Below are 118,145 nucleotides of genomic sequence, written 5' to 3'. Positions count from 1 at the left end.
GAAGGACGGCACGGCACACAGCTGGCATCGCTCAGCCGGGCAGCTGCCCGTGCTCCGTGCGTGCCTGGGAAGGTGTGCCATCGGCCCCTTGCACCCACCACTCCTCCTCCCCTCGCATCTCACAGAGGATGGGGCGCTCATCCGCCAGCCCCGTCCAGCGTGGCCCCATCCCGCTGCCCTCGGCTCTCGGCCCCCTCTCGGTCAAGCATCCCTCCCCACCAGGCCACAGCACCACGCTGCCCCGGGCAGGGTCTGGCCCACGGGCTCTTGTGCCGCAGTGCGAACAGCAGAGCCCGTCCCTGCTGCCCCCACGGGTGACCGCGGCCGCTGGGGCCGGAGCTGTGGGGAGGGAGAGGGGGGCCCGAGCTGCTCCCCTGCTGCCCCCCAGCCTGCCACCATCAGACCTGCTGCAGCTAATAAAGCTCTTTAAACGAAGCCTCTGCCAGTCTGTGCTCTCTGTTTGTGGCACGGCAAGAGGACGGGGCTTTGGCGATGCCTGGGGTAAAAAGGGGCTGCTGGGGATGGGGATGAGGATGAGGGTGGGCATCAACGTCATCCCCTGCAGCTGAGGGCTCAGAGCTTTAAAAAGCTGCAGCTGGGGAGCTCCTGCCCAGCCTGGGAGCTGCTGCCCTGAGGGGTGCAGGATACAGCAAGGTCCCAGGGGAGTTGGGGATGCTCCATGCTGTGGCCATGGAGTGCTGGGTCCTGTGGGGTGGCTGGATGGGCTGCCAGGTTAAATTCTGACACCCAGCTGGGCACCCAGCCCAGATTTCCAGCCTGGGGGGAGGTGGGGGTCCCCAAAGCAGGGTGCTGGCTGCCCCTGGGGCCTGGCTCTGCTTCTGCAGTGGGAGAGCAAATCTGAGCAATACCCAGCCTAGCCCAGCTGCCTGGAATCCTGCAGCTCCTTTGAAGCTTGTTACTTCCTGGACCTCCATCATGCTCACCCCTCGCTGTGCTGATGAGGAGAAAGAGCTGGTGGCTCTTTCTGCCACCAGAGGTGTCAGCCTGTGCTGGGGGCAGGAGCAGGCAGAGGTGGCTGGTGGCTCTGGAGCCATGGTCACCTCTGCCACCTGGAGAACTGTGGTCTTGGGGAGCAAAGGGCACAGGAGAAAAACATTCAGGAGCTGCAGGGCAGCAGCTGTAAATCATTGCAGCAAGTTTTTTCCAATAATGGTGGCTGTGCTGTAGCAGTCCCTGGCAGAGCTGTGGGGCTGGGGCTATGCTCAAATTCTCTGTCAGGGAATAGGATTGCTGGGGGAAGAAGAGAGATTGGGATGCATTGGTCACCAGTGCAGCAAAACACAGGACATAGCAGAGAAAAAGGAAGACCCAGGGAGATGCTAGGGAGGACAGGAGGCTGCAAATCACCTCAAACAGGGAATAAACAAATTGCTGTGCAGCACAGTGATTTGTAAAACCTGAAAGTGAGCTTTAACAATAACAGGTTTTATTAGAAGAGATTAATTTTGCCGAGTTTATAGGAAATCTTGGGAGCAGGAGTCGAGGAGTGGACCCTGCTAGATCCATGTGTGTGGCTCAGCAGTGCCTGGTGCCAGGGGCTGTGGGTGGGACTGTGCCCCCAGCACAGTGTTGCAGTCCCCCAGGATCCTGGCTGGGTTTGTGCATGGAGGAGGTGGCTGGACATGGCTTTCTTTGCTCTCTGATCCCAGGGAGGGTGGCTGGAGTGGGAGGAGCTGGGGGTCCCCACCCCAGAGTGTTGGAGGCTGCTTGGTGGAGGAGAGTTCTGGTGGGGAAAGTCCAGGGCTTGTGAAGGGGCTGAGCTTAAAATGCAAGTCACTGCTGGGGAGGAACCAGCCTCATGAAAATGCCATTTCCACACAGTCCCTCTCCCAGCCATTATCCTGCCTCAGACAAAAGCAATTTACTCAGTCTCCAATAAAGCAAGGGCGATAACGAAGCTGAGAGGCGCTGACTGACAGGCAGGGCAGCCTCTCCTGCCACCAGCACCCACCTGCTGCCGGGGGCTGAGGGGAAAATCTCTGGACAGCACCGTGAATCACAGGCTCTGGGCGGGGGTGTCTCCGTGCAGCCAGCTGCACCAGAGCCCTGGCAGGGTGATGTGGCTGGCTCCTGGGCACTGGGCACTGATGGGACAATGCTGCCCTTGAATCCCATGCCTGTCCTGCAGAATGGCAAGCCTTGGCATGGGCAGGATGGGTCCTTGGAATCCACAGCACAGCCAAGCAGAGCGAGACTGGATGCAGCATCTGAACCTAATGGATGAGTTTTGTCAAGTGCTACAACAACCCAGGAAACTGCACCAGCCCCAAGGGCGCTTGGAAACCAAAGACAGTATTTCACCTCCCTGCCTGCCCTGTCAGAGCAGCTCTGAAGGCTCCTTTGTATAGAACCCAACCAGCGTTAAGCACTGAACAGATATTAAAAAAGAGTAAAGCTGACCTGCAGCCCTGTCCTACTGGATAAAAAGCCACTGACTTGTGTTTTCCCTGGAGAAGCAAACAGGAGGAAAGCCTGAATAAAACCAGGGACGCAAGGGGAGGTAACTTCAGCTGAGGGATGTGGCAGCAGAGGCAGTGCCCTTGGGCCCACCAACAGAGACTTGTTTTGGATGTTCACCCAGCACCCCAACAGTGATGCACAAAGCCTGTTCCATGTCACAATCAATTTATTGCTTTGGTTTTTTTATTTCTGAGCTTGCTTCCAAATTTAGTCAAGATCTGCCCTTTTGCTTCACTTGCATAGATGTTCCCCGAGTGTCAGGAGGCAGCCTGCTGCCAGGAGCTGCTTGGGTGAAGCTCAGGGATCCAGGAGCAGCTGAGCAAAACAGTGTCCGTGGACAATCTCTGCAGCAAAAGCCTGGGATGTGGGAGCTGGAGATCAGGGGAGAGGCTCCTCAGCAGGGGGAGTGATCCTCTGTTCCCTGTACCATGCTGTCCCTACTCTGATAGACCATGGCACTGCTGGGGTGCCACAGTGCTCACAGGCTCTGTCACCACTGGCACTGCCTGACCACAGACAGAGGCTGTACTGGGGCACAGGCAGGTGTTTCATCCACTTCTCCTTGGGGTGGGGGTTAGAAATGGCCTGAGAATCGTGATCTGGGCATGGGAGAAGTTGTGAATCCCTCCCAGATGTAAATCAGGGCTGGCTGATTCTCTACAGAGCCTCACAGAGAGTGAGATACAGAACAGAGCACGTTTGGCCACCTCCATCTGGTCTCAGCAAACTGCAGCTGTGAGGAGCAGCCCTGACGCCTCTGAGAGGACACACTTGATAGTAACATAGGTGAGGAATTTATTGGAAATGCACTTTAACTTCTGAGATTAACTGCTTTTAAAAAGAACAGGTTTATAGTGCACCCCAAACAAGATTCTCTCCCTGGGGAGGGTAAAGGCCACAAAAAGCTTTTGCTTTGAGTTGTCAGTCACTGTCCAGCTGAGAATGGGGAGGGATCATCACAGCTGTGAAGAGATCAGAGAGGTGTAGGGGGTGCTAAAGGGGCACCCTTCCAAGGATCAAGGGTTAGGAAGTAATTTCTGGAAGATGACTCACTCTTCATACTGAAGAATTTGGAATAGATGTGCCATTTTCTCTGCATATGGTGCTGGCCAGGCACAAGTCAGGAGGGGTCAGGGTCAAGTACCCACCTCATCCTCAAACACCCCTTCAAATAATAAACCCTCTGCCACAGGGACCGTGTCTCAGCCAGTGCCCCAGGCTGGGCAACGCTTCCTCTGCCCCTGAACCATTTGGGTCCTCAGTGATGGTGTCTTCCCAGGTGAGCTCCATCCTTGTGGTTCCTCTTTCCCATCCCAGCTGCTGTGTAGGTCTGTCAGGAAGGAGATGCCTCCTGTGTGCTGGTGCTGGGAGCTGTGCCCTCCTGCTGCTGCAGCCTCTGGAGCAGGAGCAGCACGTTGTCGGTGAGCTCGTTCCGTGGCCGCCCCATCCCGCCGAGCTTCACCGGCCGCAGGCTGGCGTGGGGGGGCTCGTAGCCCTCGGGGCAGCACACCTCACTCAGGAGCAGCCAGGTGCTGTCAGGGTCCACGTGCATCAAATGCAGGAAAACACTATGGAAAACAGTAGGAAGAGAGGAAAGAGAGTAAGGACAAAGCCTTGTGGTTGGCACCCAAGGGGGTTATTAAGAGCTAAGGAAAGCTTTGATGCTGCTGGCAACCTCTGGCAGCTGCACAAATTCTGCTCTTTACAGAGGGCACTGCAGTGGCCCCTGTGCCTAAGAAAGCAGCTCTGTGTCTCACAGCTACTGGCATGTGGGAGAAAAATATTTATGATAGCACACAGTCACTTATGGATATCAAAGAAGCAGCTGGTGCAGGACTGACCCAGGCTTGGTGCTGGCACTGCGTGAGCTGCTGCTGGCACAAGCATAAATCTGCCTGTCCCACGTGCTGGGGAGGTGACTGTGGGTGACTGCATGTGCTATGCATATCTGGGATCTTTTGGACAGCAGCTCCTGCAGAGATCTTGGAAGAAGCTGTGTGTGTTGTTCACCACCCTCTCTGTTTTTTGGGGAGGGAGGGAGTTAACCCATCTGGGCTTCTCTGCCTTTCCAGAGGTGGCAAACCCAAGAGTATTTGGGGACAGCTGCCCAGGCTGGGCCCCAAGGGAAGTTCAATGCTCTGTTTGAGGGCTTTTTGCTCAATTGAGATCTCCAACCATCCCAAGTCCTTATTAGCTGCCTCCAAATTTTTCTCACCTTTCACAGAGCAGGATTTTAAACCAAATCCAAACAGAACCTTCATTAACAACAGAATGAAGGAAAAGAGGAATCACAACTTCCTCTGCAGATTTACTGCTGTGTTGATGGTTTTCACTTTGCATTTCCATACCTCAGTAAGATGGGATTTGCCTTTCCAGCATGCCCTTCACACAGGGCTCCAGCTGTGAGCTGCTGGGACACAGCTGCTGCTGAAGAGCAGGAAGCTCAAGGAGTGAAAGAGCAAACGCTGATTTGTGTGACCTACACTTACTCACCCCTTCGTGCCAGTTCTCCCTGCAGCAACCTTTGGGCTTAGCTAGGTCTGTGTCAGGGTTTAATGCACAGAAGGTGTACTAGGCTTAACTGGTATTAAACTGTCTGGCTGTGCCATGAACAAAATTAGACTGGAATTTGCAAGGCCTCTTCCTGAATGCTGCTGAGGGCTCTGTGAGCACCAAAGGCACTCAGCACACCTATGGTACAGTTTTCCAAGATCCCAGTAAAGCCCAGCCATGAGTCTTCAGGTCTCTAGTTTTCAGTGAAATCATGGAGCTATGCTGAGAACAGTTGCCAGGTCAGGTAATGGGAAGAGAAATCAAGGAGGTCTGTCTCTGCTCTCCCAAGAAGAATAGGACTGAACTCTCTCTCTACAAGCAAAGATCACTTGCTTCAAAAGCCACACAAAATCCAGACAGATCTGATTGCTGTCCAAATTTCTCCTGGAAGAGCTTTCATCCCTAAAGTGAGGTTGCTTCCAATGTAAAGCAGGGAGAAATCCCTTTGAGAAGCTCTCCTCTGAAAAGGGAGTGAAGTGCCATGGGTAAAGTGAAAGAGCACAGAAATGAGATGAAGGTAGGAGAGAGCTCCCTCTCCTTTTCACAATAACCCTGTGGATGTGACTTGTTACTCATGCACAGCCAAAGCTGTTGCTTTTGCCTCTCTGCCATTAACACCTCACCTGTCCCTCAGTGCAGGTCTCTGAACAGCAAGAGGGGAGATGTCACCACTGAAGCTGTTGGCAGCGTCCCCTCCCAAAGGTGCTGGCAGTGCCTATCTGCCTGCTCCAGAGGAACCACTGGGAATGCACTCCACAGTGATAGCTGGGCTTGGCAACAGCTGCCTCAGCAACACGACCTTTTTCTGTGGATTGGCCAGATGCAGGTGAGCTCACAGGACTCCTCACTGCCCTGGCTTTGTTCCTCCAGCTCTGCTGACTGCAAGGGGAGGACTGGCCCACTCGGTGCCAGTGAGGGGCTGGCAGGGACAGGGGAGTAAGTGATTTTTGTAATGGCAGCTTCGTGCAATACTCAACAGGCAAAAATAGATGCTGGGAAAAAAAGGGTATGGAGCTCTCACTGCTGCCATCCTGGCTCCAGCTCTGCAGACACTGCCCTGCCCGTGCCCTCAGCTTGGCTGTGACAGCAGGAGCACACAGCTCTGTGTGCCAGCAAACACCAGCTCCCAGTGCTTCCACCCAGTTTTCAATGGGCAGCTGCGGAGATAATCCTTGCTCCTTATGGCTGGGATGGGAGCAGGCAAGGACAAAGAGTTGCTGTGAAGTGAACATGGGAAGAAGGGATATTGTGCAGCAGGCTGCTGATCCCCAGCACACACACAGCTGTAGCTCTTACACTCACAGCACAGACACTCTGCTCTCCAACCTCTTCCCAATCGGCTGCTCCAGGGAGAGCGACCCTCAGAGATTATCCAGAGCCTGGAGAACTCACTGCCTCTGGTGCCCATAATGGTTTGAGGCTGTGATTATCCCCAATAGCCTGGAGTGCTCTGCAGCTTAAAGAACAACTTGACTTTTACATTTTCAAACTAACTCTGGGGTAGTTTCCAAGCAACCTGTTTCCATAGCAAAGAATCCTGGGGTTAATCCAAGTTTGTTTTCTGTTGTTGCCTTTTCTTTTTTTTTTTTTTTTTTTCTTAAATATCACTTTATTGAATTTTGCCTTGAGCAGGTGGCTGTTCTGGAATGCTTCAATCCAGCCTGGGAGTGACAGCTGACAATGAATACCCAAAAAACCACACAAGCCAACCAGGAGAGGCAAGCTGCATAATCAACTTTGGTATGAAAAAAGCTCCCCAAATAGCTCATATTTGTCCCAAGAGTGCTAAACTTATTCTACTAGCACAGAGCAATTTGCTTATTCTATTGCCTTGTCTTTTCCCAAACTCCAAGCAAAGCCATGGCACAGTGAGCAGACTGGCAGAAGGACAAGGCTTCCTGGCTTTCCATCCCTGCTGAATATTTAACTGGATACAGCCCACCATAGGCTTTGGTAAGAAATCAGGAAATTATTTCAGCATTTTAGGGGAAAAAAAAAATCATTCCTATCCAGACTGCTGACTGAAAGGTCATGGGCTGCAAACATTTAGTAGGAATTAAGTGTAAATTTCAAAACAGTCACTTGAAACTGAAGGAATGGAAAACTACTTGTCAGTTTTGACAAGGGCCGGTGACAATTTCCTAATCTCTTTTCCTTCAAGGTTTTATTCCCTGAAGTGAAAGCTTGTCAGGGATGATGCAACTTCATAAATTGACGAGAAGCTCGGATTTACATACTGTGACTTTCAGTTTCCACCATCTCCCCTGGCCTTGTTCCCAGAGGTGGGCCCCCACACACCCTCCCTTGCTCAAGTCTTTCTGGGCACTTCCTCATCCTTGCAAGGGCTCATCTTCTTCAATGATAGCAAAGGCATTTCTAGTGCTCCTTGCCATTCCCAAACTCTTCTTCAGCAGGTTTGGTCCCTTTGGTGATTTTGCATTTGTTTTTTGTTTGTTGTTTGGTTTTTTAAAAAACTTTGGATAATACTCTCCTGGAATACTCTCAGCAGTCATCTTCTAGTAAAACCTATTGTTATTGTCCCATTTTCTCTTCCTCAGATGTGCTGGAGTTCTTTTTTTCCCAGCATCTATTTTTGCCTGTTGAGTATTGCATGAAGCTGCAGTTACAAAAATCACTTACTCCCACTGCTTCATCTAATAAAGCTACAGGGTCCCATAAATGGGATTAAGCAGACTCCTCGGGGCCTGATAACATCCCTGGATGATAGCCAAACTCCCTTTTTCTTTTTTTTCTTTTTTTTCTTTTTTTTTTTGGGTGGCTCAAGCACCTTGGCCAAAACTTCCTGCTCAGCCCTCTGCATGCTTACAGAATCCTCACATAGTCAATGTATGATTTTTGGAGCTACAGCTGACTTTGCCAGTCCTGACCTTGCTCTTGACAGGTCACAACCCATCAGTTGAATAAGAACCCTAAGAGCTGAGCAAAGGCCAGTTAGTATAAATCACCATGGCAAGCTGCTTCCAAACATCCTTTTACCTCCTATGATTTCTGCAGTGATAAAGCTGAGTTATGTGACGTATGCTGGCGCTCAGGCTGGGGCTATGATTAGTTCTGGTCTATCTGTTTTTAGAAGCATTTAAAATGCAGAATTTCTCATGTATCAGGCTGATAACACTGCCCTTGCTTAGATGGAAAGGCCCTTATGTGTGACAGCCTGTGTCAGTTTGCAGGATTACTTTCAGGCACATGGAGAGCAAGAATAGCCAGAACTTAGAGGAATGTGGTGGTTCAGCAGCTGGAGAACAGAAATGGAGGGGTGGCTGAGAAGTGATTCTTATCCTGATACAGGAGCTGATTGTTATGGTCCAAACTAATTTTGACTTTTCCAGGCTGAAACCTCGTATCAGGGAAATACAGTTAAAAGTGAGTGTGATACAATAAACTCTGATTCATTCAGGCTTCAAGACCAGGGATCACACAGGGCTAAACTAAAAAAAATTAAACCCAAAAGAAACCTCCAAATGCTGCCATGTCTATAGTGTCAGGCCAGGCATGATGCATGCCTCAGTGCATACATGTGTCTGGTCAATGGAGTTAAACAGGAGACAGCAAAGGCTTCCAGGAGCAGCTTGGTTCACATATGTGATGTATGGTGCATCAAAAGCATGGGAGGAGGAGCAAAACATATGGCATTTCCCCCTTAAAATATAATAAAAGTAACACACAGGAGAAAAATGTTACTTGCCCTGAACTTTGCTGCCCTTTTGCTCTAACAAGTGAGCTCACTTCAGCATACAGCTTCCAACAGGGCTCATTTCATATTCCCCCTACCCCTGCTGTTGGGGGGAAATTGCACAGCTTCTCAAGCTGCTTGGTTAATGATTTAAAAGCTTCAGATTCCAAATATCTAGATAAACCCTGGTGTTCTGCTTTTCATCCAGCAATGCTTGCACAGACTGAGGCATTATTGCATTAAGGGGATGCACTCCCACAGCATAGAGCCCCTCTGCAGAACAAATGCTGCTGGAGCCTGCTGTGCTGCTGTGAAAGCCTCGAAGGTAAAAATAAACCTGCTCCCATCCGTGCAGAGATACAAACAAAGGAATGCTCCAGCTCGGGAGAGCTGAGCCTCTGAACTGCTGCCCAGCCACACAAAGCCCTTCACACCCTGCACCCCCGGGAGCCCGTGCTTTGTGAAAGGGAACGGATGGGCTGCACTTCCCTTTGCTTCCTTTCCAGCAGCCTGCCCTGGAAATCCGAAACTGCAGAGCCTGCGGAGCCTGCTGCTTTCCCCTCCCCTCCTGGGAGGGCAGGGCTGGCCACACAGGAAGGCGGGGCTGGCTGGTTTTCACCCCCATCATTCAGCAGAGGGGCTTCCTGATTTATGTCCCATGTTCTGTACCTGGACTCGTTTTGTCTCCTGAAATCCCCAGCTTAGGTTCCAGGTGACAACATGTGACAACAGTGATTTCTTATCCTGACAGCAGAACATGCTGAGCTGGATTTTGTACACCAAGCAGCAAAGTATGTCTATCAACACTTCCTAGAGCTGGAGTGTGTTCACCTAAACTGTCTTTGCTCTTTTAGACTCTCCCAGCCTTCTCAGAGCAACACTGGTGCCAAGACTGACAGCTTCCCAAACAAACTCTGGTCCACCTGGCAGAGCCTGGGTTGGAGCCCAGGGAAAATGGAAGGATTACAGAAGTAGATCCCCCAGCCTGCAGAAGGTATTAAGTGATAAAATACAAGGGAATGCCTGGCACATCCTCTTCCATAGCTGTCTTCCCTCTGCAGTTTGATGCCACCAGTGGGCCAAAAGCCTCAAGTATTTGGTGAGAAAAAAAACAAGTAGCACATCTTCCCCTCTATCCCCAAATGCACTGCAAGGTCACCTGTAATGTGACAAGCCCTGTTGTACAGGACTTGAATGTGCTGGAAGGTGGAACAGGAAAGGTGCAAAAGGAATGGGATCATCATGCTCCCTCTGCCCCCCACTATTTGTACACCCAACACACCTGCATTTAAGAGACATTACCTCTGGGCAGCTTCTTGCAGTTTCACAGGTTGCTTGGCACTGAGGTAAATCAGGCAGGCATCTGCCACTTTATTCAGGTCATTCTCGCCTGCAGAAATGGAACAGGAAAGAAGGGTAGGAGGTGACCTCCTCAGCAGCTGCTGCCTAATGGAATCAGCTCCAAATTGGCAGCAGAGGCTTCAGAGCCTTTGAGCTGTCTGACCCAGAGCTCTTCTGACCTTGCCTTTTAAGCATCTTGCTGCAAAGCCAGGAAAGCAATCAAGGGCACTGAGAGGAAAAGAGCAACTAGCCAGCAAACCTTCTCCCTCATCAAAGCCAGCTCCAGAAATTTCACTTGGGGAGAATTTCAGAGTTTCATTCAACAGAAGACTGTGATGTGCTGGATTTAAAGGGTCCCCCAGAGATAAGCTCACAATGGAACCAGTCAAGCTGGCCAGAAGTCCTATCTGGGCTCCAGTTTGTCCAGTAAGAACAAAAGTGTGGCCCAACAGCAATGCAGGGATTCCGTTCTGCACCCCCTTCTCATCCACAAGTGGGATGAGCAGTTACATTTTGCATGTGGTGGGAACCTTCTCTCCCATTTGTCTCCTGGGGAGAAAAGAGTGCCCAGCACCTTTTTAAATAGCTCCCAAAGAGAACAGATTAAGGCTAGAGAACATCAGGAAATCAATTCTGGGCAGCAGGAGGAGAAGCAGCAAGTTGAGAGGGGACAAAGTCTGGCAGAGATCCACGCAGCTTGTGCTTCCTCTGGTACTCACCCATGTCCAGCTTCTCACAGAGAGAGCCCAGGCCCTGCAGCACAGCCAGCTGCAGCTTGAAGGCCAGTGTGTGGCTGTACACAGGCCCAGCTCTGGCACTCACTGGGGCCTGGCTGAGGAGGGAGCTGGTCAGCTTGGGCAGGACATCTTTGGAGAACCTCTGCCTCAGGAAGTCCCCACATGTTTGACCCAGGGTACACAGCACCTAAGAGAGACATCAGTTACAGGGGATAGTGCACACACTGGCCTGGGAGGAGCTCAGAGATCCACACCAGCCTGGGGGATTCTGACATTCACTCTCCTAGAGAATTGTTTTTGCAGGGGAGAGCACTGTGACCATACCTGCCCCAGTTTCCCCATAATGAGCAGAAGGTAAATGTTTGAGAGGCTGAGTGAGCTCTGCAGTGTCACCTGGCTGACCTCCTGGGCTGCCCTTCCCTCATTAGCACAGTAAAGGTAAGAGCAGCTGTGCATTCTTACTCAGAATTAGTGGAGGAGGCTCTGATGGAAAATGCCATTAAATATGATTATATCCTTAAATCTCTTTTGTGGTGCAGACAACCCATCTTTCCAAGCACGTCAGCAAGCAGAAAGGCCAAGTGGCCACAGAAAAAGGGCACCCAGCACTACTGGTGTCTGCACAGGATCAAACTCAAACTGGGTACAGAATGGCCCTAAATGCACTAAAAACAAAGGGGGATCCATGTGGCCAGAACACTGATCTCTGTTTTGGAACTTCACTGAGCTCATGGTCTCAAGTGTGCAGGACTGAGATGCTGGTTATGATGTGTTTGTTTTACACTGACTTGACACTTGTCCTGTAATTTAGGCAGGAAGACACTTTGGGGGGAATTCATACAGCAAAACTCAAGCTGGGTGCAAATTGTAATGATGACTTGAACTTTTCAAGAGTTAATTAGTTTTTGTACAGCAATCTCTACCTCCTTTTAGGGCAGGCACATGATAGGTATGGCTATTCTGAGACTGTAGTGTGTGGCTTCTGGAATTTCAGGAATCAAAACTCTCTTTATTCACACTGAAAGATTCTAAAATGAATCTCACTCTGCCCAGCAGATGAATTCCTCTGCAATGCTGCGGCTGGCAACCTCTGGAAACATGCTTTACTGGCCAGCCTGTGAGTCAGGAGGAGAAAGGAGCCAGCTGACAAGGTCAGGAGCTCTTTAATAATGTCATTATAGGGCCAAGTGTTTATGTGACCTCTCCCCTACCTTGCCAATGCCTCAATCATGATGTATTCCCTTGTCTTCAATCTGAGACTTCCAAAGAGGATGCTGGGACTGTGTCTCCAGCAAGGCTAAGCTGCAGTGTATGGTGCCCCTAACAGCTGCTGAGGCTGTAGAGCTGTTTTTCTCATCCCTGCAATAACCACCAACATTGCTGCTTCCCCCAGGAACAGCATCAAGGTTTTACCTGTGGACGAGCTGCAGTGAGAGTGGTACAAACCCACCCACAGCAGAGCACGGTGACCCCATGCTCCAAACCACATTTAAACATTGCTGCAGGAGCTTGGTGCTCTCTCCTGAGCTGCAGCACTGCTCGAGCCACTTCCTGCCCAAGCCCCAGCTGGAAATGCTCCTGGCAGTCCCTGCCATACCTTGAAGGCTCTGAGCACTGCCAGAGGGTCGTCGTTAATCAGCCGGGTGACGAGAGCTGGCCAGACACGGTGAGCCATGGGAAGCAGATGGTTTCCATGAGGATGCAGCATGGTTACACAGAGCTCCAGCACATCCAGGACCTGGGCAGGAGGGGAGGAACAGACTCTGAGTGCTGCAGTGCCAGGCATTCAGGTGGATCCCAGCATCACGGCAGCAAGCTGGGAGGAGGGGTTGAACAGCAAAGGGTGCGGTTTTACCGCAGCAGGAATGGGGACAAGTGAGCAGTGCTAGAAACCAGGCCTGCTTGGAAAGGGACAAGCACTGCAGTGACACAACCTGTGCTGGGTACAGAGCTGGGCTGGGAGCAGGGCAGGATTCCTGCCCTGATCCCACAGGCTGAGCTGCACACTTGGACCCCACTGCGGCTGTGGCAGCAGGATCACCTGGCAGAGCTGGGGCTGCTGGGATGAGAATCTAGGTTATGCCTCATTTTTCTGTCTCACTTTGCACTTTAAAAGGAGGCCACCTTCAAAGGGTTTTCATAATTAGGAAAAAGCCAGGCTTTTAGCCCTGCTTATCATCACCCCAGCTACTTCAAAAACATTCATCAGCCTGTGCACTGCAGCCTGAGGAAGGGGGATGGGAGGCACAGATGGGAGAAAGATGCTTCTGTTTCCTCCACCAAAGGACAAAGCACAAGACTTAACCGTCATGAGCATCAAGGCAAAGTGTCCGATACAAAGCCACCCTTAAGATTCTGTTCTGCCTGGCTGCCATTCCTAATCCAGAGCACTCCCAAAAAACTACCTCCCTTTCTCTTGCCAGGTTTGGAGGATCTGTCCTGCTGGAGCATATGGCAGCACAAACCTGGGGATGGCAGGGAGCCCAACGTGCATGGCACACATGCTGACGAGCTACCAGCCCCTTCATGGGCACCATCTGTCCCCTCAGAGCCGGTGATTACCGACCTTCAGCCGCACTCGGAGGCTCCCGTCAGACAGCAAGTGGATGCACCTCTCCATCACATCCCTGGCCAGCTGAGCATGGCCTGGCATTGGAGCCTCTCCTTCTGTGTCAGAGTTGGGCTCTCGCTTAGCAAGGGGAACCTCATCTGGAAGACAAAACCATTACTGAAGCCATGAAAATGACTTGGGAGCTCTGGGAGATCACAGTCACAGATCACCCACCCACAACGACTCTAAAAATTCCTGAGTAAGCCTTTGGCATTTTTTAATGTGCTTAGATATAGTTAAGCCAGTGAGTCCTGTGAGTTAGTGTCAGGTTCAGTTACGAGTGTGGGGCCAGGGAACATTCGCTTTCTTTACGGGACAATGCTGGTCTGACATTTGCAGTCTCTTCTCACCATGGACTTATTTCCCATTGATTTTTATTAAAAATGAAAAGCCTGGGTATTTAAAGATGAAGTATTTAAAGGTCAGGATTGCAGCACAGCCCAGTGAAGACTAAAAAGTTCCCTATATGAATGTCTGCAGTGCCTGCCACGGCCAAGTGAGAAAGGAGGAGTGGTATCGTTAGCCAGGAGAAAACAGTACAGAGATTCCCAAGGGAAGACGAGGAAACCACATAGGATCCTGGAAAGAGGAAACTTCAGGTCCTGAACCCAAATAAACTGTTATGAGGTAAGAAAAAGCACAGTGTGCTTGTGTCTCAGAGCTAGAGAAGCCTTGATCTGCAAACATTTGGCTCCCCCACTCAAAGAGAACAAAGTGAGGATGCCCAACAGCACTTAGCATGAAGCAAGGCCAGCCCAAAGAAGACCTGAGACTGCCAGCCTGGTCCCAAGGCTTCCATGTGACAAAAGGAAACCTCAGAGGTCACAGTCTCTCTGCAAGCTGACCATGCCCCTCTCCAGCCACGCACAGCACTGACCTGCCTCCTCCTCCTCCTCCAGGTCAGGAAGATCCCCCTCTGCAATCTGCTTCTGGCTGACATAGTCAAGGAAGAATCGTTCCACTTCTTGACTTGTCAATGTCACCTCCTGCTGTCCTTGGGACCGAGCCCTGCTCTGCCCCTTGTCAGTCTGCCTTTGCTGGTGTTCCTCAGCGCTGGGCATTCCAAACCACTGCACTGCAAAAAAGGAACTGACATGTCACTGGGCAACCACCATCCCCTCCTGCAAGTCAGCAAGGTGCCATGGATTCCCTGAGAAACGAGATGGTTCTCACACCTCATGGGATTGCACCTGACTCAGGCACCTGCTGTCACATCCTAGTCATCTCCTTGATAGTATGGGAAAGTTAAAAAGGAATACTGGTAAAAGTAAAAAGAAATACATGCCATGTGCTCCTACAGAATGCTCATGGGAGCAGCGAATTCATCCTTTCTCAGCCACTAAAGGCCATGTTCCTGTGAAAGGCTGCAGGCCAGGCAAACTGGAGAGGGAAAGTTACTGGCCATCTTTGCTTGAGCGCTGCCCCAGCAAGCAAGGTACAGTGGCCATCACACTGCTATTCCTTGGCTACCTGGAAACTCCCATGGCAAGTGGAAAGGTCCAAGTACCCTTAGTGACAGCAATGCTGAATTACAAAAAGTAAACATTGTTTTAGTACCTAGAGCAGTCATGACTGAGTGGAGGACCCTGAGGAAAGTGGAAGCCTGGCTATTGTAAGACTGATCTAGTGCAGACAGGACATCTTGGATTACATCTTCTACCAGTGGCAGCAAGCTGGCATCTGAATGCCTCAGCATCGTGTCCAGGACCTGGGACGCACGTGGCTGACAGGCCAGCTGGCGCAAATTCAGGGAAATCCCGTTCACCAGATAGTCAGAGTTCTCATTAATCAAACACCGCACCGAGTCGTAGCCACAGGCCTCACATATGTCTGCCAGTGTCCCCAGTGCTGTCTCGCTGATGAGCAGAGTCCTGTCACCAGCCTTCTCCAGCACAGGATAGAGAGCTGACAGCAGCAGCAGCCGGAACTCCTTCCCGAGGACCGCGGCGAAGCAGCCAACGCCCTCCAGCTGGATGCAGATCTGCCAGATGTTGCTGTTCATGGTGCGGGTTGTGACTGGGGGCTCTGGGGACAGATGGAGAACGCTGCTGGATGCCCCTCCTGCACGGACAGCGAGTCCCAGGTGCTGCACTGACTGCTCAGGGCTGCTTTCCTCTGTGTCAATGCTAGTGATCAAATACCAGTTTGCCTGGTCCATGTACTCATCCAGAATGGACGTTATGGACCCTTTGAGATCATCCACGCTCAGTGGAACTTCCCTCTCCTGCAGGACATGCACTCCCACTCCAGCAGCTCCTGTGACCAGCTCGTTGAGGATTATGGCTGCCTGCTTTCGGTACAGGCCAGACTCGCTGTACAGCCCCATGAAGTGATCCACAAGCAGGTAGAGGTTCCCATAGTAGCCAAGAACACGGCACACTTGCTGAAGGAGCTGGAAAACCTTCTCCTCTGTGAAGAAGCGGAAGTATTTCTTCTGGCACCTGCCCTTCTGCACACCATGCTGCAAGGGGCTTGGCAGCCCAGAGCGCCGTGCCTCCACTATCTTCACATCTGTCACATCCAGCTCCAGAACCTGCACCAGCGCCTTGGACAGGCGCTGCAGGTGGGACATGGAGTTGAGGACAATGTTAATCTTGGGGCCCAGCAGCTTCAGGTAGCCCAGCAACAAGCTCAGCGTGGAAACCTTGCCCGTGTCATCCTGAGAGTTCATCAGGCGGGGAAGGGCTGTGGCAAGAGAATGGAGGTTCTCAGAGAGGACATCAGCAAGAGCCCTGTTCTGTGCCACAATCCTCTGCTCTGCAATCCCTTGCAGAACTTTGTTACACCTGCTCTGGACTTCGCTGTTTTCATCATTAACCAGCCCAACCAAGGCCTTTAAGAGGTGACTGAACGAGTCCACCAGTGACTGACTGCAGTTCCTCAGTAAGTGGTGGACCAGCTCCACCAGCTCCAGTCTCACCTTCCAGTGGGGATGAACTGAAGAAGATTCAACCACCTTATGCAAGAGGAGAGAGAGTTTTTCAGCAGTACTTTTAGTCCAGTCAGGTCCTCTGTGGATCATTAGCTCTGATATTCTGCTGTGTTCCACTAGCAGCTTTTCCTTACTCTTTGGGATTCTGGCTAGCTGTTTGTCAGCCATGACCAAGCCAACAATCAGATATAAGAGTCTGATGGCAGAAACGGTGGTTTTGTGACCTTGTTTGATGTCTCCAGCAATAACTCGAGACAGTGTAATAGAAATCCCAGGCAGAAAAGAAGCAAACAAATCCCCACATTGCTGTGCCTCATCTTCATCCAGGTGTCGGTGCTCCTGGCAGTCACACTGCAGAACCAGGACCTGTAAGCACTCCAAAGCAGAGATCTTGATTTGCTTTGCTTTTTCTTGCTCTGCAAGTGTCAGAAGCAAAGACACAGCAAATCCTAAGAGCGGAAGGGTGGAAGGCTGGTACAGAGACAAGATAACATCCCCATAAGCCGAATGCATCAGGGTGTGGAGTGCCTGGATCACAGCCAGCTTCAGCTCCTCGGACAGCGGGGCGGCTTTGCCCGAGCTGGGAGGGGGAGCGAGGCAGGTACAGAGCTCAGAGAAGAGCTCCTGCAGCAGCTCCTGCTTCTTCACGCACGTCGCGGCAAGCACGGAGGAGATGCACTGCACCAGGCTCTGCACCAGCCGCTCCTGCTTGGGCCCCGGCAGCCGCAGGGCGAAGCGCAGCGGGAACAGCACGTACTCCTGCAGCTCCTGCAGGGCCGCGCCGCTCACCCCGGCCAGGTGCGCCTGCAGCTGCTCCACGTTCTCCACCGTCTGCGCCCGCGTCAGCTGCACGCAGACGGGGCGCAGCGCCCCGAACGCCGCTTGCGGGGTGTCGAACACGGCCATGCCGGGGGGCCGAGGGCCGCGGGCCCTGCCCGGTGCCGGGGGGTCCCACCCGGGCCCGGGGCCGCGCTGAGGCCAGGCCGGGCAGCCCGGAGGGTGACGGAACTGACGCCAAGGTACCAGCACCACAAAGCTCCCGCGAAGTGGGGCGGGCACTGTGAGAAAAGTCTCGGGTGCCCGCAACGCGCATGCGCCAGAGACGCGCTACTGAAATTACGGGACTGTCAGCGCCACAAAACTCCCGCGGGCCTGGGCAAGCGCTGTGAATAAAATCGCGAGTGCTCGCAGTGCGCAGGCGCCGAGGATGGTTGCGCATGCGCTGAGCCCGCCCGCCGTGCGGCCCGGCTCCCTCCGGCGCTCCGTACGATGCCGCCCCTCGCCCCGCGGCGGGGTCAGGGCGCGGGCGGCCATCTTGTGGCGGCGGCCCCGGCGGGTTGTTGTCGGTGAGGCCGCGCCGCGCCCCCCCCGCGGGCGGAGCAGCCCCGGCCCCATGTCCTCCTTCTCGGAGTCGGCGCTGGAGAAGAAGCTGTCGGAGCTAAGCAACTCCCAGCAGAGCGTGCAGACGCTCTCGCTGTGGCTCATCCACCACCGCAAGCACGCGGGGCCCATCGTCGCCGTGTGGCACCGGGAGCTCCGCAAAGGTGCGCGGGGGGTTTGTCCGGCGGGGCCGCTCTGGCAGCCCCTGCCCCGAGCTAGCGGAGCTGCCGGTGAGCGCGGCCGGTTCCTCCTCGCGGAGCTCCGCGGGCCGGCCCGGGAGAAGTTGGTGTCCCGGGAGTTCGTGGGAGCCTGGGCGCTGTTTAGCTGCTGTGTTGTTGTTTACTAAACTTTGGGGGGAACACCACGTGTGAGGGGAGCATTCCGGTGATACCGGCGGCGGTTTTGGGAAGGCAAAGGACGGAGGCACAGCCAAGCGTGGGTTGAGAGGGAGGAGATGCTCAGCTCCGGGCGGGTGTAAAACAAGAGATGTACGAATTACGTTCCCGTGACTGTGCTCAGGCAAACTTGGAAGTGCTGTGGCCGTTTGGCTCCGTTTTTAAGTTTCGGGTTTGGATTCATACAGCTGCCCCGTTATAGAATTAGTGAAAGGAGATAAGCAGAGAAAAAGTAGTTGTAGAAGTCTGTAAAACTGTTCGGTGCTATCAGCCAGAAACATTTTGCGCGTGTTTTCCTTGCAGATTAAGAAAAGGTGATTTCCCAGATGGCTTCATCCTGAAGTCAAGGGAGACTGCCAGTGCCTAGTGAAAGGTGTTCCTGCCGGGGGCAGGGGATAGGAACGAGCTGATCTTTAAGGGCCCTTCCAGCCCAGACCGTTCTGGGATTCAGTGTGGATGCCTTGTCCCCAGGTGCAGCCAGTGTCACCATTCCCCTGCGGGCGCCAGCACTGTGAGCCCCTTGGAGCAGCTGGGCTGTCTTCTGTGTGATTGCTGCTTTTTGCCGTTTGTAGTTTATTCATGAGTTTTTGGAAGATCTGCCTTTGCCCTGTTGTGAGGATGAGCACCTTTGTTTTCTGCATTCTGTTGTTTTTGTTGGGGGAAGAGTGAAACTCACTAATTCTGGCCATATTGATACAGAAACTGATGGTGTCAAAATAGGAAAATTTAAGGTATATTGAAGAAATTTGATGTTAGGAGCATTGTTTGGAAAATTTTTGAGTCTCCACCATAGTTTCCTCCTGCAGTTTTACTCATTCTGAGTTACTTTGATTGATTTGAGTATTTTCCCTGAAGTTAATTAATAAAAAATAAACTAATTGGTTGCTAGTGGCTTAGAACAGCTTTTTAAAATTGTATTTAAAATTTATTGGTTTTTCAGAGTTGAGGTGTCACTGTGCACAAAAAACATTAAACTCCTTTTTGTTTTAGAATTAATTAGAAAAGAGCAGAAGTGGGGACATTGAGAACTACTTGACTTGAAAGCCCCTGGTTTCCTTTGGTAAAATAGAAATGTTTTGAACTTTGGTTTTAGACTGCAAAGCTTTGAACAACTTTGAAAGCCCTGTTAATGATTCCAGGTGAAAGAAATGAGAAATAAATACAAACTCTCCTTTTGTTTTTTCCTTTTTTTCTTTTTTTTCCCTCTTTCTCAGCAAAATCAAGTAGGAAACTTACTTTCCTATATTTAGCAAACGATGTTATCCAGAACAGTAAGAGGAAAGGCCCTGAATTTACCAGGGAATTTGAATCTGTTCTCGTGGATGCATTTTCTCACGTTGCCAGGTATGTTGCTTATTTCTTCACCTTTCCTGTCTAGGGATTTGCATTCTTGTTATTCAAAGCTTAATTTACTTGGATTTAGTTGTTTTTTAAAGTCTAGGGTGTGCTTTTAATCTCTCTATAGTGAAGATTGGATTCTGACTGCTTTGTGCTTGGGGACTGTTTAGTGTAAGTGGGTAACTTTGTGTGTGAACCAGTCCTTCACAGCTTCACATGTTTGTGAAGCTCCTATGGACTTTATTTCAATTGTTACCTAAAGATCTGGCAGATCTGTTTATGAGCAGTGGAATTGAACAGTTGGGTGTGTTTATTAAAGCCACATAATGAATGGCTCTGCCCCATTGTCAAAAGACTTTAGAAGAGCTGATGTTTTGGGTCACTGGGTTCTCACCAGCCTCCTCGTTTGAGCAGTTTCTTTGTGTGTTACCTGATCAGTAATATCCTTGCTGGAGGAAGGAGGAATTTTGTTGTTAAAAGGGAAGAAGTGATGCAGGCACCACCTTTCCAAAAATACACTGTTGTTTATTTAAGATTGAGTCTAAGTGGCATAATAAGTCCTGTTACCTCAGCTAAACAACAGTAATGCTCTGAGTATTTGTCTGTTCTGGAGGGCTGTCTGACTGTCAGAGCATGCTCTGAGTGCATTTAAGTGCCTAATGATCCAATCAACCTGCTTTTAATTGGGATGTTATTGGCTGAAACAGCTGTTTAAAGTTAATACTCAGAATTGTAAACTTGTCAGCTTTGGGGTTTTTTATAAACTCTTACTGCAAATTCTGAATGATAACAAGTTTCTTCTTTCACAACTTTTTCTGCCCTTACTTTGAGGTGGGAATGGTGGGAGACTTCCAGGCCATCTTTAGGTCAAATAAAGGGGAAAATTTGCCATAAGTGTGTTTTGCACAGTTTGTCTCAGACAACATGAGCAAGATTCTCTCCAAATGTTAACATATTGCAATGGGTGCAGCTGCCAGTTTGGAATATCCTCTCTGAAAACATAAGGAGTGTTGATCAGCTGAAGTGTAATGATTTCCCAATCTTTGAACAGAGAAGCAGACGAGGGCTGCAAGAAGCCCTTGGAACGATTGCTGAACATCTGGCAGGAGAGGAGTGTGTATGGCAGCGAGTTCATCCAGCAGCTCAAACTGTCTATGGAAGACTCCAACAGCCCTCAAACAAAAGGTAAATGCATATTGCTTGTCATGTGTGTTTTGTTTTTAAATTGGTGAATGTTTCACTGGAATTACTGTGAGGAGTTGAGCTCGGAGTTGAGTTGTTGCCAGAGCTAGTTGTGAAGATTCTTCAGGACTGTGTTAAGAAGTGTGAGTTCTATTAAACCCTCAGTTCTGGTTTGCAGACGTGCTGTCTTGGGGCTGGCAGTGAGCTTAACTGGGTGTGATGTCTGGTGCTGCTTGTGCAGATGCAGTGCTCCAGGGCTGCCTTTTGGGGTGAAAGCAAGTCAGTCATGCAGCGAACTGTTGTGTCCACCTCAAATCAAGTGTCCCATTCTGCATCTCTGAGACTGCTCAGCTGGGTTATTGCGGTATCTTATTCAATACTGTTAGTGCTTTCATTCTCATATTAATTGTTTTGTCTTCCATAGTTACTGTATTTTATTATGATGCAGCAAGGAGTTTTGAATAATTGAAGTCTGGAATATATGCCCTAGAAGCTTGTCTGGTCTCTTATTTTCTTACACCAGCTGATGTCATTTGGAGAAAACTCTAACTTTGCATAATTTAATATCATTAGAACATCACAGGTATAATCTTATTACTGCATGAGCCCTGTGAGAAGCTTGTGTTTACTGTGCTTTGATTTACTGCTTTGGCAGATCTTGCCTCTTCTGTAGCACTTGGGGGTGTTTCACTGGTACTGCTCCAATGGAAAGAGGGGAGCAGTGGTATGTCTCAACTATGGAAGGTGAGGGTCATTAAAAATCAAGAGTGTTGTGGTTGAAGGAATATGCTCCATTCCTGGAAGCGTTCAAGTCCAGGTTGATGGGGCCCTGAGCAAGCTGGTCTTGTGGCAGGTGTTCCTGCCCGTGGCAGGAGAATTGGAATGAGACAGGCTTTAAGGTCCCTTCTGTTAAGCCATTCTATGATTCTCTGAAATGTCAGTGTCTTCAAATGAGCTGGAATGGCATTGCTGCTCTGGTCATATTTTTTTCTATTGCCCACAGAGTTCTGATGATGTGAGAGAGTTGGATGGTCATAAGTAAAAGGCTCTAATGCCATTCTTAGGTGCTGAAAACAAGGTCTGATTGAGTTGGTATTTAATGTAGAATTAATATGAAGATATGAGCCTAAATGAGATCTGAATGTGAAGACATCTCTGGCTGTAGCTTTGTGCTTTTTCACACAGTGCTTTGGGCAGAACTGCTGGACAGATACTTTAGCGGCTCACACCAGTGCCCTTCCACCTGCCTCTGATTGAGATATACCTTTTGGAAGAAGACCTCTGCAGTTTTTTCCCCAAATGTTGTGAGCCAACTGCCATAACCAAAGGGGTTATCCCATCTCTGTGGAGACAGAGGGAGTCTGTGCTCTGGGGGCTGAAGGTGAACAGTGTCTGCATGAACTGGCTCATGTTTGGGTTCCTCTTGTCTGGGTGGAGTGAATGAGGCACTTGTGTGTTACCAAAGGCTAGAATTTACACTCCTGGTAACCCTGACCTGATTAACTGAGGATTTGAAACTTTATTTTAGTGTACCTGGGTAGGTGTTTCACAAGTGTTTAACTTTGAATCTAAAGGCATTGATAATTGATACCACGTGGTATTTCCTGGTCATTTGGCAGCCAGCTGTCCCTCAGCGTCCTTTCCCTTTGGCTGATGGTATCAACCACGTCTGCTACTGTTGTCTTCTCAACTTATGAACACTTGTACAAAATTAAACTTCCTAAGAGTAACAGATCTTTGTCTGTGGGAAGCAAAGTGGAAGAATACAAACCCTTGAAGAGCTGCTGTGTGCACAGCTTCACTTGGCAAGAAACTTAGTTTTTGCCTGGCTAATTAGAGATATTAATGTAGTATCTTTTATATGAAGGAAGGTTCAGGCCCTTGCATGAGTGTGAATGTTACTGCCTTGTCAATTCCTGGTCAAAAAGAAATTTGAAACATTCAGCAGTGTTATCCTGTGGGTTTTTTCCTTGCTTTGACTGGCATGTGTGCAAATTACCTTCTTGATGGTAAGAGCTAGTTTCACCTGGGGGCTTTATGGATTTCTGACATAAATTAGTGTTGAGTTTCTGGTGAGTTGCAGAAGGCTTTTTTGCGGTTACTGTATTCCATTTTCAAACAGGTGAACATAAGCAAAATGAAGATTAAGGTGTCCTGGTTTACAGATAGAGCAATTGTTGTAAATGTGGAAAACCATAGTCCAGTGCTCCTCCAAAGCCATTCTGGGCTTACTGGGTTTGTGGACTCCCAGGGTAGACACAGCTGAGAAATAGGCAATGTTAGTGTCTGTAGATTGGTGCAAGCTGTGCTGTTAAAATGTTGGAGCATCTGGCACTGTTGATAACACCTGGTGCTATGATAGCAACTATTCTTTTCTTCAGCCTGAGGTATGGCAACAGGTCAGTGCAGGTAATTCTCTGTTATTTTTCATACTGCAGTGTCTTAAATTCCTGGACTGATGGGTGCTTCTCTCTGAGAAGGATGACTGTTTGTCTTGAGAGCACCACTTAGAGTTGTGTCACTTGCCAAAGTGCAGTGGAGTCCTGTATCAATGAGGAAATACATCTTTAATGCTCATCAGTCAGTGTTTCAGTGCTACAGTTTGTTTCTTGTTTTGTGAGTAGCAAGGCCTTGGGTAATGCACAGCCATTCAGTTGTCTGCACATGCTGAGTGCTTGCTGTAGAGCAGAGCTGATTTCCCTTCAGAGAGACAGGGGTAAGACAACCAGCCCTTTCTAAGCACTGTATTCCCTGGTTTGACTGCTCAGTGGTGCAGCTGACTACCAGATTTTAGTCTTTCGGGTTCCTTAAGGAGATATGCATATGCATGGAAATGAGCTTTTGAATATTGATATATTGTTTTATCTCTAAATGTATTCATTAAGCTTGCATTTGCTTTCTCATTAATCTCATTTTTATTAGAATGTTTCTTTTCACAAGCAATAGGGAAGAGAAAAACTACCCATTTCTCTCAAAGACTGGAAAAAGTAGGTCTTAAAGGTTTGATGTGAAACCCTTCAGGCAATACAACCGATATAGCTGATGTGTTTTCTTTTTGTTGTCTTTGTAACAAGCAGTTGAAGAAGGTCCTTGAATGTGCTGTGATGTAGGAGTGTGTCACTCTTAACACAGAACTGAGATGCTCCCCAACTGCTTTCATTGTGTTTATATTGCAAATTCTGGCACAGAAAGTCAGACTTGTATTAAAATATGGAGAAGAACAGAGAGGAGAGCAGGCAGAGAGGCTTCTGAGGGTAGCTGAAATGAAAGCACCTGGACACAGGAGAGCTGACCTCATTGGAGTTTCTCTGGCTTCTTTATGTCCATGTCAGGGTGGGCTCTTGATTTTCATGGAAGAAGCTGTCTGTATTCTACAAGGATATCTTGATTGGTTTGGACATGTATTACATTCTGATCAGTTCTGGATGTTTTCAATGTTTTCTCTTTCTCTGGCTGGATTTGACACGCTTTTCTGCTAGTGTAGACTGTAATGGTTAAATTACTCCTGGCTGGCGGATTTTGTAAGTTACCCAGGCAGGGTGTATCTGTGCTGTGCTTCTGTTCTCTTTCAGGGATCCTTTTGCTCCATATGCTCTTGGGTTTGCAAATAAGCAAAGGAGTTTTTTTCTGTTTTGATGAAATTGAGATAGAGTTTCTAGAATTCTCCAGTGACTTTTGCTTAGGTTTGCAGGTGTTCAGCATCACCGATTTCAGAGTGCTTCCAGTCAGACTCACGTGGCCTTGTTCAGATGGAATATTCAATGAATTCTGAATCCTGTGTCAGAGGAGCAAGTGTAGCTGTGTACACTTGGTGAGCAAGTGTAATGCTGTGTCTTGTGGTAGACCAGTTAGCAACACAGCAGGAATAACTCTTCAGCAATTTGAATCCCAGCTCTCAATTTAATTTCACTTGTGTGATTGCTGTGGTCATGCATTCTTCTGTTGCTGGCTCATGTTTATCCTCTGTTGGTTAATTATTTTATGATAAGTACATACAAGTGATAAATACTGATGACCTCTTGTGTTGGGCTGGGTAATTTTAAATGCGCTCTTTGCCCACTTTCACATCTGCTCATCTCCTGTTCTACCCAACTCGTGTTTCTTGCAGACCTCAGTGGGCAGCAGCTGTTTTCCTTGTTGATCTGGTGCATCACTGGCTTGTCAGTCAGATTGTCAAGTACTCATACATCAGTTGGATACATGCAATAATTGGCTGTCCTTTTTCTAGCCTAGGTAGCTTTGTTCTGTCAAACATTAACACTTCCTTTGGTTTAGGGTAACTTTTGTGTGCTGCTTTGCCTTCCTTTGAGTGAGTCTGTCCTCTGACAGATGTGCTTGTGTCTGCCTTGGGAAGGTTGTTCAGCTCTTTCCCCAACGAGCAGGATGTAACAGCTCCTCTGATTTCTCTCCATTAGAATGAAGTTTTTTCTTATGTCCCACCTGACAAGGCAGGCAAGAGTCAGCATTTAAGGACAGACCTTTCTATTTGGTTCCCCATTAGAATGGGACAGTCTGGTTTTGTTTTAAATTGAGTGATCTTGGTTTTTCCTGTGAATCAAAGTATATACAGATTATCTTGGCAAGACTGGATTCCATTGAATAGATGTTCTTAAGACTGTCCAAAGATTTCTTACTAATTACCCTGTATCTTATTATCTTTGGTGGCAAGTCTGAAAAATTATCTACCTTCTTTTGAAGGTTCTGTGGCTGGATCAAAGGCTTCATTAAGACTTCTGACTCATTTAAATAAACTGTCTCTTCCCTTTCAAGCTAATGTTTGCCATGCTGAGGTTGATTTAACTAATGCTGTCTTGCTTTATGACATCCCTGTTTCTGAAGTGTTCCAGGTTACCTGCTTGGAGATCAGTTCATGCTTTGCCCATTGGCATTGCTACTGTCACATCTTGGAGTTGTAGTTTCACAGAACTGTCCTGAAGCCTTTGTTTTGATGAAAGAGTGGAAGATTGAATAACTAGCAATTACTGTGTTGATTGTGGGACCACAGGGAGCATATAATTCATGCAGAAAGATAACTTGAAATTCTTCTGTCCTTGTGTACCTTCATATCAGTGCTTCATTTCTACTGGTAGAAATCCTTACCTGTACACTCAATGTTAGCCAGAGCATCTGAGAGTTGAAGTCTGTAATTTATTGACAAATAGCACATTTATTTGTCTTTCCTACTTTCATTGTGAGAGGCACAAACATGTGTGAAGTGCACACTGCTCGCGTATCCTCGGGCTGGCATGTAGAGAGATACATAGGAGGAAGAAATCAATCTTTTATTACTGTTTTGCATTTGAGTGTTTGGAATATGATTCCAACATTAAAGTCCAGCTGTGGTCATCCCCTAGAGGGCTTAATCATCAGAGCATCCATCTGGTATAATTCTTTGAAGTACAGATAGTTAAGGTGGGCAGATCTGGCATCCAAATGAGTTGTTTCTATGTCTTCAGTTGCAGAGGAGAAGAAATCTTTAAAGCGAACTTTCCAGCAAATACAAGAGGAGGAGGATGATGATTACCCTGGGAGCTACTCACCCCAAGACCCCAGTGCTGGGCCACTGCTGGTATGTGGAACGGGTTGAGGCTGGGAGGAGCTCTGGAAGCCATAGGGCCACCTCCTGTGTGTCACAGCCACCTCCCCTGTGTCACAGCCACAAGGTGGAGCTGACAACAAGTGAAATGGGTTTAGTGGCGAGATGCAGTTTGGGGTTGAGAAGTCCATGTGAAATGCAACAGATTGCTTTTCCCTACTGCAATAGTGTGTCACTTCTGAGCAATTCCAGGTAGTCTAACCCAAGGTCTGAGTAGTGCTGCCAGGAAAGAATCTCAAAGGACTGCTGGAAGAAAAGGCTATATTTTAAATTCTTCTTAAAATCAATGTGTAGCCTATAAAACCTAAAGCTGTGAGCAGTTAATACACATTTTTCTTTCATAGGCTATATCTTTCTGTAAGTTATTATACAGCATAACATTTGTTATATTTGTATGGAGCTGGTAGGAAAACCAGCATGGAAGACTTTAGAGGCTCCATGTTACTGGTGTGGAAATATTTGGAATGAAATAGAAAATCATTGTGGCCATTTCAGGCTACAGAATGAACATATGTTAACCCAGAGCCTATTTGAAGGGGATAAAAAATTACACCATCCATCTGGTAAACTGTAAACATTGAAAAATAAAAATAAATAACAGTTGTCAAGGAAATAAGTGAAAATTTTGTTGTTGTTTTTACCTCCAGATGCCTTGCAGCTTATGGTTTCTCTTGATTATAAACATTGTCACTGTTGGAAATCATTTGCAGTTTGCAAGGAAGTAGTAAATATTAGGTAATGGACCTCTTTGTTTTTCAGATTAAGAAAATATTTATTTAAAATTTGTTAGTGTTTTCATTGAACGTAGTTTAAAAATCAGTGCTTGTGTTTATAGTTGTAGTGTTCTGTTTCAAAAACCTTCCCTACTTCAGAATTTTTAAAACAAAAAAGCAACACTTTGTTCTTCCTGTTCAGGGAGTTTCTCTGTTGAATTTTTTTTGAGCAAGGAGGAAAAAGAACATGTTAGGGATGGTCCTCCTAGAGCTCTCCTCATCCATGTCCTTTTAAAGTTTGGATGCATTTTGAGGGAATTAATTCAAACTGACACGTCTTTCCTCAGTGCAGGAAAAGCAGAGAGATTTAAAGCCAGATGAGAGATGAGCTGAGGGCACACTGAGGAGCCCAGTTGAGTTGCAGAAAGCTATGTGCTTGCAGGGAGCTGGGTGAGGACAGCCATGGCTTTGCAAAATCAGGAGGTTACAAAGTTTGATTTATGGGAGGAGCTTTTGTCATCATTGGAATTTATAGTCACTATCAAGTTACAGAATTCTAAACCTTGTCATGATGGAAATTTAGTATAGTTTTGTTTGGGCTGATGGAAATTTGGTGTTGGGTGTTTTTCCTCCAGAATGCAGCTGTAGAACAGAACAAAAAGGTGCCTTTACAGAGAGATTGTCAGGGATGCTTGGGTGGAAGATTCAGTCCCAGCTTGAGGCAGCACACAGGGCTGGTGGTTCTCTCAGACTGGTGTTGTCATGTCCTTCTCAGCTATGTCTTAAATGATCACTTTTTGTAATTGGACTGAGAAATTTCCCACTGCAGAGCCTTGAAAAGGATGGCCCTGCTGTAATTATGCAGGAGGAGCTAAATACTGGGATATTGTAAACTCAATGAATACTCCTTGTGTTAGGTTTAAAAATTACTTGAAGAAAATATTCCCCAAATGGTGCCTTTCAGAGGTGGGTGAGCTCCTCTGCAGTGACCACATCCCTGGGAAGTGAATGTGGTTAAGGTTACCTTGTTTTACTGTTGGCTCACTTGTAGACTGAGGATTTGATCAAAGCCTTACAAGACCTGGAAAATGCAGCATCAGGAGATGCAACAGTGCGGCAAAAAATTGCTTCTCTGCCTCAGGAAGTTCAAGATGTTTCATTACTGGAGAAAATTACAGGTATGAGACTGGAAGATGAATGAACATGGGTCCAAAGAATAACTTAGAAATCAAAGTGTGGGGTTTTTTTTTATTAATCACCATGTATGGTGGAGTGAATTCCTGCTTTTGTGTCCTTACTTTGTAGTTCTGGGGTAATTAACAGATAGCAATCCTGTGACTAACACTGAAGATAAACTTATATAGCTGCTTCCTTTTTTTGACTTGGACTGAGGCTTTTGTACTTTGAGAGCATCATCAGCATTTTGCAGGAATATAAAGGAAATCGAGCTAGAGTTCTCAAGTGGATATGTTTGCTCTTAAACACCTCAGCTGTTAAGATATCTTGAAGTTTTATCAGAGTGTGCTGAATACACACATAGTCCTTGATTGATATATTTTCAAGTTCTGCCAGACTGCTGAGTACACACATACTCCTTGATTGCTATGGGAAAGGCAAATTGCTACCCCCGTTAATCTGTCAGTCTTTGTTTAAATTAACTTCTGCAATTGCATTTGAAAAGTAATTTTAATAGAAGCATTTAGAGGTTGAACTGATTTGACTCTTGTTCCTGGAGGTAGTTTTAATTTAGAACTCATTATGAATTATCACTTATTTGGCCATTCATAATATATTCTTACAGTGTCCAACTGGACTGTGTGCACTTCTTAGATTTGTGTCAGTACATTTGAATTTGCTCCTATATAAGAGGAATTAACAAGAGCACACCGTGTTAAATGTAGAAACCACCAGAATTGTTTACCTGAAGGTACTTCTAACATTTTAACCTGTTCATAGAGGCTTGCTATTCATAGATTTATCTCCCTGCTTTCACTGACATCTCTGCAAGGATTAAATGCAGTCAGTTATGTCAGTGTCTAAAATACAGCCCACAAAGGGTGTATGTCCTATTTCCTGTTATCCTTATGATAACAGCCCTTATTTTCCTGTCAAGCCAGAAGTATATTTACGAACAAGATGTTATTGTGCCTGTGGCTCATGAATCGCAGCCCTTCTGTCAACAATTGGAAGTTTTAAACTTTGTCCTCTAAATCACCCAACGCTTTTGCACGCAGACAAAGAGGCTGCGGAGCGGCTGTCGAAGACGGTGGACGAGGCGTGCCTGCTGCTGGCCGAGTACAACGGGCGGCTGGCGGCCGAGCTGGAGGACCGGCGCCAGCTGGCACGGATGCTCATCGAGTACACCCAGAACCAGAAGGATGTGCTCACGGAGAAGGAGAAGAAGCTGGAGGTGAGTGCCTGTTACTGGGGCTGGCAGAACAATTGGCTCGCCAAACGCTCGCCCTGGACTCCTAATCTATGGGTTTCTCCCGAGGGACATGGTTCATGCTTCCCTGGTGTTGCCTTTACATGATTCCGGGTTTTACCTCTACATCTGATTCCGGGTTTTACCTTTACTTTTGGTTCTAGGTTCTGGTTGCCTTTACACTTGGAGTAAAATGGTTAAGAAAGTAGTGTCATATCTATGGAGTGCAAATCTGTTCTGATGTTCAGTCTAGATGTTTCAGTGCACCTGGAAAGCCCAGAGTTCTATACTTAAAGAAAAATAGACTTGCCTAACACATACCTTATTTTGTTATGACAAAATTTCAAAAAATAAACCTTTATCAAAGAATTAACCTCCCTTTGCCATAATTACCGGAGGTTTTTTTATACTGCTTGGGTTTTTTATTTTCCTGATGGTTAGGTGTCCTTCATCTGCTTCCTGTGCCCCTGCTTGTTTAGAGGAAGCAGTTTAAGCCAGATCTTTTGCTCTGCATCCTTTAACAGCCACCTACCCACAGCTTCTGTGGTGCAGCATAAATGGGGCTGGTAGTGAAAGACAATGACTTGTGTTTCCTGAACAGCTCCTTTGAACAGGGAGGGCAGGACCCTAAAGCAGCCTGGGGCTGAGCTGAGCCCCCCTGCTCAGGCTGTGCAGCCAGCTGTTTACAACTGTTTATCCAAAACGTGCCTTCTCCATGGAAGTTCTTTCGGCAGCACGTTGTGGGACTGGCGAGGAGTTTAATTAATGGCTGTGGTTGTATGTCACTCTGCCATCTGCTAAACTGCCCCTTGGCGGCACATTAAGGGCTTCTCTGCACCGCAGTGCTGGTGATGAGCAGCTGCTGCGGGGTGGGATGGGAGGGGATGTGGAGGACAAAATCTCCTGGAAGGAGACTGAGCTGCAGCAATTGCAGTCTCTGTTTACTCTCATGGCAAACCTCCTCCTCTGACTGCTCGGCAACATTGTTCCCAGATAAATTCATTTTGAATGTTTTCTTTGCTTGTGTTTATACTGGAGTTTCTCAATGCCTTGTGACTGAATTTCTTCAAGCATAGCATCAGTCTTATGACTGAGTCAGAAAAAATACTTTTAGACAGGGATACAGATGATGCCATGAAACCAAATGTTGTTTCACAACTGATTTATTTTCTGTGGAAGTCTTGGGTCAGGTTTTGAGGTTTTTTCTTGCTTAAAGGATGCCTATATGTATGGAAAAAACCCCATAAGTGATAGGTGTACTGCTGTTTGCAGTAAATAGGTAGCAAAATGCTGCACAATAATATTTTAAAAGGCTCTGAACAATTAAAATTTTTGAGTCAATTTGAGACTTTGAAGCTGAGACATCCATAATGACAACATGAAATTAAAATTTCTAATGCATTAGCTGAAATGTTGTGACAATCATGGAGGTTTTTTGTTTGGAAAATATCCTTTTGCTAAAGAATGTTTCTTGAAAATTGTAAGTCTGGCAGAGGCAGAAATGTAACCCTGAAAATTAAGTGTTTTGCTGGTTGAGTTGCTTTGTTAATGATCGTAATCCTGCTGATGGCAATGAGACAGGCTGCTTGCACACTATTAGGTGTAAATGCAGTTCTTCACTACATTAGAAAATAAAGAATGATCCTATTTAAATATATTAGGATCTTATTAAGAATCTGTTTAGCTTGGCATCTTTGTCATTCTGCCAGACAAGACAGCCTCAGTGCTGTAGCAGTCTAAACAGAGTTGCAGGAAATGCCACTCCAGCAGTGAACATGAGGCACGATTGATATTCGTGTCAGCTCTCAAACCTCAGTGAGGGATGTTGCCTGATTACAGCATTCCATTGTTCTGCCCTTGTAGAGGGTTAATAAACAGTGGAAGATGCTGGTTACAGATAAGGCAGGCCAGATTTGCTTATCAGTTTTAGTTGAGTCTTTGATGTTCTCACAGTATTGATAAGCCTGTATTTTTCTTTGTAGTGCTAATAAGCATTTTACTAGAAGGATCTGAAACTTGTAACAATTAAAAGTGTATTAAAAAACCAAAACATTTACTCAGGCAAGGTCTGAAATGAGAAAATAACTTAAAACAATCTAATTTTACATATCTGCTCATTGTAGACTTTGCTCTCTTGAGGTATCTTTTCCAGAATCTTTGGTACTTTGAGTTTTTCCTCTTGTGCTGAGGAAGTTTCCTCTAAGTTTCTTGACTTAGATGAGAGGGTGTGCTTGGATGGAAGATGGATCATTTACTTCACCATCCTCATCTAGCCAAGGCTACTGGTTGGGTAGAGGGGCTTCTGACAGAAATCAGTCAGGGTTTTATTTTAAGAGATGGAAATACCTAATTTGGAAATTACACTGGATGTTTTTTGGATTTTATTTACTCACAAAGTCTTTCACCGTGGTAGCAATGAAAATAGCTAATCTGTGAATTTTTGAAAAGCAGCTTTTATGGTCTAAAGAGCTGCAGTTTTTTACTAATCCTGTTAATGCTGTCCCTCATGAAACAGCAAATTGTGAAAACGTGCAGAAACTCAGTATGTTTGTGTCTTGTGGGCTAATGCTCAGAATACTCTGCATGTCAAACCCCTGTGACACAGCTCTTGTCATCAGTTGCAGTAAGGCTGTTTAACTGAGGGACATTGCTGAGGAACATGCTGAGGTTTGGGAAAGGAATTACACATCAGCATGGACACAGCTGGCATGAGTAAGGATTGAAACAGTGAGGGGCAAAGCAGCACTGGTGATTTGAAGGGAGAAAGCTGCAACAGAGCCTGAAGATCATAACATATGGACAAACTGGTTTTAGGGTAGCAATGGAAAAAATCAAAGTGTAATAATTAGGACTTCTTTATCCTGGGGTGGTGTTGTGGTGTTTTGACTGTGGTCTAAGAGCACTTAAGAAGGTAGATTTTTCTTTAATTCTATCAGTCACTAAAATCAGCTGGCCCCAAACTGATACTAAAGAGCCTATAACAAGGCATATATCTTCAAAGGTAAGTATTCCTCATGTTAACTTCCTGAAAGGTGTGGAGGATACTGTCATTCAATAGCTGAACACTGAATTTCTTTTAAAATGGTGCTTCATCTTGCTCAGCAATTGTGGGCTCGATACTGCAGCTGCAGTTTGATCTTCCGTGCCAGGGATAGATCAGAGGTGGCCTGGACATTCACAATTGCAGATGACAGGAAACAAAATCCACTTTCAGACAGGCCTAGAAGCAGGAACTGTTGTTTCTGTAAGAATGAGATGTGTCCTTGTACCTCACAGTAGTATTGAACTTCCAATGGAAGTTTCCTGATTTGTGTTATTTTTGGCCATTGCTGCACCATTACAATTACTGAGCACAATCAGCTGGGGAAGTTTTTTGTCCTCAAGCACCTGAGCCTGCAGAACTTCAAGGAGAATTGTCTTTTGAAGTCAGAGCACTCTTCTGGAATGCATGGCAGGCAAGGAGAAAAAAATCCAGGGAATTAGTTTGTGTAAAATGAAAATGTAGTGGGGAGAACATCCCATATGGGTATACCAGGCAGCTGTAAAGTGAAGTAAGATAAATAGATGAGACTGGCAGAACCAAGGAAATGTGCAAGGAAATGGCAAATTGTGTAGAAGCTTCATGGGAACCTGAAATAAGTAACCTAGAGTGAGTGGAGGGAGGGCTTTTTTATCTGATGAAGAGAAGAGGCAGAAAAAAATAGAAGATTGTGCAGTCAGAATTTTTGGTTTGATGTGCAGTCAGTGAGGGCAATTCTTCCACATAGCTTCTGTATCTGTGTTGGTGAAAGGTGACATGAGGAACAGTGTAACACAAGCAGTGTGGATGGAGCAGTGTATGTACTCAAGTAAGTGTGTGCTTACATGTCTGCAGCTATAAATCTAAAAAACATACTGTATTTAAGATCCAGTTTAGGGGAAATATTCTGATTCTTGGCTGCAGCTGAAAAATTGTCACTTAGAGTCCTGCTGAGAGCTCTAGGGGTTTTTAGATGTTTGTGAGTTTTAATATTCATGGCTTCAAGGCACCTTTAATACGGTGTTAATGCCGTGCCCACACAGATTTGCAAACCCTCTTTGATAATGTATCTCTGAGGGATGAAGTGCATTCTCACTTGAGGTTTTCTGGACTGCCCAGGACTGCACATTTTCTTGAAATACAATTTAGTTCAGTGGGTTAATAGGCAATTTATTGCTGTTCTGCTTCCACTGCCTGGGTCTCTGTAGTGTGTCACTGTTGGCACGGCTTTGTGCTGCTGCTTCCCTCAGACAGGAATTCTTGGGTTCTGTGGTATATTCATTTCAGTGGTTTAGACAGTGAAATAGGAGATTAAATTTTAGGGCTCCTGCCAGGAAACAAAATTGTCAGTATTTGACATGTGTGAAGTAGCAGGAGTGGCTGTGGGAATCAACAGCAGAATGGGGTCAGCTCTGCCACCCTGGTAGGGAGATCCTGAGCCTGGAGCACCCAGACAGTGCCAGACCTGGGTCTGTAGGACCAAACTGGTGACTAATGGGGCAAGAAATGCTGGACTGTGCAGCAGTCCTGCCAGTTGTGAGCCACTGGTGCCTCTGGGTGTGGGGCAAGAGAACAGGCTGCTCTGTAGGGATGTGAGCTGACAACTGCAGGTAGTGTGGGTTTGTTGGGCCATGTGTGGCTTGAGGCAACAGCTGTGTTTCTTTGCACAATAGAAAGATACAGTTCCTTCATTTTGTCAGTGCTTCTAGGTATTTATAATTACAGTAGTGCTGCAAATAGAATAATACTAAACAATAAAAGTAGTACATATAATAAAAATAATACAATATTAACATAACAATGTTTTTATGCATTTTACTGAAGTGAATGAGTGTTGACCACTCTCTTGCTTAGCTAGAAAAGCATTAAGATGCTTGGAGAGGTGAATGTAGCTGTTGGCTTGTGCCCCGGATGTTGATTTTTATGGTGAACATCAAATGTACCCCCCTCAATGTTTATTTCTGGAAGGGTATTTGGCAAATGAAATGACGATTTGTGTCCATCATACAGTGGCAGCAATCTGGGATTTTTCTGAGATATTTTGAACATTGCAGAAGTTGAGGCATTCCCAGCAGCTGGAGAAATGCTGCTCCTCTACTGCTGCTTCTTCTGTTATCCTAAACAAAGAGGAGAGCAAGGAAACGAGTTCTGGTTTGAGAGCGTGTAATTCTGCCAGGAGCAGAAACACATCTCTGCTGAAGTGTGATGAATGATGCCACAGAAGAAAGAAGCCTTGTCAAATTTAAAAGAGCAAGACTGAACAAATTTTAGGTTGAAAATGAACTGAAGACTCTGTAAGGAAATACATCATTCAAGCTCTGATTCCTGGACTGCATCTTTCAGATAAAAACTCAGATTTGCTGGTTTAGTGCTTCTGCAGAATGAGGAAACCTGGTTTCACCCTGGCATTTGGTTTCACTTTGCTTTTGAGGAGGGTTCTGATGCAGTGAGCTTTGGAATGGCAGAAGTTTTCCTTTCTGTTCTTTTTCTAGTGAATATGTTTTAAAAGTACTTTGCATAGGTTAAGTGGCAAGGAGCAGAAGGTAAGGAATACCTAATCAGCCTGCTGCAGTACTGTGGTATATTTAATGTTTTTAAAGGGAGGTTTTACCTGAACATATAATCACATGGCTGTCAGACCTCTCACTTCACTGCATACTCTCCAAATTCCTGCTGAGCCTCTGATGCATTTTTCCCCTGGCTTGTGGTCTTCTGCTTTCCTACAGCTGGCTCAAGCTGCATCATATCAAAACTGCGCCTGACCGGCTGCTCTTCCTATTCACTTTCCAAATTCTCATTAATGCTTAGCTAGATGTTTTTTCAGCAGATGCAATTGCTGTGATGACTTACAGCACGTTCCTACTCGACCCTGTGCAGGAGAGGACGTGTCCAGTACGCACTCTGAGCCAAAATAAGCTGAAATCTCTGCTGTGGAACGTGACAAGGTGAACCAGGCCACGCAGCAGTGCTCAGGATGAATTTCCTGTCATGTTGATTACAGACAGTTCTATAATGTTCAAGCACGGCTGCTTTGGAATGAAACACTGTGTCAGCTTCATTCAGCAGTGGCTAATTCTGATTTTGCATTTGTTTCAAGGACTGAGTATCTAATTCTCTTGGCCACTGAGGATGTAGAACGCCATGCACTGAAAGAAAATGTTGATTAGCGAAAGCATCCGTGTGGCACAGAGCCAGTTTTTTTCCTCTATCATCCTGAAACTCCTGCTTACAGCAGAGGTCTCATTATTTTGTCTAAAAAAAGCAAATAGCATCCAAATACTATTAATCTTAATATAAGCCTACTGAGCAGTGAGACAATCAGCTCAACACAGAGTACAAACGAAGGCCTTGGAAAGCAGCAGCTTTTTAACTGGACTTAATTTTGTTCCATTTCATGGAATGGAAGGACCTTGTGGAAAAATCTGCAAGGTGCAGTTTACAGGCATGTCATGGGCTACATGAAAAACATGGTTACCCATAAAACCTGTTTCCAGAGTCCTGCATTGCAGAATATGGCCAGAACTTGTGGAAAAAGCAAAGCCCTCAAGCTGGAAGGGAGTTCAGTGTCTCTGCTTCTGTGTATTCTTGAGGGGAGCAGCCAGCATTCCCTGTCCCAGCTCTGGCTCATGGTCTATCCTTGACAGCTCTGCCAGGAATCAGCACAGCATCTCAGGCCCAGAGGGATGGAGAGGGTTAAGCACAGAGCAGACAGTTTCCTGCCATGCTCTGTGATGTGTATCCAATCTGTCCAGTAAGTATTCATCTATTCTAGGAAATCTTGGTTTCTGGATTACTCCCTTAGTTTCCATTCCTGAATTTATTGATGTTTTTCTGAGCCAATTTTGGTTTGGGGGCTGTTGCTGCCTCTTCCTTGTGAGAATTTTTTCTGTCTTATTTTTTCAGTTTGGTTTTTAGCAGGTAGGATTTCCTTTGGTGTTGACTAGATAGTGCTTGCATTTACTTATTAGTAAGGTGGAATTACTTAGAATTGAAAGGAATATGTTTCTCAAGGTGACTTGATGTTTCTTTTTTGTCATCATGTGCATACAAAAGTCTCTTCAAATTGGGAGCCTGTTTCTGATAACTCAGTGTTCCATGTAGCCCTCAATGTAGAGTATCCCTGAAAATAAGGACATGCTAAGAGCAATATTTTCCTAAACACTTGAAGCTGTTAGTTGTGAATCTGGAAGCAGGTTGGTGCTGTTAATATGCAGAAGAATTGCTGCTAAGTCTGTGTGTTTGCCAGCAGCAGTGTGGTTTGGACACATCTTGGTGGTTCTTAATTTGTTAGTGTGTTTTATGAGAACGGGGCTGTCAGGCAAGGAAGGCATTGGCAAGATTCTCCCTCCCCTAAGTAGCTCTCTTGGGAGAGAAATGTTATTTGCATCTAATATAACTCTAATGGTCACGCAAATCATCTTCAGCTCAAAAGCCATCACATTTCAGTCCTGACTGTCCATGAGAAGTGATGGATCCTGGTTAGTTTTACCCTGAAAATGGCAGGACATTAGTCTTTCTGTGGAGGTTGTACCTGGTTTTACATAATTGTTTTTTGTGGATTTGTAATTGGATTCATAAGCTCATAATTGTTTTGTGTGGATCTTGGCAATTCAAGCCATATTTGAGGTATTTTCTTGGCTTATGTCTGGAATTTGCAACTTCTTTTCATCTTCAACACCCATTTATCAGACCTGGAGGACTTGCCAGCTGCCTTGCCCTTTTTTTTTTTTGTTCCTGTCTTTAGTGGGAATTACTACAGAAGAAAGAAACACCTGCTGATACTCACTCTTGACAGTTGGCATTCTTGAGGAGGAATTGCTGCTCATTCTTTCCTGGCTTGATATCCATCACTTCCTGACAATGGTGTGAATTATGGATTTTAAAATATTTTTAAGATGGCCTTCTGTGGATCTCCAAGTCCAGCCTCTTCCACCTTCTCTCTGCCAGCATTTGGAGCTCAGTAGATGTTCCTGCAGTGTCTGTTGTGTGTGCAGGAGCTGGTGTGCTGCTGTCTCCATCTCCAGCCCTGGGGGTGTGCCAGCCCTGAGCTGAGCACTCTGGGCACTCTCTCCTTATCCCCAGGGTTGGGGGTTGGCTCCCACATTCTTTTGGAGAAGAAGCCCAAGTGTTGGAATGCTGTGCCTCCATGGCATCCCTCTTTATCTGCTGCTGTTCTCTATTAATGCCAAGGAATCTGGGGGGGTTGTTTTTGTTCTCTGTCTTCATCTCATGAGTTTCTCTACTTGTTTCTCTCTTTAAGAATTCCCAAAAGAGTGTGATTAGGCCTGTGGGTGCATTTTTTTTTTTTTTTGGTCCCGATTCTCTGTCTTTCATTAAAACAAGACAAATCCTCACAAAATTAATGTGTGCACCTTGAGGTGGTGTTTTTTTTTTTTTTTTTGTTACTGTTCTCTAGGCATGAGAACAGCACCCTGCAGTTCATGGAGCTAGGAGGGCTTTGTTTGGACTTGATTATTTCACTGCATATCCTGTGTATGTTAACAGAAGTGTTTGGTTATATTAACTCGCTAAGCCTCATAGAGGATTTAAGTTTGAAATAGGCTGTTAAAAGATGTTCCTGCTTGGTGCTGGCAGGAAGTTTATGGGATGCACTTACACAGCCATTGCAGGGGTATCGGGAGTTGTTGCGATTGACGGCTGCTCTCACTGTTCTAATTCAAAATAATGAAACACAGAGAGTGTAAACTCCTTGCTTGTAACCCCACAGGAACTGCTGTGCTTTGATGTTTGGAGAAGGTGAAGAGAATTTCCATCACTGAGAAGGTTAGAAAGTCTGGATTAAAGTTGTAAACTCTTCAGAAAGATGTTTTGATTAAACATGTGCCTAGTTTTATTTGATCTTCAGAGATATAAACTTCTGTTCTCTTAGCCAAGTAATTAAGAAATGAAAAGTAAATTGATATTCTAGCTGGCTGTGTGGAAGTCTGTTCTGTGTTTTTTTTCTTAAGCTCATTGTTTCCTGCATTCTGGAGGTGCCATGAAAAGTAGGCCACATGTACTTGAGTAAAGACTGGCACATTCAAAAAAAAAATACTATGTGCTACTGGAGTTTTATCCCTTCAATTGCTGTCTTCTCTGACTGTTATGTGAATGTATAGAATCACAAAACCTTGAAAATTGCATAAACACTCTAATTAAAATCTTCTGTATTGGGTAATTTGGATGTGTGCTGGGCTGCTTATAAGTGGCCTCTCACCAGAATTGACCAAGGTCCAGTTCTTTCTTTTTTCCATTTTCAGGGTCCAAACTCCTCTCTCTTCTCATTATGAACACAAGTCACTGGTGTCTCTGAGACCTGGGGGAATTTCTGCACATGGATAGGGATTCCTTACTGCACTTTTACTACTCAATCCAGACTTCATTTGTGGAAAAACCACTTGCAAGTTTCCTCTTTGGAGATTTTTAGCTTGCTCTTTTTTCCCTCTGTAATAAAATCCTGACGATGTTAATGTCTGTATCTGGTGTGGATGTGCCTTTCCCTGGTTTACATTCCGTGGTCCTACACGTATTTCCTTGGTGTCCCTGCCATGCTAGGGTTGTAATGTGAGCTCATAAAGGAGGCCCTGTTTGACAACCAAAACTTGGGTTTGATTTAATAGCTTGAAAGGGAGAAATTGGATTAATTAAGTGTTGAAAATTGATCATGTTCGAAAGCAATGAGCATTTTGGCAGCATAGTAATACCTGTGGTGTGCCTCAGCCTGTGGCTTCTGGCAGTGGAGGGGTGTCAGGAACATTCTGGCAGCAGCTGGGAGTCAGTTTTTGGGGAGGAACACAAGGACAAAGCAACTCTGCACTGACACTTCTCTCAAATGCTCTATCCGGCCCTAGTGTGTGCTGGTTTGGGGACATTTTACATGTAAAATTAGTAAGGCAGGGCAGGGTTATTTAGGGATGCCAGAGCCTGTGGGCAGGCTGTGAATTTGGGGCAGATGGCAGGGTCTGCAGTCATGCCAGCAGTTGCTCAGAGCACCAGGGCCTGGCCGCCTTCTGTGAGTCCTCACCTGGAAGAGACTCCTGGCTTAACTAGCAGCACTGTTAATTAACCTGTGTTCAATCTTTGTTCTCTTGTCTCTTTCCCTCAGGAATATAAACAGAAGCTTGCTCGGGTAACCCAAGTGCGCAAGGAGCTGAAATCTCACATCCAGAGCCTTCCAGACCTATCACTGCTGCCCAATGTCACAGGAGGTCTGGCACCTCTGCCATCTGCTGGGGACCTGTTTTCAACAGACTAGAACAAACCATGTGCCCCTGTTTTCATTATTACCAGCAGAAGACGACTGGTGTTGGCTGGAAGTCCAGTCTTCCAAGATCTGCAGTAGGAAGGAACTTGCAGACCCTGCTTTGAACCTCTTGGCTGCTCATACTCACCCTCTCTGTGTGCACTGGCTCACGTGAGGGGAGGAAGAGGAGTGAGTTTTGTGAGCTCTAAAGGGGGTGGGGGTGGTCTGTTTAGGCAAACTTCTCTCATCTTTTCCTGTACTCTTTAGTTGCTGTTTGCCCTTAGCACTTGTTACCCCACAAAGATCACAAATCATGTACACACATACCTGGGAAGCTTCCAGAGGAAGGTTGACTATGCAGCATCTTCCCTCTGTACAAATATTGTATTATTTCTGTATAAGTCTCATCTGTTTTAGTTGGGTTTCTGAGCCCCATCTCTGGGAGCAGTGGAATGGCTCATGGGCCTCGTAGGGATGTGTGTGCATGCCAGTCCTGTGCCACGTCAGGGGAAGCATCTGCTCAGCAATGGTACAGGGAAAGATTTGTTCCTAAACCTGCAGTTCATCATAATGCTGTGGCCTGACGTGAAGGTTGTTCCCATTTGGCATGAATGTAAATTGAAGTCACAGGCAATAAAAATAAGCAGCTTTTCTTTGTGAAATTAGAGGTAGACTCATAAGTTACACTGTGCTGAGCAAAGCAGAACTGGATGTTACCTAAGTGGGAGTGGAAGTAAATTTTGTTCTAGCTACCTTAGATTTATACCACATTTTTCCTCTTCATTATATGAAATCAGATGGTAATGGAAGCTTTGATTTAATGACCTGAGAGTCTGGAATGGTGTGTGGCAGCTGCTGGTGTCCCTCTGACAGGCACTGTTAGGTCTGCTCTCAGGATGGTTACATTGAAAATTCAATGATATAAACTCTCTCCATAGCTTTAGTGAAGTTGTCTGATGCACAGATGTTAAATGTGGTATAAATATTTATTTATATAGAAAATAGACCCATATATATGCATATATCCTGTATGCACATGTACCCTGTCCATGCATGTAGATATTAGAAGGATGTACTTAATTTTGTGTCACAGATTGTGAGTTGATTTTTATAATCAGGAAAAGTGTAAAAAACAAAAAAGGTAAATTTAAAAAGCTTTTAATTCCATTATGTTGCTGGCTAGTGTTTTAGCTGCCAGGGGTGTAGTTACATTTCAGTTTGTGTGTTAGGTGTGACAAGCTGGACTCTGATCACTGAACCATTCCAATCTGGATACAAATCTATTTAAATTTAGCACCTCTCACTATAAAGCAGGTTCTGTTTCTGGAGACACTTGATCTGGTAACACAGGTTTTGTAAGACAGAGGATGAAGTGAGCTGAGATGCTCTCTCTGTGCCTCCCTGTGGTTTTGAGCTGGTGTCAAAGCCAGGAGAAGAAAATGCAGAAATGCAAAGCTCGTTCTGCTCCGCATTAATTTATTTTTCAGGCTGTTCAGTAGCCCGGTCAGCATTCAGTTACAGCAAACACCACCACAGCATCTTTTGATCATTCAGTTGTTCAGAAGCTCACGTCCTTTTCCTACTGACACTTCCTTTTGTCCTTTTTTAACGCTCCTTGCACCCTCACTGCCCAGCCTACAGATGTTTTTTTCTCTTTAGTTTACAGGAATTTTTCCAGTGGCAGAACTCTGTGTTCCCTGAGTCACTTTGACTGTGCAGCCTTTTATGGTCCATACTTTAGATTAAACACTGTACATTCTCTCTGCTTTTGCCAAAAATGAAAAACAAACAAAAAAAACTCAACACCAAACTTCAAGAACCCAAACCAAGACTTTTGCATCCTGATTCAGCTCACAGAGTTACCCCGAGGCTGTTAAACCAAGTTATTTTGAGCATTGATTGAACGTGTATCCATTATAGGACAAAAACTGTCAAAAACTGATGTAGACAAATGTGTTGGCATCTCACGTTTGTGTTTTGGGCAGATCTGTGAGAGAGTTGTCTGTCTGGTTTTTTTTATTTTTTAATTGAAATGTTTTGATTTTTTTTCTGAATATATGCGTGTGTTTTATTTTGCTTAATTTAAATGAAGTCTTGTAGTTTTTAATTTTATTTGTTTTACTTTTTGGGCAAAGGGCATCTGGTGAACTGGGTGACATTTTCTGAAGGTTAAACAGATCTACCCACAGTGTGTCTTTTTTAACAAAAGCTTAAATCTGTATATTAATTGACTTAGGAATTAATTTAGACATATAGGCTGCCATTTGACAGCAGTATATTCTGAAATGTCTCATAGATATCTATTTTTGAATAAAGAGGGTGTCATTGAACAGTAGTGTCCTTACTTCTTTCCTCAATGCTCTGGCACCCTGTGGGTTTTGTTTGGGTTTTTTACCTTTCTAAAGCCCAGGCAGTGACTTGGGGAGATGCTTGTGTCAGTTTTCCATGCAGAGTGGAAATGGGGGATTTCTGTAGGACATGTCAGTTGTTACTCTGGGAAAAATATAAATTAAAGGCAAACCTGGAATGGGAGGAAGGTGCCTCCCTACATGAGCACCAGGAGCTGATGTTCCAGAGGGTCAGTGTGATCGAAGCCTCTCAGCTTTGGGGTCTTCACGTTGCCCTGGGAGTTAATTCTGGAGGTTTTGGGGAGGCTTAGGGGTTCTTCAATTAACCAGTCTGCAAGAGCCTCTGTGGGCAAACAGTGATTGTTTCATATGCCCTGGAGAGGATCTGCAAAGCGGATTATGTTTTATACTGATTTACAAGTCTTGCCTTAAAGGGACTATATTTAGCACTGCTTTCACAAAGCCCTGCAGAGGCTGGGCAGTGTTGTGGGAGCAGGAGGGAGCTGGTGTGGGTCCTCCTAGTGAAAACCACCTTTGTGTGGTGTTGCAGGAACTAAGGTGGGGTTTTCAAAGACAGAAATGTGACAAGGTACTGGCTGTCCTTCCTTGCCTTTTGCAAGTCAGGTTTTTGTTGTTGTTTTTTTTTTAGAGCTGGAACAAATGCCTCCAAAAATACTTGGCTGTTAGGCAGCTGCCTTTGCAGTTCAGTACCTCAGTGCATTCCCTACTGTGTAACCAAGCAATGGGGGCTTATGCACCTGTACAAGGTGAGAAACTCACTCCTGACTAACTAACAGGTTAACTGCGAGATCCCAGGTTGTGATGGTGATGAGGAAGGGCTGGCAGAGTGGTGGAGGCGTCTTGTGGGGGGAGGGTGGGAAGTTGTGCTGCCAAAGTTTTGACCCAGGGCAGGCTGCTATGGGCTTTGGTTTTTTGGACTAAGTTTTGATTATGTTCCTTGGTCAGTTCCAAACTTTATGTATATTTATCTCTAGGATTAGTTAGAAAAAGTATAAGCTGTCCCTAATGCTCTGAAAAAAAATGACCTGGTAAAACACTTGGATGAAATTTCACAGCAGACTTGGTGACAGTCTGTTGGAGTGAGTCTGGGACACACATTTGCCAGTGATGTCACTGGCTTTAGGGATGTGCCACAGGCATCCTTTGCCTTTTTCTCACCTGCTGGAAGGCAACAGTAGGTAGAAAACTTGTCTTTTATTTTCATTTTCAGTAACAGCTTCATGTAATGACATTTAGGAAGATGTTTAATAAAGGCCAAGAGCCTCACAGGCGTTCATGTGTGCTGGAGCAGATGGAAATGCTGGTGATCATGCTGGTCATGTGCAGGTTTTGAGACAAAACCCAGGAAAGCCCAGGACCAGCCAGGGCTGGAGGGGGATGTTTAAGGAAAACAAATACTTTGGGTACAGAAATGTCTCCTGGGTGCAGAGCAGCCTGAGGGATGGGTGTTCTACAGCCCATCAAGGTTGGATTCTGGACAGGGGTTGCAAATCCATGTCCCAGTGTTCTCCCTTGACACAAGGATGTGATAGTATGCAGCTTGGCTGGGGCATGGTGGCCAAGCATTGCACTGCTGCTGACAGAGCAAATCTGTGTGACAACTAATAGTAGTAAATCATTCACAGATTCAGGGTTTTGTCGCTTCTTTCTGGGAAGACACAAATCTTGTTTTGTCTTTCTGGGAAAAGACAAGGCTTGTCTTGTTCTGGGAAGGGACAAGGAGCTGACAGTCAGCACATCCCTCTGCTTCCAGTGCCCAACTGACCAGTCCTTACTGGTTTGTGTGCCAGCACAGCCCACCATGAGGGGCAGAGCAGGGGCCTCAGGACAGGGGAAGCTGCATCAGGGATCAGGCAGGCACAGAGAGTCTGTTGGAGTTGGCCATGCTGGAAGAGGCATCTCTCCATAGTGTCTCCTGTACTTTCTGGGGCTATGGAAGAGGGGATGGTTTCCCATGAGGGACCTCCTGCATTGGGGGTTTTTTGTCTCCTTTGCTGTTTGATGGTGCCTCAGTTGTCTTGTTGCACCAAGGAGAGTAAAAATGTGTTCCATGTTTGTGGAGGAGAAGGGAGACCTTTGGAGAGGCAGTGCCATTTGGAAATCCCACAGATTTGTTATTGTGAAAGTTCTGATTTATGGTAATTTGTTCTAGTTTCGATCCATCAATGAAGGTAAGTTAAAGGTCATCAAGTCTAAAATGAGTTTGCAATCAATTCTTGGCAAGTCAGCATCACCAGTGAGCTGAGATACATCCAGAACCTCTCCTCCCCAAGAATGCTCCCGCCTGGCTTTAGCACTTGGACTAGCACTGAATTACAAACCTCCCACACGATGGATACTGGAAATACTTGATTTATAATTTATTGCTTGCATGGTGAGAGTGCCAAAGAGTCTCATGGATGCAGCCCAGTACTGTGCTGGTGATCCAGGATGGGCACAGGGAGATGGATACAGTGTGGTACCATGTTGGTGATCTGGATTGGGCACAGGGAGATGGATGCAGTGTGGTATCCCGTTGGTGATCTGGATTGGGTGCAGGGAAGTCGACCTCAGCTCCGTGGATGATGGAAGAAAACCCAGCCCTGAGAGCCAACCCCTGCCGCTAAACGGTAACTGCAGCGTTTGGAGTCTGTTCCCTTCTCATCGTAGCAGCCTTGCTCTGCCGGGGCTCAGATGGATGGGAGTGACCTTCAGCAATAGCTGTTCTAATGTTTATTTTATCAGGACCCAGCTCTGAAGCAGCAGAGCTGCTGGTTATTTTTAACCCAGGCGCTGAGCAGCTGGAGGCCTGGCTCAGCAGGGCCCAGTAACAAATGCTCTAAAGAGGGGCTGTGCATCATTGCTGGGCTGAGGAATGTTCCTGACAGGGAAGGCAGCGCTGGTTCGTGCTGTTAACTCCTTCAGGATTCTTTGGGGCTCCATGTGCTCTGGGCACTGGTGTCTGGGGGGTTGGTGCTGCCAGAGTTGGGGGCTGGCATGGCCCCTGCCCCTCACCCTGAATGCAGGTGAGAACCCCCATCCCTCTCCGTCCTGGAGCTCTTGCCCTGTGCCCCTGCCACAGGCTGGGCACTCTCTGTACCCTGGGAGAGCTGCTTGTGCAAATCCTTATCACTCCCTGTGCCGGGCCCCACCTCTGTCCCCACTCTACCCCACGGGGGTCCCAGCCTCCAGCTGCCTTTTTGGGTTGTGTTGGAGCAAAGCAGGACAGGGAGGTGTGGTGGTTAAAGTTCCAAAGGATAAGAGGAGATGGAGTGTGTGGTTCTCCTGGTGGGGGTTTCTTGAAAGGCTTTTTTATTGGCCAAGCAATCTGCTGCTGCATGTGGGGCCTGGGCTCTGCTGTGCCCGCTCAAGTTCTGTGCTGGGAGCAGGAGCTGGGGCTGGAGCTGAGATGGGTCCTTGGCCTCCCATGGGGGAAGCAGAGCCAGGGTTTGGGGAGTTCTGTCCATGAACCCCAACCAGGCTTGGGGAAGCAGCAGCTGTGTGTGGAGCACTGCACATGGAGATTTTATCTCATCCTAAAGATAAACAGAAAGGAAAGCTGGAGAACAGGCAGTCCTTGGTGGGAAACACTCCAGCCTGAGTCACAGCTGGGATGGGAGAGTCCTCAATGTCAGGGTGACTGGGACCAGACTCCCTCCCACAGACTGTCCCCTCTGCCGGGGCTGCGGTGACTCTGGGACCCTCAGTCAGACACCACCAGCTCTATAATGGTTTCCAGGGTGTTTGTTTATAGGAGCAGGGAGGCTCCCACCCTGTTTGTGGGGAGCGTGTGGGTGGGCCATTCTGGCATGGAAAGTGTTTATCTTCAGCAGAGCCTTGACCCCAGTTCCAGGTGTGAGACAAATCCCTGTGCAGGATCCCGCTGCCCTTCACCTGCCCCAGCCTGGCTGGACAGCCCTGCCCAAGCCTGGCGCAGTGTGCAAGATGTGTTTGTTTGATTACTTGCAGTGTTCTCTCTCCAGTTCTCTGAGCACAGTATGGAACCATTGCTGAGAGAGGAGAAATTACCTGGGAAAGTGTCTTGGGGGCTGAGTGTAGAGCACCCTGAGAACACCAGACCAGGCTGATTTGGGGCAGAGGGGTGGCCAGTATGTGTCCTTTGTGGCTGCAGTGCCAGCCATGGCAATGTCCCCCCCTGCAAGTGCTGAGCTGGGAGAACTCACACCCCCACCCACATGGATGCTGGGCAAGGAGTTGTTGGGTCCTGCTGTGGGGAGAGGGAGGGCAAGAAGAGCCAGGTCTGGCTTTTAAAGTGAAAAATAAAGTTTTTATTCAGTGTTTGCATAGTTGATTTATATCAAGGTAATGTCCCATCCCTCCCTGCAGTGTCTGCAGTGGCAGGACAGTTATCAAAGCCAATGCCTGGGTGTACCCAAGCAGGTTATTTGCAGTAAGTATTTATAGATTTGGGTTTATAGGTATATGGTGCATAAACAGCTTTGTGCTCACAGTATAACATCTCTCTCTATGGAGCTGCAGACAGAGGATGATGATGGCAGGGGCTGGAGGGGTTGTTCTGCTGCTGCCTCTATGGAAATGGCTCTGTGGGCCAGGGCTGCCAGCTCTGCACAGAGGAGGGGGCTGGCACGGGGGTCCCGGTGTGCCCAGTGCTGGGGCACAGGCAGCACAGGGATGTTTGCTCCCCACAGACTGAGAACAGCAGTGAAGTGAGCGACTGCCACGGCAGCCCCCAGACCTCCCCAGCCCTTTATCCTGCCTGTGCTCCCGAGGAGGAGCAGGGGGGCATCAGTGCCAAGTGTTGGGGTCAGGCTGGGCTCTGGCAGTCGCCCTTGTGGGACATCCTGGGCTAAGCGGGTGGGTGCCAGCGAGGCAGGGTTCCTGCACTGGGGGCCATGGCAGCAGCTCACAGGGGCTGGGGGGCGATGATGACGTTGCGGTAGCCCTTGACCCCCGTCAGCTGGTCACTCTCAAAGTCCACCATCAGCTTCTGCAGCCCCGACAGCCGCGGCATCAGATCCATCCGGAATTTGGCCTCTGCCTGCGGCTCCACCGGCTCCTCACTGTGGGAGGGCAGGGAGTCACTGTGGCCTGTCACCCTCAGAGCCCCTTGTCACCCTCCCAGGGCCCGTGGTGCCGCAGGACAGTGCTGGGACTTTAGCAAGCAAAGACCTCTGTAGGGTGGACGAACCCCTTCCCCAGCAAGGTGTAGGGTCTGGGTACTCTGAGTCCACAGGGGCCAGCATAGCCCTGGCTCCTGCTGTGCCCCATGACTGCCCTCCCTGGGGGCTCCACACACAGAAATCCACCCCCACCACTCCCAACGTCCCAGCCAGGTGAAGGGGGAAAAGCTCTTACAGCTCCTTGACCAGCTGCCCCTCGGTGAGGCCGGTGCCCTCCACCACGAACACGCAGCCGTTCAGGGGCACGGCGAGAGGGTTCACCAGGCTGATCTCGGCCACCAGCTTCCGATTCTGCATTGGCTCTCCTAAAATCTGCAAGTAGGAGAGCTTGGACCCCAAGCACCACTGATCTGGGGGCCATGGTGCCCCCCCTGCCCTGGGGCTGAGGCAGGACCTTAAGGATGCAGGTCCCAGGGGATGCAGCCCTGCTCAGTGAAGCAGGACCTGCTGCCCCAGCCCCAGGGGTAACCCCCAGATGATCACAGCAACTCATTCCCCTCAAACCTCTCTAGGATGGGACATTGGACCCTTACCCTGATCTTGATCGGTGGATTCTCAATATAGATGTCCCTAACAGCCACGAGGACGTCGCCAGTCTGGTGATCCTTCAGGAGAGCCACCACCTTGATGAGGTTGTCCTGGGTCAGTTTGTCCCTGTACTCTTCATACAGGATGCGCAGGGGCACCCTCTTCTCTGGAAGGGCAGCAGAGAGGGGTCAGCACCCATGGCATCTCCAGCCCAGAACCCACAGTTCTGCGCTGGCACCCAGCTGCTGCTGGCGTGGTTTGGGCTCCCCAGGAGCTTCTCCAGGTGCCCTGCAAGGATGGGGAAACTGGGGTTCCTGCAGGGCTGGGGTTCCAGTGCTGAGTGTCAGAAGGGATGTTCAGGGTGTGGGGATGGGAAGGAGCCACATCCTAGGGCAAGACTCGAGGGTGATGCCTGCACCAGGGGTCCAGAGTGCCAGCCCTGGGCAGCCAGTGTGGCACTGGAAGGCAGCCTGGTCCCTGGCAGCTGCCCTCACTCAGCCCTCAGCCTTGTCTATCTGAAAGTCCTTCAGGGATGGGGCTGTCTGGAGGAAGGACAGGGAAGGAGGCTGAAAGCAACCAGCTGCAGAACTGCCTGGAACAAGGAGCCCAGAGTGGCTGTGACCATGAGAAATGGAGCCTGACATTCATGAGGCGAGATTTGAAGTGCTGTAGCATCAGCTGAGACTGTGGGGAGGTGAACTAGCCTGGCTTCCCATACTGGCACAAAGTGCTGGGGTGCCCTAAAGAATGCAGTTTGGGAAGTCCTGGGGTCTATATTCTGAAGCAGGAGCTGAGGGTAGAAGTTTCAGGAGCTCATAATTAATGTTGCAGAAAAAATGGTGTTGGGTTAACTTTTGCACAGGAATGTTAAGTACCCCGAGGGCCACAGCACATGTCCCCACTCCCCCATCCAGCCCTGCAAAAGGCTCCAAGTGCCAGCTGGTGCTTCTGCCAGCATGAGCAGAGGCACATCCCTCTCCCCTCCATGGTGGCAGGGGCCAGCACATTCCTCATTCCTGTAAAGCAGCTCAACACCTGGCAGAGTGCCGAGCGCTGCGATTGCAAGAGGGCTGGTGAGGAGCAGGGCTCGGCGCAGGGTAAACATTTGCCTGTTCCAGGACAGCAGATGTGTGGCCTTTCCAAGCCCTGAAGGGTCTCTGCAAACTCACGTAAGCCCAAACTCGTGTTTAATGACCAGATGATGATGTTCACGTGTGACAAGGGCGAGGGAGGGTCGGGGGCTGTGCCAGGACAGCTCTGCAGCCCAACGCCCACCCACGGAGACACTGCGAGCTTCAGCACTGCTGGCCAGGAAACCCAGTGCTTCTCACTTCCTCCAGCCTGGGGCCACGCACTCAGCGCTGAGCTGGGCCAGTTCCGCTCTCTCCGGTGTGGGAAGATCCCACCATAGAGCCCAGCCTGGCCCAAAGTGTGAGGGAAAGCAGGAGGGATGCAGACAAATGCCACAGAGCGCCTAGGGAGTGCCTGGGTGTGCCCAGCCTACTCCCTTGGCATAACAGCTACAGCAGCAGCGGCTTGTCTAGCTCCAAATGCATTTCCAGCTTCTGCCTGAGCAATTTCCTCATCCTCTCACAAAGATTAAAAATCCACAGGGGTAGTTAACTGAGAAGGATGCCCCAAAGTGGCATTTCCTACTGAGCAGCAGAACACAGGCTGACCTGACCCCATCCCTGGTGAAGCATCTCCTTCACCATCAGTGGGTCCCTTACCTGCCCTGGGCTCAATGTCGATGTCCTCCGGGTCGGTGAGGCCGCACTGGGGCCCGAGGGTGCCGTTGTGGCTGGTGGCACGGGCACACAGTGCCACCCTGCAGACACGCTCCTCGTCTGTGTTGTTGTTGACAACAGCGAAGACATCAAAGTCACTGCCCTTGTTTGCACCCTCTGACACCTTGATCCTGAGGTGCAGCCCCTCATCCTCCTCCCCGACGGACTTCTTCTGATGCTCTGCCTTCTCAAACACTGCCCGCTCCTCCTCAGACCCTGCAGTGCACAAAATCCCCGTGATTCCCTGGAGTGCGGGGAGGGCCTGGCCTGGGCTCTTCTGCCCTGAGCCCCACTGCCCTCCTGCTGCAGCTGTTTCCCAGCAGCAGCATCCCTCCCTGGAGTCTCTGCCCCTGAAATCCCCCATACCCTCCGGGTATTTGTAGTTGTGGGTGATGTCCTCCCGGCTGTCCCTGCCGACGCTCTTGGTGCTGATGAACTTCCCCACGTCTGAGGATCGGATGCTCTGCTTCTGCATCCCGTCACCCTGCACCACCCAGTACACCACGTCGGCGTTCACCTCGGCGAAGATGAAGGGGATGTCGTACTTGAGCAGCATTTCACCCTCTTTGATGGCTTTGACGGGGGCTGGCCCACAGCAGTAAACTCCTGCACGGAGCAGAGCCACTGTCACCACTCCAGGGCTCAGCCACAAGGGGTGGCTGTGGTGAGGCGACCCAGCCGTGCTGGGGTGTGAGGAGGATGGAGCTTCTGTGTGGAGCACGTTGTACCTTCACTCTTCTCCTGAGGGGTTGGGTCCAGCACCTGCCACCCATCATAGCCAGCTGCCAGGTCGGGACGGGCCATCCACGACTCCACCCAGCAGTGGAAGTTCCTGCAAGGAAAACGAGTGTGGAGGAGTGTCAGTCTCCCCCAGCACCTGCCAGGCTCTGGGGAAGGGGCAGAAGTAGCCCAGGGGTGGCCAGGTGAGGTCCTGCTGTGCTGCTCACCAGATCTTGTCCCAGGATTGCCTCTCCTGCTCGCCCCGCTCGTTGATGTAGCGGTCGATGGTCAGGTTGGCGTTGGTGTCATGGGCTGAGTTGTAGTTGGTCACCACCCGGGTGGGGATCCCCAGGCACCGCATGACTGTGGGAAGCAGGGCAGGGTGAGACAGGGCCAGGTGTGCTCCACTCCCATCCCACAGAGCCCCAGGTTTGGACAGCTCTTGTCCCACAGAGCCCCAGGTTTGAGCAACTCCTGCCCTTCCCTTTGCCTGCGAAAGGGCTGCCTGGGGACTGATCCCCAGGAGAAGCCAGTTCCCACAGCCACAGTGCACAGGCAAGCTGGCTGGGTGGCACCTGCTCTGACAGCCTGACAGGTTTGATATTGCAGCAAAAAAGGCACAAAAAGCGTCTGTGAGAGCTTTGGAGGTAGAGTGTGGGCAGCCGTGCTGAACCCCAGATTTCATCTCCCAGCTGTCTTTCATTGCACAGGAAGCTCCCCAGGGAGCAGGGAGGCAGTTACAGTGCTTCAAAGGAAGGCTATAAACCTCAGCGAGTCGCTGAAAATCCACTTTAGTTTTTTGCTATTTCTCTCCTCTAAAAAGGGTCTTGTCTGTCTGTGACACATCAGCGCTCTCACGGGCAGCGTTTTTCTTGAGGCGAAGCTGCACGAGCATATGTGACTTTTTCCCAGCAGCAGCAAGTCTGGAATTTTTCTCTTGTTTTTCCCCAGTCTGATTGCCCTGGTGGCCATGACATTATTTTGATCTTAGTGGATTCGTGACTTTATTGCAAACTTGGCCTTAAAGCCACTTCCCTCACCCTGGCCTGCCTCAGTTCCTCCCTTGCTGCCTGGCCTGGGAGGCAGTGCTGATTGAAAAACCAGAGCCCTTTTGTATAATTTTTTCCCTCTATTTCCTGACAATCTAGAGTAATAGAGAGCTAATTGCAAAGGAATCACTGCAGGCTGATTGCAGCTCTTCCCTCAGGATGCAGCACCAGGAATGGATGGGGGACAAGGGCCAGGGTGGGAGATGGGGGAGATGGGTGAGATGGGTGACCCTGTCCTGTGGAGAAAGGGAGACCAGATGAATCTGCTCTCACCAGTGCAAGCCACAGCAGCAAAGACCCAGCACTGGCCATACTTGACTGGCTGGCACCCAAACTTCTTCCACCTCTTGAGAATATCCACGCTCCCAATCCAGGCCATGGGGCTCATCCCATCCTCGTAGTGATTGTCCCACCGCCCAAAGAGCACCCCCTGGTCCTCGTCATTACAGTTCACCTGTGGCAGGAGAAAAGGGGAAGGATGGAGGGGCAGGAGCAGGTGGGGAGGGAGGGAGGGAGGGAGGGAGGGAGGGAGGGAGGGAGGGAGGGAGGGAGGGAGGGAGGGAGGGAGGGAGGGAGGGAGGGAGGGAGGGAAAAAGCCTTTGCCCCATTCACATGCACTGTCACCCACATTAATATCCTGTATCCATGCAAGAGCTCACTGCGATGCAGGTGGACATGGTGCTAATTAGGGATGAATTTTAGAAACACATCCTCCTGCCTGGGAATTTGGGAGTGATTATCCCTGAAATGATCTGTGCCCACCCCTGCTTTTCATTTCCTCTAAGAAAGCTCTTACACATATAGGAGCAGTAACAGGGAAAGGGTGTAAAAGAGAGAGGAAACACCCCAGAGAAGGAAAACAGCGTAACTGGGGGGTTGGCAAATGCTGTCTGCCACAGCTGTAGCTGGGGGGTGTTTGCAGCCCGGGGAACGAGGGGTGCTGGGGACACTGTGCTGGCTGCACCCCGACTCACCATGGCGCTCACCACCCTGCCAATGTACACGGGGTCATTGCGGCGGGAGCAGTCCCGGTTCTGATCCCTCAGGTGCTTGGGGTTTATGTCCAGCATCTTGAGGCAGATGGCCAAGACTTCATCCTCAAACTGGTGGAGAGCAGGGAGAAAAGGTTGTGTGAGGTTCCCACAGGGCTCTGCCACCTCTGTCCTCCCTCTCTGGCTCACTGTGATGCCCCTGCCAGCAGAACTGCTGGGTACAGGGGTCACAGCTCCTCAGGGTCCCCTCCCTGGCCAGCATCCCTGAGTGATGTCCCCACTGCCCCCACTCAGCCTGTGAAGCCGGTGTACTGGGGCTGGATCTGGTTTCCTGTGACCGCACAGGGGTCAGGGCATGGACTTGACCTCCTGGAAAATCTATTTCCCATCATGGCTGAGTCACAGCCCTTCCTTGAATTGAGGTGGGGATCCTGTGAAGGCCATGGGCACCGCCACTGCTGCGGGCCCCCAGCCCTTTGCTCAGGGAGGGTGGCTGAGCAAGCCCTGTGTCCCCGGGGTACAGTTCGGGTGTGAGTACTGCCTTATCAGCACCCCTGGCACAGTGCCCAGGAATTCATTATCAGGCACCAGCTCCCAGCACAGCAGGGCCACCCAGATTAGGGACACATGGCCATGGGGCCCCCAGGAGCCAGGGGGAAACACTCCCCTTCCTTGCCATGCTTTGAAGTCAGCCACATTCCCTCTGGGAAATGAGACTCCATGGCTGGACTCCAAGGTGCTGACAGCATTTGGGGGGCAGGTTTGTGAGGGGCACACACGTGGCACCAGTCCCTGTGTCCTGCAGCACCAGAGCTGCACAGCCAGAGGTCCCAGGGGTCCCAGGGGGCCTTGCCCACTCACCTGGCCAAAGTTCCAGGGGATGGAGTAGATGTAATCAGAGGTGCCCTGGTAGATAAGCCCGTCCTGGGACAGGACGTACTCACGGCGCTCGTTCTCATCACGCATGAAGACCGTGTCCTCTGTGGGGACAGCAAGAGATGGGGACAGGGCTCTGCCCTGCACAACCAGCTTCCTGACCCCCTCCCTGTGGTTGGATCCAGTGGGAAATGAGGCACCAGGGGCTGGAACTGCTCATGCCTTAAACAGCTGCTGGGGAATTTCAGCCCAGGTTGATTTAAAGTGATGGGAAAATTTCAGCGGGGTTGTGGTTTGCTTTTCATTCTTTCTCATGTCCCTGTCTTTCCTCCCTTTTATTTAATGGAGATGGATCTTTTCTCAGCAGGGGAGACCTCCCTAGGGGTGCAGTGAGCAGTGGGAGTGGGTGTGCTGGCTCAGCACAGCCAAAGCCATTTCACTCACAGCAGCTACTGCTGTGGAAATCAACATTTACTGGAAATATTTGCAGAAGGAAACCCCACAAGTCCACCCCCAGTGCTCAGCACAGCCCTGGTTGAGCACAGCTTCCTATGGCTCCTTATCTCTGCAGATCCAGCATGGGACACTTGAGATCCAGGAAATCAGCCAGTCCAGGAGCAGGGGAAGGACATGGAGAGAGAAAAATCCCAGGGCTGTTGAGCCTTACAGCACGGAATCAAACCTCCCCTCCGGGTCTGGCTGCCCACATTTCACCAGGACAGTGATATCCATGTCACTGAGTCCACAGCTGGTAGCGTGGGTGAGGCTGGGTGAGAATGGGCCTGGTGGGGACAACTGGGGGTATTTAAAGGCTTTTCCCTTGTCCCCTGCCTGGCCAGGAGCTGGTGCCAGGGGTCCCCACCAGCAGCACAGTGGTGAGCTCCCACCGTGTGGTGGGGGCAGCCTGCACAGGCCATTGGGTTTTTGGGGTGGTGGCAAAGGGGCTGTGTGGGTTGTGGGGTGGGGATGGTGCTCCTGGCCCCGACCCCTGCAGGGATTGCGTGGAGATGGAAGCAAAGTCAGGCTTTCTGCTTAAACCTGCCTTAAACCTTAGACCAGGGCTTAGGACACCTGGGATCTGTGCTGGGATGGGACCTGTGGGGGGGGGGTGCTGGGGGAGCATCTTGTGCTTGCCTGAGCCCTGGAACCCCTGGACTCAGAGAGGTGAAAGCCTCACCTGGGTGCCAGGGGTTGAAGAGCAGGATGAAGTCCCCGATCTGGTAGCTGGAGCCCTGGTAGTCGGTGCAGGCCTCCAGGGTCAGGCTGTAGCGGCCGATGCGCGCGTCGGGTGGGGAGCAGAGCGACACAGAGAGGGACTCCCCGTCCTGCTGCTGCACCACAGCACTCCAGCACGACTCCTCGGGGCAGTCAGTCATGGCAAAGTGCGAGCTGGTTCCTGATGTCTCACTGGGGCAGGGCCCTGTCAAGAAGGAGTAGGTCAGTCCTCCCAGTGCTCCAGAGCCCCTGGGAGCCCCTTGTCACCGTGATATTTTCTGAAAAATCCCTTCACTAGGATTTTTCTCCGGAGAAACTGAGAAGCCTCAGAAAAGAAATGTAAACAATAATTATCTGATTGCTTAGAATGTAGTCTGGAGGTTGCTTACCAACAGGTGCATCTTTGATTGATTCCATCTGAATTGTTTTCAGTTAATGACCAATCCCAATCCAGCTGTGTCAGGACTCTGGTCAATCACAGGCTTTTGTTATTCATTATTTTCCAGTCTTTTGTCTATATCCTTTCTCTTTCTTTAGTATAGTTTTAGTATATAATTTATTTTAATATAATTATAATATAACATAACATCATATAATAATAAATCAACCTTCTGAGAACCTAAAGTCAGATTTTCATCTCTCATCTCATCCTGAAGACCTCACAACACAACAGCCCCGTGCCGTGGAGGCTGCACCAAGCGCAGCTGCTCCAAGCCCCCTGCCCTGGGGCAGCTGCCTGGATCTTGGCTGTCCCAGTCTGGGAACCTTCACCAGGTAGCTTGTCAGGCACTGAGGGCACAGGGCAGCCCTGTGCGGGATCTCAAGCGTGTCTCTCATGTTTGGGAAGGGACAGACTGGCCCTGGGGGGATCCAGCAGAGCGCAGCGGTGCTTGCCCTGGCGCTCACCCCGGGCCAGGTCTCTGCTCTCAGATGCACCCGCTCCTGCCTCTCCTCCGAGCAGCGCTGCTGAGTCCACCCGGGGATGGGCAGAGCCCGGCCATGAGCCCCGACCCCCGTCCCTGGCAGCCCCAGTAGGTGTGTGCAGCCTCAGGCGTTGCTGCAAACATCCCGGCATTAGGGATGACCTCAGTGGCCAAAGCGCCGAGCCTGGGACAGTGTGATCCCTGCTGGCCCCTCCGAGCTGCAGCCACGGCCAAGCCACCTGCACCGAGCCGGCTCCAGAGCCGCTCTCCGAGCGGGGACGCCCAGCCCGGCCCGGCGGCTCCCTGGCCGTGCAGAGCCTGGCCGGCTGCCCAGGCAGCGGTGCCACTGCTGTCCCCTCTCCCCGCCGGAGCACAGCCCGGCTGCTCCCCTGCCAGCCCTCGCCCACAGGCCAGTCACCAAAAATACTCGTGAACTCATGGCAGTGACACAGTTTCTCCTCCCGGGGAGTCTGGGCTGAGTTCACGGCGTCCTTTGGGCAAGAGCCAGCCCAGCGCTGCCGTGAGCAGGGCAGACAGGAGCCTTCCTCCTCCTCCTCCTCCTGCTGCTGCCTCCACAGCCCACAACATCCCCCTGGACTCCGGCACCCCAACGGGGCTCTGCCAGCACGGCTACTGCAAAAACGCAGCTCTGTTTTCACTCTACTCTTCCTTCCCTCTTTCTTGTGGGAGGCAGCACATGGCCTCGGTGGCTTTGCTGTCCCAAACAAAGGGACAGCTCTGGCAGTCCCTGCCTTGACAGGTCCGGCCCCAGGGAGGAATGTGCTGGGGCCGCTGCCGCTGCGGTGGCACTGCCAAGTGCCTCTGCGAGCACCAGAGCACCTTTGCCCTCTTTCTGCAGCGCTGGGGCTGGGCTCCAGCCCAGAGGAGCCTCTGCCGGCCTGTGCCTGGCCCGGGAGGCCGTGGCTATGCCCGTGCCTGTGGCTTCTCCCCCTGCAAAACCAGCCCGGGACTGCCTGGCTGAGCATGGCCATGGGGCCGCTGGGGCACGGAGGGAGCTGCTGGTGTAGGATGAAACTGGGAGGTGCTGGGTTTTGTTTTGTCACCAGAGCTTTTGGGATGGAAAAAGGAGAGTTTTACTCTGCGAGGAAACTTGGGTGCAGTTTTACTTTGAATTCTGGCCCGGTTGACTCAGCATGGTGCTTCAGCCCCAAAATAACTCCTGCCTGAGGAATAGTTTCCTCTCCCTTTGCTCTGAGCTGGCAGGGCTGAGCTCCTGCCCGGGGCTGCACCCAGCCCTGGCTGTGACAGTGAGAGCCCAGCCCCAGCCTGGGGGGCTGCGCTGGGAGGGCTCCGTGGGAACATTTCCTTTCTCCAGTGTTTGTGTTTCCTGAGCAAATCCCGCTCTGGGATGTCTGAGAGCACAGCAGAACTGGGTGTAAATCCCATCAGCAGAAATGCTGCAATACCTCTGGCTGAAAAGATACACTGTGCTGATATTTCTGAGAGGGGTTGGGCAGGATCCTGGCCTCAGCCAAGGTACTCGCTGGTGAGCTGGCAGCCCTGTCATGCTCTTAGTCTGGCTCGGCCCTGGGAGGAGGAGGAGGAGGGGGAGGAGGTGATGATGCTGGTGGTTTTTTGCTTTATTTATCACTTCCCCTCTCATTAAGGAGTTACCTTTCTACCTTTTTTTCTTGTTATGATATAAAAGCTGTGCCCAGGACCGGCCTCTGCCAGGTGAGGAACAAGAGCTGTGTGACCTGGGGCAGGTGCGGTGGCACAGCCCCCGTGGGAGCACAGGTGAGCTTGGGGGCGGGGGCAGAGGGTGGTGACACCCACCCAGCCTCCCTCGCGACACAGATGTGGCGGCACTCACCGGTCTCGACGTTGAAGGAGAGTTTGTCCACGCCCTCCTCGTAGCCGCGGCCCGAGAAGCGCAGGGTGATGGTGAAGGGCTGCCCCCGCCGCAGCACCAGCTGCTTGCAGCCCATGTCCGCCGTGCGGTGCTCCCGCCCGTTGCGGTCGCAGTGCAGGTCCCACGTCTCCAGCACCAGGTCTGTGAAGGCAGGGCACGAACAGCGCTAAACCCGGGACTCGTGGGGCACTCCCGAGGCTTGGGAAGGAGGGGTGGCTGTGCCCATCCCGGGCTGGGGCCTTGGCGAGGGGTCTGAGCGTCCCCCACCCGCACTGCCCTGTGCGCCCAGATGTGCCGGGCAGAGCATCTCTCCAGGAGGGCGCTGTGACCGGGCCAGACCCTGAGCATCCTTCCAGGAGCGCTCTGAGGACTGGGCTCCCGTTGTGTGCCGTGAGAGGGGCACAGCTTTGGCAGCCAAGCTCACAGCGACTTTTTGCCCTCCTGGTGCAGCTCTGCACTGTGTTGTGCCGTAGAGCTGCCTCTGTGGTATCACTGTGCTGCCAGAGCTGTGCCAGGCCTGTGTCTCACAGCACCCAGCACCAGGCAAAGCCCAGAACTCGGCTCTGCTCTCAGGGGGCCTTTCACTGGGGCTGCTGTCTGTGTGCCCCCATCCCAAGCATGCGCTGCTGAGTGAGCCCAGGAATGCCCAGAGTGTTCCTGTGCCTCAGCCAGGCCTCCAGCAGCTTTACTGTGCTGCAGCTGCTGACAAATTGGTGAGAGCAAGTGTAGACTTGGTGACAGAGGGTGTCTGATGCCCCAGCCATATGCAGGCTGCTCTGCTCTGCTCGCAGCCCAGGCAGAGCTGTGTGCCAGAACACCAGCAGCCACATCCCTGCCACCCTGGGCACTGTGCTGGAGCGATATCGTCCATCATCCCCTGAGGCCACTGACCCCTGACTGCTCTGCAGTGATGTATTAATCACCAGAATAAGCAAAAGCATTCTGTGCAGAGAGCACACAGCAAGCTCAGTGCCAGTGAGGGATAGGGCAGATCAGTGGGCAACCAGTGGGCAAGCTGAGGCTCGCTGCCCCATGCCATGGCTCCCCTCGGCCATGCCCTTCCCTGTACCAGCTCTGGTAGTCACCAGGCCCTCCCTGGACAGTGCCAAATGGAAACAACAGCCCACAAGCTCACCACCCCCAGAGCTAAATGAAAACACTGCTCCTGGCTCTCTGGGCAAGGTGACTCTGCAGTATGGGCCCAGGGGAGGGCAGTGGGCTTGTCACTGTCCCCAGCACAATGTGAGAGCTGCTTGAACGGTCCCTAACTAAGGGCAAGGACCCCACAGCCAGGCCATGGGAACAGTGAAGTGGGGACAGAGCACAGAGAAGCACTTTCCCTCCCTGCCTCCTCCTCTGTGAGCAGCACAGCCCTGTGCTATGGAACATGAACTCTACAAGTGGAATCTCATGGCTGACATGGAGCTTGGTTAACATGTTAAGCCTGCTGACAATAAAAAGAACAATAAATGTGTTCAGAGAAGAGAATCAGGACTCCTCCTTGTCCCTGTCACCCTGGGGTTTTCATCCTCCGCAGATTTAGCCAAAAGCAGATTTCTCAAAGCACAGGTGCCTCCAATCAAACCAGTGAGTGCCAAGGGATGGGTGGGAAGGGGGCTGTGGTGCTGCAAGGGGTAGCAGCACCCTGGGCACTCTGGAGCAGGAGCTGCCCAGTGTGTTCAGGACAAGAGGACACAATGTTAAGCTGTGCCAGGAGAAATTTAGGCTGGACATTGGGAAAAAATTTTTCACAGAAAGAGTGATTGGACGTTAGAATGTGCTGCCCAGGGACATGGTGGAGCCTCTGTCCCTGGAGGTATTTAAAAAAAGACTGGATGTGGCACTTAGTGCCAGGGTCTGGTTGATAAGGTGGTGTTAGGTCATAAGTTGGACTTGAGGCTCTTAAAGGTCTTTTCCAACCTAACTAATTCTGTGATTCTGTAGCTGCTCAGCTATGTGTCTGTGTGAGTGTCTGACCCGAGGGACCTGTGTTTGTATTGCTACAGCAGTGCTGGGAGCCAGGGCAGCCTGAGGCACTGTGGCACAGCAGAGCGGAGGGATGCCGTCTCACCCAGAGGGCTGTGTGCCCGCGGAAATCACACAGACCCATTTCCTGGGACTGTGGGGGCAGCTGTGTGGGAGCTGGGGGGTGTCTCTACCCTGAAGAGCCAAGCGTGCAGAATTCCTGAAGCCCAGAAGCTCTTTTCCTGCCTGAGCCTCTTGAAATCCCCTCACCCTGTCAGGCACACGCTCCCGGCCCAGCTGTCCCCCCTGCTCTACCGGGAAAGCTTTAAATAGCACCAAACTTCATCCTATGGGTCATAGCGACGCGCGGGCCGGAGGAGAGCCGGGAGGGAGGGAGGGAAGGGCACAGACCCGCGTGGACCCCGCACAGACCCTGCTAGGCTTGTGATCGCCCTCCCGCTTTAGTCTTCCCGTTCCCCACGGCCCCTGCCTTCGGCTGGCGGTCAGGGACCGGCTGTGGCCCCAGGCGAGCAGGGAGCACCGAGCGCCGGCTGGGCTGGGGCGGGGGCGCGGCCGGTCGGGGCTTCCGCGGACGGGACCGAGCCCGACACCTGCGGGAGTTCGCGCCGCGCTCCTACCTTCGGCCATGGTGCTGCCGGTGCCTGTCCCGGGGCCGCTGGCAGTGCTGCCGGTGCCGATGTCGGTCCTTGCCGCGGTCCGGATGCCGGGGGAGCTGCCCCTCACCACCCGCTGTCCGGCCCCACCGCCCGTCCCATTTATCCCGCCCGCCCCCCGCGCACCCCCTCCCCCCCACACCCCTCCCCGCGGCCGGGCCGCCGGAGGGAAGAAAGGAAAAACAAAGTTTCCAGGAAACGGGCGGCTTTAGGTCCCACCTATTGAAAGCAACCACCCAAAAAAAAAAAAAAAAAAAAAAAAAAAAAAGGCAGCAGCCCCGGAGCCCCCCGGGTTGGCACCAGCGGAGTCTCCCGGGACCCCACAGCCCTCGGGTAGGAAATGGCCCCGCTGCCGATCTAGAGGAGGGAGAGCCAGGGGGCGGAGAGGGGCTGCGTGGCTTTCAGCGAAGTGCCAGGACTCGGGACTGTTTTCTCCTTATAAAGTTCTTTCCCTCCTCTGGCAGCGTCTCCATCCTGGCCAGTCCTGGTGGGATGCGTTTGTCGGGAATTGCACCCCCTTCCCGTAACTGCATCCCTGAGAGATGGGGGCTGCAGGGAAAATGTGGTGAAAGCTTTGCTGCTGGACAGCAGATGTGTTGGAATCAGAGCTGGTTCCTCTGGGACATGGAAGTGTGCACGCAGCAGTGACCACCACATTCCCTGGAATTCCCTGCCCCACGCACTGGCCTTCCCTATCCTGCCTGGGGGTCCCTGCCTCAGGGTCTTGCCAGTGGTGCCACCTGGGCATGTCCCAGCCCTCCCTTTGTGTCCTAAGGGTCACCCAACACACCAGAGACCACCTGTCAGGGACAGAGGGCTGAGACCCCTCACCTCCATGGGCTCTTGGGGTTTGGAGCTCTGGAGCCCACACTTAGGGTGGTCCTGGTCAGGGGCCCTGAGCTGAGCTCTGCTCAGGCACACCAGGGCACTGCACTGGGAGGGTTTGCAGTGAGTTGGACTCCTCCAGCTCTACCAAGGGAATTTTGTCCCTGACAGAGTTGGTAATGTCCAAGCATGCCAAGGGCAGGGTCCAGGAGAAGCCCCATGTGTGGGGGCTCCTGGTGTGTCCTGCTCTGGGGCACATGGCTGGTCTTACAGAAGCACTGCCCCCAGTGCAGCCGTGGCTGGGGAACTCCCATCCTCCATCACCTTCTTTAAGGGAGGTGGGAAGGGATGTTGGAGCAGAAGCAGCAAATCCTTGGGGAAGCTTGGGACAGCTGGTTTTAATGGAAGCAATTAATGTACTACTCCACAGTGGATCTGTATGGGCTGGGGGTGGGCAGGACGTGGTGGGGGCCTTTGCCAAGTGCACAGCCTGTGCCAACAGGGCCCTCCTCACCCCAGCAGTGCCACCTCACCACAGAAAGGTCCACACAGGAACATCCTGACAGTGCTGCCCTGTCAGTGTGCCATTCTCGGGCTGGGGTCTTGCTCTCCTTGCTCAGATTTGAGACGAGACACTGAAAATGAAACCCTCTCCCTCTTTCCAGACCCCTTGGTCCTCGTGGGCAGCACTGGACTGAGTTCCCATGGATGCAGGGAGGGGTCAGTGGGGCTGAGGGTCCCATGGGCTGCCCCTGTCTCTGAGCATCAGAGCCACAGGAATTGCTGTCCACTGCCAGGCCACTGTGACACCAGGGCTGCTGGGCATGGGAGCTCACAGCTGGTGTCACCTGCCCTGAGCTGGCCTTGCTCCCAAGGCTGCTTCCTGGGCACAGGAACCTCTGCCACTGGTGCTGATGAGTGCCAGTCTGTCTGGGCTGGTGCTGCTGGTTTCGGCTCTGCCTGCACAAGCCCTCTCCTCCTGCAGCACCAGTGTGAACTCTGGATGCACTCTGCAGCGGACGTGCACACTTGAGTTAATGTGTGACAAAGAGCCAGAAGAGCACCACCGGCAGCGCAGGAATTGGAAGCAGCCATTTCTCACTCTGCTTGGAAGCACGAGCAGTTTGTTGCTGTGAGGGGTGTAGGGGTGTGTGGGATGTGTGGAACTGGGCAAGCTGGGGTGTCTGGTGCTGGGCAGGCTGTTGGGATAGTCTGCTGTCTGGTTTCCTGCCAAGCACAGAGTGGGAACCACTCACAGTACCTGTCCCTGCTCTGGCACCTCGGGCAGAAGTGGCAGGAGACAAATGCCTGGCTGTCCCCTGGGGCTGTCTCCCAGGGCTGTCCCTCTGGCTCTGTCCAGTCAGAGCTGTCCCTCAGGGGCTATCCAGAGAGCTCTGGGCTTGGTCCCAGCGCCTCACCAAGAGGAAACCTCCCTTGTTTGCAGCTTTAGTGCCCACTTCACTCACCACCTTGTACTGCGGAGGCATCTGTCTGCCCAGGCACTGGAAAATGCCGCCCATGGTAGTCCAGCCACACTGCTGGTGTTATTTTTACTCTTCTTACTAAGACAGGGTTGCATCAAGAGGGTGTTTGCACTGCTGAAGCCCAGAATAACTCCTCATTTGCTCAAGGTGTTCAGTGCAGGATTGGGACTTTCCTCGCCCCCGCCCCTCTCCTGGAGCTGCTTCAAAGCGTGCCGGTGCCTGCAGTGCCGGTCCCTGCCGTGTGTCCTGCACACACAGAGCCGCTGTTTGCTCTGCTGGGTGTGTGCCGGGGCGGCTGCAGCCCCTCCAGCGCCCGCACATCCTGACTCAGTCCCTTGTGCAGGCAGATAAACAACCCCTGAAAAGGGGCAGTGTCTGCTCTGAGTCGCCCTGTTAAGTCGTCAACCGACTTCAGGAGCTCTGCCCATCTCCTCGCTGCTTCCCGCCCCGGGTATTCCCCAAACCCAGCCTCAGCCCAGCCGCTGCTCCTGCAGCCCCCCGTAGCCGGGACACCTGTTTGGGGTGCCCGGCATCGTCCCGGGGTGAGGGTCTGTGTGGGACCCTGCAGGGACATGACTTCAGGACAAAAAGTGTTTTATGTCCATGATGGCAGGGCCAGCGGGGAGCTCTGGGGGCTGTGTGGGCATCCTGGCATGCAAGATGAAGCAACTACCCCTCTCACACCCCTGATGTGAGCATGGGAAAGTACTTCCCAAAGCTGGGGTGAAAGTCCTGTAGCCGCTCCAGACGTGGTGGGCAGAGCCAAGGGGCTCGGCAGCAGCATCAGCCAAGGGGCCGTAAGGGCAGGCAGGGGTGAGGGAGGATGGGGTTGGTGATGGCATCACGCTTGCTTTGGGGCTCTGGTTGCCGCTGGCAGCTCTGGCGCTGGGCCAGCGGCTGAGCAGGACGGGCTCAGGGCAGCGCGGGGCTCCCGGGGTGGTGGGGCTAGAGCCGGCATAAAGAGGGGCTGGTTCTCTGCTGTGGGCAGCTGTGCCAGGCCAAGGACTGCAGCCTTTCCTTTGGGAGGAGAAGTGGCTTTTTAAGGAAAAGCAGATGGTTTTCCACCTGCCCCCCCCGGCAGGCGCGGTGCGCTCCGGTGTGGCAGCCACAGGGCAGATACGGCCCGCGGAGCTGCGGCGTCCGGCGCTCCCGGGGCCGGGGGAGGGATGTGCGGTGGTGCCGGACGCAGCCCGGGGCTCTGGCTCCCGGCTCACGGCACGGGCCGAGCCAGAGGCTGTTCCCGAAAAACGCGGAGCCTGAACCAGCATGGCCTGGAGGGATCGGCCAGCAGCTGATATCCAGCTTCTCTTGGGAGTCCTGGGGCAAGGCACCCCCTCCCGCTCCCGGGGGGTGGGGGCGCTCAGGAGGAATTAATTATGTAACTGTTTTTAGGCGGAGTCTGTATTTTTATTTAAAAAAAATGAGAGGAAAAAACCCTCTCGAAAGGCTCCGGGTTTATTTGGTCTGCAAGTACGGTGGGGTAGAAAAGCTGGGGGCTCCCCTGGCAAGGTCCCAGGCAACCCCTGGGAGGTAGGTCCTGTGTTGGACAGCAGCAATGCATGCAGGGGAGGTGGATTCTCCAGCTGTGCCAAACCTTTCCCTGCTGGCAGCCCCAGGATGGCCACAAGACCAGTCCCACTGTGGCAGGGTCCCCCAGCACTCAGGAGTGGGCTGCAGTGCTGCAGGACGGGCTCACCTCCACTGCCAGCATAGTCATGAGCCAAACACAATGTTTTGCAAACTGATCTGGCCGTACCTGGTGCAAAGTGAATTCCAGCCTCTGGCTGTCATTTCCCAGCAGTTTGTTGGAACCCCCCCAGCCCTCCCTCCCCAGGGCTCCTGTTCCCCCAGGGCACCGCTCCCCGCTAATCCCTCACCACCTTCATAACCTTCATAGCTTGCAGGCTCCAGCGGGTCTGCAGGGGGAAACAAGAAGGGTCTGTGCTCCCCAGATGGTGCATGGAGTGCTTGTGCTCCTCTGTGAGTTCACACATCCAGATTTAATGCCTGAAGCTGGTGGTTCCCCCAGGGCTAACCCATGAGCCATGTGTGTCCCCATGCAGGTCACCTGTGTGCTGTCATCATCTTCCCAGGGTGGGTGTCTGCAGGGCCCTGAGCAAGCACTGGCAAAGGCGTTTTCCATCCATCCCTCGGGATGCAGCACAGCTGGGATTTTGGAATGCAGCTGGGTTGGCCTTTCCCTGGCCAGCTCAGATCAGATTGAGTTACGTCCAGCCCTTGGAGCTCTACCCTTTGGCGTTACCCCTCACCCTTCCTGTTTTCCTTTGGTATCACTGGTTTTTTTGGTTTTCCATTTCTTATGGCTATCCTGCAGCTTCCCAGAGCACCAGAAACCCCAGCTCAGTGACAGACAAAACCTCTTTTTGCTCTGCCAGAGCAAGCACTTGGAGATAATGAAGCTTCTCTGGGATACCTCTGCTTGCAGCCGTGTCCCAAAGCCAGGACTGAGCTGGTGTCCTTGTCCCACAGCTCAGCTGCCTCTTGCACCCGGAGCTGCCTCTGTGTTTACCTGCTGAAACCAGACCCACTGCCCTGGCTGTCACCCAGGAGGACAAATCCAGGCAAGACAGTTCCCATTGTGGCACAGACCAAGCCCCCAACTTGTGCTTCTGAACTCCCATGGCTGTTTGTGGGGCTGCCAGGACAGGAATGGGCCTGTGGTGGCTCTGCTGGCACCAGAACTGCTGGGGGGCCCATGTGAGTGGCTCTGATTTTTCCCACTTGCTGTTGTCACTGCATCTCTGCCTTGTCACCCATTTCCCACACTTCCTCCTTTCCTGGGACAGGGCACAACTGTGGCAGTGGCTGGGAGTGTGGGAACCCCAGTGCCTCTTGCTCTTCCTCTTTGGTTTTTCCTCTTTGCTCTGTCTTGTCAGAATTGCACCCAGTGACCCAGCAGCCCCTGCAGTTTGTAGGGCAGAGCTTGATGGGAATCTGGTGGTGAGGAGGAGAAGGAGGAAGAAGAAGAGTGCTGTGGCTGTCTCTGGTCAGGGCTCCCTGCTCTGTGCCAACCCATGTCTGCTCTGCTGGGGCAGGGCTCAGCAACTGCAGGGGGAATGGCTGACCCAGGAACAGCCATGGGGAAGAGAAGGTCATTCCCTAGGGCTGGGATCTGTGACTGATCCCTGATGGGCCCTCCACTTCCCTGAGCTCCTTTTGTCATCTGCTGCATCCAACATTTTCAACCTTTTTTCCTTTGGAAAAAAATATTTCCTGGGGTTTTGTGGGAGTTTGCCTCCAAGGTTGGAGGGTGCTCTGCATCCTGGCACTGCCAGACCCTGACCAGCCCACACTGCTGGATCCCTGCCAGCCCCTGACAAACGATTTTGCCATTTCACGAGGGAAAGGAGACATTGATTAACTCCGGTACTTGCCTTTCTGGAAAGGTTATGGCTTAATTGGTCAAACTGGGGAGTCATAAATCATGTGCTGAAGGATCAGCAGAGATAAGAAAAATTTTGCCAGAATGTTGCAAAACACTTTTTGGTAAAAGCGAAGGAGGGGTCTGGGTATGCCCATTCAGCTGTGGGGGCTGACAGCTCTTGAGTACACAGGACCCTTCCAGGGAAACGATTCACCCTCAGCCACAGGCCGGAAATTCCCCTTTTTGTTATCAGCTAAAGTCAGGACTTGCAAAATATCCTTTTTTTAATTTTACTTATGGAAAAAGAAAACAACAGGAAAGTCATTGTTTGCTTTATTCAGAAGAATCATAATTCCATCTGGTTTGAAAAATGACTCTCCTTTTCAATGGAAAGTGCTATTTCTCCAACCTAAAAGCTGTAATGGGGGGGGGGGATACAGCAGATCAGCTCTTAACAGAGTGGAAAATTGAGCAAGGGAACTGTCAGGCTTGGCTTGGAATGATGCTGGAGGGAGAAAAGGTTTTTGGCTCTGGCAGTGAGCTGGGGCACATCCAGGCAGGCACGGCTTGCACTGGCCACATGGGCACACTCAGCTGTCGGGCACGGGGATGAGGAGCAGGGACATACCATGAAGAGGTAGAAATGTCCTGGCTCAGGCACCTTGGTGCCACTCAGGACAGGGTATTATTGGAGAGTTGGAACGAACTCTAGGCTCCACAGGACAGGCTGTGCAGACCTGTCTGGGTTCTTTTGGACCAAAAGGAATGGGATGGACTCAGCAGCCAGGATTTCAGTGGAGCAGGGACAGGATTGTCAGTAGGGAAATCAGTGTTGAGCTGGGGAAGATGGAGTCTAAAAAAATTGTAGGGAGAAGTAAAGAGCAGACAATCGGGTAGGAGCAGGAGTGGTGACAGGCAGAGGTCCTGTGACAGGGCAGGGCCGGGGTCGGTCCCGTTAATGCTTCAGTAATGACCCAGACAGGAGGAGCGTGGCGCCCGCGGGGGGCAGCTGGGGCCGTAAGGAGCTCAGCGGGGCTTGGCCTCGGGATCTGGCAAAAACAAGGCTGAGGGGGGTATGAGTGATGCTCGGCCAGACTGGGACGGGCAAGTGCCCTTTGCCGAGGCGCAGCATCCCGCAGGGTGCGAGCCATGACCGCGCTGGGCTGGGAGGAGGAGTGTGTTTTTCTGGAACGGCCTCCAAGGCAGAGATCGCTTCTCCTCTGATGTCTCCTGATTAGCTCATGCTGTGGCTGCCCAGGGGGGCGGCCGGCCAGTGCCTGGCCCCGCCAGCCAGGGTCCCGCCTGCCATCACCCCCTCCCGGCTGCCCGGACAGGCAGAGCGGGGATGTGCCTGCGGGGACAGGGTCTCTGGGGACCGCGGGCTGCTTTGGACTGGGATCGGCAGGGTCGCACCCAGACCAAACGGGTCCCAAAGGCTTCAGGACAGCGCATTCCCAAAACAGAGCGGGGAGGCTGGGCAGGATGACACCACTGTGCTCATGTACTGGGAGGGAGAACAGGAGACTGAGGCACTTAACCCTTACAAAAGGGTCCTTTCAGCAGGGCCAAGGTGCTGGCAGCAGTAGGAGAGCCAGGCTGTGGGCACAGCCCATGCAGGGGGCACAGGGGGCATTCTTGGTGCCACCAGATGCCTGTGGGCACTGTGCTGGGGTGGTGGGAACAGTTGGAACCTGGGTGAGAACCCCAGCAGCTGGCTCTCAGTGGGACACAACTTCTCACTCTCCTCCATGAGGACCATCCAGGTACTTCTCTTCAGGTTTATTAATGGAGTTAGTCCCATGTTAATGAGCACACACAAACCCAGGGCCCATTGCTGGGGCTCAGCCAGAGCTGCAGAGCAGCACAGGGATGGTAAAATCATCCAGTGGAGCAGGGAGTACAATGATGACAGGAACATCTCACAGGTCTGCACTCCCATAGGATGCTCCAGGCACAGCTTCTGATGTGGGAACCCTCCCCACTGCCTGAGACAAGGATGGCACTGGTAGGGATAAAGGCACTTTATGGGAGGATTACTACACATCTGGTAGATTATGAATGAACCCTGTGAGCTGATCCATGGCAGGTAGAACACTAAGAACGGGGAACCAAAGATTCTGGGACTGAGGGTGGGGTAAGAAGTTCCAGCATCCCACCTCCGAGCACGGGAAGTCTCATCCAGTCTGTGATCGAAACTTATACAGCTGAACAGAAACAGCCCCAACTGGAGGGACTGGTTACTTGGTGTTTGCTTTAGCTGAACTTTCAGCGTGGTGGTTCTCCAGGTAAATGATCTGGGGGGCCTTTTCAGGCGGGCAGGGTGGTCTGGGACTCTGGAGATCGCTGGGCAAAGCCTGGCTTGCTGCTGGGACTTCTTCCGGGGAGTTCTGTGAATCTGAGTCTTCAGAGGAGAAACTGCTCTGGCTGGAAATCTGGAAGTACTGGGCAGCTTCTGCCTGTGGCCCCGCTGGTGCACCAGCTGTGCTGGGATCTGAGGCTGTCCCCTGGGGCACAGCAGTAGGACATGGTGGGTCAGCTCCTGGGAAGCGTGTCCAGGGAGGCAGGGTGACGGGACGCCTCCGACGGGGCTGGCTGCGCTCCTGGGCCAGGTGTCCTGTCCCTCCCAGGCTGGCTCTGCTCTTGGGTTTGGGATGGGCAGTGTCAGCAGAGGTGTCGTGGTGAGAGGTGCGGGCACCCTGAGGCTCCAGCCCGCAGTGGGGCTGCAGAGAGCTCTGCTCCTCACCCAGCGTGGAGCCAGGAGTGGTGCTGGGCTGGGACTGTCCTGGCCCCTCAGTGCTGGTTTCTGGCTGCTCTGCCGATGCCCTGCCCCCCGACACTGGTGGCTCCGGGCTGGGGGCTGCTCTGCACACTGGGACTTCCATGTGAGGAGCTGCAGACCCTGGGCTGGGGGGGCTGGAGGAGTCTCCCTGCCCATCAGCTTGTGCTCCCCAGGCCTCCTGCAGTTCTGCCAGCATCTCCTCCAGGATCTGCCGGGTCTCCTGGTACCTGTGCTGTGCCTCTGTCCAGGCTGCCAACCCTTGGCTGCTCTGCATCCTGCGCACCTGAGCCTTCATCTCCTTCAGCTTCTCCAGGGCAAACTCCACCGAGAGCTTCTGGAAGGATCTCTGCAGGCACCGCAGTGCCTGGCCCTCCTTGCGCTGCGCCCGGGCCGAGCACTGCCGGCAGTCCAGCTTCAGCCCTGCCACCTGCAAAAGAGGTGAGAGTGGCTGCTTTCGTGGCCACCAGCAGCACCGTGTCCTGCAGGGGAAGATCCTCTGCACCCACCTTGTTGGAGAACCGGATGAGCTCCTGCAATAGCTCCCGTTCTGCCTGCCGCCGCTCCAGCTGCTGGGAGAAGCTCATCAGCTTTGTCTGGAAAAGGGCTGCAGACACTTGGAAGGCATCTGCCTCGGGGAACGTCCTGCCTCGGATCTCAGCTGCCTTCTGGCACAGAGTCAGGCCATGGTGGTACCGAGCCTGCACAGACAGGAGGAAGGAACAGCTCCACACTTGGGAATGGTGCTGACCTGGGATACGCACACTGCAGGTAGCACTTGGCATCACCATTACAGATGGATGGGAAACACTTCTGGAAAAACAAAGCAATGGGATTCTCCAAATCTCTGCTCTGCCCTGGCCTGGTTCAAAATGCACCCAATGCACTTCCTGTCCTGAGTGGGGTCACCATGCCTCAACCTCCCTGCAGTGCATGTGACTAAAGGGCCTACACATCCAGGGGAACCAGAAGATCCTCATCACAATATTATTAGTTGTCTGATGGATGCCCAGACTTTGTAGGAAAAAGGAGCTGCATGGATGGAGTGCAGCAAGGATTGGGGACAGCAGTCCCAGCCCAGCACACATCAAGGAACAGCACAGTCATGCCCTCATTGGAGCAGGACTACCCAGAGTCCCCACAATGCTGAGATTGACAATTGCAGTGTGACTCAACAGATCAGGGACACCCAGTTCTGCCCAGAAGCCTCTTTCCAAATCCAGGGAATGTCTGTTACAGAAAAGCCCCTCCAGACATACTGTGGCCTGGGCGAGGAACTCCTTGAAGTGCTCGGTGGAGCCCTGGCAGCTGTCGGGACTCCAATCCTCGGTGCCCATCTCCTGCAGCCGAGCTGCTGCCTCCCCATCCAGCCAGGACCCCAGCTGTGAGAGAGCAGAACAGGGATCAGGAGGGACAAGCCAGGGCAGCAGCAGTGTGTCCACAGCACCTCCCCTTCCTGCCCCAGCCCGGCATCCCAGCCCAGGCTCAGTCACACACAGTCGCCTGTAATGAAAATCAAAGCTCAGGCAATCCTGCCAGGCTTCTATCATCATCAAAAATAATGGAAAGGTGACCAAAACACTCAACAATAGAACACCACAGAGGGCAACTTCAACTTGTGGCACCCCCAGAACTCCCAGCTCACCTTGCCAAACTCAGTCTCAAGCTCCTGGACCTTGCGGAGGAACTGCAGGTGCTGCAGGCAGCTGTTGGATAGGGACACGAGGCTGTGGAGTTCTTCCTCCAGCTGACTATACAGCCCCTCAGCCATCTCCATACCGGTCCTGGGGGTTGGGAGGAGAGGGACCATCAGTGCCAGGTGCTGCCAGGTGAGCTCACAGATGCACAAAGTGGAGGGGAGCAGGTCTCTTGCCCAGCTCCTGACCCCAGCCTTGCAGGCAACTGGGCATCTTCCCAACGCATGAAGCAAATGGATAGCAGGGACCATGGGATGGGAAAGCCCCATCTATCAGTGCAGCTCAGCTCCACTGAGAGAAGGGAGCAGGAGGGAGCAGTGGATCAGTTCTGCCTGTGCATGACTGTGGAGCAGCATGGCATGGCTGGAGCAGTGCAGTATCACCAGATGGGTGCAGCATTCCCGGCCGACAGCGACATCAGCGGGTGAGTTTGGAATGGCCCAGTTCAGCATGGCTGGATGAGTAACGGCATGGCCAGATTACGGCATCGCTGGATGAGTATGGCGCGTCCAGGTGGGGTGACATTACTGGATGACTACAGCATGGCCAGAGCAGTCATGCACGGCCAGATTGTGACATCACTGGATGAGTGTGGCACGGCCAGACAAGTGCACATCACCGGCCGATCACGGCATGGCCAGAGGAGCACAGCACAGCACAGCTGGCTGGGCGCGGCATGGCCGGGACTTGGCCCCATCTAGTGGCTTTTCCCGAGCCCAGCCCAAGGCACTGCTGCCGGCGTCGCAGAGCATGACAGATCTGGCCTGGCCTGGGGCAGGAGACCCTCTCAGGGATCTGGCACCACTGAGGATGAGGGGACTCCTGCAATGGGCTGCCCCAGACACATGGTCCATGCTTCCAGAGCAGGACTGATCATGGCAATAGCTTGGGCTCATGGGGACCAGGCTGTCCGTGGGGAAGTGGCCGTGTCAGCCAGCAGGACCGGGGGTTCCTGGCACTGGCACCCCCTGGCAGTGGCACTGCCCTGTCCTACCTGATGTGGTCAGAGGCGCAGAGGCGGGCGGCCTCCCTGCGCAGCCTGGCCAGCAGGAACCCCCCCTCGCGCTGCACCCGCACCAGCTGAGGGTCATTCAGCACCTTCTGCATCAGCTCCTGGTGCCTCCTGATGCCTGCAGCTGCAGTCTGTGGAGGAAGGGAGGGTCAGACAAGTGTCTTACCTGGGGCCTCACCTGGGGTCCCAGCCAGCACAGGACAGGTACCTGGGGCTGCTCCCCAGGCAGGAGCAGAGGGGACAGGGAACAGCCCCATGGCCAGGAGCAGCCAGGCTGGGAATGGTTATGCCAAGTTTTGGGGAACTGGAGGGAAATGTTGCTGTGGCTGCACTGCAGATGGGCATGTTGGGGATGTCCCCAACCTGTGGTGCTGCCACTCCTGTTACCTGTGTCCCCGCCAGTGCGTCGGTGTTCCGCAGCTCCTGGATGCAGTGCTGCAGCAGCTCCGATGCCTGCCTGAGGGTGGCTGTGAAGGGCTGCAGCTTCTGTGGGGGACACACACCATGGGTCAGTGAGGGCAGCCTGCCCATGAGGAGAAGGAGGAGGAGAAGTGCCAGGACAGAGCAGGAAATACTGTGAGGCACTGGGTTAAAGCTGATGAGGAAGGGAGTGAGGAGGTGGATGGGCAGCTGCAGGCAGGAGCACATAGGAAGGGGCTTGACCCTCCTGTGCTCAGAGCTCTCCTGTTCATTCCCCTCTCCCAGCCCTTCCTGTTACTTTTTCAGGGATGTGTGTGGGACACATAAGACGCAGTGGGGACAGAGGGACACAGGGGAGGTGAGGCAATGGCTCATGGCGTGGTAACAGACACCTGGAAGAATTGAACCCACTCGCCGTGGCAGTAGGGGAAGGCACCGTCCAGCTCTGGGGGCAGCTGGGAGCTGTCGACGTGGCGGCCCAGAGCCTTCAGCGATGTCAGGGTCTCCACCTGCAGGGCACAGGGCTTGTAAGGCCACCTGGAGCGGAGAATAACCCCCTATTGCACCAGCTCAGGGGACAGGGACAGGCTCACCTGCACCCCAGACAGCTTCTCACGGTGGGAGACCACCTCCTTCTCGGCCAGGAGCAGCATGCTGTGAATGCAGCCTGGAGACACACTCTGTGGGAGGCAGGGGAGAATCACCAGGGCAAACCCCACACGCAGCCCTCGGGTCACCCATGGCAGTCCAGGGCTTTCCTGGGTCAGCTGAGGCCGGTGAGCTCATTGCAAAGGAAAACGCTCCCACCCTCACTGGTGTGGGAGATGGAAACACCTCCCTCAGGCCATGCCCTTGTCCCAGTCACCTTGCCTCCCTGGCGAAGGACCATGGGAAGAGCCTCATGAGGGAACCCCTTCTCTGACACCAGTGACACTTCTCCATGTGAGGAGCATCGGGGCCAATGTGGGTTTTATTGGGCATACAAAGGCTGTGGCAGGGGGGACCCCATAGCCCTTGGACAGGATAGGGCACTCCTGTGGCACTACCTGGGCACTGGCACAAGGACTCTGCCAAGACAGTGGATTGTCACTTCAGAGCCCATTTCCTGGTGAATTCACATATCAGGATGCTGGAGGGCTCTTGGTGACTCCTGCCTGGTGATGGCAGGGCTCGGAAGCGACCTTTGGGGATCACATGGAGAGCGGGCACAGGGGAGGTTCTGAGGGATCCCCAAAGGGTGGCAGGACTCCCTCCCAGACAGGGACACCCCTGGCATGCCTATGGCACAGGCACACAGAACCTGGCATACCTGGACGGAGCGGAGGGCTGAGAACAGGACAGGAGCGGGCGGCTGCTTCCTGGCATCCACCACAACCGTCAGCCCAACATCCTTCGCTTCTCTCCTCTCACCATTCTTCACTTCTTGCCTAGAGAGGAGAAACACAGCAGGAGTGGGGGTCCTTCCCTGGGGCAGGGCCCTCTCAAAGCCCCCTCCCACATTCTGCACCCCCAGGCAGGCAGGAACCCACAGCCACAGGCAGTGGCCTCATCCCTGTGGGATGTCCCTGCCAAGGGCTCCAACCGTGTGCCACTGGCAGGGGCATGGTCCAGGGACCTCAGGGATGCGCCCAAACCAGCGTGTGTGGGATGCTGGATATCCATCCCAACTTAGCCTGGGAGCCCTGAGCCAGGCAGCAGCTGGGGGTCCCTGGCAGGTCCTGCTGGCTCTTACCTGGGGAGGGAGCAGAGGCAGAGGATGAGCCTTGCCAGCTCGGCAGCGGAGCACCACGCAGCCCGCCAGGCACTGCCACTGGTGGTCACCAGGAGGAGGGCCCTGCCCAGCCTGTCTGAGCTCCCTGTGGAGAAGGGGTGAGTGACTCCTCTGGCAGCTACCTGCCAGACCTGAGCACCCCACAATGGGCTGGGGTAACCATCAGTGCTGCCTGGCCCCTCTGGCCCTTTGGGAGGGGGAGAGCCAGCTCAGGGGGACTCTTGGCATGAGTGTCTGGAATTCCAGAGCTGCTGGGGACGTTTTTCCAGAGAAGAAGATGGGTTTTGTTACTGCTTGTTGGTTCTTGGGAAGAAGAAGGAGCCAAATGTTTAGTGTTTGGCAGTTAAAGCTGAACAGCTTCACTGGAGAGGAATGGTGTGGGAGGGCTTGGGGCGGCTGGGACTGGGACAGCTGCTCTGCACAGGCTGCCTGCATTTATGTTTTTAATGTTTTTGCCCAGCTGAAAAAGAATTTTCCGCTTGGAGTATTTCTGGCCTCCAGCAAAGCCCTGAAACCTTCCTCCAAAACACTCTCTCCAGCAGCCTGTGTTTCCATCCAGAGGCCTCTCCCGCCCATTCCCCAGGCTCATGGTGCCAGCAGTACCTGGCAGGCAGATGATGCCTGAGCGTAGCAGCCCAGCGTGCAGGTCCTGCCAGGCTGGAGGCTCCCGACCAGCAGTGCCAGTGCTGGGCACAGAGGGACCATTCTTGCAGCTGGAACTTTCCAGAGACCGTTCCTCCACAGGAGCAGCAGTGGCTGCATTCGTACCTGTGCACAGGGATAGAGGAGAGGGAAGCTGGTGACACTCAACGAAGCAGAGGAACAGCGAAGTCCCAGCAGAGCCTGGTCAGGTGCCAGAGCCCCAGAGGATGTTACCTTTCCCTGCTGCCCTGGCTCTGCCCATCCTGGGCGAGTAGATGGCTGACATCTTCTTCCAGGCCCCCTCGTGCTGGCTGCTGACTCTTTCATCCTCGGGGGCTGCCCTGAGCCGCGTGCCCTTCAGGAAGGAGAACTTGTGGCTGGAACCTGGGGGGAGCCGGGGGCTGCCCCGCTGCACCAACCCCCCTCGCCCCGGCACCCCAGGAGTCGCTCGGCAGGACTGGCGGGTGAGGAACATGGGGCTGCCAGCCCCCTTCCTGTGCTGTGCGGGGGTCTCGCGGGGGGTGGCAGGGGGCAGCTCGGAGCCAGGGCTGTCTGGCTCCTCCAGGATGGCTGCCATCAGCCCAGAGCCGAAGCTCACCGGGTTCTGCAGCGCGGCCATGTAGGAGTCACGTTGGCGGCACTTTGCGCCATGTGACCCTGGCTCTTGGCTTATCTTCCTCCCCAGGCTCGGGCTGCAGAGACTCTCCTCTGAGCTCAGTGCTCCCCCACGGGGCCAAGAATCTGCTCCTGATCCCCCATTTGCCCAGGGGAGCATCTCGTCAGACCCAGCCCTTATTTTCCCTGGAAGGCAGGTGGGCAACAGGGATCTGGTCAGGACTTCCAAGTCCTCCTGGGATTGCTCCAGCAGGTCCACATACTCCCCCTCCAGGTTCTGGCTGATGATTTCACTGAGGCTGGGCACAGCCAGCGTGGCTGGCTTCTTCCGCACACCTGCCTGCTCCACCTTGATCAGTCCTGGGTATCGTCCCTGGCTTGACTTCCGAGAGGTGGCCTTGCAGCCTGGGATGGTGCCCACAATGTTGCTGTAGGGTGTGGGGACATTCGCTGTGCCATGGGGCACAAGTGTGACAGGTGCAGTCTCGGGAGCAGGTTCATGCCAGGCACCAGGGGGTACACTATCAGCTCCAGCCCTGGGCTTGTCAGTGAACTCAGGCGTGGCAATCTGGCTCCATGGCAGTGGGGTGACACCGTTCTCGGTAGCCACCAGGCAGGTGTGCAGGGGAGCTCCGGCCCAGCTGCTGTTCACCTCCTCCAGCCATGCATTGGTGAAGAGCAGAGCATGGGTGGCCTCGGGGACAGGTGTCTCCTCCACGGAGCGCAGGTCCAGGGAGAGGTGCTTGATGGTGACACGTGCTGTGTGCTCCTCACAGGGCTCTGCTTGCAGGTAGAAGTCCCCAGGGCGCAGCAGGAGGGGGTTGAGCGGTGCAAGGTGCACAACCACCTTCTCGTGCAGACATAAGGGCCAGCCTTCATGGAGAAAGATGCGGTTAAAGTAGGGAGCCTGGGAAGGAGGAAGAACACAGTGCATGAGGGAGCCCTGCCAGCTCTGTGCTTCCAGCCACCCCCACACGCTCTTGCTGCCTGGCCCCGTGCTTCCCATGATGAGGATGAATGAGATTGGTGACCCAATGCACGTCCCTGAACCAAGCCCCTGCAGCACAGCCCTGCAAGCCCACCCTGAGCCACCGCTATTCCCGCAGTGTGGAATAGCCGTGGAATAGCACATGGGCTATTCCCCTTGTGCTTACAGAGGGAAAACCCCTGCTTAAGTCTCTCTAGGATCAAGCCAAGATGACCCCAGAGTCCCCCTGCCCTTATTGCAGGGACTACATATGCTGGACAAATCCCGGGGAGCTGGGTGTGCCAGGTCCCCTCTGCAGGGAGTGGATGGGAGAGGAGTGGACGTGCAGGGAGGGAGCCCACAGGGCAGCGTGCCCATGGAGGCAGGACTCCTTAGGGCAAACCCCCCGTGTCTGGGACTGGCTCATGGGGGCACCGCTGTGGGGCACGGGGGCTTACACAGGCCGCCTGCCGCAGGCGTTCGAAGAGCCGCTTGGCCGGGATGAGGAACTGGAGCAGGCAGCAGAGCCCATCACCATGGTAGCTGGTCTCCAGCAGCCGAAACACCTGGCCCAGGACGGTGGGAGCCGTGGCTTCGAAGGGCGGGTAGAGGGCCTGGAGAGCACTTTGCACCGCGGCATCCAGTGACCCGGCATCCTGCGGGAGAGAGGCAAGTGTCGCTGGTGGGAGAGTGGCCCCGCAGCGGGGACACCGTTCCGCCGGACCCGCTGTCTCAGCCCACCATCCCACGCTGCACTGTGCCACTGTCGGGGCCCTGGGACGCCCACACTGGCAATGCTGCTGAGCTCAGGGGCTCCGAGCCCTCCTGGGCTGGAAACGGGAGGAGCCGGGAGCGGAGCACAGCAAGCGCAGCCCAGGCGGGGCGGGTCCGGTTCCCAGCGCCGGGCTGCGGTTAAGGAGCCTGGGATAAGCCCGGGGCAGCAGCCGCCTTGCTCGGCCGCCAGCCATGCGGAGGCGGAGGAGCCGCAGCAGCCGAGGGGTTAAGAGGAGTCAGACCAGACAGATCGTGGGGCTGTGCCGGGCTCCGCAGCTCGCTGCAGGAATGCAGCAGATGGGACGAAGGACAAACATCTGAAGATGGATAGGGTGTTTTGGTCCAGACTCATTGCTGAATTCGCCAAATTCAAAATTATTCCTGCATTTTCTGAGAAGCGTTCTGCCGCGTTGCATCCCCCTACACTGCCCCAGAGCAGGGTGAGGACACTGGGGCTGTGCCACCTGTGGACCAGCAGCTCCCAGTTCATTCTCTCAGTGCTGCAGGAGCTGGCAGCTGTGTGGCACGGCTGGTACATGGAGAGAGGCCATCCCACAGCTCCTGTGATGCCCGGCCTGGCTGCGCTCCAGGCAGCTCAGGGATGAGTCTGGCACACCTGCCAAGGGGTCCCCATCGGCCAGTGGGGAAGAGGAGCATCTTCCAAGCAGCTGGGTCCTGCTCCCGTAAGAGCACCAGGAAGTCTGGTGGGATTAGCTCAAGGTGAGCATTACTTTCAGGCAGCTAATCCCTGGTCCAGGAGCCCATACAGAGACAAAAGGGCCACGGTTAATTCAGCTTAATTAGTTTTAATGCGCTTTAGCTAAAGCACTTTGCAGTCATGCTCTGGTTAATTCTTCATGACTTTTTTTCCACGTCTCGGCACAGGAATCTCCTGCCCCTGCACCTGACAGGAGAAGCCAGAGGCCAGGCAAAAGAGGAGGCAGTCCCTTCTCAGGGCCCTGATCTGCCACTGTGTTTCCTGTCCAGGCTTTCTGTCCTTGGACCTTTCTCCTCAAGCTTTGTCTTATGTGTACTTGCGTATAGTTCCTAGAATGGACTGGAGACCTTACTCTGGTAATCCTGATGAAGGGCAAAGCCCAGCACCCCATTCCATGTTGCTCCACTGGGGCCCTGGTGCAGCCACCTGGTCCCCAGTGCTGAACCCAGCCGGGTGCCCTCCACCTCCATGCCCAGCACTACCCAGCTGGACTTCCTCCCCATCCCAACACCGAGGCAACGAGCCACTACAGCACAGGAGGATCCATCCAGCTCTGAATGCTGCCATGAGAGATGAGCCAGAACTGCCTGCCTTGCCTCCAACAGTCTTTAAATCCTTCCATGGGTGGTGACTCCCCCATTGCCTGGGCAGCCTGTGCCAGTGCTTGACAACTCATTCAGTGAAGAAATTTTTCTCTAGTATCCAGTCTAACCCTCCCCTGGCAGCACTTGAGACTGTTTCCTGTTGTCTTATCACCCAGGACTTCATCCAGTGGCAGGGACTGCGTGAGCCAGTGTCAGGAGAGAACCAGGGACTGATAGAGGCACCAGACAGAGCCCAAGTTGTGCTGGGGAATATTTTGGCCTGGAATGACTGACTAAAAATGTTTTCATGGAGTGTCACAAAGCACTTCATCACTGGGGGAGGCTTTATGGGGTAACCATGGTGCAGCAGCTCCAAGTTCATCGGCGAAGCTGCATCCGGGCCGGCCTGGAGCCCATAGGAATCCAAAAGCAACCCCTCCACCCGCTGGGAGGGAGTTGGAACAAAGGCATTAGGGAGCATAAGGAGATTTACATTTGCAAAGCTATTTCCATTTTAATAAGCCAAAGTGCTGTTAAATAGAGATTGATATTTCTCCCCAAATACCCATATTTTTAAACTGGTTTACATCAACAAGACGGGCTGGGCTTTGGGGTTTTGGTGTGGTAAAGTTGTTTAACCCATGCCTGAAACCACAGGGTGACTCAGCTCCAGCTCCTTTCTCCCCTCTGCACAGGAAGGAGAGGTTTGAGCCTGGGACCAGTCCTGAATACCAATTCCTCTGCCTCTCCGCAGCCCTTGCTGTCACCAGCTTTGGCAGGGCACGATGCAAGCGCTCAGCCTGGCCCAGAGCGGGGGCCGCGCTCAGCAGAGCCCGGGGCAACGGCACGTGCCGGCTGCGGTGAGGAGCGATCCAATCGCTCTGCGAGCGTCCCCTGCGCCGGCACGGCTCACAGCAGCTCCCAGCCGCTGCACGCCATCCCCCTCACAAACTTTGCAGGGAAGTTTAAGCATCGCAGGATGCAGCCCCGCACACACCTGCCCAAGCGGCCACGGCCACGTCGTCCTGTACACCTGATATCCAACCTTGTCCGGCCTTCACCTTCACATCTGTCTCTGCCTTCCCACCCACCTTTGCCCTGACACTCACCTCCACACCCACCTCTGCCTTTTCACCTCCCTCCCCCTTCGCTCCCGACCTCCCCGTGCTGTCGCTCCCGCCGCCCACCCTGTGCCCACCCGGTGCCCGCGGGATCGGCAGCCACGGGGAGCGGCAGTGGCATGGAGAGGGATTACCCCAGGGATTACCATGTTTCCCAGGAAGTGGCAGAGGGGCCGGGGGCCGCGGCACAGACCGTCCCGTCCCTCCTCCTCCTCGCCGGCTCTCCCCGGCCCGGGGCTCCCGGCCGGTCCCCGTTCCGCCGGCGGCTCTTCCCGGCGCCGGCGCCTCCGGAGCCGCGGGCGGGGGCGGGCAGCCCCGGCCCCCCCGGCCCCCTCCGCCCGCCGCGCCTCTTCTGGGGGAAAAAAAGAAGAAAGTAAAAAAAAAAAAAGAAGGAAAAGAAAGAAAAGGCGAAGAAAGCGGGAGCGGGGCGGGGCGGGGGAAGGGAGGGAGTGGGCTGGCGGGGGTGGCCCGGACAGAGCCGGGGGGGGGGCGGGCCGCTTTCCTGTGCCCGCCGGCGGGAGCCCCCCGTAAGCTCCCGAGACGCGGCTCCCCGGGGACAGTCCCCCTGTGTGTCCCCGCGGGCGGGGGGCGGCCCCCGGCGGGATGGATGGGACCGGAGTGGAGGGAGAAAGAGACCCCGAGCGGGTGCAGGAGGGGACTGTACCGGGGGTCCTCCCCCAGCCCCCGCTCAGAGCTATTTGTGCATGTGTGTGTACGTGTGCATGTGTGAACACATGTTTTGTACACGTGTGCAGATGTGCTTATACAGGCGTTTTGTGCGGGGGTGCCCCACTTTTCCAATCCACCCAGGATCAGTGTGATCCCTCCGCAGTGGTCTATGTCCAGGATGGATCCCGTGGCTCCCAGTTCCTTTCCTGCGTTGCCCCAAAAGCACAGCATCAGGATAGTGAGTGCCTCTCTTGGGACTCTGAACTGTTCCAGGGATGGGAAGGACCTACTGAGGGGCAGGATCATGGGATTCGGCAACCAGAACTGTACAAAAACAACCAGCATAAGAGCCAAAGCCACAGATTTGTCCTCTCCTAAGGCAAAATGCTGCTTCACACAACCCTGCCAGTCCTGGGCACAGACACCTCTCCCAATCCCAGGCATGCTGGGCACAGCTCTCCCAACCCCAGGCGCTGTGGGCACAGCATCACCAGCTCTGCCAGCCCTGCACAGCGTCCAGCACTCTCAGCCTCCCCGCGCCTTGCTCAGGCTGCAATCATTTCCACTGTTGCATTCGTGGGAATGGGCTCAAGGCCGGGACTGGGGCTGGGAAAGCACCAGGGCGGGTGGGACGGCCTCAGCGTGGGCTGCAGGCTGCCGGGGCTGTCTCGCTAGTGAACATTTGTCCAGGGATCAGCGAGCGGCCAAAGGACACGCTGTGAAAACAAGCCGAGACGGGAGGAGGTGCAGCTGGGCTGCTGGCATGTGGGAGGGAGGACGGCGCCAGTGAGGCCTTCGCGTTTGCTTCCCATTTCCTTGGGAGCTGGTGAGAGCCTCCTGCTGCCCGTATGGATCACGAGTGCTGGTCCTGTGGGTGGGCTTGGCCCTGGTTGCCAGGCTGGGGTGCCCAGCTGAGCCCACCGCAGGACTGGCCCTTGGCTCCAAGCCAGCATCCCCAGTGTCAGCTGGGGCCAGCCGGGCAGCTCCCCATCCCAACAGCGGCCAATTGCTCCTGTAGTTGTGCTAGTTCACTTACCTGGTTCAGGTTTTTCATAGTTCCTCTGGGTGCAGGGGAAGGTGAACTCAAGGCTGTGACCTTTTGTAATTGCATGGTCACCTCTGAAATGGACCCAAGAGCTATGGTCTTGCATCTCTTAATGGATAGCAGGGCCAGGAGAGGGCATTGAGGGCAGGGAGGAGGACAGTGTGACTGTGTCCTGGACCAGCACAACGGATTGATTCTGCTGATACTGAGCCATTGTGGTACTGGTAAGCAGGGAGAGAGATGTGGAGCTGAGCTCAGAGGGACCCCACCACCCTGCACGCAGAGCATCAGCTCCCCACCTGCACCTTGAGGTGTCTTGTGCCACCTGTGCTCAGTTGGGGAACCCGCAGAGGTAACCAGCAGCTCCAGCTTTGCACCCCCACATCCCCCAGAGCAGTTCCCTGTGCCTTCTGGCCAGCCTCAGACAGCAAGGCTGAGAGTCAGGGTGCTGGGAAGCAAGTCCAGCAAAAGGCAGAGCTTCTGGGGGCTACCCGGGTGCCCCTGGGGCCCCTCACCCCATGAGCTCACCCTCCTCTGCTGCTCCTCTTCTCCATGCCCTGTTTGTCCCATGCAGCTGCTGGGACAGGCTGCATGTGGCCTCTTGCCCTGCCCCTCTGCCGGCACAGAGCCACCATTCAGATCCCCCTAGGCTCTGCTCGAGGTCACCATTCTTGCATTTTTATTTTTACTTTTCTGCAAAATCAACCACTTTGGCTCTCTGTATCCCCTTTTGTCTCCCATGAGGCTCTCAGACTGTGTCACAAGCTGGCGCGCTGCGAGAGGAGCCCGCCTGTCTGGGGGAATGCAGCCCTTAGCAGGGGGAGACACCCTGAGTGCAGTGCTGGTCCCAAGGGTGCCCTGGGCTGTCACTGGGATGTTGGGGTGGAGGGAGGATGAGAGCACTGAGCCAAGCATCAGGGCTGGTCTCTGGGGCTGGCTGCTGGTGGGACCCCGGTGGCTCCTGCCCACATTCCCACATCCAGGGGCCATGCCCACATCTGCTGCTGGCTGTGCCCCACAGGGCTCTGAGTCTGTGAGCTCTGGGATCTCTGGGTATCCCTGCTGTCTGTGTTGGATGAAGCGGTCAGGGCTGGCGTCAGCAGTGACCCCACGCTGGCCCAGAGCCCTCACAGCTCCAAGAACAGATGAGGCTGGGTCACGCTGAGCCTGCAGCTGGGAAAACAACAGTGGAGGAGCCCCCACATGTTCCTCAGCTGTATTTTTAGTTGCTGCTGGGTCGGAGGCTGTCAGAGATGTGCAGGTGACAGTGGACAGCATCAGGCTTTAACACCACATGCGGTGCAGTGGGCAGGAGCTGCAGCTCCCCACACCTTGATGACAGGTTTTCTCCGAGCTCTGGTGAAGTCCTTGTTGATCTAGGGAAAACCACAGTTGCCACAGATCCTGACCACAGCCCAGTCCTGTGGGTGACAATGAACTTTTCCTGGCTGGAAATGGGTAAGGGAGGATTTATTTTGGGCCAACAACTTCTCTTTCCATGTTCTCTCCAATCCCAGGCAGGCTGCTCTCAATTTTCTTGCTGGGTCCATGGGTTTTCCCTGGTGCTTCCCCAGCCCACATACACCTGCCAGTGGAAGGCTGGAGAGCAGCAGCAGTCCTGCCTTTGGCACTGGTACAAGCTGCCCGGGGAATTCCCAGGCTCGTAATGGCACCAGGGAACACAGATGTGTCCGGATTTCCTTGCAGATGGCAAAAATGGCTGGTGTCCTTGCTCACAGCCACAACCCAGCTCCTGTCATCCCTGGGTAGCCCCAGCACGTGGCTGCAAGGGGGACTTGAGCCATGGCACCACGAGAGAGATGTGGAAAGAGCTGGGACAGGATGGGGAACTGCCCACACGTGCTGAGGAGCGTGTGGGGCCAGAGGGACTCCTGACCTGGGGAGCAGGGGGGGCCTATGGACAGTGGAGAGAGGGGTGTTGACCTGCAGTCCTGGGCAAAGGACAGCAGCAGCACGGGACTCCTGCAAGTCCCTGTCCTCCCCGGCCCCTGGTTCCCATGTGACCATTCCCATTCCTTCTCCAGCAGCCTGGGGGAGCCAGCCTTTCCCGAGTGGAGCAGACCCCACACTCCCACAACAGGCAGAGCAGCTCAGCAGGAGAAGCCTTTACCTGTCCAAAGGCTTGGGGCCAGCAGGGCCAGCAGGGCAGGATTTCATCTTCTATTCCCTCTGTCACCACTAGCAGGAAGCACTACCGGGACCGGCACATATGTGGAGCTTTAGATGTGGTTTTGGCTGCTCCTTGCCAAACACAGCAATGTTTGGTCAGAGTTCAGCTCTTTGAAGGCTTTTTTTTTCTGTTCAACTTCAAAATTTGCTCAAAGCCATGCGGAAGACTTCCTGGTTTTACTTCCTCTCTATGCTATTCCTTATAAAATTTCATTTCTCCTTATGGAAGAGTTCTGCTTCCTCCATGCTGTTCCTGAACATCTTGAATGTTGTTTTGATGCAGCCCTTCAGTGAGACAGGGTTGTCACCATAGCAGGTTTAGGAGCTCCTGCTCTGAACTGAGCCAGACCCAGATAAGAGCTGATGCTGGGTGACAGGAAGGGTCACAATGCCAAGGAGGCTGTGAGTGGGGATTTGGCCTTTTGCCTTTCTCCTCCGTACTTGCCTGTTTCTTTCTGGGCAAAAGAAGCTCTGGGCAAAAGGAGCTCTGCCCACGGGCTCCAGGCTCCCAGCAATGGATTGGGCTGGCACTGATGGAGAGTCACAACCTGTGACTGGTGATGGTGGGTGCCTTTAGGACACAGCTCTTCCCTGAGTGGTTGGTCCCTCTCTGCAGGAGCCATTCTTGTCATGTCCCTGTTACCCAGGTCCCAGAGCTGACAATGACTGCAGTGCCCCTTTCAAAAGTTGTAGCTACTCATACAAGCCCGGTGGGCATTTACTGGTTGTCTGCCAGGCAGCCTGTAAGTGACCCTGCTGAAAACTCGTGGGACAAAAGGCAAAGGGGAACAGAATGCCTTGGTCTCTCTATCCTCGGTCTCCACGTGCTGAGTTCCTCAAGCACAGACTACATGGCCTCACTACATGGCCTCATCCCTTGGGGTCTCCTGAGGCTGCAGCACCAAGGGATTGCTGTGCTTGAGCAACAGCTGCGTTTCACAACATCCTTAATTGGCTCAAGGATGTTGCCACTGGCAGCCAGGACTTCCCTGGATCCAGCTTGAGATCTGCCTGCATCAGCAGCCATGGGTTTCCTGTGCCTGGACCCCAACAGGAAATGAAAGTAACTGAATCATTTCTTCTTCCCTCACTTTTGTCCTGCAAAGAGAGACCAGCCAGCCCAGGTCTCCTGGCTCGGGGGGCACAGGGGTGTTCCCCCCTCACACCTGCCTGGCTCCACCCAGCTCCTGCTCCTGTCTCCAGCCATCCTGACAAGAGCTGGGACATATCATGCCTCAGCAGTGATGTCTATGGAGATTGATCCTGGGGTAATGGATGTCTCCTCTTGTGCATGGCTGCTCTGTGCAGGAGCCCTATGAGAGGGTCTGGAGGTGCAGGGCACCCCACTGAAGTCGTTGCCCTGGTGCAGCTGCCCAGCCCAGGCAGGTCCTCCTTTGCCAGCCCTGCTAGGTGTGGAGGTCCCTGCAATCTGCTCACATGAGGTGAGAAGCTCTGACCTGCCTTCTATAGGCACTGCTGTGCCCCACGGCTGCTCTGGTGCCTTTGGCAGGTCCGTGGTGTGACTGAAGCAGTTCAGAGAGTAGCCAGGAGAACCATGGGAAGGGGACAGAGATGGGGAGCAGCAGCGCTGGGACCCTGCTCCTGGGCATCCCAGGCTGCAGGAATGTGGCTCTGTCAGGCTCAGCTGCTGCTGCCAAACCCAGCTCTGCTCCACTGAGCATCCACTGTTGCCACAGGCAGGGACCAGGCTGGCAGTGACAGAGAGCTGGAAACTGGGCTGTTGCCTCCCAGTTTCCACTGCTCCTTCCCTGCCTTGGGTGAGAGGTACCAGGTGTGCCTCTGTGCTGGGCCATGTGCCCGTGGTGCCAGCAGCACAGCGGAGCAGGGTGGTGGCCAAGCAGGAAATCCTGGGGACGCCCCCCGTGGCTCCTCACACCACCCTGACTAGCAGTTCCCTTTTTGGCAGGGATATAAAGCTGGTGTGGGCTGGGAGAGCCCTGCACTTCGTGACACTCTGGGAAGCCAGGATGGGAATGCAGAGCGTGGCTGTGGCTTGTGGGGCACTGACCTTGTGCCTGGCACTCACCACAGCCACCAACCCCGGCTTTGTGGTGAGGATCACCCAGGCAGGCTTGGACTACGGTGGGTTCTGCTTCTGATTTCTCTCCTCACAGATGTGCTGGTGGCAGAGGTGTGGAGCCAGGTACCCTGTGAGAAGTGCAGGGTCCCGGGGCAGGATGGGGGATCATTGGCCATGGGTGCCCATGTGAGGAGCACAGCGGCAGAGTGGGGAAATCCTTGGACAGAGGTGCCAAATGCACCATTGGCCAGGGCTTTCCCTGCTGCACCTGCCTGCCCCCCACGCCCCAGCTTGATGGAGCCCCTGCAGAGGGGAGCAGCCCTGTGGGGTCTCAGGGAGCTGCAGCCAGGCAGTGTGGGAGGCTGGAACAGCAGGAGGGTGCTGGTCCCACAGCACATCCAGGCAGCCGAGCCGTGAGCCCTGGAGGAGGGAGCTGCAGTGGAGAGAGGAGTTGGGGAGTTTAGGGAGGGGCAGTGACAGAGATGGATGGGCCCCGTGCTGCTTTCATCGAGGCAGGCAGAGCCTTGGCTCCAGCAGAGCGCAGTTATGGATTGAAATACACTGTGTGAGAAACAGCTCATTTACCAGGCAGCTCTGCCAGCCTAGTGGGAGAGAACGTGACTCCCCTTCTCAGAGGGAGGCTGGGGTGCAGCACCCACTGATGCTGTGCTGCTCCCTGGGACATAAGCTCCATCCATCTTCGCCTGCTGGCAATGGGCATGGAGCAGCCCAGTGCCTCTGACCTCCCACACACCTCTCCTGGTTGGCAGCCTGGAGAGAGAGGCCTGGGACACCTCTCTCCTTTCTGCAGCCACCACCTTTTCCTGGGGCTGCCAGCAGGGCACCAGGCAGCATTGCCTGTGTGCTCTCAGGACTCTATGCATGGAGGTTTGCTTTAAAGCCAGCCTGGGAGGCAGCATCACCTGGCAGGCATCACCTGGGAGGCAGCAGTCTCTCCTTTGAGCCTTCTGCTGCATGCCTGGTGTGTGCTCCAGGTCCTGTAGCAGTGGTGGAGTGACTCTGTTCCTGTGTCCCTGCAGCCCAAGAGCAGGGGATCGCAATCCTGGAGAAGAAGCTGGCCCAGCTGAAGCTGCCAGATATCTCGGGGAACTCTCGTGTCTTGCGTGTGGGGAAGGTGCACTATGAGCTCTCCAGGTGAGCCCTGCCAATGGTCTGGAGCCACCCCCTGCCCCCTTACCCAGGCGAGGGGCAGGAGGAGTGGGGAGGGTGGGGGTCCCCAGAGCAGTGAGAATCATCCTGTCCCCTCCACAGATCCCTGAGATGTTGGCCCTGTCCATCCTGCTTGCTCTCCTTCCCTCCCTGATTGTCTCCCTCCCTCCCTAGCCTTGTGCTTGGGAGTGTGGAACCACTGTAACATGACTTTCCTTTTCATTTGTATATTTTTAGGCTGCGCCTTCATGATTTCCAGTTGCCATACTCCCGGATTACCCCAGTCTCCAACGTGGGCCTGCAGGTCTCCATCTCCAACGCCTTTGCCGAGCTGGATGGAGACTGGCGGGTGAAGTTTCTCTTTTTGTGAGTGCCCTGCTCTTCCTCTCCCTATTCAGGCACCCACTCTGTCTCTCCCTCTCTGGCAATGGACAGGTTTTTTCTCCTCTCCCTCCCCCTTGTGTTTTGGGCAGACATCATTTTGTTCCCCCAGATATGGTCGATAAAAGAGGGGGGGAGGCAGGAACAAGTACATGAAAGGGGAGCTATACATGGATCCTCAGGTCTCTCTTCCACCAACCCTACTTGCTCTCACTTCACTCTGTTTCAAGGTTACCTCTCCTACTTTATGTGCCAGTGAAATTTGGTTCCCCTGAATTTAAACACTTTCCCAATCTCCTCTGGATGCACCATACAAGGGGGAGACTGATCCACATTGATGCATCCTGAAGCAGATTTGAGGTCTCTTCACCAGATCTTGGCATTGACAAACTTCCCTTTCTCATCCCTCTCTACCAGTAGCCAGGACCATGGATCTTTCAACCTGAAGGTGGAAAATATCTACATCAAAATTATCCTGAGTCTGGGCAGTGACACCACTGGGAAGCCCACCATCAGCACCCCGGACTGCAGTGCCCACATCTCCAAAGTCCGGGTGCTCTTTTCAGGCAAGCTTGGGTACGTGACTTCACTGGAAGGTCTGGAAACACTGTATGTTAGCCCACCTGCCATGGGAATGTGGTTCTGCCATTGGAATGGGGCCCTCGTGTGAGGAGTATGTTGTTGGCAAATCTGAGGCTGCCTGGTCTTAAATCTGGCCTGAATTTCTCCTGCTGTGGCTGCTCATTTAAGGGGGTGGGTGTGGTTTACCAGTGAGTGTGTTTTCAAGTGTAAAACCTGGGGCAAAGCCTGATGCCAAATTGGTGTGGGAATGATTTTCCCAGGGTCTTGCATCTCTAGTCTCTCCCTTTCCTGGGCAAATACTTTGGTATGGACTGAGCTAGACAGATCCATACCAAAGCTTCTCTCTGTGCTTCTCTGCAGGTGGCTTTACAACCTGTTCCACAGCGTTCTTGAGTCCAGGTTGCGAAAGATTTTGGAAGACAAGGTATGTGAGCAGTGGAGGGCTGGGCCCTGGCTTTTCCAGTGGTCTTTTCCCTCACTTGTGGGTGATGTGCTGGAAGGATCAGAGGTAGGGATGTAAGTATAGCCAGAGCACATGACTGTGTTGCCAATTCAATAAAACCAAAAGAATGGGCGTCGCAGGCTCCATAGCATAGAGTGACTCAGGCTGAATTTGAAACCTGGAGCCTTTGCCAAAGCCCAGCATAATTGGTTTCTAATTAACAAAGACTTTTCTTTCCATGTGGTCAGTTAATTAGATCTAATGTCTCAGCCAAACTCATTGTAACCTGATCAGAGCTGTCCTTTAACCAGCCATATTCTGGAGGGCTTTGGGGAGCACTTGGGGGGAAACTCTTATTCCTGGATTTCAGACATTTGGTGTTTTGTTTTATTGAGGGGGGTCAGGGAGCTCTGGTACCGCTGCCTACTATAGACACTGACATGCAGGAGACCTGCAACAAGACATGGAAACAAGCTGTTAGCAATAATTACTACAAGGATAACTGGCATGAGTTACAGCCTCTCTGGACGTGGACCTTGCTTGGGAAGGAGGCAGTTGGAGAAAAGGCAAATCTCATTCCTGCAGCAGATCCCATCCTGCCCAGGCACTATTCCCAATTCCATGCAACACCGTTCCCAAGTCCCCTGGGGTCTGTGGCAGCAGATGGTCTGGCAGCAGGAACAACACCAGGGCTCAGAGGCTTTTTCTGCTGCTTTGTCACCTGGAAGGAGGACAGATCTGGAACTGCAAAGAGACCCCACTGCCCTCTGCTCCCCCTCCAAAACCCCCTCTGCCCTGCACACATTCTTCAATGTCTTTGTGGAGTCATGGTATGAGGGGCAATGGGCAGGAGAGGACAGGGGCAGAGACTGAGCTGTACCCTGGGCACAACTGGGCCTCAACCCAGGCCAGGCAGCCTGTGTGTGCCTCCTGCTGTTGCTGCAATGCTTGGGCAGTTCTAGTACCCCCAGTTCTGGAACTCCATACAGGGAGATCCCCGTCACAGGGAAATCCAGGTCACAGGGAAATGCAGGTCATGGGGAAATCCCAGTCACTGGGACTGCATTCTTCTGCCTGCAGCAACATCCTCACAGGCAGCAATGGAGCATTTCCAGCACAGACAGAAAAATATCACTGGGGACAGGGAAGAGCTGCAACCTGCTGTTACTAAGGCCATGCCCAAAGCTGTGTCACCTCCTCCTCATCTCTGTCAGTGTGGTTGCTGCCCCTCTGCAGCACTGCATCTCACCATCAGCTCTGTGGGCTTCATGCCCTGTCAGACAGATGACAGATCCCGCCCGTGGTTGCTGCGATGTTACAGTGAAAACATTGAAAAGAGCTTGTGCAGATTTCCTCAGCCATCTGCAGGACAGTGCCCTGCAGTAAATTTCACAGGGCAGTGATGAGCCTGCAATAAAATCCCCACAAATACCAGGGCTTCACTTGTGGATGACAGAGGCAGAGGGATGCACTCTCCTGTCCTGGCACACAGAGCAGTAGGAGCTTAGCAGAGCTGAGCTTCAGGGCAGTCAGTACTCCTGCCCCTGTACTCCTGCCCCTGCGCGGTGAGTTAATCCTTCCTGTTGCTCTTTTTTGGCCCCTGCCTGGCTGCTCCCCAAGGTTCCTTCCTGCATGGACCGCATGAGATTCCTTCCAAGGGTCTCCCCAGAGCTGAACTGTGCTGAGGGAAAATTGCTGCAAGCAGATGCTTGTAGGTATAAGCCCTGCTTGTGTCTTGGACACTTCATGTGCTGCCTGACGAATGGAGACAATCATCACTGTGGGCTCATTTACTTGAGTGAGCTTTGTCATGGAGCTGGAAGTGTGGCTGTGACCCAGCTGCCCCTGCTCAGCTCTGTGGCCTTTCTGTCCCATAGGTGTGTGACAACGTGGCCAAGTCTGTGCACAGTGAGCTCCAGACATACATCCAGACGCTGCCAGGTACTGTGGGGGTGTGTGTTTAGGAGCAGCTCTTTCTGGCTTTTCCCAGACATGAGGAATGTTTTAATTTGTGTCCGCTCCCCATGTCCTGGTGTTCCGGCACCCAAGCTGGGAGCTGGGGAGCAGAGATAAATCACTGTGTGTCCTGTCGGGCTGGGCAGATCCCTTCAGGATCTGTGCCCATGGGCTGGTGGGGGCTTGGGCTGCTTTAGATGGGGGACCCAGGCCACTCCTCAGGTCCAGGAGACGGTTTGCACTGCTGAGAAACATTGATGAGGAAAATGTTTTTTCTATTCTAAATAGAAGGAAGCAGAGGAGCAGTTGTTAGTGAGCTGATGCACCAAAAAGCCCAGTCATGGCACTGCCCAGATGCCAGTGGAGGTCATCTGCTCCCAGCTTTCCTGACCATCTCCTTCTTACTCATCTCTCTTCCTTGTGTTCACAGTCACAGCCAGGATAGATGACAAAACTGGAATCGATTATTCCTTGGTGGCACCCCCAAGAGCTACACCCAAGTCCCTGGATGCGGACCTGAAGGTGAGAAGCAGCCCTGGGGACAATTCATATGGCCAATGCTATTGCCAAAGGCAGGTGGGAGCCAAGGTTTTGGTACCTGCTGCAAATGCTGTTTGCCAGCCTGAGTCAGCAGGTGAGCCCCACTGCTATTTGCACCCTCTCTCCACATCTTTCCCTCCTCCCAGGGTGAATTCTACTCCCTGGCCCACCGCTCCTCCGTCCCCTTCTCACCGCTGCCACTGGCCTTCCCCTCGGATCACGAGCGCATGGTTTACTTTGGAGCCTCCAGCTACTTCTTCAACACAGCTGGCATTGCCTACCACAAGGCTGGGGCACTGGTCTTTGAAATCACAGAGGCCATGGTGAGTGCACGAGTGGGACAGGGCTGGGAAAGAGGTTCCATTTGCTGAGGAGCTCCACGAGCAGCCAGCAATCCTGGAGAAGTGTCAGTGAGAGAGCTGGGGGCTGTGGGATGGGGCTCACATGGCAGCATGTGGGGACGAGAGGGCTCGCCATGGCATCCTCTGTGCCACATTGCCCCAGTGTGACCCAGTCCTCTCCCTGCAGATCCCAAAGGATGCAGGATTCCGCTTGGACACCTCTGTCTTCTCAGCCTTCATTCCCCAGGTGAGCAGTCTGGCCTTGCCTGCCCAGAGATCTTGCACACACAGGTTTGCTCTGTGCCAGGTGTGCTCCCTCAGGACTGGGGGTTTGTGCCATCCTTCCCATCCTCTCTCTACTCCCACACAGCTGGAGGAGAAGTACCCAAACATGCCAATGAAGTTCAGGCTGTCCACTCCCACTGCTCCGTTCCTGACTATTGGACCAGGAGGAATCTCATTCCAGCCCATTGTGGATGCCCAGGCTTATGCCATCCTTCCCAACTCCAGCCTGGCTCCTCTCTTCCTCCTCAGCCTGGTGAGTTCAGACACTGCCTGTGGCAATGGGGCAGAAAAGAGTTTGGGCTGTGCACTGTCCTGTTGCCCAGATCCTGCCAGGGAAGCTCCCAGGTGCTGTCCAGGCACACTGAGGGTGTCCCCAAATGAACAACTCCTGAGCTGACAAATGCCAGGTTTAATGCTGGATGCAAACACACCCCTGGATGGACAGTGGTGTGTTTCAGCTGGTCAGAGCCGTTCCCCTGGGTGTCTGCTTTGGCCTGAGGTTGGGTGAGCACTGCCAGAGCTCTGTGCTCTCTCCCCAGACAGGGAACGTGTCCGCTGTCATCAACGTGAGATCCGGCCGCATAGTTGGGAGCCTGGATGTGGGCAGGTACAGAGGGGAGCAGCCACTGACTGGGCAGGGAGTGGCTGGGGGTCTTTCAGTTTTGGGTGCCCAGGGACAGAGAGGGTATGGGAAGGTCCCTGGGATGTGGGCTTGCTGTGGAGGGAATGAGCTGGGGCTGGAGGCAGTGGGATCTGCATGGCCATGGATGGGTGGAATCGCTCCCTCCCTTGGCACGTCCTCCACAGCGCCACTTCTGTCCCTGTGCAGGATCAGGCTCTCTCTGAAGGACTCAGCTGTTGGCACTTTCCAGGTAAGCTATCCTTGACCACAGCCAGTCCTACACTGCCAGTATGAACAGACAAAACTGCTGGTCCCTGTCAAAGTGTGTGCCTATCTCACTCTTCATTTCCTTCTTCTAATTGTCCTCAAGTACCTGCATGTCCCCTGTCCTGCAGACTAAAGCTTTTCCTCCCACTCTCCCCACTCCCCAGGTACGAATGATGCAGTCCTTAATGAACATCCTGACTTCCACTACCCTCCTCCCACGTTTCAATGGTGAGAACCTACTGGGGGGATGGGGTTGCTGGAGCCCCCTCCACTCGGGTTGCTCCATCCAAGGGGTCCCAGCTCACTAATTAAATCCTCATTGCCAAGGCTGATGCAGGGCAAAGTGCGTGCAGGAGGCGGCAGTGAAGCAGAGGGAGCCTCTTGCTGCTCTGACAGGCTCCCAGCAGCAAACGCAATGGAAAATATGAGCCCTATGCAGATCCTAATGCTTTCCAGACCCTCTCCCCGAATCCCTGCATCTCCTGCCTCACCAGCAGCTCAGACCAGAATGGGGCTGGTGGCAGGAGTGGCCAAGGGGGCTGTCATGGCACAACACACAGCCCTTCTGTGGAGCTTGGCAGGAGTTTCCTGTGACTGCCCCAAGAGCAGTGGAGGAGAGGAAAGGGCTGGGGGAAGGAGGTGGCCACCTTCTCTGCGTGCTCTGTGCTCCCTTGACTCCCATTCCCATCCCAGTGCAGACACATGTGTTGTCTTTTCCAGCCCGCTTAGATGAGGGTTTCCCTCTGCCACTTCTGGACAGGATTCAGCTCTCCAATATCGTTGTGAGGTTCCACCAGGTGAGTCAGGGGGAGCAGCTGGCCCCAGCTGGGGCCCATCCTGCTGCCCTCAAAGCCCTGCTTACCAACACAGCCTCCAAATCCAGTTCCCTCTGCTGTGCTAGGATGTGATGGATGGGAGCTCTAAGCCTCAATGCAGTTCCCTTGTTTCCTTGACTCCATTTTGGGTGTCTGGGATGGCACCACATCTTTCTTCAGTTCTTAAACCAGGGGTCTGATTTTCCAATGCTGCTTTTTATAGCAGTGTCAGCCCCAAATCCCCACTCTCCATGACTGGCAATGCCTGGATGGATGCTGTGATGCCTGGTAGGATGCAGCCCCTTCCTGCTTAGCTGTAAGCAGCTGTACCAGGTCCAGGGGAGCAGAGGGAGCCCCTATTGTGGGGTACCTTGGGGAAACCCAAAGCACGATCACCATGGGGATGCTGAAAGGCTGTAGTGAGCTGTGAAATGCCTCCAGAGCCTGCCGGGGGGAAAACAGGGACAGGGGTTGGCCGAGGCACATGTCCCCATCCATTCTGCCTTCAGGGATGTGGTGGCTGCTGGGCAGTGCAGCTCCCAGGGCCCCTAGCAGCCCAGTGCTTTCTCTCTTTCTCCCAGAATTTCCTGCTGCTAGGAGCAGATGTTCGCTTCCAGCCCCGGGGATGAGGATGGGGCAATGAGAGCCCTTCAGCACTAAATATGCTCCATTCACCACTTTGCTCTTCCCTGCCTGAGCCGAAGGCCACCAGTCCTGTCACTGTCCTGCACTGCTGCCTTGGCTCGGACCCTCCATCCTCCTGCTGGGGCCTCACCTGGTGCTACAATGATCTGGGGGTCCCCTGCCGTGGGCCACCCCCTCCCCTCCTCCCTCTGAGCAGCAATAAAGGCGTTGGTGCTGGGGCTGTGCTGTTGATGTCACTGTCTGCACCTTGGGCCACACAGGGCCAGATGGGAGCTGCATTGGGACCACTTCGTTGGGCTGTTTCCATGGCCATGGCAAGGCACCATGGAACACCTGTGTCCTGCTGTCCTGTGCCTTCACTCCAGCCTTGGGGCAGTGTGGTTGGAAAAAGTACAGTGGAAAAGGAGGGGATTCTGCACAGGGAGAAGCTGGTCAATGTCATGGCCCGCCCTGATGCCTGCTGTGACCTCTTTGTGCTGAAGGTCCTGTTGGTCTAGGGACAACCTCAGTTGCCACCAGCCCTGACAGCTGCCCATTCCTACGGGCAACAATGAACTTGTGCTGTCTGGAAATGGGTATGGAAGGTTTTATTTTGGGCTGACAACTTCTCTTTTCATGTTCTCTCCAAACCCAGGCAGGCTACTCTCACTTTTCTTGCTGTGTCCACGGATTTTTCATCATGGCTCCCCAGCCCACATACACCTGCTAGTATGAGGCTGGAGAGCAGCAGCAGTCCTGCCTTTGGCACTGGTACAAGCTGCCTGGGGAATTCCCAGGCTGGTAATGGCACCAGGGAACACAGATGTGTCCGGATTTCCTTGCAGATGGCAAACAGGGAGGTTATGGTACCACAGAACAAAGATGTATTCAGATTTTCTTGCAGATGGCAAATGCGCCTGCACTGCTTACAGCCCAAGGAGCAAAATCACCCCAGGCTGGTCCCCATAGTACCTGGTAGCCCCAGCACATGGCTACAAGGGGGACTTGAGTCATGACACCATGAGACAGATGTGGAAAGAGCTGGGACAGGATGGGGAACTGCCCACACGTGCTGAGGAGCGTGTGGGGCCAGAGGGACTCCTGACCTGGGGAGCAGGGGGGGCCTATGGACAGTGGAGACAGGGGTGTTGACCTGCAGTCCTGGGCAAAGGACAGCAGCAGCACGGGACTCCTGCAAGTCCCTGTCCTCCCCGGCCCCTGGTTCCCATGTGACCATTCCCATTCCTTCTCCAGCAGCCTGGGGGAGCCAGCCTTTCTTGAGTGGAGCAGACCCCACACTCCCACAACAGGCAGAGCAGCTCAGCAGGAGAAGCCTTTACCTGTCCAAAGGCTTGGGGCCAGCAGGGCCAGCAGGGCAGGATTTCATCTTCTATTCCCTCTGTCACCACTTGCAGGAAGCACTACCGGGACCGGCACATATGTTGAGCTTTAGATGTGGTTTTGGCTGCTCCTTGCCAAACACAGCAATGTTTGGTCAGAGTTCAGCTCTTTGAAGGCTTTTTTTTTCTGTTCAACTTCAAAATTTGCTCAAAGCCATGCGGAAGACTTCCTGGTTTTGTGTCCCCTCTATGCTATTCCATATAAAATTTCAGTTCTGCTTCCTCCATGCTCTTCCTGAACATCTTGAATGTTGTTTTGATGCAGCCCTTCAGTGAGACAGGGTTGTCACCATAGCAGGTTTGGGAGCTCCTGCTCTGAACTGAGCCAGACCAGATAAGAGCTGATGCTGGGTGACAGGAAGGGGTACACTGCCAAGGAGGCTGTGAGTGGGGATTTGGTCTTTTACCTTTCTCCTCTGTTCTTGCCTGTTTCTTTCTGGGCAAAAGGAGCTCTGCCCACGGGCTCCAGGTGGAAGGATGTTGCCTCTGGCAGCGAGGACTTCCCTGGATCCAGTGTGTGAACTGCGGGCATCAGCAGCCATGGGTTTCCTTTGCCTGGACACCAGGCATAGGAAATGAAATCGAGTGAATTATTTCTTCCTCCATCACCTTTATCTTGGAAGGAGGAACCCGCCAGCCCAGGTCGCCTGGCTGGGGAGGCACAGAGGTGTTCCCCCCTCACACCTGCCTGACTGCACCCAGCTCCTGCCCCTGTCTCCAGCCATCATGACAAGAGCTGGGACATATCATGTCTCAGTAGTGATGTCTATGGAGATTGATCCTGGGGTAATGGATGTCTCCTCTTGTGCATGGCTGCTCTGTGCAGGAGCCCTATGAGAGGGTCTGGAGGTGCCAGGCACCCCACTATGAGAGGGTCTGGAGGTGCAGGGCACCCCACTGAAGTAGTTGCCCTGCCCTAAGCAGCCCAGGCAGGTGCTTCTTCGCCAGCTCTGCTAGGTGTGGAGGTCCCTGGGATCTGCTCACATGAGGTGAGAAGCTCTGACCTGCCTTCTATAGCCACTGCTGTGCCCCAAGGTTGCACTGATGCCTTTGGCAGGTCCATGGTGTGACAGAAGCAGCTCAGAGAGTAGCCAGGAGAACCATGGGACAGGGACAGAGATGGAGAGCAGCAGGGCTGGGACCCTGCTCCTGGGCATCCCAGGTGTTCCCATCTTTTGCGGGGTGCAGGCTGCAGGAATGTGGCTCTGTCAGGCTCAGCTGCCAGTGCCAAACCCAGCTCTGCTCCACTGAGGATGACACAGGCAGGGACCAGGCTGGCAGTGACAGAGAGCTGGAAATTAAGCTGTTGCCTCCCAGTTTCCCCTGCTCCTTCCCTGCCTTGGGTGGGAGGCAACAGGTGTGCCTCTGTGCTGGGCCATGTGCCCATGGTGCCAGCAGCACAGCGGAGCAGGGTGGTGGCCAAGCAGGAAATCCTGGGGATGCCCCCCGTGACTCCTCACACCACCTTTGCCCAAGGTTCCTGTTTTGGCAGGGATATAAAGCTGATGTGGGCTGGGAGAGCCCAGCGCAGAGCTGCATTGCAAGAAGCCAGGATGGGAATGCAGAGCGTGGCTGTTGCTTGTGGGGCACTGACCTTGTGCCTGGCACTCACCACAGCCACCAACCCCGGCTTTGTAGTGAGGATCACCCAGGCAGGCTTGGACTACGGTGGGTTCTGCTTCTGATTTCTCTCCTCACAGATGTGCTGGTGGCAGAGGTATGGAGCCAGGTACCCTGTGAGAAGTGCAGGGTCCCGGGGCAGGATGGGGGATCATTGGCCATGGGTACCCATGTGAGGAGCACAGGGGCAGAGTGGGGAAATCCTTGGACAGAGGTGCCAAATGCACCATTGGCCAGGGCTTCCCCTGCTGCATCTGCCTGCCCCCCACGCCCCAGCTTGATGGAGCCCCTGCAGAGGGGAGCAGCCCTGTGGGGTCTCAGGGAGCTGCAGCCAGGCAGTGTGGGAGGCTGGAACAGCAGGAGGGTGCTGGTCCCACAGCACATCCAGGCAGCCGAGCCGTGAGCCCTGGAGGAGGGAGCTGCAGTGGAGAGAGGAGTTGGGGAGTTTAGGGAGGGGCAGTGACAGAGATGGATGGGCCCCGTGCTGCTTTCATCGAGGCAGGCAGAGCCCTGGCTCCAGCAGAGCGCAGTTATGGATTGAAATACACTGTGTGAGAAACACACAGCATCCCAGGGCCTCGGACCACATGCAGATCTCACCCAGTGCACTGCCTGGAGAGAGAGACCTGGGACACCTCTCTCCTTTCTGCAGCCACCACCTTCCTCTGGGGCTGCAAGCAGGGCACTAGGCACCATTGCTTGTGTGCTCTCAGGGCTCTGTGCACAGAGGTTTGGTTTAAAGCCAGCCTGGGAGGCAGAATCACTGGGATCTCTCCTCTGAGCCTTCTGCTGCATGCCTGGTGTGTGCTGCAGCTCCTGTGGCTTGAATGATGGAGTAGTGGAGTAGTGGAGTGACGCTGTTCCTGTGTCCCTGCAGCCCAACAGCAGGGGATCGCGATCCTGGAGAAGGAGCTGGCCCAGCTGAAGCTGCCAGACTTCTCGGGTAAATCAGGGAAGGTGCGCTATTCATTCTCCAGGTGAGCCCTGTGAGCCTTGCTAGTGGCTTGGAGCCACCCACTGCTCCCCGACCCCAGCAAGGGGCAGGAGGAGTGGGGATGGTGGAGAGCACCCGAAGCAGTGAGGACCATCCTGTCCCCTCCACAGCTCCCTGAGGTGTTGGCCCTGTCCTTGGTGCATGTTCCTGTTTTACTCCTTGCCCAAGGGGAACAGTGGAACCAGGGTCACAGTACTCTGGGCATGGGTGGACTGTGTGCAGTCAAATCCTGGGTAGTGGAGATGGCCTTGCCTGTGGGACCAGGGCACACGCTCCTATGTGAAGCAGGAGCCCAGTCCCTGTGGATGAGCCAGCTCCCTGCTGCCCCGGTGCCTCTCTGCTCCTGCAGCACAGAGTTTGGAGCTGCCTTGGGTGGCTGAAGGGCCACATTCCCAAAGGTGCCACTCTGCTCTGGGTGTCCCTGCCTGGCCCAGTTTTGCAGCAGCAGAACTTCAGCCGGAAATGCTGCCAGTGCAGTGACTCCATCCTGCTCACCTTCCTTCCCTCCCTGATTGTCTCCTGCCCTCCCTCCCTAGCCTTGTGCTTTGGAGTGTGGAACCACTTTAACATGACTTTTCATTTGTATATTTTCAGGCTGCGCATTCCCAGTTTCCGCTTGCCACACTCACAGATTACCCCAGTCTCCAACGTGGGCCTGCAGGTCTCCATCTCCAACGCCTTTGCTGAGCTGAATGGAGACTGGCGGGTGAAGTTTCTCTTTATGTGAGTGCCCTGCTCTTCCTCTCCCTATTCAGGCACCCCCTCTGTCTCTCCCTCTCTGGCATTGGACAGGTTTTTTCTCCTCTCCCTCCCGCTTGTGTTTTGGGCAGCTGTCACTTTGTTCCCCCAGATATGATGGATATAAGAGGGTGCGAGGCAGGAACAAGTACATGAAAGGGGAGCTATACATGGACCCTCAGGTCTCTCTTCTACCACCTCTACTTGTTCTCCCTTCACTCTGTTTCAAGGTTACCTCTCCTAGTTTATGTGCCAGTGAAATTTGGTTCCCCTGAATTTAAACACTTTCCCAGTCTCCTCTGGATGCACCATACAAGGGGGAGAGTGATCTACATTGATGCACCCTGAATCAGATTTGAGGTCTCTTCAGCAGTCCTTGGCATTGACAAAAGTCTCTTTCTTATCCCCCTTTTCCCTGTAGCCGGGGACATGGATCTTTCAACCTGAAGGTAGAAAATGTCAACATGAAAATTATCCTGAGGCTGGGCAGTGACACCACTGGGAGGCCCACCATCAGCACCTCATATTGCAGTGCCCAGATCTCCAAAGTCCGGGTGCGCTTTTCAGGCAAGCTTGGGTACGTGACTTCACTGGAAGGTCTGGAAACACTATATGTTAGCCCACCTGTCACTGGAATGTGGCCTTGTTAAAAGGTGCAGCTTGTTGGCAAATCTGAGGCTGCCTGGTGTTAAATCAGGCCTGAATTTCTCCTGCTGTGGCTGCACATTTAAGGGGGTGGGTGTGGTTTACCAGTGAGTGTGTTTTCAAATGTAAAATCTGGGGCAAAGCCTGATGCCAAATTGATGTGGGAATGATGTTCCCAGGGTCTTGCTTGAGAATGATGTTCTCTCTCGTCCCCCTTTCCTGGGCACGCACTTTTGCAGTATGGATCTGAGCTAGACAGGGCTACTCTCTGTGTTTCTCTACAGGTGGCTTTACAACCTCTTCCACCGGGTTATTGAGTCCAAGTTGCGAAAGAATTTAGAGAGGAAGGTATGTGAGCAGCGGAAGACAGGGGTTTCTGGTTGTCTTTAAATGCCCCTTATAGGTAATGTCTTCGAAGGCTCATTACTAAGGATGTAACTAGAGCCAGACCACACCCCCGTGGGGTGGGTTAATCCTCTCTGTTGCTCTTTTTCGGCCCCTGCCTGGCTGCTCAGCACAGTTCATTCCGGCATGGGCCGCATGAGATTCCTTCCAAGGGTCTCCCCAGAGCTGAACTGTGCTGAGGGAAAATTGCTGCAAGCAGATGCTTGTAGGTATAAGCCCTGCTTGTGTCTTGGACACTTCATGTGCTGCCTGACGAATGGAGACAATCATCACTGTGGGCTCATTTACTTGAGTGAGCTTTGTCATGGAGCTGGGAGTGTGGCTGTGGCCCGGCTGCCCCTACTCAGCTGTGTGGCCTTTCTGTGCCATAGGTGTGTGACAACGTGGCCAAGTCTGTACAAACCGAGCTGCAGAAGCAGGTCCAGACGCTGCCAGGTACTGTGGGGGTGTGTGTTTAGGAGCAGCTCTTCCTGGCTTTTCCCAGACAAGAGGAATGTTTTACTTTGTGTCCGCTCCCCGTGTCCTGGTGTTCCAACACCCAAGCTGGGAACTGGGGAGCAGAGATAAATCACTGTGTGTCCTGTCGGGCTGGGCAGATCCCTTCAGGATCTGTGCCCATGGATTGGTAGGGGCATAGGTTACCTTAACTGGGGATGATGGCCATTCCTAAGTCCAGGAGATGGCAGTGAAAAAGTCAGGGGAAAAGTGGGGATTTTTGCTTCCTAGCAGGAGCAGGCAGAGGAGCAGTTAGTGAGCTGATGCACCAGAAAGCCCAGTCATGGCACCGCCCAGATGCCAGTGGAGGCCATCTACTCCCAGCTTTCCTGACCATCTCCTTCTAACTCATCTCTCTTGCTTGTGTTCACAGTCACAGCCAGGATAGATGACAAGATTGGGATCGATTATTCCTTGGTGGCATCCCCAAGAGCTACACCCAAGTCCCTGGACGTGGACCTGAAGGTGAGAAGCAGCCCTGGGGACAATTGATTTGGCAAATGACATTGCCTATGGCAAGTGGGAGCCAAGGTTTTGGTACCTGCTGCAAATGCTGTTTGCCAGCCTGAGTCGGCAGGTGAGCCCCACTGCTATTTGCACCCTTTCTCCACATCTCTCCCTCCTCCCAGGGTGAATTCTACTCCCTGGCCCACCGCTCCTCCGTCCCCTTCTCACCGCTGCCACTGGCCTTCCCCTCGGATCACGAGCGCATGGTTTACTTTGGAGCCTCCAGCTACTTCTTCAACACAGCTGGCATTGCCTACCACAAGGCTGGGGCACTGGTCTTTGAAATCACAGAGGCCATGGTGAGTGGCACGAGTGGGACAGGGCTGGGAAAGAGGTTCCATTTGCTGAGGAGCTCCACGAGCAGCCAGCAGTCTTGGAGAAGTGTCAGTGAGAGAGCTGGGGGCTGTGGGATGGGGCTGGGCTGTCACACATGGCAGCATGTGGGGACGAGAGGGCTCGCCATGGGCTCCTCTGTGCCACATTGCCCCAGTATGACCCAGTCCTCTCCCTGCAGATCCCAAAGGATGCAGTATTCCGCTTGGACACCTCTGTCTTCTCAGCCTTCATTCCCCAGGTGAGCAGTCTGGCCCTGCCTGCCCAGAGCTCTTGCACACACAGGTTTGCTCTGTGCCAGGTGTGCTCCCTCAGGACTGGGAGTTTGTGCCATCATTCCCATCCTCTCTCTACTCCCACACAGCTGGAGGAGAAGTACCCAAACATGCCAATGAAGTTCAGGCTGTCCACTCCCACTGCTCCGTTCCTGACTATTGGGCCAGGAGGAATCTCATTACAGCCAATTGTGGATATCCAGGCTTATGCCATCCTTCCCAACTCCAGCCTGGCTCCTCTCTTCCTCCTCAGCCTGGTGAGTTCAGACACTGCCTGTGGCAATGGGGCAGAAAGGAGTTTGGGCTGTGCACTGTCCTGTTGCCCAGATCCTGCCAGGGAAGCTCCCAGGTGCTGTCCAGGCACACTGAGGGTGTCCCCAAATGAACAACTCCTGAGCTGACAAATGCCAGGTTTAATGCTGGATGCAAACACACCCCTGGATGGACAGTGGTGTGTTTCAGCTGGTCAGAGCCGTTCCCCTGGGTGTCTGCTTTGGCCTGAGGTGGGGTGAGCACTGCCAGAGCTCTGTGCTCTCTCCCCAGACAGGGAATGTGTCCGCTGTCATCAACGTGAGATCCGGCCGCATAGTTGGGAGCCTGGATGTGGGCAGGTACAGAGGGGAGCAGCCACTGACTGGGCAGGGGGTGGCTGGGGGTCTTTCAGTTTTGGGTGCCCAGGGCCAGAGAGGGTATGGGAAGGTCCCTGGGATGTGGGCTTGCTGTGGAGGGAATGAGCTGGGGCTGGAGGCAGTGGGATCTGCATGGCCATGGATGGGTGGAATCGCTCCCTCCCTTGGCACATCCTCCACAGCGCCACTTCTGTCCCTGTGCAGGATCAGCCTCTCTCTGAAGGACTCAGCTGTTGGCACTTTCCAGGTAAGCTATCCTTGACCACAGCCAGAGCCCCCAGCTTGGAGCTGGCAGCCTGCTGGGGGCCAGGACAGGGAGTCATTCCCCCCTGCCTCCCAACATGGGACCCCACACTGACCCTGCAGCCACCTCCTGCCTCAGCCTGCAAGGCTGGCAAAGGATGTGGAGCCTGATCCATTGCCTTTCCTACACTGCCAGTATGAACAGACAAAACTACTGGTCTCTGGCAAAGTGTGTGCCTATCCCACTCTTCATTTCCTTCTTCTAATTATCCTCAAGTACCTGCATGTCTCCTGTCCTGCAGACTAAAGCTTTTCCTCCCTGTCTCCCCACTCCCCAGGTGGAATTTCTGCAGACCATAATGAACTTCTTGACGTCCAGTGTCCTCCTCCCACATCTTAATGGTGAGAACCTACTGGGGGGATGGGGTTGCTGGAGCCCCCTCCACTCGGGTTGCTCCATCCAAGGGGTCCCAGCTCACTAATTAAATCCTCATTGCCAAGGCTGATGCAGGGCAAAGTGCGTGCAGGAGGCGGCAGTGAAGCAGAGGGAGCCTCTTGCTGCTCTGACAGGCTCCCAGCAGCAAACGCAATGGAAAATATGAGCCCTATGCAGATCCTAATGCTTTCCAGACCCTCTCCCCAAATCCCTGCATCTCCTGCCTCACCAGCAGCTCAGATCAGAGTGGGACTGGTGGCAGGAGTGGCCAAGGGGGCTGTCATGGCACAACACACAGCCCTTCTGTGGAGCTTGGCAGGAGTTTCCTGTGACTGCCCCGGGAGCAGTGGAGGAGAGGAAAGGGCTGGGGGAAGGAGGTGGCCACCTTCTCTGCGTGCTCTGTGCTCCCTTGACTCCCATTCCCATCCCAGTGCAGACACATGTGTTGTCTTTTCCAGCCCGCTTAGATGAGGGTTTCCGTCTCCCTCTGCCGGACAGGATTCAGCTCTCCAATATCGTTGTGAGGTTCCACCAGGTGAGTCAGGGGGAGCAGTTGGCCCCAGCTGGGGCCCATCCTGCTGCCCTCAAAGCCCTGCTTACCAGCACAGCCTCCAAATCCAGCACCATCAGCTGTGCTAGGATGTGATGGATGGGAGCTCTCAGCCGCAATGCAGTTCCCTGCTTTTCCTGACTCCATTTTGGGTGTCTGGGATGGCACCACATCTTTCTTCAGTTCTTAAGCCTGGGGTCTGATTTTCCAATGCTGCTTTTTATAGCAGTGTCAGCCCCAAATCCCCACTCTCCATGACTGGCAATGCCTGGATGGATGCTGTGATGCCTGGTAGGATGCAGCCCCTTCCTGCTTAGCTGTAAGCAGCTGTACCAGGTCCAGGGGAGCAGAGGGAGCCCCTATTGTGGGGTACCTTGGGGAAACCCAAAGCACGATCACCATGGGGATGCTGAAAGGCTGTAGTGAGGGGGGAAAACAGGGACAGGGGTTGGCAGAGGCACATGTCCCCATCCATTCTGCCTTCAGGGATGTGGTGGCTGCTGGGCAGTGCAGCTCCCAGGGCCCCTAGCAGCCCAGCGCTTTCTCTCTTTCTCCCAGAATTTCCTGCTGCTTGGAGCAGACGTTCGCTTCCAGCCCCGGGGATGAGGATGGGGCAATGAGAGCCCTTCAGCACTAAATATGCTCCATTCACCACTTTGCTCTTCCCTGCCTGAGCCGAAGACCACCAGTCCTGTCACTGTCCTGCACTGCTGCCTTGGCTCGGACCCTCCATCCTCCTGCTGGGGCCTCACCTGGTGCTACAATGATCTGGGGGTCCCCTGCCGTGGGCCACCCCCTCCCCTCCTCCCTCTGAGCAGCAATAAAGGCGTTGGTGCTGGGGCTGTGCTGTTGGTGTCACTGTCTGTGCTTGAGAGTGCACTGGGCCAGGTGGGAGCTGGATCAGGACCACTTCGTTGGGCTGTTTCCATGGCCATGGCAAGGTGCCACGGAACTCCTGTGTCCTGTGCCTTCACTCCAGCCTTGGGGCAGTGTGGTTGGAAAAAGCACAGTGGAAAAGGCCCTGGGTGTGCTGTCAATAGCAGCTGAACATGAGCACCAGGTGTCCAAGAATGTCAAGGACATCCTGGCCTGTATCAACATGGCCTGTAAGCAGCAGAGCAGCCAGACCAGAGAAGGGATTGCCCCTCTGGCGTGGGTGAGGCCCACACCTCAAGTCCTTTGTCCGGTTCTGGGTCCCTCACTTCAAAATGGACATGGAGGTGTTAGAGCATGTGTAGAGAAGGGGAATGGAGCATCAGAGAGGCTGAGGGAGCTGTGGGGGCTCAGCCTGGAAGAAGGGAGGCTCCGGTGGGACCTTCTCACCCTCACAACTCCCTGACAGGATGGAGCAGCCAGGCGGGGGTCTGGCTCTGCTCCCAGGGAACAAGGAACGGGATGAGAGGACATGGTCTTAAGCTGCACCAGGGAACTTTTAACGTGGGATATTAGGAAAAATTCCTTCACAGGAAGGGTTATTTGACCTTGGAATGGGCAGCCCAGGGAGGCGATGGGCTGTCCCTAGAGGTGTTTAAGGGAAGATTGGGCAAGGTGCTCAGTGCCCTGTGCTGGTTTAGATGAAATGGTGGTTCTGGGTCACAGGCTGAACCCGATGATCTCAGAGTTCTTTTCCAACCTAATTAATTCCGTGATTTTGTGATTCCCGCGGCGGCAGCGGGGAATGGCGGCGGGGCGGAACGCGGCGCCGAGGGGCGGAGGCAGCGGCGGAGCCGCATTGTCGGCGCACGGCGGGGCCGGTCCGTCCCCAGCCGGTCGGTCCGTCCCCCAAAGCGCCCCCCCGCCGCGGCCATGCTGCCCGGGGCCCGAGCGCTGCGGGCGGCGGGACTGCTCCGCCCGCCCGGGGCCGCTCCTTGCACCGGGGCCGCCCGCAGGGCGCGCTGCGGGCCGGGACAGCGGCCGGTGTGCCGCGGCTTCGCGTTGCCCGCGGGGCCCGACCTGCGGCACTTCCTGAGAGCGGCTGCAGCGGGGCAGCCGGGGCCGTCGCCAGAGCCGCCGCCTGAGCCGGGCTCTACCCCCGGGGCCCCGAAAGGTCTGTGGCTCTTCGGGTTCGGAGCTGTTGGAGTCAGCCGAACCCCCTGCTGTGGCCTCGCTGCCGGGTCAAGGGCAGCCGTAAGGCCGGTGCGGACAATGGTGCTTCTCAGTCGGAGCAGAGTGGGGAAAATGGGTTGTTTGGTTACTTTTGGGGCCCTGAGGGGGTTTTGGCGCTAGAAGGAGTTTAATTCTTGGTTGCAAAATCGTGTGTGTTCTCCCACCACGGAGCTGGGCAGAGCAGGTTGTGCTGGGCTGTCTGTCAGTGGGGCTGTGGCAGCCCCTGCGGGGCTGTGCTGCCCTGCCGGGGATGGTGTTCATTGCCCTGAGTGTTGTATCTCAGGAAGGACACAGCTGCTGCTGTGTTGCAGAGCACACAGGTTTCCCAGAGCCTGCCCTTCGTTTTATCCCTTGTGCAGGCAGCTTTTGTGCTGCTTCCCTGACTCCAGTGGTGGGGTTGAGCCTTGTTCCCGCAGAGCAGGGGATAGGACAGGTTGTGGATGGGAGCTGAGCAGGCTCCTGTGTCACACGGCCTTTGTTGCAGTGTACCTGGAGACCTACGGCTGCCAGATGAACGTCAGTGACACCGAGATCGTCTGGGCCATCCTGCAGAAGAATGGCTATGCCAGGACAAAGGAGCTGGGTGAGGTAAGGCAGCACCTTAGCAGCTCTCCTGCAGCACAGCCCTCACACCCTGGCTGTGCCTTCAAGTCCCAGCTTTTCTCTGCAGTGCAACCCTGTGGGATGTTCGGAGTTTTGCAGTCTGAGTTCTGTGAAGGAAACTGCTTAACAAGTGTGCTAGAAAGCTGTGGGTTGTCCTTTTTCTTTAAACTACTGGGCTCTGTCTCAGTTGGAGAGGGATTGGACACAGCGGGATCCTCCTGTTTCATCTTTGAGTTTACTTTTACCATTTAGTGAAGACTCTGCTTGTCTTCTGTTTCTTTCTTGCAACTCTTTTTGTTGAAATCTTCTGTGTACTCAGGTAGGTCTTTTTCCCTGAGTTAAGTGAGTTTCATAGTCTACCTCTTCAGGTTACCTGGGCAGGGCATGAGAAATTACTGTTTGGTTTTTATAGATTCTTCTCTTTTTGTTGCTTTTGATTTAGGCAGATGTGGTTCTTCTTGTCACCTGTTCTGTGAGGTAAGGAGATGTTTGTCACTGGTTTGGGACAGTTTTTAAGGAATTATCATTTGAAAACCAAGGCAATAAAGGTGTTGCATGAGGAAAGGAGTGTGCAGGTCTGAAACTGGCTATTTAGTTGAGGGTAGGACTGGCTGGTGCTAGGATTTACAACATTAATTGTGCTATGAATTGTGTCTTTGGCTAGTGAGAAGTTCTTGGTAGTGTAATCTCTGTGTATATGCCATGGGCAGTGAGAGACCTGCACAATTAATTATTGTATTTTAAAATATTCTATCTTCTCTTGAAGCGACTCTCTAGTACAGTGTCTGCACTTAAAAAATGCGAGAAATATGTTTAGGGGCAACTTGATATGGAGAGAACTTCCCTTGTTTTTTCTGAATGCAGAAGACACCAAATGCTCATTGTCACTTGCAGGGTACCTTGCAGTGTGACCAAAGCACTTTTTCTCCCCAAGAACTTAGTGCCTAAAGTGTTTCTGCAGGGAAGATGCTTTCAGGCAAGCAAAGTGATAGCAGATAAGACATAATCCCCACAGCACAAACGGCACTCTCAGGAGCCATTAGATTCCCTGCCTTTAGCTGAATTCTCCTTACAGAGCACTTGAGCCGCTTAGGCCGGGGCTCTGTGCAGGAGCAGCAGCTGCAGTAGCCCGTTGTGCTGGCTCCCCAGGGAGAAGGCAGAGCAGGCCATCTGGAACCGTCTGCAGCACCTCAAGGCGCTGAAGGCCCGGCGGCCCCAGGCTCGTGCTCCGCTCCGCGTCGGGATCCTGGGTACGGCCGGGCTGTATCGCCTCAGTCCCACTGGCTGCAGCCACCTTGGCCTGGGGCGAAAGCAGCTGGAAGGGCTGCGGGGGAGTAACGGAGGGCAGGCACTGCCTCACGAGGAGCCTTCTCCTTTGCTGGCAGGATGCATGGCCGAGAGGCTTAAGGAAGAGATTCTGCACAGGGAGAAGCTGGTCGATGTTGTGGCAGGCCCTGATGCCTACCGTGATCTTCCCCGGCTGCTGGCAGTGGCGGAGTCTGGCCAGCAAGCTGCCAACGTTCTGCTGTCCCTAGATGAGACCTATGCTGACATTCTGCCTGTCCAGACTAGTGCAGGTGGCACAACAGCATTTGTGTGAGTATCTTTTCGCAGTGTTTGTTTCTGTGGCTCTGGTTTGAAAAAATCTGTGCAGAGTAGATGTGTCAGTAAGAGCAGCTGCCCAGGAGATGCAGTGCTGGCTGCAGTGAGTCTCCCAGAGTGTGTGTGTGTGTGTGGTTTTGCTGTTGCTTTGCTGTGTGATTGAGCCCTGCAGAGCATGCCCTGAGCTCTGGCTGTTGTGGACTTCTCTCTCTCCCCTTTGGGAATGCTGACACTCAGCCTGATGTTGTATTGAGTGATTTCTGTGCCACCGTCCCTTCCTGAAGTCCATGCTTCTCTCATCCCCTGCCTTCTCTGGTGTCCTCCCCAGGTTCTGCTATTCCTTCTTCTAATGCTCCACACATTATAACTTCTGATTGTTTAGGTTTGGTGATAACATTGTCAGACATGAAATCAGACTCTGCTCAGTGTGGCTGTAGCGTATGGAAGGACAGTATCACTCTGCAGGAGTGGGATGTAGAAGGATCTTTGATCACTGCCAGGCTGCAGTGGCAGTCTGTGCCTCATTAGTTCTTTCCAGCTTTCTTGGAAATGTGCAGAAAAATCAGGAGGCGTTAGCTCAGGACAAGCTGAATGCAGTGTGGATGGTCTGTGTGTGGAGCTGGCTGCAGGCAGCAGTTCTGGGCTCATCTGGGCAGGATGCAGCGTGGATGGTTCTGAAGGAGAGGGGTGCGACCTGTGCTTTACCTCTTGGCAGGTCCATCATGCGGGGCTGTGACAACATGTGCAGTTACTGCATCGTGCCCTTCACCCGAGGCCGGGAAAGGAGCCGCCCCATTGCCTCCATCCTGCAGGAAGTGAGGATGCTTTCAGATCAGGTGAGGCAGAGCCTCCTCCCACCTGTCCCAAGCCATGGGAGGAAGGGTGGTTCCTAGTAACAGTGTTTTCAGTGGTACTTGTAACCGGTGTCACTGCCTTTATCTCAGAGATGAGGTTGTGGTGGGGCTCCACCAGCGGCTTTTGGATTCCCCTTGTAATACTCCATGACAGACAGGGATGGGAGGGCTTCTGTTGGAAACTCCTTGCAGTAAAACCATGGCTGCCCTTGCAGCTCAGCCATCCTGCCCAGGTTATATTTCTTCCTCTCTTTTTATTTTGTAGGGAGTGAAAGAAGTGACCCTCTTGGGTCAGAATGTCAACAGCTTTCGAGACCTGTCTGAGGTGCAGTTTCAGTCAGTGGCTGCCCCTGGCCTCAGCCGTGGCTTTAGCACAGTCTACAAAGCCAAACCGGGAGGTTTGCGCTTCTCACACCTGCTGGACCAGGTCTCTAGGATTGATCCAGAAATGAGGATCCGTTTCACCTCTCCACACCCCAAGGATTTTCCTGATGAGGCAAGTGTAAAATAAACACCTTGGCCTCTGCTTGCAGGCAGCAAGGCAGCTTTGAAATGTTCGGTATGGAGTGTGCTGCCTTCCCAAACAAAGAGAATGTGGGTTCCCAAACTGGGAACAGCAGCTCCTGGGAGTTGGATGTTGGGGCTAAAGCTGGCAGGTTTGCAGTTTGCTGGCTTTTAACCAGGGAAGACACTTCCCTTGGCACCCAGGTACAATTAAGCTGTCTGAGACATCTCCTGATCATTTACCACAGGTCCTGCAGCTCATCCAGGAGCGACACAACATCTGCAAACAGCTGCACCTCCCAGCCCAGAGTGGGAGCACACGAGTCCTGGAGGCCATGCGGCGAGGGTGGGTCACCCATGAGGAACTCTGTGTCCTGCCCTTTGATTTGCCTGCTGGTTTCTCCTCACTGATGTGGGTTTCCAGTTAGCAAATCCTTGTGCTGTTCATTGCAGATACACAAGAGAAGCATATTTAGAGCTCGTGCACCATGTGCGTGACTCTATTCCAGGTGCGTGTTCCTTTGGCTTGGTCTGAACTCAGCACTGTCCTTTCCCGAGTGCAGCATTCCTGTCTTCCATGAGGGAAGTATACAGCTGTGTCTCTGTTACAGGAGTGAGCTTGAGCAGTGATTTCATTGCTGGGTTCTGTGGAGAGACAGAGGAGGATCACCTGCAGACAGTGTCCTTGCTGCAGGAAGTCCGCTACAACATTGGCTTCCTGTTTGCCTACAGCATGAGACAGGTGAGTGCAGGCTCTGGTGGAGAAGGCTGTTATCTCTGGCTGTGTCCCCTAAACTCCTCAGTACTCTTTCTCACAATAACACGTTTTTTTTAAAAGCTGATGAAAATCATACCCAAAGACTTGGTATACTAGTAGATGTCCTTTGTCCCAGGTAGCACTTTTAGGGTATGTGGTTCTGCAAGAGCTGTTGTTTTACCTGGGAGGCTTCCAGCTTCTCTGTAGGAGTGTCAGGGTTGGTAACTGCTCGATGACCTGGCTCTGCAGATGCTCCAGGGTCATTGTAGGGAGGTAACTGTGTCAGCAGAGGCTGCAAATACATTATTTGCTGATGAGGAATGTGCTGATGGAGTTGGGCTGGAGCCCAGCTATGAGGGTCTGTCAGTCAGGTCTGGAGGGAAGTGGTGAATTTTTGAGAAGGTAGCTCCATGAGAAGAGTGGGTAGTTGGTAAGTCTCCATTAGAATGCTCTCCAGAGTGTATGGTACTGTTGGGGAAGAGGACAGAAGGTTGGGAAACTTGAGGAAGCGAAGGGATTTGGATTGCCATTCAGTACATAGATTAGAAGTAGTAGAATCTGTTGCCTGTCTATGGACAGACAGGCACAGGCACATCCCACACAGGAGCTGCAAAACTGTTTCACAGCCACTGATACTCAGTGCCCTGCATCAGACCTGCCTAAAAGGTGGAGAAGAAAGATGTGAGGAGCACAAGGACATGGCTGGCACTGGAATAGTTCCTTTGTGCTACAAACTGAAATGCTGTTGGATTGTGGGAAGCTGTTGGTGGAAGAGCAGTGGAGCTGGCTGGGGTCAGACAAGGCCCTGGGCTCAGGCTGCATGCTGAGGGGCTGCACTGGCTCTGTGTGTGCAGAAGACGCGGGCGCATCACCGGCTGCAGGACGATGTCCCCGCAGATGTGAAGAAGCGGCGGCTGGAGCAGCTCATTGCCACCTTCCGGGAGGGGGCTGCGAGGGCCAACGCGGCGCTGGTGGGACAGGCCCAGCTGGTGCTGGTGGAAGGGGTGAGTGGGCCTGAAATGGAATTGTCCTTCTCCTTTCTTGCTGGATCTGAGGCTGTGCACAGCGGTCACTTCTGCCTTCCCTTCTCACTTTCCCCTTGTAATCCCAGGACTCCCAAGACCGTTTCTTCACACTTAAGCAGACAACTTGACTTTGCCAGGGCACTGAGCTGAGCACAGGGAATGGGATCAATTAGGGATGCATCTCTGGCCAAGCACAGAATTTGTGCTTTGGTGTGTGAGTGTCACCCAGCAGCTCTGGACACTGCTCTGTTCCAGGGCTTGGTTAATGTGGGTTTAATACCATCAATAGTGCTCAATTAATTCCTGAGGCAATAAAGCCCAGCAGTGAATCACAGCAATTGCCATGCAGGTAATGTTCCCTGTCCTCTTTCCAGCCCAGCAAACGCTCTGCCTCGGAGCTGTGTGGGAGGAACGACGGCAACATCAAGGTGATCTTCCCCGACGCCGAGCTGGAGGATGCTGCCGAGTGCGGGGCTCCAGGCAGAGCCCAGCCTGGGGACTATGTGATGGTGAAGGTGACCTACCTGCAGTGCTCGTTTCCTTGCACAGTGCTGTTCTCTAGGGCAGCTGCTGCCAGAAGAGCCTAAAATTAGAATGAATCCTCCCCAGGGCCTGAAGGCTTGTGCTGTTTCTTTCAGGTAACCTCTGCCAGCTCACAGACCCTGCGGGGAGTTCCACTCTATCGGACCACCCTGTCCCGTGCTGCTGCTTCTCACTGAGGGATTCCTGCTGCCCCTGGATGGCAGCAGCACATGTTCTCCATGAAGAAACAAGGAGATGTGGTCAGGTGGAGAGATATGGTAGAACCAGGAAGATATATATGTATATTGAAATTTATTTATAAAATAATAAAATACATATATGTTTTTGCTTTGGTGCCAAGTTATCCGTCATAGTGTGTGCAGGTTCAAAGGGGTAGAAGCTGTGTGTGAACTTGCAAAATCCACATACTGTGAGATTGTGTATTTTGACTTGCCCTGAGGCTTGTCCCACCCTCAGAGTGCTGCAGGTCTGTCATCTGACTGTGATCACGTCCTCTGGCACAGCCCAGCCTGAGATGGATGTGCAGAGCAGTTCCTTCCTACAAGCTCAGCTGAATTTAGGAGCTGCAAAAGCTGGTAGTGCCTACAAAACACAGCCCCAGTAGCTGCTGGAGGATGGCAGGAGTACTGTCAAAAGGTAGAAAGAACTGAAATAACAGAATATTAATTAATTCTTTCCAGATATTGGCAAAATGCTTGGAAAGGGGATGAAAGAACCCACACCACGCTTGTGTGTTGGAATGTGGCACTGGACTGTGGAATGAGAAATGGCGTTTAATGTGCACCAGTGAATCTGTTGTGCCTGGGGCTGAAGGAATGCAGCCTTGCCCTGGTGCTGGGGAGGATTGGATCTTGTCTGGAGATTTCCTTGTTTCCAGGCCTGGGGAATGCGGGGGAAGAGATGGCTGCTTAAAACATGGGGTGCAGTTTTGTAATCCAAACGTCTATGATGTCTTTCCCTTTGATTATCAAGAGAAGTGTTTGTACTGATTTAAATGGCCAGTAAGTTCTTCAAGTGCATCTGACAGTTCCTTGTTTTCATCAGCCTGCAGCTGACCCTGGCTGCGCAGTGTCACATTCCAGCCTGCTCTGTGAAATTCAAACAAGGACCTGTGACCTGCGCTTGTGAGTAAACTGAGACGTGAGAAAGGATCAACCCTTTTCATACAGATAATCTTGTCATTAAAATAAATCCTTCTAAAAGACTCGAGCCAGTGACCAGTTTTGAAGGAACAGCTGGTATCTGGGCAGTCATGACATAAATTTGCAGAATTTTAAAATAAATGTGAAAGGGGTTTCGCTCTAAAGCCGCCTCTCCTGCTCAGCTCTTCTGGGCTATAATTGTTTCTCTTTGAAAACAGCATGGTTCACTGAATATTCATTAGGCTTCAAGAAACAAATACATTTTGTTTATTATCAGAGCTGAATTCCTTCTCCTAGAAGTGAATCTGCACAGACAGCGCGGTCTGTGTGGGATCTGAGGGGCTGACAGGCACACAGGGCTGATCTGCCCTCCTGCTTCCACATGGGAATGTGTATTTGGCCCAAGTTCACAAACCAGGGCCTGAACCTGTGCTGCTCAGTGTGGATGATCCTGTGGTCCAGGGGAGTTTCAGGAAGAGGCAGCAGTTTGGGTGAAATCCCAAAGGAAGCAGCAGCATGTATAAGCAACAGCCCTCAGAGGTGATGGGCAGTGAGGCAAATGTGCTTGGCTCATCAAGCCCACTGAGCAGTGGCCCAATTTAACTGCCCTATTGCAAATCTTTCAGCTCATAATTCCCAGGCATTTTGAGACTAGGGCCCAAGCCAGCACCCTGGAAAAAGGGCTGACACCCACCTTTCCCTGCTCATTTTGACCTCCCCAAGAGCATCTATTCCAAGCGGGAAATTCAGACCACAGTGTGCCTTCCCCCCTCCATCCTGCTTTGAGGCCAGCTGTAGCTGTTTTACAATCATTATTTTAAGAGTGGGAGACTAATGAGGAGGAGAGCTGGGTTTTACATTTTGATGAGGAGGTGATAATGCTCACTGCACGGGCTCCCCGGGGAGCCATAGCACTCACCATTTGCTTCGCCTCCTTAGTTTTTATAGGCCTCAGGAATGAAGACCGAGGTTTTAAGGCAGCAAAGTATCCATTAGGAAGTGCTTACGGTGACCTTGGAGGCTGAGTCAGTCCTTTGGCACTTCGTGTAAGAAGGAATGTGTTGTTTTTCTTGAGGCCTGGAGGTGGGATGTGGGTTCTGTGTCGCTTGTTAGGTTTGCTGCCTAAATCCAGCTGTTGGGAAAGCTGGACTCCTACCTCATGTTCTTGCACGTTTCTGTTCCCACCCTGAGCAGGGATGAGAGCCCTGAACCCCCCCAGACCTCCCATCTCCCTGTTGTACACCTGTGCCTTCTGCAGGTCAAAGCTGTGTCCTTACAGTCAGTCCTGCCCCACTTACGACATGGGCTAACACCTAAGGAGGCTTTTGGCAGATCAGGTTTCCCAGTACAGACCTGAAGTGATGGATGACATTTACTTTCCAACAGCAGCCGTGCCCTGAGGGTGTCTCCTGACACCGGAATTTCGTAAATCACAGCCTGCACTTTCCTCTCTGCTGGCAGGGTGTGGGTGAGGCTGGACATCACCCGCACACACAAATAGCTTCACCTGGCAGAAAGGTCGCTGTCAGGGAGAACAAGAACCTGTTTGTTCCCCTGGCCCACATCAGAGAACAAACTCGTTTGTCCTCAGGTCTTGGCTGTGCTCAGGGAGTGGAGGGACAGAGAGCAGCAGGTGCTCACAGCCCCCTGTTCCCTGCTCAGCGCTGGCTTTTATTGGCCTGACAGCCTCGAAATTGAGTCCCATCCCTGCCTACACTCTCCTGCCCAAATTTGCTCCCTTCTCCGGGACTTTTGAAACAGCTTGGGCAGAGCAGTCAGGCTTTTACCAGTGCCAGAGCTGGCCATGGTGTATCACGTCCTCCCCCAGAACACATCGAGCTCTGCAGTATGTGTTCCCTCTGCATGTCATGGTGCTGGTGGAGGGAAGGATAGACGTTTTCCCTGATGGAAGCCTGTAAGCACAGTTTGCTTTAGGTCAGCTGGAGCTCGCTCTGCTGAGGGGGTAGCAGATGACAAGGCATTGCCTCTGAGTGATGCCAGCAGCCTGCCAGGCTGTGCCAGGGGAAATGCTTTCCTCTTTTCTCATGGCTTTTCACTTCAGCAGACAGGCTCCATGTGCCTGCCAGCCCATTCCCGCAGACCTCCTCCTCCTCCCTGCTCTGGAACTGCTGTAGGCTGGGGGTCCAGGGAATTTTCCTTCAGCAGTTTTTCATCACCATTTCTGAAGCCAGCTCTTTGCACAGAGCTTTGGGATTTAATGCAACATAAAGAGCTTTCAAAACAGTTTTCCACTTCTAAAAGCAGTTCTAGAGTTCACTCCTGTAGTTCTGAAACTGGCAGTGGTTGGGTTCTGACAGGGCAGGTACAGCTGCTCCTGCAGGCTCCTCTGCAGCCTATGGTGAACTCTGCGCTGTGCTGGAAATGCAACGAGCTCTCCATTGCAATTGCTTGGTGCACCCCAGGCCAGCCCCAAGCTGCTCTGCAGCCCCCCCAGGTTGGCATTGTCTGTCCCCAGCCTCCCTCCATGTCTGTGTGCCTCCCCAGAGCGCTGCTGGGCTGTGACCTGCATGGCAATGACATAGGTGGTGAGTGGCAGCTCTGAGCTGTGGGGTTTGTGAATTCAGAGGGTAACTCACAGTCTGTCACAGGCACTGCGGCTCTCTGGGGCCCAGCCGTCCTGCAGCTTTCCCTCCTCCCTTGTGAGCAATTTATTTCCTTTACTGACAGACAACTATTGACTTCTCATTCTCCTGAAGATGAGATGTCTTGTCTCATCAGGTTTAAATTAGTTTTATCTTTAGCCTTTCCTATTAATAAGCTCTCATCGCAGTGTCATTACTTGATATCTATTTTCTGATGTTTTTCATTAATGGCTCTATATCTTCCAGATTATTTTTCAAGTATTTTTTTCCCCTGCTGCTGAGTTATTTAACAGTCAGGCACAGATCAGAGACATGAAGATGATCTGATGCTGCTCAGAGACAGTGTGGAATGGCCCAGTGCCACTCGGTGAGCAGGGCAGGGCACTGGGACTGTGGGGCAGTGGGGCTGCACTGGGCTGTCAGGGATGGTCATGCATTCCCTCCCTGTCTCTCTGCATCCCTCTGATCCCAGCCTGAGCTCTGACACGCCTGGGGCTCTCAGGAGCACGAGTCAATAGAGTAATTAAAATGCCTCCCGTGAGGCGAAGGTGCTGCAATTCCTTTGGACAGCTGTGTCTGTGAAAAACAGAGGACTGCTTTCTGTGCTTTGTGTGCCTGGCAGGGGCTCTTCCCCTTCAGCAGAACTTCCACCAGGAAATGTGAAAGGGAATTATTTCCCATTATTTCAAGGGGGCCCCTGCCCAGGGTCCCTGTTCCTCGGGCTGGGCCCGAGCCACCTTTCCCAGCAGCCAGTCCGGAGCAGCTGCCACTGCCACCAGGAACGTGGAGCTGGGAGTACTGCCAGCCTGGGGACAGGCAGGGTGGCCAGCACAAGGACAAGGCAGGGCTTTCTCATAATGTCTCCAAGGGTGTCAAAAGCAAAGTCCATCAGTGTTGAAAACACCCAAATCTCAACCTCACTGCCCTACATTTACTTCTTGCATTAAGGAGGAGGAGGAGAAGGTGTCTAATTCTTGGAGAGCAAACCCAGGAATGACAACAGCCTGATGCACAGTGGCAGGTCTAATGGAGCTGTCAGGGTGTTCAGGGACACTGCTGGGGGTGTGTTTGCCACCTACAGAGCGAGGTCATGGTGGGATCCCTCGCCCACCCCAGCTGTGGCTCCCGTGTAGGAATTACAAAGTGGCTGCAGGACGGGCAATTTGCAGCAGTGCCTCCAGCAGAGGGTTTGAGAGTGATTAATATTCAGCACACTGCTGTGAAAATGAACAGCCAGAAAGGATTGTCCTCCTCCCCTTCCTGCATCCATGAGGACAGTGATGGGAACAGAAATGAGATTCACTTTTGGTCAGGCTGATTATGGGGTTTTGAGACTAAACAAGTTGCTCCCTTCTCTTTGGGTTATTTACTGTCTTTTAATCTGTTCCTTCTCTTTTTCTTTTTTTTTTAATGTCATCTTTCTGTAATTTAACTACAGGAAGTTTAAAAAAGAATAGTAGGAGGCTTTGGTTGAAGCTATCAGAACCAAACAGGAGGCAATTCCACAACCAACTTTCCTTTGCAAATGGGAAACATTCTGACATTTCATTAAAGGGAAGATTCTTCCCACAGTTTCTTATCCAAACTCCATTTTGAAAAGCCCCTGTACTGTTGGTGGCAAAGCTTTCTCTATCCCATGGTCAGCAGCCAGTGCAGCAGAGCCTGGCAGGAGCAGTGGCAATGCTGACAGTACCCCTGGATGCTGTGCACAGCAAACAGGTGTCATTGGGTGCAGAAGCCTGGGAGAGGCTCAGACCAGACTCCACAGGGCAACCCAGTAGGGTGAGAGGAACCTCAGGAAAAACCCCATCAGGGCCCTTGCAGCCAGAGCTGGCAAAGATCTGAGCTGCTCCAGAGTCGCCTGTCCTGGCACACTGGGGCTGGGTGGTGCCAGCAGCAGGGACATCCCCCATGGCACTGTTTTTATTAATATTGGTGGGTCAGAGCAGTGCAGGTGCTGCTGTGTCCCCACAGGGCTCACAGTGGCCAGTGGCTGCCCAACCCTGCCTCTGTGGCAGCAGAGGTGGGACCTAGCCTGATGGCACCGCGCCACTTGGAGAGGTTTGGGGTTTGGCATTTTGGCTCTAGGGTTACTGAGGAAATATTTACACCTCTTTTTGCAATCATTCATAGCAAGTGAGCCTAGAACTGGGCTTGGCACGTTCCTTCATCCTCGTCCCTCTGTTTCCTTAGGAACTGGAAACTGAAGGCGCCCAATGAGGCATTACAGATTCAATAGCTTGGGCCAAACGCTGCCACCCATCCTGTCCTTGTGTGACAGAGCTCTGCCACTGTCATCAAAGGGCACCTGGCATCTGCCCTTCATCTTTGTGCTCTGAGCTCGCACAGATCATCAGCACCAAGACCCATTCCCTGAGCCCCCAGGTGTGGGTGTTACTGCAGCCAGAGCGAGGTGCTCTGGGTGCAGCCCAGACGTGCCCAGTGCCCAGACGTGCCCACATCTCGTCAGCTTTGTTGCCTCTGCCATTAATTGGCAGGGCAGGGGGGGCATCGGCTGCTCAGGGGATGGCCTCACTCACAGTGGTGAGCTAAAGGGACTGAAGGAGCAGCAGGAGAGGCTGGGCTGTGGTCCTGTGGTGCTGGTGACACGTCAGCCACACCATTCCCTTGGGAAAAGAGCAGTGACAGCCTCCAAGGTTTTCAGGGGAACATTTTGCCACTCGGACGATATGGGCAGGAGCCCTGGCCCTGGCAGTGTGGAACCAGGAGTTTGCTGGCTGCAAACTCTCAGCTAACAGCACCAGAACTCCCCTGTGCCTGTTGGATGGGGCTCTGGGGCCCTGGGCAGGACTAGAGGGACCCACCCTGTCCAGAGCAGAGAAGGATGTGGGTGCTGCCCACCAGGAAAGCCCAGCAGAGCCAATGTGGACACTTGGAAATGGTTGGTGGCACACGGTGCTGTGCCAGTGGATCTGGAGGCTGCAGGGCCTGGGCATCTGTCCCTGGCCCCAGCATCTCCCACCATGCAGACATTCAGCTCCAGGGCTGTGGCACAGCATGAGGCTCGATGCCAATGCAGCCAGGATCAAGCTCCTGTGCCCAAGAGCTTGCTGGCTACTGCCACTGCCCCCTCTGGGGTCCTGGGGGTCCCAGCCCCAGCCTAGGGAGGAGCTGTCTCCCTGGGGCCCCAGGGATGTGTTTGTTCATGTCAAACAGCCCCCAGCTCACTGGCCACAGGCAGGAGCAGGAATACACACTAAAAGAACCAGCAGCTCAGGGACAGGGGCAGAATAAATCTGCATAAATACAAATGAGGGGAATATTTATTTGCCACATTGACCATGTTTCTGTAGCTACTTTAAGCTGTGAGAGTAGGGGTCTGGCAGCCTGAGCAGGGTTGGGGTTTCACTCAGGCCTGGCTCTGGAGCTGCAGCCCCCGTGGTTCCCCACCTTTCTAGCAGACTCACCTATTCAATATTCCTCACATGTGAGTTACTCCTGTAGCTGATGGGAGAGATAAATAACAAAACCCTTGCAAATGCAAAAATCCTTTGGCAGTTTGGAAAGGAACCAAGTCACGTGCTGAATGCAGATGAAGAAAAATCATTTTTATTGTAAGGAGTAACAGAAGGGTGTGAATCTGCCTCAAATCCACCTCACCCACAATGCAGCACGTCCAAATCCACTTGGAGATTACAAGGCAGGATAGCATTCACTCTGATCAGTTCAAAGCGTTGCTGTTTGGGAACAAATAGGCTGAGTGTGCGCCTGGATTAGGCTGGGGGCTTTTTTTGCCTCTTTTTAACAGTATGAAATCACTGGAAACAGCAAAAATCCCTTTTGAAACGGTAAGCCAATCAAGAAGCAGAAGGAGAGCAAAGACAAAGTGTTTACAGCTCATTGAATTAGTCCCTTTTCTCTCTTCCTTTCTCAGAAAGATTTGGGCAGTTGGTGCAGTCTCATGAAATTCCTGAGGGGATCAAACCCCTGCCAGTGCCTGGAATGTTCCCTCTGTGCTGAGCCATTACCTGGCCTAAACACCAGCCCAAGTGAAGCTGGGATAGGTGTGAGTGAAAACCAGGGGATCAAAGTCATCCCTTCATCAGTGAGTGACATAACAAGTGGTTTGTGGCCATGACAGCCAGGAGGGACAGTGTCATCAACATGGCTGATCACTGACATAGTTAATTATCAATATGGCTAATTATCGACATATCGTTATTGGCACAGATAACTCTAGGCTGGACAGAGACAGCAAAATCTGAGAAGGCTGAAATGTAGAACAGAAGAAAGAGTCTTTTCTTGGTTGTGTTTCTCCATTTTCATGTCAATACTCCACCTACTGAGTTGTTTTCCTCCCTTCCCTCCTCATCCTGGGGAATCGCCTGCAGGGGCACCTGGAGGGATACCAGAGCGGAGATTTTAGGCAGCCCCGTGCTACCCTGTCACCTCCCACCACCAGGTAGCAGGGGCGGGACTCTTCTCACCAGCCCAGGTTCTGCACTGGCACAATTGGCAGCAGAGCTCTGAGCCAGGTCCCAGCCAGCCAATCCTCCTTACCCCAGGGCGCCGCCGGTCCTGCAGCTACGGACTGATCCTGGCATTGACACCTGCAGCTGGGGGAGACACACCCAGGTCAGTGCACTCCCTTCTCCAGGTGCT

At 52.9% G+C, this 118,145-nt stretch overlaps 7 protein-coding genes across 9 annotated transcripts; 4 read left to right on the top strand and 3 right to left on the bottom strand.

The window, feature by feature from the left end:
• Positions 1-2,685: 2,685 nt before the first annotated feature.
• Positions 2,686-17,320, bottom strand: TTI1 (TELO2 interacting protein 1). The gene is made up of 7 exons (XM_084217884.1): positions 14,975-17,320; positions 14,295-14,492; positions 13,373-13,515; positions 12,404-12,544; positions 10,789-10,993; positions 10,031-10,118; positions 2,686-4,049 (listed from the first exon to the last, which is right to left on the bottom strand). The coding sequence occupies exons 1-7, from the start codon at positions 17,253-17,255 to the stop codon at positions 3,815-3,817; spliced, it is 3,291 nt and encodes a 1,096-aa protein (XP_084074010.1). The 5' UTR covers positions 17,256-17,320; the 3' UTR covers positions 2,686-3,814.
• A 328-nt stretch (positions 17,321-17,648) lies between these two features.
• On the top strand, positions 17,649-41,964 carry RPRD1B (regulation of nuclear pre-mRNA domain containing 1B). 2 transcript variants are annotated; one of them, XM_084217843.1, is made up of 7 exons: positions 17,649-17,893; positions 19,339-19,468; positions 20,514-20,647; positions 26,101-26,213; positions 28,005-28,131; positions 29,188-29,363; positions 39,503-41,964. In XM_084217843.1, the coding sequence occupies exons 1-7, from the start codon at positions 17,743-17,745 to the stop codon at positions 39,650-39,652; spliced, it is 981 nt and encodes a 326-aa protein (XP_084073969.1). In that variant the 5' UTR covers positions 17,649-17,742; the 3' UTR covers positions 39,653-41,964. The 2 variants fall into 2 exon arrangements, with proteins under 2 accessions (XP_084073969.1, XP_084073970.1); XM_084217844.1 differs by lacking the exon at positions 39,503-41,964 and adding an exon at positions 38,126-38,778.
• Positions 41,965-46,250: 4,286 nt separating this feature from the next.
• TGM2 (transglutaminase 2) lies at positions 46,251-59,853 on the bottom strand. Its single transcript, XM_084218123.1, has 13 exons — positions 59,717-59,853; positions 57,075-57,254; positions 54,280-54,522; positions 53,088-53,206; positions 52,209-52,337; positions 51,508-51,688; positions 50,413-50,548; positions 50,194-50,297; positions 49,832-50,071; positions 49,409-49,681; positions 47,684-47,844; positions 47,326-47,462; positions 46,251-47,030 (listed from the first exon to the last, which is right to left on the bottom strand). Exons 1-13 carry the CDS (start codon positions 59,724-59,726, stop codon positions 46,874-46,876), a joined length of 2,070 nt encoding a protein of 689 aa, XP_084074249.1. The 5' UTR covers positions 59,727-59,853; the 3' UTR covers positions 46,251-46,873.
• Positions 59,854-67,468: 7,615 nt separating this feature from the next.
• On the bottom strand, positions 67,469-79,166 carry KIAA1755. The gene is made up of 14 exons (XM_084218058.1): positions 78,690-79,166; positions 75,805-76,002; positions 73,999-75,286; positions 73,726-73,890; positions 73,084-73,207; positions 72,661-72,778; positions 71,945-72,031; positions 71,744-71,860; positions 71,319-71,417; positions 70,914-71,062; positions 69,868-70,006; positions 69,482-69,604; positions 68,732-68,923; positions 67,469-68,652 (listed from the first exon to the last, which is right to left on the bottom strand). Exons 1-14 carry the CDS (start codon positions 78,690-78,692, stop codon positions 67,684-67,686), a joined length of 3,771 nt encoding a protein of 1,256 aa, XP_084074184.1. The 5' UTR covers positions 78,693-79,166; the 3' UTR covers positions 67,469-67,683.
• Positions 79,167-84,421: 5,255 nt separating this feature from the next.
• LOC311160867 (bactericidal permeability-increasing protein-like) lies at positions 84,422-92,752 on the top strand. Of its 2 annotated transcripts, none has more exons than XM_084217998.1 (15): positions 84,422-84,550; positions 85,529-85,643; positions 85,896-86,024; positions 86,460-86,615; positions 86,982-87,045; positions 88,941-89,004; positions 89,450-89,541; positions 89,706-89,882; positions 90,088-90,147; positions 90,271-90,438; positions 90,725-90,792; positions 91,015-91,057; positions 91,239-91,302; positions 91,795-91,871; positions 92,471-92,752. In XM_084217998.1, exons 1-15 carry the CDS (start codon positions 84,436-84,438, stop codon positions 92,516-92,518), a joined length of 1,440 nt encoding a protein of 479 aa, XP_084074124.1. In that variant the 5' UTR covers positions 84,422-84,435; the 3' UTR covers positions 92,519-92,752. The 2 variants fall into 2 exon arrangements, with proteins under 2 accessions (XP_084074124.1, XP_084074123.1); XM_084217997.1 differs by having other exon boundaries at positions 86,457-86,615.
• A 2,714-nt stretch (positions 92,753-95,466) lies between these two features.
• On the top strand, positions 95,467-102,623 carry LOC311160868 (bactericidal permeability-increasing protein-like; the record flags this gene model as incomplete). Its single annotated transcript, XM_084217999.1, has 15 exons — positions 95,467-95,581; positions 96,411-96,510; positions 97,122-97,250; positions 97,687-97,842; positions 98,195-98,258; positions 98,687-98,750; positions 99,184-99,275; positions 99,440-99,616; positions 99,832-99,891; positions 100,015-100,182; positions 100,469-100,536; positions 100,759-100,801; positions 101,136-101,199; positions 101,692-101,768; positions 102,342-102,623. 15 exons carry the CDS (start codon positions 95,467-95,469, stop codon positions 102,387-102,389), a joined length of 1,425 nt encoding a protein of 474 aa, XP_084074125.1. The 3' UTR covers positions 102,390-102,623.
• Positions 102,624-103,571: 948 nt separating this feature from the next.
• Positions 103,572-110,120, top strand: CDK5RAP1 (CDK5RAP1 mitochondrial tRNA methylthiotransferase). The gene is made up of 13 exons (XM_084217805.1): positions 103,572-103,830; positions 104,374-104,477; positions 104,935-104,969; positions 105,642-105,742; positions 105,878-106,088; positions 106,810-106,930; positions 107,214-107,444; positions 107,701-107,798; positions 107,906-107,961; positions 108,064-108,194; positions 109,064-109,213; positions 109,609-109,749; positions 109,873-110,120. Exons 1-13 carry the CDS (start codon positions 103,590-103,592, stop codon positions 109,951-109,953), a joined length of 1,701 nt encoding a protein of 566 aa, XP_084073931.1. The 5' UTR covers positions 103,572-103,589; the 3' UTR covers positions 109,954-110,120.
• The last annotated feature ends 8,025 nt before the right edge of the window (positions 110,121-118,145 follow it).

The sequence above is a fragment of the Fringilla coelebs genome (assembly GCF_963513975.1).
Source record: "Fringilla coelebs genome assembly, chromosome: 18".
NCBI classification, from domain to species: Eukaryota; Metazoa; Chordata; class Aves; order Passeriformes; family Fringillidae; genus Fringilla; species Fringilla coelebs.
This window is presented reverse-complemented; position numbering and strand designations above follow the sequence as displayed.

Bases quoted from the DNA above. Each gene is read 5' to 3' on its own strand.
- KIAA1755 (XM_084218058.1), bottom strand. The intron at 70,007-70,913 runs GTAGGACAGGGC...CCCAACCCCCAG, and splicing joins TGCGCCTCTGACCACATCAG to GACCGGTATGGAGATGGCTG. The intron at 69,605-69,867 runs GTGAGCTGGGAG...GCTCTCTCACAG, and splicing joins TTGAGACTGAGTTTGGCAAG to CTGGGGTCCTGGCTGGATGG.
- TGM2 (XM_084218123.1), bottom strand. The intron at 50,549-51,507 runs GTGAGAGCAGAT...TGCTTCCCACAG, and splicing joins TGCTGCTGTGGCTTGCACTG to TCATGCGGTGCCTGGGGATC. The intron at 47,031-47,325 runs GTAAGAGCTTTT...GCCCTCCCACAG, and splicing joins GGGCAGCTGGTCAAGGAGCT to TGAGGAGCCGGTGGAGCCGC.
- CDK5RAP1 (XM_084217805.1), top strand. From the start codon at position 103,590: ATGCTGCCCGGGGCCCGAGCGCTGCGGGCGGCGGGACTGCTCCGCCCG. The intron at 107,445-107,700 runs GCAAGTGTAAAA...CATTTACCACAG, and splicing joins CCAAGGATTTTCCTGATGAG to GTCCTGCAGCTCATCCAGGA. The intron at 108,195-109,063 runs GTGAGTGCAGGC...CTGTGTGTGCAG, and splicing joins TTGCCTACAGCATGAGACAG to AAGACGCGGGCGCATCACCG.
- RPRD1B (XM_084217843.1), top strand. From the start codon at position 17,743: ATGTCCTCCTTCTCGGAGTCGGCGCTGGAGAAGAAGCTGTCGGAGCTA. The intron at 19,469-20,513 runs GTATGTTGCTTA...ATCTTTGAACAG, and splicing joins GCATTTTCTCACGTTGCCAG to AGAAGCAGACGAGGGCTGCA. The intron at 20,648-26,100 runs GTAAATGCATAT...CTATGTCTTCAG, and splicing joins CAACAGCCCTCAAACAAAAG to TTGCAGAGGAGAAGAAATCT.
- LOC311160867 (XM_084217997.1), top strand. From the start codon at position 84,436: ATGGGAATGCAGAGCGTGGCTGTGGCTTGTGGGGCACTGACCTTGTGC. The intron at 85,644-85,895 runs GTGAGCCCTGCC...GTATATTTTTAG, and splicing joins GTGCACTATGAGCTCTCCAG to GCTGCGCCTTCATGATTTCC. The intron at 90,439-90,724 runs GTGAGTTCAGAC...CTCTCTCCCCAG, and splicing joins CTCTCTTCCTCCTCAGCCTG to ACAGGGAACGTGTCCGCTGT.
- TTI1 (XM_084217884.1), bottom strand. From the start codon at position 17,255: ATGGCCGTGTTCGACACCCCGCAAGCGGCGTTCGGGGCGCTGCGCCCC. The intron at 14,493-14,974 runs GTACTAAAACAA...CCTTTTTTGCAG, and splicing joins CTCAGTCATGACTGCTCTAG to TGCAGTGGTTTGGAATGCCC. The intron at 12,545-13,372 runs GTCGGTAATCAC...CCTCCTGCCCAG, and splicing joins GCCTCCGAGTGCGGCTGAAG to GTCCTGGATGTGCTGGAGCT.